General features: G+C 46.3%; 3 protein-coding genes, 2 long non-coding RNA genes, 1 other non-coding gene and 1 pseudogene across 8 annotated transcripts; 2 read left to right on the top strand and 5 right to left on the bottom strand.

Moving 5' to 3' along the window:
* Positions 1-29,873: 29,873 nt before the first annotated feature.
* Positions 29,874-36,101, bottom strand: Gm40562. The gene is made up of 4 exons (XR_872954.2): positions 36,075-36,101; positions 34,613-34,728; positions 33,037-33,292; positions 29,874-30,015 (listed from the first exon to the last, which is right to left on the bottom strand). It is a non-coding gene; the product is annotated as a predicted gene, 40562 (long non-coding RNA).
* Positions 36,102-50,631: 14,530 nt separating this feature from the next.
* Gm24334 lies at positions 50,632-50,759 on the top strand. Its single transcript, XR_003950358.1, has one exon. It is a non-coding gene; the product is annotated as a small nucleolar RNA SNORA17 (small nucleolar RNA).
* A 4,938-nt stretch (positions 50,760-55,697) lies between these two features.
* On the bottom strand, positions 55,698-63,386 carry Serpina3n (serine (or cysteine) peptidase inhibitor, clade A, member 3N). 2 transcript variants are annotated; one of them, XM_011244046.3, is made up of 5 exons: positions 63,241-63,386; positions 60,725-61,378; positions 58,632-58,905; positions 57,548-57,698; positions 55,698-56,620 (listed from the first exon to the last, which is right to left on the bottom strand). In XM_011244046.3, exons 2-5 carry the CDS (start codon positions 61,359-61,361, stop codon positions 56,426-56,428), a joined length of 1,257 nt encoding a protein of 418 aa, XP_011242348.1. In that variant the 5' UTR covers positions 61,362-61,378; positions 63,241-63,386; the 3' UTR covers positions 55,698-56,425. The 2 variants fall into 2 exon arrangements, with proteins under 2 accessions (XP_011242348.1, NP_033278.2); NM_009252.2 differs by having other exon boundaries at positions 55,703-56,620; positions 63,237-63,324.
* Positions 63,387-65,863: 2,477 nt separating this feature from the next.
* Positions 65,864-68,230, top strand: Gm40561. Its single transcript, XR_872953.1, has 3 exons — positions 65,864-65,938; positions 66,595-66,745; positions 68,144-68,230. It is a non-coding gene; the product is annotated as a predicted gene, 40561 (long non-coding RNA).
* A 7,542-nt stretch (positions 68,231-75,772) lies between these two features.
* On the bottom strand, positions 75,773-82,875 carry Serpina3m (serine (or cysteine) peptidase inhibitor, clade A, member 3M). 2 transcript variants are annotated; one of them, XM_006515637.2, is made up of 5 exons: positions 82,809-82,875; positions 80,320-80,726; positions 78,303-78,576; positions 77,240-77,390; positions 75,773-76,299 (listed from the first exon to the last, which is right to left on the bottom strand). In XM_006515637.2, exons 1-5 carry the CDS (start codon positions 82,865-82,867, stop codon positions 76,105-76,107), a joined length of 1,086 nt encoding a protein of 361 aa, XP_006515700.1. In that variant the 5' UTR covers positions 82,868-82,875; the 3' UTR covers positions 75,773-76,104. The 2 variants fall into 2 exon arrangements, with proteins under 2 accessions (XP_006515700.1, NP_033279.2); NM_009253.2 differs by having other exon boundaries at positions 75,775-76,299; positions 80,320-80,968; positions 82,809-82,868.
* On the bottom strand, positions 106,290-112,042 carry Serpina3l-ps (serine (or cysteine) peptidase inhibitor, clade A, member 3L, pseudogene; annotated as a pseudogene).
* Positions 124,293-131,546, bottom strand: Serpina3k (serine (or cysteine) peptidase inhibitor, clade A, member 3K). The gene is made up of 5 exons (NM_011458.2): positions 131,487-131,546; positions 128,882-129,538; positions 126,820-127,093; positions 125,752-125,905; positions 124,293-124,799 (listed from the first exon to the last, which is right to left on the bottom strand). Exons 2-5 carry the CDS (start codon positions 129,519-129,521, stop codon positions 124,611-124,613), a joined length of 1,257 nt encoding a protein of 418 aa, NP_035588.2. The 5' UTR covers positions 129,522-129,538; positions 131,487-131,546; the 3' UTR covers positions 124,293-124,610.
* Between the last annotated feature and the right edge of the window lie 228 nt (positions 131,547-131,774).

Below are 131,774 nucleotides of genomic sequence, written 5' to 3'. Positions count from 1 at the left end.
TAAAATAAACATCCTTACTTAAATGCTTTATGCAAAACAGAAAGGGCTCAGAGGACAGCTCTGCCTACAGAAGAAGAGCTCTGTCCTTCATCCTATCCTCCCCTACAGTTTGAGCTGTCTCTGATGCTGGCCTCCAGAGCTGTAGAGTAGGCACAGGCATATGGGGTCTGCTTTCCCGGGCTGTGAATGTTTCTGGGTGCTAATTCAGAGTGGCATCTGGCATAACAAAATACATTATGTGGCTAAATAATGATAATAATAATAATAATAATAATAATAATAATAGCATGGGACTAATATTTCAGAACTTGCTCCCCTTGTTCCTTCATCCTCCGAGAACTCTATGATGGGGCAGACTGTCAGCATTTTTTAAGGGAAGACCTTTCTGAAAGGTTAAATATTTTTACATCACGCAGCACATAAGAAGTCAAGGGCACGGTGGTTTTACTCAAGTGAATCTTGGCCGTAACTGGAATGAGTTCCGAACATCACAGTTTCTGTGAAAAGCATTCTAAGAAGCTGGACAATTCTAGATGTGTCTTTTTAATATACCTCTCTTTAGATGCCAGACTTCCAGGGTGAGAGAGCATGGGCTGCTGGGCACCCCACTTGGTAACAGTTGGGGGTGCTGTTGGATAGTGAGGAGCCTGAGGGGGCATCTGTGTAACATTCTTTCCAGAGATCTGCTCTCGAGCTGCTCTCTCATTTATAACACACCTCCATGTCCCCTTGCATCTGACCTGCCCTCCAGCTCGCTATGCAAGGGAGTCTTTTTAAACAGAATTTTCATTTTTTTTTCTGGTCTGGGAAGAGATATCTGGCTAGAGATACTGGGAGGGAAAATCAAGGGGTTCTCTCCTCTCAAGAACACCTGGTGAGAAGTTGCTAGGACATTGGAGGTATGTGAATGAAGAACCTGGAGTCAGCTATCCCTTGCTTGGCTTAGGGCAGATCCGAGGTGGTGAGAGACCCCGCCCCGCCCCCTTCCCAGTTTCCAGGCCTGGAGTTCCCTGTGAAGTGCTGTAGCACTGGCCCAGCTCACAGGAAATAAGTATGATAAACGTCTGGAGTAAAGAGGGAAAAGTCAGGGAGGTTGGCCTAATTATAGTCTGCCCTCCCTTCTGCATGCCCCAGGCAGCTGTAGGGCTCAAACCTCTGTTGTAGCTGGCTGTCAGTGTCAGGAAGGACCAGATGGGGTCACAGGGCAGACAGAGAGAGAGGGAGGGAGAGAGAGAGAGAGAGAGAGAGAGAGAGAGAGAGAGAGAGAGAGAGCGCGCGTGCGAGCACTGGGGCCTGCTTTAGTGGAACTTTGAATCACAGTGTTGGAAAGTAGTGCATGTATGTGGGTAAGGTGTGGGTCCAGTGACTAGTTTGAGGGCCTTTCGTCTCACACCCCTGCATCCCGACCATTTCAAAGCCAGTCAAATGGAAGCACAGAGCTAAAGTCAACAGCTATCATGTCATGGGGGCTATGGTCGGCAAAGCTCCTGGTCCTTGAGTTTGGATAAATCAAGATGGCTTAAGGAACCTACCTTGTTCTTTTGGATCCTGATGGAACCTAAGCAGAAGCCCAACAATAACAAGTGAGTGTGGGAATGAATGTAGCTACCTCGGGGGACGCAGGAATTAGTACTGTGCCAAGCAGTCCAGTAAAGGACAGTAATAAGCATTTATTATAATAATAAACAATGGTCTAGCATTTTCTACAGCCAGCCTTTCTACACACATCTCAGGTCCACTTTATCCCCCTTTATTCTGTCTGTCTATGTATCTATCTATGTATCTATCAATGTATCTATCAATGTATGTATGTATGTATGTATGTATGTATGTATGTATCTATCTATCTATCTATCTATCTATCTATCTATCTATCTATCTATCTATCTGTTGATCTTTTTGTTGGACTGGGTTTCACGTTGTAGCCCTGGCTATCTTGGAACTCATTACGTAGACCAGGCTGTCCTATAACTTATGGCTGTCTGCCTGCCTCTACTGCTGAAGTTATGTGTGTCACCATGCCTGATGATTTGTTTTGCAGGTAAGAATTTGGAAGCTTGGGGCCATTGAACAGTAAGTGTCAGAGCAGGCCCTCGCTCCCCCTCGCCCCTACCCCCCAACAACTGCCCACATACTACCACATCTTCCCTTGTGATCAGGGATAATATAATATTTGCTAGGTATCTCTGGTCACTTGGGCCACGGGGGGCCCTGGTTGGAAGGAGTTGAGGGATGGGACATACATGTGTGTATGAAAAGGGTATGACTGGGGAATTTTCCTGGAGAATATGTAGTCATTCTTTACAGCTGTCTGGATGGGGGAGGGGGGGCGCAGTTTGTAAACTACTGCGGATCAAGCAGTCAGTATTCAGGGAGAGTGTATTTTAATTGCAGTTCTTTGATCAGCCTGTGTTTTATTGACGTTTGAACTTTGAACCCAGAGGCTCTGTTTTGCTTTTCTGGGGACTGAACGGCCTTTAACTGTGGCAGTTGTACCTTAACCTGTTGAGTGCTAGGGTTAGATGCATGAACCACCGTGCCCTGCTAGTATGGTGTTTTAATATATATGTATGTTTGTGTATATGTGTGTATGTATGTATGTATGTATGTATGAGAAACAGACAGATTCTTGTTCCACTTCATTATACGGTGCTGTTGAGGACAAGGAGGTCAAAGTGACAGAGAGATCATTTTCCAGATAGGTGGTGTGACTGGACTTTAAAGCCACCCTGATTGAAGCTTCCATCAGAAGGAGTCCTCATCCTCACTGGGCCGTTAAGCTGTGTGTCTGTCAGCCTTCTTCCCCACCTGCAGAATGGCTTTGAGGGGAGGGGAGACTGAAGAGAGAGGAAGGGACCCAGCTGAGCGTCTGACACATCGGTTCATTATCCCCGGCTTTGAAAACATGGTCTGACCAGCTGATCAATGCCCCACTTAAGCAGATTAAAGAACGCCCCTTGTTTTTAATTGTTGTTGGTTTAGGAGCCTAGGCGTGACCACAGGACACAGTCTGTGCTGTGATGGTGTGTGGACTTAGAAGCTAGGATGCAAAACTCTCATTCTTCTTAAAGCCCCGGGTTTGGATTTGATTTTCAAATTTTGTGAAATGACCTTAAAGTTTTTCAAAAGTAAAACTGAAACAACCCCCAGCAGCTGGTGAAGAGACCCTGGCACGTTCTGGAAGGGAGATCTGGGTTGTCTGGCAGTGCGGCCCTCTGCCTTGCTGAACAGACATGAGGCTTTTCCCTGATGCCTGTCCCTAGAGTCATGTGACCAAGCAGAAGACCTCTGCTTATCATGGCTTGGTTGTAAATCTGGGGAAAATAAAAGAGGTCTTTGAGGTTCAAGCGGCCCATAGAACCAGTGGTGGCTTATTATAGCATTTGAAAGTGCTATTCCTGAAGCCTCCCTCTGTCCCCGAGTGTGCAGTCCTGGGAAACATCAGCAAGGGACAGGCTTGGGAGTCCTTCATCCACTCCCTGCTTTCTCTGAGAGTCCTTCCACTTGGAACTTAGGGGTCCCTAACTTGAGGTCCTGAGAGTCTGCTGACCGTACCTAGCAGTCTGTTTTTAACAGCGTCAACTGCATTTGTTCCAATACTTCCCTCGTGCTCTGGAGACACCAGAAGCTGATTTATAGAAGCTGTGATTAGTGGGATAATTTTAGCCTCCATGCAGAGTTTAAAAGCATCCATGTCACTTCCTACCTGATTGCCAGCAGTGTACATAGGGCCTTGCTAAGGCCCTCCTGCCAACCTACCAGGCTGACCCAGCGAAGGCCATGCTGCAGGAGACATCTCCTAGATGTGCAGAACTGGTGTGTAGGAGCTTGATTTAATTTTTCTCTTTTGGAGGGCTGGGATGGATACACACACACACACACACACACACACACACACACTACCTGAGTTGTCTAGTTTTAAGCATGCAGTTGTGACTACAGGTTCAGTGTCACAGTCAGTCCATACTCAACACAGTGGGTACAAGCCCCTGTCTGCCTGGTGACAACGGCTACCTTGGCAGGAAGTTCTGGCCCCAGCCTGAGGGTCCATGGGCTCCAGAGGCTTATACCATAAGTGGAGGGGTTGCTTCAGACAGCCTGGGGTCACACAATGAATCTCACAATGCCCCTTTAATCTTGTTCCACACGAATCACTGACATCACTCCATAAGGCCAAGAGAGGGATACTTCCTTCCACATGGGATATGAAGAGGCCTCCTTTGAAATTCCTCTAAGTGCTAACTATGGGACCAGAAAAAAGAAAACCACACTTCTTGAACAGGGAGGTCCGACGTGTCTGTCGGGCACACCCCCCTCTGCCAGGAAGACGCAGTACCCCATGAAGCTGGAATCCCAGCTGGCTCTTTCATCCACAAACATCTCCAAGGCCAGATGGCTGGGATGTCAGGGGACATGCGTGCTCTACATTGCTTTGTGTGTGGGGGGAATAAATATTTAAATTTGAGACCAAGTCAATCATCTTCTACTGAAGGGAGCAGGGCTACAGATTACTTGAGTGTCGATTTACTCGGAACCTGTGAAGAGCCCCCCCCCCCCAAGCCCCAGTGTTGCCCTATGTTGGCTGAATACACACAGTGATAGTGAAGGCAGAAACAGAGATGCCCCTCTTTTCCTTCACTCTCAATATAAGACTTTCCCTGGCATTTGTCTCACTTCTTCCATGGAGTAATTGGCATCAGGTACAAGGGTGAATGGAGAAAAACTTCTTGAAATTTCATTTAACGTTCTGGAGTGATCCCAGCTCTTGCTAGCCTTAAACCCAGTTTTCCTACCTCAGTTTCCCAAGCGCTGGAATTGAAGATCTGCTCTAACGCACTCAGCCTACTTAAACAAACAAACAAAACAAAATACATGTAAGATAGGCTTCACGTGTGGCTCACACCTGCGATCCTAGGGCTGGAGAAGGCCGAGCGGCGAAGATCACATATGAATTAGAGGCCAGCCTGGGCTATGTCGCAAGTTTTTCTTTGTTTTTTTTTTTTTTTTTTTTTTTTTTGTCGTTGTTGCTTTGTTTTGTTTTGTTTTTTTCAGGACAACTTGGGCTACAGAGCAAGACCTTGTATAGGAAAAATAAAATTCAAAAAATTTAAAATATAGGAAATGTTTTCTGCAGTGCTGAGGAATGCTACAAAAGTAGGTTACATTAGTTTGGAGGACTGGCAGCTGAATTTTTAGGATAATTTCCCCATGTGTGCCCATATCTAATCCCTTCTGCTCTCTGACCAGGGCGTGATAGACTTGGCTGCAGCCACCTTGCTTGTGTCCTAGTTGCTTTGACAGGGTCATTGTGTCTGATGGTGTCTTTATCTTCATTGACTTGAATCTGCCCACCCTCCCCAGAGGCTGGCATTGCTTTCCATTTGGGAGATAGAACCCAGGTCATTCTGCATGCTAGGAAGAGCTTTGAGCTGCATCTCCATCCAGCCTCAAGGTTGGCCCTTATTGTCTCACTGCCAAGTAGAAAGGAAGATGACTTCAGCCAAGGAAGGCCAGCCATCAGACTCACATCCCAGCATGCTCCTGGACTATGGAGTGTTTCCCTTCCACAGGGCCAGCCAGGGTACCTGGCAGGAGCTCCTGCCTGGCAGGGAAAGAGCTGTGTGACCTTCAAGCTTCAGCCCCCTGGGGGAGAATTATAACCATTTTGTGCTTCGAATGGGGTTGTTAAACTCTAACGTTATAATTTCCGGCAACACATGCAAATTACCTGGGGCTTTGCAAACGCAGATCACTAATCATGGTAAATACATCAGCACGTTAAAGATAGTCCGAGCACACAGTCAAACACGGTATGAGACCTGTCTCATACTGTCTATAAATGTTAAGAAGGTGCCTAATGTGTCAGAAGATGTTCCAGATGCTGACATGTTCCAGATGTTGCCTTTCTAGGCCCCTTCTCTCTCTCTCTCTCTCTCTCTCTCTCTCTCTCTCTCTCTCTCTCTCTCCTTCTTTTTTCTGTACCCTTTTCTCTCACTGAACTAAAGGCTCCCTAGGATGGCCAGCAAGCTCCCGAGATCTTCCTCTGTAGACCCCTAGCTCTGAAGTTACAGGTTTGTATTGCCATATGCAACTGATTTACGGGATCCAAACTCACGTTCCTTTTGCCCAGCAAGCATTTTACTCACGGAACCATCTCCAAGTCCCTTGGTAGCTCCTCACATTTTAATGAAACCAGTCCCTTTACAGCCGCGGCACACAGCTGTAATTCTAGTGTGCAGAAGGCTGAGGCAGGAGGATCATGGGTTCAAAGCTTCATGGAGTTGAAAACAAGCCTGAGCTATATCATGGGACCCTGTTTCAACACACCAAGGTCTGTGGATAAAGCTCACTGGTAGAGCATTTGTCTGTAGCATGTGTGAGGCCCTGGGTTTCATCACCAGCATTGCAAATAAAAAAAATGGAAAGTCAACTAGGTATGGTGGCACATGCCTTTAATCCCAGCACTTGGGAGGCAGAGGCAGGTGGATCTCTGTGTTCGAGGCCAGCGTGGTCTACAAATCGAGTTCCAGGACAACCAGTACTACATAGAGTAACCCTGTCTCAAACAAAACAAAACAAAACAAAAAAACCCCAAACAACAACAAAGTATAATAATTAATAATAATAATATTTTAAAAAAGAAATATCTTTATATTCTTAAAGGTTCTACCTCCAAATATAGCCACATAAGCATTCTAGATTTTTACCCCCAGAGTCTTGGGGAATACATCCGGTTCTCAGTAGTCTGGGTCTTGGCAGGTGAGTAGAGTCAAGGGTTTGTTCCTTCACTGTTTATTTTGAGATGAGCTCAGACTGGCCTTGAACTTGCTCTAGTTGAGCTAGTTGAGGATGACCTTGAACTCCTGATCCTCCTGCCTCAACCTCCTGAGTGCTGGGGTTATAGGCAGGCTATCACCACACTATATGCTGTGCTGGGGATTAAACCTGCACACTCAGCAAATACTCTGCCAACTGAGCTACATCCCAGCCCTGTTGGTTCTGTGACTGATGCAGCGCTCACAGGCAGAGAACAGAGATATCCTGAAAACCCCCCTGAGAGCAGTCTTTTGCCTCCTACATCATTTCTTACTCTCTTGGTGAAAAAGAAACCTTGGATACCCATCTTGGGTCCTGCTATCTTTCTTTTTCTTTTAAATGGTAGTTAAGGCCTGCTTTTTCCCTAGGGTATAGTTTGTGTCTACCCAGAAGGTCACCAGCCTGCCCAGATAACCTGGTCTTTTCCGAAGTCCAAAGCCAGCTCTGAGGGGACATTCTGACTTTCCACTGTCCACAGTCTTAACCGGTGCATAAGGGAAAAGCCTTTCTATACTAGCAACATTGTCCAGGCCCTGATAAGCTGAAGGCTTCCAAGTAGAGGGGTCATTTGGATAGTGACCAGTATCCTCGAGGGATGGGAGTGACCACCAGGCAGCTGACCACACAGAATAGATGTCTTTTTTTTTTTTTTTTTTTTCCCAGCAAGGGCTAATTGGCTATGAGGATGCTGGCTTCTTCCCAGTGCCTAGCTTTTCTCATCTATGAGCCAGAAAGATAGCACGGACTCACTTAGAAAGAACACCAATTTCCGGAGCAGAAATCAAGAGATCTGGTGGGCTGTTCCTTCGCAGTCATTTTCTCTAGAAGCATCCATTGCCAGGATGATTGCCCTTAGTCTGTCTTTTTCTTGTTTGGGTCCTCAGTGGACACCACCGATTTTCAATCATTTCGAACCTATTCGGATAAATCGTAGAAGCCGTCTCTATTTTCGAGGTCCTGAGGGGTTGGTTTGCATTTGGTCTGAATTACTCTGCTGTCGACAGACGGCAGTAAAAGTGCTTTTGCAGGCAGGACGGAGTGGTGGGGAGAGCTGGTCGTCTAGAGACAGAGTGGGCGACTTGGCCATGTTTCCCGAGGCCCCTCCAGCCCAGTGACACAGGCAAGCCATTTAATCTCTAAGAGTCATGTTTGCTGCGAGTATAAAACAGAGTTAATAACTCAAGCCCCTTTGTTCTCTCTAGGGCAGATTACAGAGAGATCTTGGAAGCCTAAAAGCAACTTTCTCCCCATTATTTTCCCTGGAGAGGGAGGGATGAGCAGCATCCTCAGATGAATTGGATGAGATACAGCAGAGTATGATGTTGGTAGCAGTCCATATTTTTTTATTTTTAATTTTTTACTTTTTTGCTTGTGGAATATTTGCAGGGAGGAATCTTTCTGTAGGCCCAGGCTAGAACATCTGAGGGTCCGAAGCTACGTGAAAATAGTCTGGTTCTTGAAGGAAACAAAACAAACAAATAAAAGCAAACCACAGCCCCCGGATGCCTCGGCTTGCTGGAGGCCTCTCTCTGTTCAGTGCTGGTGAGAAAGGGTTAATTAGGTAAAGCAGGAATGTTCCAGTGGAGGCGTGGCGAGGGGCTTGGTACCAGGCAGGGCACAGACTCAGATGCTGACTTGCTGCTGTGAGACAGGGGCATGCTCAGCGCGCACAGACTGTTTCTAGTCTGCCCAGAGCTCTGTGAGAAGGGGAAAGTTGCTGAGGGGCCATATTAAGGCGTATCTAGGATGTAGTCTTTTAACTCAAGGCCCGAGGGTGAGAAGAGGCTGGGGTCCAGGCCAGCAGAGTCATGCTGGTGTGAAGAGTCCTGAAAACAGGCAGGCTGTGGGATGTACGTGTTAGGGTGACAGGACAAGTGGCCCAGAATGGGGCTTCTAGCATGGGGCCTACTCTGACTCCCAGGAGGAGGCTTGCCGAAAAGAAGATTCTGAGCCCCAGGGTGCACTTAGGCAACTAATAGTGAGCCTGAACTGTCATCTGGGTCCAGGTCCTCTGAGGAATTTGCTACTGGGACTGTGCAAACAGCGTTCCCTTGGAGACATTACTTTTTGCCAGGACTGGGACAAAGGTCGTACATGAGTGTGGTCATCTGTTGCTTGACCCTTTCTTGTTTCTGTCTTTTACCTTAGTACGGCCCTTCCTTGCCTCTATTCCAGATCATTCTGAGGACCTGACCCAGGGTCTTCACCTCCTCATTCCGCCTTGAATGTTCTTCTCGTTTCTGTTCCCCATTGCCTTGCCTCTTTTTCAGCCTCCCCTCCCCTCATTTAACATCTTCACCTTTTGCCAAGGATGAAGGATGTGGAGAGGAGCAAAGACAGCCCTGCCCACCCTCAGTGGCTCCCAGCACAGGAGGCAACAGCCACAGCAGCGATTCGGATGGCAGTGACATAAACTAGGACTGATGTGGGGCTGAGTGAGAGCATGCAGAGCACACTCGCGTCTCCACAGTTAATTCTTTACTGGCCTCAGTTTCCATATCTGTATACTGGGTCTGCAGAAAAGAGGCTGCTCCTCGGGACAGCCGAGAACACCATGGGATACATTGTGCTTACGCAGCCTGGCTTAGTGGTACGTGCCCAGCTGATGTTGGTAATGCTGTCCCAGGTGGTCCTGGTTTCAATTCTCTTGGAGGAGTGGAATAGGTCTGAAGTCAAGTTCATAAAGATTTTAAAGAACATAGCTCAGAAGCCATTTCCAAGGGGACCCATGAGGGGTATCAACGTAGAGTTTAAAGAAGCTGGGGTGGGAGTGGCATAAAAGAAGTCACAAGTGGAGACAAAATACTCCCCCAGATTGGTAGGGCTTTAATAGGACAATGCCCACTAACAGGGTTACCCCTGGCTTTTTTTTTCCTTCCCACACATTTGTTCTAACAAAGATGTCACTGTATCAGCCTAACACCAGTGATGTCTGCATTTACAGCTTCATTCCAATACTGGACATTAGAGCCACAATGTTCACTGGGGAGGGCTCCTGAGTGACTTCTGGAAGAGCAAGGGACCAAGGATCCATTTCCACACCCAGACAGGTCTCTAAATCCATCCAACATCAGAGCACAGGTGTGCACTCAGCTTCACACTGATTTTCACCCTGGCTTTGGACTTACATTAGTCGCCTATGCCCTGTAAACATTTCAGTCCATATAGAACCACACTGGAGCACTGAGGGCCCTTTTCTCTTTGCCAGTGCCTTTCTTTATGGGCAGCCTCCAACTCAAGGAGCCTGGCCCCTCCTTCCCCTCTCTCTGAGTGTGCACACATGCATATGTACCTTTTCAGTAAACTCCATCAGGAACAATGCATGGACGTCCCTTGTCTGGGCAGCATCCAGTCCATCAACCTGGCTCCCGAGTGGGTGCTTTTGAGTTTTCTTCCCTTGGCCTTTTCCTCATTGCTGGTTAGGAAGCCACATCCAATGTGTGTGTGTGTGTGTGTGTGTGTGTCACACAAGATCTTGCCGTGTAACACACTTACAGTAATCCTCCTGCTTCAGCCTCCCACCCGGCTTTATCTCTGACTTTTAAGTGTCACATTTAATGTTTCTAGAGAAGCCCCGTGCAGGGCTCCTAACTGCCATGCCCCTCTCTGTCAAGTTCCTGAGCAGCCACAGGATCCAGAAGGGGGCGCTGTTGGTCAGGTTTAGTGCTCAGCCACCTGTCAGTCATTTTGATTTTGAGTAATACAATGTTACTTTGTATTTCCATCTCAGGTCACTGGTAAGTCCCGAGCCCCACCCCCAACCCCCCATTGTCTCCAGTCTTTCTTGGGTCTCTGAGACAGATGGTCTGCGCCCCCCCCCCTTTTTAACTATACATCTTTGAGTAAACCAGTCCAGGTGAGCCCTGCTACTCAGTATGGATGCTTTCCCCCAGGTGTCCCTGGTCTCTGAACTTTGTTATTGGTTGTTGGTTTCTTCCTGTGGTGAACTCCTCATGTTTGTGGATTAAGTTTCTGCATCATGTCTTGGTAGCGTCACTCTGCTTAGAAGGGTCTGCTATTCCTAGGGCCATGGTCGATACTTGATTCCTGTATAGTTTTCCCCCCAGTATTTTTAGAGCCTATTAGCTGAGTATTGGGGTGCTTGCATGTCATATTGGCCTATGTAAGGCTGCAGTAGGAGGGTTGCTGTAGGATGCCTGTTCCAAATAAACAAAAAGAGTTTTGTAAATTGCGCTGGGGTTGTTAATCTGTTTGGATCTTATTTTAGTATCTAAGGTGACATGAAAGCATAATTTAGGGATTAGAGAGAGGGTGCAGAGGTTAGAAGCACTTGCTGTCCTTGCAGATGACCCAAGTATGATTGCCTGCACCTACATTAGGAAGGTCACAACCCTGTGACTCTGGCTCCTCAGGATTCAACACACACACACACACACACACACACACACACACACACACGCACTGTATATGCTGTGTATGTGTGTGTGTGTATGGGTTGGTGAGATGGCTCAGCAGTAAGAGTTTTTTTCTTATAGTGATTTGAATGATAAAAGCCCCATGGGACCACAGATCTGAATGCTAGGGAGTGGCAGTATTTGAAGGCACTAGAAGTGTGACCATGTTAGAGAAAGTGTGTCATTAGGCTTTGAGATTTCAGAAGGCCAAGCCAGGCCCAGTGGCTCTCTCTCTTTCTGCTGCTTGGAGATCTAAATGTACAACTCTTGACTTCTCCAGCAACATGTCTGCCTGCATGTCACCATGCTTCCCGACATGATGATAATGGACTAAATCTCTGAGACTGTAAGTTAGCCCCAATTAAACACTTTCCTTTATAAGGGTTTCTGTGGTCATGAAACACACACACACACACACACACACACACACACACACCAGAGGCGGGGGGGTGAGAGGGAGAGAGAGAGAGAGAGAGAGAGAGAGAGAGAGAGAGAGAGAAAACACACACACATACACACAGAGACAGAGGAAGAGAAAAAAACAGAAAGAGGGCAGAGAGGGAATAGGGGAAGGAAAGGAAAAAAGGGAGGGAGGGAGGGAGGGAGGGAGAGAGAAAGAGAGAGAGAGAGAGAGGATATAATCTTGATAAATACTTGAAGACAATTCTCCCAGACCCCACCCCTGGAACTGGGCTTGCACTTGGTTGTGAGCTTCCGTGTGGGTGCTAGGAATTGAACCCAGGTCTCCTGCAGGAGCAGTCAGTGCTGTTCACTGAAGTGTATATTCTTTTGCCTGTCGTACCACAGCTGAGCTCAATGCACCTTTAACAAAAGGAGAACTCAAGACAATAGCAATACTCTGAGGGTGTGGACGGGGCACAGCTGGCCTTCTGGTCCAGCCCAGGCTGCCCACAGCTTTCTTTGCCTCTGGCCTCTGCTCCATTCCACATTCCTTTACATTTCTCTTCCCAGAGATCAACTTCTCTGTACCCCAGCCAGAGGGGGAGCCCGTGATTCCCAAGCTTCTTCACTGGGACATTCTGTTTCTCCGTGGTCCAGTTCCCCAGTCAACAGAAGATCTCTGGACAGCCCTGCTTGAGTTGGAAGTCTCCGAGACATGAGCAGGGGACAGTAATGACTCCCTCCATAGGGTCAAGAGGAGCCCCATCTCCAGTCCTGGGCAAACTAACCAATCCTACAGGTCCTTTGTCTCCACTCAAGGGAGGGTAGCCTGGGTTTCCTACTGCAAGGCTCTGAGATGAGGTTTGTGTCTACAGTGGACTCTGGGGACAACAGTTTTCCCAGAATTCAGTTTCCTATGTTTCACACTGGATGAAGAGTATCGATGTTTCCATGTGGGGTGGATGGAAGAAATCTGTGCACTATGTGGAGGTATTTTCTAATCCTGTAACTTTTTAATTGTGTAATTGCTGCTTTCCCCACCCCTTCTGTTTTTTCCCTTCTCTTATACCCTCTAGTACTTAAAATACAATGTGCTCTAACCTTATTAGGAAAAAAAATATTTATTCATTCCAGGAAAAAAAAAAGCACTAAATAAGCCAGAGCCAAAATCTACAGTCTTGCTGTGGCACACTGTGGCATTCCGTAGCACCCTGAGGCATGCTGGTCTGACTTTAATCCCTTCCCACCTGATTTATTTTTTCCTATTTTGAGGCAGGGCCTTTTATGTATTCCAAGATAGCCTTAAACTAAGGATTGTCCTGCCTTGCCTTCTGAGGTCATAGGGATGTACCAGCACACCTGAAATTTGTTCTTCCTACCCTTCCCCCTCCCTGCCTCTCTCTCCCTCCCTTTCTTTTCGACTTCAGTCCTCTGTGTAGCCAAGGCTGACCTTGAATTTCTGATTTCCCTGTCTACATTGCCCAAGTGCTGAGATTACAGCCATAGACTGTCATGCCTAGGGTTTGTGCTGGGGTCAAACTCAGGACTTCACAAATGTTAGACAAGTGCTCTATTGACCAAACTACAGCCCCAGGTTTCTCCCTCTTAGCTATGTGTATGCTTGTTAATATGTGTGCAAGTGCACATGTGTGTTCAGGGGCACATGTATGTGTAGGTGCACATGTGTGTTCAGGGGCACATGTGTGTGCAGGTGGAGGCCAGAGGACAAACTTGGCAGTGAACTTCTCAGTTCCATTCCATATTGACACAGGGTCTCTCATTCCATTGTAACTTGCCAAGTAGGCAAAGCCGGCTAGCCAGTTCCCCCCAGGGATCTGTCAGTCTCCATCTACCCAACCCTGAGATGACAGGCTTCTGAGTGGGCCCTGGGGAATTGATCTCATGTCCTCTTGCTTGCAAAGCAAGCACTTTATAGATTGAGCTGTGCCATAGCCTCCTGTTTTGTTCTTAGAGCTGGTCTTGCTAGGCACTCCCACAGGCCTGGAACTTGCTATGTCAGTTAGCTAGCCTTGTATTGGCAGTAATCTTCCTGCCTTCTGATATCAAAGTGCTGGGATCCAAATAAGTGCCACCACACTGTGTGTGTAGGTACCAGTGGAGGTCAGAAGAGGGCATCTGATCCCCTGCAGCTGGAATTAAATGCAGTTGCCAACTGCCCAAAGTGAGCTTTAGGAACCAAACTCGGGCCCTCTGAAAGAGCAGGGCATTCTCTTAACTGGGGAGCCACCGCTCTAACCCACCTTATTACAAAGACAGCCATCCCTTGTTTTGAAGCATGGCTTCCTCCGAGGTGGAGTTACAAGGAGTAGAACGGGGTGATAGTTCCATCTTTCATGGCACCCGCCATGTTTGTTTCAATTGCTTGCATGTCTCAATTGTTGGGACAGTTAGTGGGAAGCCCAGTGGGACACTGGGTATGGTATCTGTGGTGGTCTGCATAAATTTGGCCACCACAGATTCATGTATTTGAATGATTGGTGTATAAGGAGTGGCACTAATAGGAGGTATGGCCTTGTTGGAGTAGGTATGGCCTTATTGGAGGAAGTGTGTCACTGTGTAGGTGGGCTTTGAGGCTATATATATGCTCAAGCTATGCCCAGTATGACATGTAGTCTCTCCTGCCTGCCTTCAGATCAAGATGTAAAACTCTTGGCTCTGTTTCCAGCACCATTTGGCCTGTATGCCTCCCACCATGGTGATAATGGTTTAGATCCTGAAACTGTAAGCCAGCCCCGGTTAAGTGTTTTCCTTCATAAGAGTTGCTGTGGTCATGGTATCTCTTCACAGCAATGGAAACCCTAACTAAGATGGTATCCCATAGCTTGCTCTTCTTCTGCCTTCAAACTTTGAAGTTCCCAGGTTGGTGTGTCTTCAGGCTGAAATGACACTTGCAGAATATCCAGGCACTGTCCCCTGGATGTGCCCAAGCTCACACTACATTTGTAAAACAGCATGACCTAATGACTCTGTCTCAACAAACAAAACCAACCAACCAAACACAAGTTCCTACTCTGATTCTTCTGACACCACCATGTCCTCTGTTTTTCCTGTCATAGCTTCTATTTTTTTTTAAAATTTATTTTATTTTGTTCTTTCCGGTTAACATTACATTGCAGCCATTTCCTTCAGCAGGTGGTCTCCTAAGCAATGGGAAGAGGAGGCTGCCTGTCACTGTGTGCCCCATGGCTGTCCAGTGGATGATCTTCAGACACCCCCATCAGTATGGATCGTTCCTGGGGAGGCCTTAAGAGCCCATCTCTCATATGATTCTGGAAAGCATTTGTAAAGCATTTTCCAATTTCCATGGTGAATTTATGTCAATGATGGCTTCCCACTTTCCCTGTGAGCTAGGGTCCTTAGGAAAAAGGCTCAAAACAGAGGCCAGAGCAGGGCAAAGAGAATGAACATTCGTATTGACTCCCTGGACAGCTGCCAAATTGTTTTCAATCCAGCAGTTTGGCAAACATCTTGAGAGGCTACTGTGTGTGGTGGTTCCTAACCAGGACCAACAAGTGGGCCTATTTCAATGCTGCCCAGAGACTGGTAGCACAACACGGAGGCTTGCTGGGATCCCTGCTCACACTGGAGGTCTGATCTGAATGTCACCCTGGGATTTGAGTTGTGAGCTTATGCCCCTTCAGCATCAGCCGTCCCTAGTGCATGGCACTTTACAAATCTACCCTTCCACCCTGCTCTGCTCTGTCTTCTACAAAACAGAAGGGTTGGGGGAGTGAAGGGTTGTTCTATGAGGTGGGATAATACTAGTTGTAATTCTAGATGGAAAACACACAAGAGCACAGAGCTGAGCTGGGGTTGTAAGTCTTAGCACTCGGGAAGTAGGGTCAGGAAGATCCTGAGTTCAAGGTCTCTCTAGGCTACATAGGGAGACCTCTGTCTGAAAAAGACAACATATAAATAATCATTCACTTAATAACTATATACGCAAAATATCCTAAATAAATTAAGAGCATACTGACTCCAAAAGCCTTTGAAATAAATTGTAGACTTGGGTCTCTGTATCTGTGGAGCCTGCTACCACAGATCAAAAATATTTGGAAAAAATGAGCTTACAAGCCAATTCTATAATCATAGCACTCCGGAGCTGAGGCAGGAGGATGGCAACTTTGAAGCTATCACTCCATGTCCAACATTTAGGGCTTTCAACAGAATCTTTTAGGTTTAGGTGGTCCTCCCCTCCAGCTCAGTAGCCTGCAGCATATGTAGCATCTCTATTGGGCTGGCTCTACTCCATACCTGCAGCTTTCCTTGGCAGATGACCCATGGTCTCCCTCACTGTGGACCTGGATGATGGCTGCGAGCAGTAGCTGGGCTGTAACCTGAGTGCTTTTATTTCCTTCTCCATCAAACGGACTAATCTATTGCTCCTTTGTTCAGTATCCTTCAAGTTTGTAGGACACAGGCAACACACAGCCAGGTTATTTGCCTGAATATCATCACATGAATGGCCTCCAGCCCAGTTCCCAGTATAGTCTTTACTCTCCTCTGAAGCTTCCTGACCAGGCTCTGCTGTTCACTTCTCTCTTAGCATTCTTGTCTTCAAAATTCCCACCAGATCGGTCCATTAGGTTCTGCTTATCACATTCTACAGCTTTCCAAGCCCAATACTCTGACTTTCCCATATTCTTTCCCCAAACCAGTTCCAAAGGTCTTTGAACTGCCTGCTCAGGTACAGCAGGGTAACAGTCCACTTCTCTCTACACCAATTTCCAAGTATTAGCCACTTGCCTTATTGTGGCAACAAAATACCTGTCAAAAGCAACCCATAGTAGGAGAGGTTGGTTCTGGTTCAGGTTGGTTCAGGCTCACAGTTGGAGGGTTCAGTCCCTCACAGAGGGGTGTGTGTGAGTGTGACAGTAAGAGCCGCAGGCCACTGGTTACATTGTATCTGCAGAAACGAACTGGTTACATTGTATCTACAGGAATGAACTGGTTACACTGTATCTGCAGAAATGAACTGGTTACATTGTATCTACAGGAATGAACTGGTTACATTGTATCTGCAGAGATGAACTGGTTACATTGTATCTGCAGGAATGGAGCCTGTGCTCACTCAGCTTGGTTTCTTCTTTCTGCTCAGTCTGAAACTCCAGCTAATGGAATGGCGCCACCCACAGCTAGGGTGGAGCTGCTCTCCTCAGCCAGCTCAATCCAGAAAATCCCCCTTAACTTCCTCAGAAGTTTACTTCCAGAGTGATTCTACTCCTTCTATCAAACCACCCAGGATAAGCATCACCTTTGTGGTGTTAATGCTGCCTGCTGCATCCAGTGCTTATGGGTGTCCCTGGGTTGCACCAGGGAGGCTGCTTACCCAGTCTGGTCCCATGCAAGCACACCCCACAGTGCTCTGAAGACAAGGAGCTTGCCCAAAGATGTGTTTCTCAGAGTGCATTCCCTTGACAAGCGGCACAGGGATGCATGTGTGGAGATCATGTAAATTACACAAACACATTTGCAGAGACCACTCGGCTTCAAACTAATGAAGCTGCCCCGGGCAATGGCATCATAGGACTTCCTGTTTGTGTGAATAATGAAGTGTTGCCGGCTGCCTGGATATCGAGCTCAACAAGAGCAAAATAGGAGTCCATGCTCTATCCACCCTTTGGGGAGGAGGAGGGAGGGGGGAACCTGTTTATGAGTGGTCTCATGAAAGTGTGCACTGTACTCATCAGCCCCTCCCCTGCCCTACAGCCTTGCTGGTGAAGGTTAACCCATCCTGGCTATTTCAGCCGGCTCCAGGGGCTATGGGAGCTCAGACTAACTAACTCTGTAAACTCTACATTCTGGAGTGTTCCTTGATGACACATTCTCAGAACTGACCTGTTGTCCTTTGAGGCTGTTTCATAGGGTGGTCCTAGACTTTATGGAATGTTTAGGGGCCCCAAGCCTCTTACCCAGTAGTCATGCAGACACTTCCCAAGCCCCAGAGTACATTTGGGGCTCTGAAAATGTTCTTGAATTAAAATTTAAAATCAGAAGGAAAAAATGAACATAACAATAAAGGATGTGTAATCAGGCATGATGTTGAACATCTAGAATTCCAACACATGGGAAGTTGAGGCCAGCCTGGGCTACATTGTATGTTCCAGGTAAAATCTGTGCTGTAGAGTAAGACCTTGTTAAAGAAAGAAAGAAAGAAAGAAAGAAAGAAAGAAAGAAAGAAAGAAAGAAAGTCACCTAGAAGCAGCCCTGGCAAGTGACTTGGCAGCTAGGTAGGATTCTCAGAGTGGACACTTATGAGCTGGGTTTTGTAGGTTTGTAGGTCAGCTCAATGGTATTTATCTCCATATCAACTCAATTGTAAAATAGAATTTTCTTTCATGTTTTACAGAAGAAGGGTCTCACTGAAGCCAGTGTGTGTAGGGCCCCCCAGAGTCCTATACCCACTCTGTCTGTGCTCACTAGCTGCTTTCTCCTTCCCAGCTGTGACAAGCAAAGCAGCTCCAGTCACGAGCAGGTGTCCTCTGGGGAGGGGTGTGTAGAAGATCTACCAGTTAAGAATTAGTGCCTTAATTAATTAATTAAAATTTGGAATGGCAGGATGGATCAGTGAGTTGAGGCACTTGTCACAGTGACTGATGGCCCGAGCTTCACCCCAGGGGATCACATGTCAAAAAGAGAGGGACTCCTGGAAGTTGACCTCTAACCTCCACGTGGATGTCACATGACACTCATCCCCAAAATAAACAAATAAGCAAGATTTAAAAAGAGAGACATTTTTCTTTACAAAGCCCAAGTGACTGCCAACCATTTTAAACATTATCTTTATTATTTTATGTCTCCGTATTTTTGACTGCATGTATGTCTGTGTACCCACGTGGGTGCCTGTGGAGACCAGAAGAGGGTGTTGGATCCCCTGGAACTGGAGTTACAGATCTTCGTGAACCACCATGTGGGTGCTGGGAATCAAACCTGAGTCCTCTGAGACAGCAGCCCGTGCTCTTGACCACTGAGCCATCTCTCCAAGTCATGACCAGCCATATCTGCAGCCTCCCAAATGCTGTGATTATAGGTTCGTGCCAACACACCTACTCCCAAATTATTGCTTTTTATTAATGAGAAAAATGATCATCATTTACGCAATAAGACTGTCCACGGGGCCCCTCCTGAGTACTGGTCTTGGAACCAGAAGAGAACCGGGTGTTATTGTCTCTGTCTCTGGAGGTTTTGGAGATTGAAAAGGAAATAGGTGACTTGGATAACAGGTGACTTGGATATCCTGGGATGCCTGGAGACCCATCAGCTCCTGGTCACCTAGAAGCAGCCTTGGCAAGTGACTTGGCAGCTAGGTAGGATTCTCAGAGTGGACACTTATGAGCTGGGTTTTGTAGGTGAGTAGGAGTTCTTTTCAGGTCAACAAGTAGGAGACAGTCCTTGGTCAGCACAGAGATGGATACTGGGTCCCACAGACTCTGCCTTCTCAGTTATTGCAAACTTTTGAGGGAGGGACAGAGGCCTCCTTTGTAATAAGTAAAATAGGTCGGTATTTAGTTGCCGGAATCATGGAAATACTCATTTCTTCTTGAATGTTCCGAAAGATTCATGTCTTCTGTCGGCACCAACAATAACATACGACGTGAAATGCCACCGGCCCTGGCACCTCGTCCAGCCCCGTGACGTCCAATTAGAAATGAGCGTCGATTTCAGATTTATCAGATTCCAGTTTTGACTTTTGTCCAGGAGGGAACAGGGATCCAGTGTTGTTCCAGGCTTATATTTCACCTTCCCGAGGAAGGAAAGGAAAGACACACGTCGTCTTGACAGGATGCAGAGCTGGGCTCCGAGAGAGGCGCCCTATTTCATAACAGGGCTGCTGTCTTGAACAGCCCCACCCTGTGGGTGCTGGTTAGTCTCTGGGCCCCGTCATGCCCGAGATGTGAAATAGAATGCAGTCATGGGCCGCTGGCAAGCCCAAGACTAAGGGCATCTGCCAGCTGCTGGGCTAAGTGGGCTTGGCTCCGGGTGCTTGTCCTTTTAAATGAGAGCGGGGAGCTGGGAGGGGCTGGGGTTAGGAAACCTTAAAATTAGCCACAGTTGCCTTTGCCAGAGAAGAATGGTGGTAGCTCTTCCTGGGAAGTGGGGGCAGTGGACCCACCAGAACTCTTCTCCTTTCTTTGAGCTGTTCTTCTTTCCAGGAGTGGTAGATCTTTTCCTCCCCCAGGAGACAGGGCATGCTGGGATGGAATCCAGGACCTTGGATATTCGAGGCAAGCACTGTACCACTGAGCTAAGTACCCCCAGTCCTTGTTTTATGTTATTTGTCTTTGTTTCTGAGAAAAAGTATGGCTGCTTAACTCAGATTCCCTGAACTCATGTTGTAACCCAGGCTGGTCTTGAACTTATGATCCTGTTGTTTCAGCCTCTGAGTGCTGGGATTACAAGTGTGTACTACCCCACAGGAACAAGTCTCAGGAACTATTATTAACAAAAGTAGTCCCTCAATAGTCACACACACAGATGCATACAGATGCAGACACACACTGACACACACAGACACACACAGACACACAGACACACACACACACACACACAGATACCCATGGACGCATATAGACACAGGCACACAAAGACACAGACACACACACAAACACACTTGAACACATACACACATAGATATAAGACACAGGCACTCAGAGACACACAGAGACATAGACACACAGACACACACAAAGACACACACACACACACACACACACACACACACACACACAGACACACACAGTATCCCTCTAGGACATGGGATGTAGAGGGACATGGATTTGGGATGACTCTATCCCTCACTTTCTGAGGGATCTTGAGACCTTTCTGAATGCTGGGTTCCTCCTTGTTAGCAGATGAACAGATGTGGACACAGGCAGGGTTGTACGTGTTCCAAACCCATTTCTGTGACTCAAGCCCACAGACTTAGGAAGATGGCTAGTCCTGTGGGGCAGGGGTGGGGGGGAGGGTTGGGAGGGGGAGGCTCAGTAGAATCGGGTGGTATTCATGTGTCTTTCCTGTCTTTACCCCCATGGCCAATGCCAACCTTGGGCTTGGTGCAGGCATAGGGCAGGTACTCAGAGCAGCTATTGTCATGCATTATCTCAGTTATGTCTACCTTGCATATCACAGAGCCCATCCCTGAGGAGGGCAGCCCCCAGCTGGTCCTTAGAGGGGTTCCGGAATGAGGAGGCAGTGATCTTGTCTACCCACTTCTTCAAGGTTATAGGATCCTGGTTGGAGGGACCTGGACCTGGGGCAGCATGAACCCAGCCATTTGGCAGTGACAGGAATCCAGCCCTCAGGAGGAGGGTAACCCCAGGGGCTGTGTTTACCTGCCTAAGATCACCCTGATGGTGGCAGGATTGGGAGAACACACAGGGTCACCTGATCCTGCCCCAGACAGATAAACACTGGAGGGGATTTTCCTTTGAATCAAAGAATGAACCCTACTCCTCTTTATTAAGGGGAGTTTGGACACACACCCTTTCTGGTTTTCCTGGGACCGTCATTCAAAAGAGGGACCTGCTCTGGGTGTACCCTCATCAGGAGGCAGCTGTGAGCCCAGCGGTGAGCTCATCTTTTAAAAAGCTTTCGCAAAGGATTTTTCATTATCACCCCAAGCTCCCAAATTTGCCAACACATCTGGGAAGTTCAGGTTAGCGCATCTGCAGGCCTTTTATAAACCCCATCCAAAAATAATGCTGACTTATAATTCGGTAAAAAGGACTTCAGTGAATGAGCATAGCGGGAGGGGAAGGCAAGCCAGGAGAGAAGATTGCTTCTGGAGGGGCTGGGGGTATCTTCCTGGCAGGGCCTGGAACCCGAACATTCACGTTTGGGAAGAAAAGCCTGCTAATCCTTAGTAGAATTTGTCCTCGTGATGGATGGAGGGCTAAAGGGGTCCTCCTTTTTATTTGACAGACGGGGAAACCAAGTCTGGGAGATGGGAAAGGTGAACGAAGATGCTGTGCCCAGTAAACACAAGCCCTTGTTACTTCGGCAGCCTCTGCCAGCAGGGGGCGCTCCTTTCTCTCCTGCGCAGGTGCTGGTGGGCGTGGCTCATACCAATTCTCTTCCTGGAAGAGCGGTTTCCTGCGTAGGTCCTGCAGAGGTTTGTAGTCAAAGAGTAAGAGCTAAGAGTGGGGGCTTCCACAGCTGGTGGCCCCAGTCGATTCCTCTGTATCTGCGTGGTGACGGTGACCAATAAAATCGTTGCTTTGGACCCAGCAATGGCTCTCGGGAGAACAGATCTTGGAGTGTTATTTGAGAAAATCAAAGATGGCTGAAGAAGCCTCAGACTCCCTTGTATAAAGTAGTAAAGAGTGACAAACACCCCCTGCTGATAGCGGGCAAGTTCAACAAAAGCCTCTTCCCACCCCAGGAAAACAGGTCATGTCCACTGCAGAAAACTGGGTAGGCCTATGTCAGGTGTCCCGCATGGTAGTCTGGGCTCATATCTGTATTTATATAAAACTGCAGGCACGTCAAGGGTTGCAGAAGCTTGTGCTCGGTTTTAGGCATTTGTATTATTTCACACACCTGTTTGTGTATCCCTCACATGCCTGGGTAAAGTCTGAGCCTCACATCAAAGAGTTTACAGTGCATATCTGCATGGGATAACCACACGGTCAATATCTTCGGCTGCCCACTTTGCCTTGAAGTATGTGTGTGGGGTGTTGACTGTTCGTTCCGCAGCTGGCACCAACTTTGAAATCAGAGAGAAAGCCATTCTACTTTGGTGGAGAGTGGGCATGGGATCCGGCTCAGTCTGTAAAGTGTGAAGATGATTCCTAGCACTGATGTAAAAGCAGCTCCTGTACCCCCCCCCCCCCCCCCAGCTCTGAAGAGGAAGATGCAGGTGGATCCTGGAGGCTTGCTTAGACAACGGCGAGCTTCCGGTCTAGTGCGCTACTCAAAAGGTAAGGTGGAGAATAACCAAGGAAGATACTCTGTGCTAACCTCTGGCTTGTACCCACACACACTCATCAGCTGTACACACACACACACACACACACACACACACACACACACACACGCGCGCGCGCGCGCGGTGCGGACTGAGCCGGCCGCTGCCAGCCTCTCCCCGAACATTTGTGCCCCTTACTTCAAGGCGAAGATGTTCAAAAGGAGCCTTCCCAGCACCGGCTCCTCCGCAGCCACAAGAGGCAAATGTCAAACAGATGTCCCGGGAGGGTGGAGAAGAGAAATGAGAAGCACATTCTAGAGCCGGCAACCCCAGGCCAGGGGCAAGTACGGACCCCGTGGGCACGCGGCAACCCCAGGCCAGGGGCAAGTACGGACCCCGTGGGCACGCGGCAACCCCAGGCCAGGGGCAAGTACGGACCCCGTGGGCACGCGGCCGTCCATCCATGCGGGTTGCTTCTTTTCACCACACACTTACAAACTGCCTCCCGGGTCTCTGTGCAGTCGAGAAGATGGGGAGAAGGAGGGGCCTTATTTGGATAAAGTGGTGGGTGATAGCTCAGTTACTCATCGCTTCCCAGGGCCTGGAAGCCTCCCATTGTCCAGCCGCCGCTCTCCTGTCTCGCACTGTCATGCCCACTGAACCCCCACTTTCTCCTGACTCTCCAGCACCCCACTCTCCAAGCCCCTTCTAACATTCCCATCCACATCTGCCCAGCATTTAAGGCCAAGCACATCGTCTCCCACCCCTCCCCCCACCCTTCTCCTCTCCAAGCTGGGTTGGTTACACTCTGGCCCATCTTTGCTTTCTTCCTGTCTTTGCAATGGCACACCTTCTCCCTAGAACACTCATCAGCTCCAAAAAATCCCCCACAACCTTCCAAACTTAAGAGGTTGGCCATGGAGCCCCCCCCCCCCCCCATCCAACCAGGCCTGCACAGTGTTCCTTATTGATTTGTCCTGGCTTCTCAGTCCCAAACCCTTTGGAGGCTGTCATCATGCCATCTGTGGTTTGGAGGAGCAGACTCAGTGGTGAAGGTCCCCACGGGGGAAAATTTCACCCCAAGCAATATTGTGGAGGTCTTCCTGGAGGAGGTGACCCACTAGGAGCCGGCTGAGCTCCTAGGAGAGTGGTGGCCTACAGGAGTTCTTGCTGTGTGTCACCCACCCTCACAGAAAACCTTACATACACAAGGCCACCTCATTTCACACGCAGGAATCTGGCACTGTTTCAACCCCACTTACAGAGGATGAATCTGAGGCCCAGAGAGGCTCTAGCTTGTCCTGGGTCCCATCCCAAGTCATGCCTTTAGTTTTAGTGCTTGGGGCTGTGTCACGCTAGGCAAGAGTCCTACCACTGAGCCATGCCCCAGCCCCTCCTGTGGTCACCGATTTCCAGTCCTTACATTGCTTGGTAGTTTTACCGAGCCTGAGGGTAGATTGTCATCCAGGCCCTAGTTTAAGATCAATTTATATGGAAGATGACAGTGCTTGCCCCAGATCCTGCAGCTAAACAGCAGAAAGTCTGGGGCCAGCCTTCAACTGCTCCATGGTGCTGAATTATCCTCACCCATCTATCTACCTGCTCCTGGGAACCCGAGGGCAGCGCCCATCACTGCCCTGACTCCCTGGATTTGGTGCTTCGGTAGGGTGGAGGAGACCCTCCTGTCTCCTTCTCTCTTTTTTCCTGGTTGCTTGCCCATACATTTCTCTGCTGGCAGCTAAGAAGGGGTGGCTGAGTGTCCACAGCCAGCAGAGCAGGTGTTTCTGCACTGCAGCATGCATGCGTGTGCGTGTGCCTGTGCGTGTCCCTGTGTGTGCATGTGTGAGTGCGTGCGTGTACATACTCTCCTGTTGGTGAACACATGAGGAGTGCCCATAGGCAGTGACGTTAAGGACACCCAGATTGTCGTGGATTTAGAGCTGGCAAATGGCTTGGTGCTTGGGTCTAATGCAAGACAGATCACATTCTAGGACAGCAGGTAAGAGAAGCAAGATTTTCCCTGCCTGTCAATGACCTAGCTGAAGCCCCGCCTCTCTCTTGTGATTGGCTATGAGGGTGCAGCTGCAGAAGATTGAAAGACCCTGAACAGGGGCTTCTGGTATCTGTACCAGCCCAGTGACTCCTCGCTGTGAACTTGGGCCATGCTCTGTAAGCTCTCTGGGTTGTGGTGTGCTGATGTACAAAGATGGTTCTTAGCCCAAAGCCTCCTTGGAGGGTCAAACAAAACACCATGTGTTCAGGTGCATCCAAGGCCGCATCATTTATACAGAGCACGTTCACTTCTCTCGGTCCTGGAGGTTGGATGTCTGAGGCTGAGAGATTTGATTTCGATTCCTACAAATGGTGGCAGAGCCAAAGGACAGCCTCAGTGGGGTACCTAGGGGACAGACAAGAACTCCTTACATCAGAAACGACTTCCAAGATAACTGTGGTGACAACTGCTTGGTCCATTTAGGACCCCGTCAGTCTGTGAAGTAATGCTCCTGCACACACACACACACACACACACACACACACACACACACACACACAGACACACACACAGACACACACACATGGTGTAAAAAATGGCCTTTTCTCCAGGAGACAACCTCTGCTCCTGAACAGGGAAAACTGTTTGTTGCTCCCCAGCACCAGAGGTGAGGCCACACTCAAGGAAAGACTACACGTCGGGAGGGATCTAGAGTCTTCCACGGGCTCCTCCTGAAAACGCTAGTCCAGTAGTCCACTGCGAGTACAGTGAGGCTGGAAATACAGGGACCTGCTAGCCCTGAGCAAAAGTTGCCTGGCATCTGGAGAGCACTTAGCACCAGGGTCACTTGTGGGCAGAAGGGCCTAGCAATCTAATAAGGTCTGCTTGCCTGTGCTCCCCTTGCAGTCTGTAAAGTGTGACCTAGACCTTTGTACACACGGGAACAACAAGGATCGGCTGGGTCATCTGTCTGTCCCACATGGGGACAAGAGAAGACATTGCAAGACATGTGGGGAGCCAAGAACATCTCGTTCCCTTACCATTAGGCGACCCTGATTGTCCTGAAGAGGTGTGGAGGGGAAAGGGAAGGAAGGAAGGAAGGAAGAGGGAGATAGCATTTCCTGAAACTGGGGAGGGGGCTGGGACATTTGGATTCTACACAGGAGTGGGGAGGGGGAGGAACGTAACCCTTACAGTCTAAATTGGTGCCTCTTCCATTGTTAACAGTACTTGTAGTTGTTTAAGGAGCCCCATTTGGTATCTCTCTTAGAGGCATAGGGACTTCTGTAGCATTTGGGAGTAGAAACGGGGAGGACATTTATTCTGGAAACGCACTAAGGTAAAGTCTCTTTAGGTTCATCGGCTTCCACCCATCCTTCTTCTGGTTTGCATATGCTCTCCCATATCCATCCATGGCCGGACAAGTCCGAGTGGGAGCTTTAGCGCTGATGCCTGAAAACATTGGAAGAGGCCAAGGCGCAAGGCTTATATAACACAGGTTCGGCCACTTGTGTACCACATGAAACTAGACAACCAATGGGACCTCGTTGAACTACTACCACGTGACAAGAGGCAGCCAATAGGAGCCCCTGCACTGTTTCTTTGCCAGTGAAGGCTTTAGAGAAGACGTAGTAGGTCTCTACATGGTGCAGTGACATTATCCGCACGGCTCTGTTGCTGATGCCTGTCCTCTCTCTTATCAAAAGCCCCGCCTGGGCATTCTTCCCAGTGCTGCCTGGGCTGTCCCTGCACTGGGCTCTAGAACACTGGGAGAAGCAGGGTGGCTTTGCAAGCAGGCAGGGCAGGGTATTCTGTGACCTGTGAGATGGCCTTTCATTCACCTCCCTCCTCTCTGCTCCCTGTCACCACCCCTCTAGGACTTGCCTAGGGCCCCTTCTCTGCCCTGGACACCAAGCTTGGGGGCAGGTGGCTCAAAGCTGTCCTTCCCCCTTGCCTTTAAGCTCTGGCCCTTTGGTGGTCCATTGCCTCTCCATAAAGCTATTTCGAGAGCCGGGCGTGGTGGTGCACGCCTTTAATCCCAGCACTTGGGAGGCAGAGACAGGTGAATTTCTGAGTTCAAGGCCAGCCTGGTCTACAGAGTGAGTTCCAGGACAGCCAGGACTACACAGAGAAACCCTGTCTCGAAAAACAAAACAAAACAAAACAACAACAACAAAACAAAAACAAAAACCCAAAAACAAAAACAAACAAACAAAAAACCCATTTCTAAACTTCTGCTTCCATTTGCTAATGAGGTCTGTGAATTTGAATCTGCATCCAGGCCATCCTGCAGAGTCCCCATTTCTCCTGCCTTTTCCCTGCCTTCTCCCTGCTTGCATGGAGAGACATCCGCTAGTGTTGACCTGAACTTAAGTCATGCAAGGTCTGAGGCCAAAGAAGGAATAGAATCCTTATGGAGACCCATCTGGCTACACCCTGCCAAGGTGGCCTAGTGTAGGGCAGGCAGGAAAACCAATGTACTGACAATGGTTATGCTGAAAGTCTTCATGGATTCATCTTTATATCAACCCAGTGAGACCAGATTTTTTTTTTTTTAACAGATAAGGAATTAAAGGCCCAGAGTGGTCAAGTAACTTGGGTAAGGACACACAGAGCATAGCTGGTAAGCCTGAGATTTGAACCCACATATGAACCTACTTTATTTTTCTCTTCTCTTCTCTTCTCTTCTCTTCTCTTCTCTTCTCTTCTCTTCTCTTCTCTTCTCTTCTCTTCTCTCCTCTCCTCTCCTCTCCTGTCCTGTCCTGTCCTGTCCTGTCCTGTCCTGTCCTGTCCTGTCCTGTCCTGTCCTGTCCTGTCCTGTCCTGTCCTGTCCTGTCCTGTCCTGTCCTGTCCTGTCCTGTCCTGTCCTGTCCTGTCCTGTCCTGTCCTGTCCTGTCCTGTCCTGTCCTGTCCTGTCCTGTCCTGTCCTGTCCTGTCCTGTCCTGTCCTGTCCTGTCCTGTCCTGTCCTGTCCTGTCCTGTCCTGTCCTGTCCTGTCCTGTCCTGTCCTGTCCTGTCCTGTCCTGTCCTGTCCTGTCCTGTCCTGTCCTGTCCTGTCCTGTCCTGTCCTGTCCTGTCCTGTCCTGTCCTGTCCTGTCCTGTCCTGTCCTGTCCTGTCCTGTCCTGTCCTGTCCTGTCCTGTCTTTTCTTTTTTCTTTTCTTTTCTTTTCTTTTCTTTTCTTTTCTTTTCTTTTCTGACAGGGTTGTTATGTAGTCCTGATCTTATCAGACCTTCTTGTCTCAGTCTGTTAAGGCCTGGGACATAGACATATACCACCATAGTCAGCTTGCAACCCGTGTGTGTGTGTGTGTGTGTGTGTGCTCTTTCACTATCAAGGGAATATTTCTTTATCCCTGGCGTAAATTGCTAATTCTTTCCCTATTCGCTGGCTGACCTTGCCATCGCTTTCCCAGTTCAGTTTGTAAGTGTGTCCTGAAGGGATGGTGAGGTGGCTCAGTCACCAAAGGTTTGCTTTGTAAGCATGGACAGCTGAGTTCGATCCTTAGAATCTGTACAGATGCCAGGTGTGGTACTCTTATTTGTTATCCCAGCACCAGGGAAGCAGAGACTCCTTGGCCAGCCAGGCTACTCGCTTGATGGGTTCCAGGCCAGTGAGAGACCCTGCTTCAAAAGCAAGAACAAAGTAAAGGGTATGCACAGAATGACAGCTGAGCCAGGTATGGTGACACATACCTTTAATCCCAGCACTGGGGAGGTAGAAAAGGGTAGAACTCTGAGACCAGCAACTTCCAGGACAGCCAGAGATACACAGCAAGACCATCTAAAAAACAAAACAAAACAAAACAAAACAAAACAAACAAACAGGGGTGGAAGTTGTTCTCTGACCTCCACACACAGGCATGCACATATGAGATACACACAAATGCATATGCACACACAATGTATGAGAAGTTAGCAATTCTTAGCTGTTTGAGTAATATATCCTTGGAGAGAGGACTTTGCCATTTTGGAGTTATATGTAAGCATGTTGTAGGTTTTGTTTGTCTTTATTTTATTTTATTTTATTTTATTTATATGAGTATACTGTAGTTATCTTCAGACACACCAGAAGAAGGCATCAGATCGCATTACAGATGGCTGTGAGCCACCATGTGGTTGCTGGGAATCGAACTCAGGACATCTGGAAGAGCAGCCAGTACTCTTAACCACTGAGACATCTCTCCAGCCACCCCCCCCCCAAAAAAAAACCGTTTTAAGGCTTTTTAGCATACACACATGAACATTGGCTTCATCTGGAATTTATTTATATTTAGAATGAGTTGTTATCACTCCTTTTTCTTTGTCTTGTTTTGGGGAAAGGGTCACACATAGCCCACACTGCCCTTGAACTCACTACATAGCAAAAGACAACCATAAACTCAAGTTCTGCGTCTCCAGAGCTGGAGAGCTAGACCACGCTTGGCACATGCAGGAGGATTCTGGGGATGCTAAGTGACCAGTTTTCAGGAATTACCAGTCTGGTGCTCAGACAGAGCTACAGAAAGGTGGCCGTGCCATTGGGTCTTAAGCCAGCTGCTCACGTGAGGTTGAAGATTCTCAAGGTGTGGAGGGCAGAGGGCAGAGAAAAAACTTGTGAGCGTCTCATGCTTAGAGTGGCCTGGAGCACGCTATGCAGGCAAGGTTGGCCTTGAACTTGATCTCCATGTCTGGGATCACAGGTGTGCTGTCCGAGTCCCTCAAGTGCCCTTGACATCCCGAGGCTGTTGTCTCAAAGCCCTTTTAGTGTCTTCCTGAGACCCTAAGCATAAACGCGTCTAAGAAAGGCAAGCTGCACATTTCATTCCTGTGTCTCACAGGGGACTCTAGTGACTCTGGAAAATGTCCCTGGTCAGAGGGGCTGGGCAGGAAGGTGCAGGCGGAAGACCGGGGATCTGGCTTCTTCTGGATGCCTCTTTGTTTGTGGAGGGGAGCAGCGTGGGGGGAGCACCCGCCCTTTCTCCTGTTGTCTGATCCTGCTTTCCTCTTCCCATCTGTCTTTCCTGGCCTACGAATGAGGTCAGGGACACTCGGGGGGCTCAGGTGATTTAGAATGCTCAAGACTCGGAGGCACAAGGGAGCCGGTCTTTGAAAAGTTTCTGATCCTTCGCCAGAGCCTGCTCCTACCTTGTCTTTCCCTAAAATCCTGCTCACAGGCCTGGTTTGTCTCCAGGCTGCTGCTGGCTGATCCAGCGCAACTCGCAGGCGCCTCTGGACGCTGCTCTGTCGCCGCCTAGTGGCCCAAAGCGGGAAAGCACCTTTTAAAATCCCGGGCTCTGGGTATTCATTGGTTCAAGCCAAGCCTCAGAGCAGCTTAGACTTTCGCTGTCTCCTTCCCGAGAGGCTTCCTTGGGTGCTGTTTCCATCCTGGGCTATTTCCTTCCTCACACCGAGGCTCTTTCATGAGCAGAACCAACAATTGAGTTTTAGCTTCACTGCTTTCCTTTAAGCCTCAGTTTTTCCATCTATAAAGTGGGAAAGAAAAGCCAGCATTGGTCTTATAGAGCCTTTATGAGTAGGACAGGAATGTAATGTTGTTTTATTTTTAAATGCCTACTGCATGACATTAAACAAGGCTAGTGCAAAGCTAAGATTCCATCAAATATATAATATATAACAATATATAATATATAACATAATATACATTCTATCTATCTATCTATCTATCTATCTATCTATCTATTTGAGAGTATACTGTATATGCTGTGCACCCATGTGCACACACACAGGAACCAGAGCAGGATGCCTTCTCCTATCACTTTGCCTTATTGCCTCAAGACAGGGTCTCTTGCTGGGTGGGAGCCCACCACATCCACTCTGAGACAATTCTAGAATGCAATGAAGAAGCTGCAACCCAAGCCGTGGTGCGGTGGGATCTCACAGCTGCTAAATTGGAGGATGAATCAAGGCAGATATGAGATTCCAGGACAAGTGACATTTCCCCGTGGTGATGGGGATGGGGTGGGGTGGGGGGCAGCAGTCTGTGCGATGGGAAGGGCACAGTCACTGTGGAGGTCTGTGGCGCTCAGTCTGGGGCTCCATCTAGAGAGGGGCTGTACCTTCATGCAAGGGCTCAGGGAGGCGATGTGCACTTAGTCTATGACTTTTCTGTAGCTTTGAGTGTCCTTCAATGAAATGTAAAGAAAGTAACCCCAGAGTGGGTAAATCCATGGGAGTGGGTTACGGGCACTCTCTGCAATTTAAAATGAATTTACCGTGCTTCAGTATGTACAGTCAGACAGATTTGCCATCTTAAATTGTTCTTTATCTAGGGCTGGGGAGATGGCCTCGCTGGTAAAGTGCTTTCCCTGCAAGCATGTGGACCGGAGTTCAAGCTCCATGCCTCTGACTCTTTACTCAAAAAAACACTGAGAATATGCATTTTGAAATGTCATTCGTGTGAAGACAAATTCAGTCCAGGCAGCTGTCTTCTCAATCATCGCGGGTTACAGGGCCTGGCTTGCTGTGCTGCAGAGAGATGGTGGCTTTGCCCATTGGATGTCCAGGCTGAGTGCTTCCCACCCACTCGAGGGCATTTCCTGCAGGTGCATCGTTACCCCTCCCCCCAAAGGCTCTAGCAAGCAGGCTCTGGGTGCCAAAGAACAACTTAATGTCAAGTATCCTTTCAGGGCTCCCATGCTAGCTGCTAGGGACAGGGTGTGGGAGAACGAAAATTAGGAAGTCCTTAGGGATCTGGGCGTAGAATCTGGAGAGGGCTGGCTGCTGGTACAGCCATGTGGCAGCTGCCACTGTTGGCAAGGGCTGGGTGGCTGGATCTATGAACACCGCCTACCCCCTGCCTCAGCAGTGATGATGGGAGGGTACCTCTTGTCTTGCTTTTACCATTTGGGCATTTGGAGCCACCTCAGTGTGGAGGAGGAAGTCTCTGCATCCTGAACTTGTTTGCTGTCATAGGTGTCTGCTGGCCACAGGTCTCATAGACCAGAGGTTCCTGCAGTGGGCTTCAAGGCAGAATATATGGGAAGGTTTGAGAGGCTAACTGGATCAGGTTGAAAAGCGGTTGGATGTGGGTCTCTGCCAAGCAAGTGCCCTACTATTGTGCCCCAACCCTCATCGGTGTCTAAAGTTATAAGCAGAATTAATGACTTGGACTGGGTCTGGGTGGGGTGGGTGATCTGGTGATTGGGTGTAACTGGGACTATAGAGTAACCATCCTTCCAACATCCACAGCCTGGCACTCTTTCCTGTCATCTATGTCCTGTCTTGCCAACTGTTGTATGTTCAAGACCTACTAATATGAGATTGGTTGTTCCTTCCCTTGACAGCCCCATCCCAGGCCCCTGCCTCTGAGCACTAATGAATTAAACTGTCCTCCCTCAAGGTCTGCAGGGCTCAGTGTTTGTGAACATGTTGTTTCCTGCTTAAGGTTGGAGCTGGCAATGGCCAAGGGGGATCAAGGTGTCCCTCAGAGGCCCTGGCTGTGGCTGCTGATGGAGTGGCAGAATGACTGTCTGCACGGTACTCCTTCTCAGGCTCTGAGCTCGGAACTCCATGAGGCTGTGAGCACACGTGTGTGGGACATACACATGCTCAGGCCAGTGAGCCCACATGTACATGTCAGGATCAGGAGTCTGGCAGGGTGTGAGTGTACACTCGATGTCCACTGGGCCACGGAGTGACGGCTGTGTGTCATTGCATATGATCTACCAGGTGCTTCTGCAAGGCAGGGAACCAGGATACAAAACTGATTGATAAATAAACGTGGAAAAAAGAAATAATTAGAAAAATTCAGAAAATTTAGAGAGGTGTGGCTTTTCCATACACAAATGTTTTCTGATATTTCAAAAAAAATTCTATCTCTATCTATGTATCTATGTATCTACCTATGTATCTATCTATGTATCTATCTATGTATCTACCTATGTATCTATCTATCTATCTATCTATCTATCTATCTATCTATCTATCTATCTACCTACCTACCTACCTATGTATCTACCTGTGTATCTATCTATGTATCTATCTATGTATCTACCTGTGTATCTATCTATGTATATATCTATGTATCTATCTATGTATCTATCTATCTTTGATGCAGGATCTCACTATGTAGCTTTGATTGACCTGAAGCTCACTATGTAGACCAGGGTGGTCTTGAACACACAGAGGTCCATCTGTATCTGCCTCGAGTCCTGGCATTAAAGGCATGTGTCACGACATTCACTACCTTTGCCTAATTTTGAATTATTTGTGGGGAGTAGGAGATTCATATGAGGCCCACATTCAGGGCCTCTTAAGAGTTCTGAGGAGAGCTCGAGAAATGGCCCAGTGGTTAAGAGCTTGCCCCCATACCCACATCAAGTGCTTCACAACCACGCAAAACTCCTACTCTATGGGATTTGGCACCGTTTTCAGGATTCCTCTAGCACCCACCCTCACATGCATGCCCCACCCCCACATACATATAATTAAACATATATTTTACAGATCTTTTCAAAAAGAGTCACCGTGGAACTCTGACACACCTGGTGCTGGTGATGGCAAGCTTTTGTGCATAGTGGGTTCAGGTGTGTGCTCAGCCTGGAGGGGGGCTCCTCTCCGGAGTCTGCAGCGCTCACCTGATACGCTCAGAGGGAAGTGCGCAGATGTGAAGCTTGCCAGGGTCACTGCATCCATGGATTCACAGAGGGGCTGGTTGGGAGGCTTTGGGATGTGTGGGCTTGTTTGTGGTGACATCTCTTTTGCCAGACAGAGGAGTCTCCCCTAATCTAGCCTCCATCCCTGCAAGGCAAGTGTGAAAAGAACGAAAACACACGGAATGGGCTTTAAAGTTCTCCACCTTTGTGTGTGGTCCTTCAGCCTTTGTGGCTGAGGCTATGCCATCTTCCCTTGTGTCCAGCCTTGAGAATGTATCGGTCCAAACAGGGATGCCAGTCAAGCTACAGTAAAGGAACATATTAAAAAGCTGTGGTAGGGACTAGAGATGTGGTTCAGTTGGCAGAGCGCTTGTCTAGAGTGCACAGAGGCCTGAGTTTGATCCCAGGTGCTCCAGGCACAGTGGTTAGTGCATGTGTAATCCTAGCCGCTCGGAGATGGAGGTGAAGGGTCCTGAGTTTAAGCTACATAGCGAATTCAAGGCCAGTTTGGGCTCTAAGAGACTGGATTTCTACAGGAATATTCTTACCATTCCAGAGACCACAATTGCAGCCTGATGGGGTTGGGAAAGTGTGAGACCCCCAGTCTACCTGGAGAGAATGAACCCAGGCCAGTGAGTTAAGAAAGACATGGTTCTGACAGGCTGGTTTTCAGAGGGTGAGGGTGAACTGGCTTTCAAGTGTACTTCCTGTCCCTGGCACCTCCCCTCTCCCAGCCTCTTTGATGACCTCCTGCCACCCTCCTTTAAACATCTCTGAGCAAGGAAGAGGACATGCACTAGAAGATACTCCCTGCAGTACAAAGAGAGAACTATGACATCCCCAGGGCCAGCCCTTCACCCTGGCTAGGAGAAGCAAGTGATCATCCAGCAGGCACCTGTTAGGCCTAGTGTACCAGACCACGTCTAATATCCTGGATCCTGGCACCATCCGAGTCCTGAGCCAGGGTGTAGGCAGAGGTACCCCAGTGGCTCTGATTTTAAAGAACCCATACACCAGGCATTTTCGTGGTTTATAGTAAGCCATCTCTGCCAAAGACCACTGTGAAAGCGAGCCTTCTGCCATGGCCAACCTCTGGAATTTTTTCTGCAAATGGCCAGAAGGATGGACCTTGTGGCAGCCATGTAACTCTGTCCTAGGGGCCAGCACACTGAGGGCAGGTCCCCCGACCCTTACCTGTGAGATCGGGGCTTGCTTTGCCCACTCCTGGCTCACACAGCAGACACCTGCCCTCCATCTGGACAGTGCCACGTTTCTATTTTGGTAAAACATGTCTTCCTGTCAGGTGTTGCCATTCTCAGTTTTCAAATATTCAGTACATTCACTCTGCCAGAGCTCACCAGCACGGTTTGCCCTCCTCCTGAGCTGCACCTGGAGGTGAGCTTCCGGGCAGACACCTGACCTAATTATGAGCACGAGGAAGCACGAGAATGGGGTCTTAGTTTACCGTTTTCGGGGAGGAGGCCACCTTTCTTCAGCTGGAGCTCTGCTCTCCGGAACTCATGCAGCCAGCTGGCTTCTTCAGGCCAATCCTGGTTCTGCCTGTGGCCCATGGTGTGGAGCCTGAGTGGAAGGAAGAGAAAAGACAGCAGACGGGGCCGCCTGCCTCTGATTGTTGTCACTTGAGCTGCTGGATCAAGCCTTGCCTGAAGCCTGGCTGATCTTTCCAATATTTTATTGTGAGTCAATAAACTCTTATCTATGACTGAAGGTCTCTATCTGAATTTTCTATCACTCGTAACCTGAACCCCTAACTGATGTATCTCCTCTCTCTCCCTTAGGAGCCAGTGCAGACTCTCCCTCTGCACAGAGGGGATCCAATGGGATTTTGTGGGGATCCAATGGGATTTTGTGTGTGTGTGTGTGTGTGTGTGTGTGTGTGTGTGTGTGTACACGTGCTCATGTCGGTGCATGTGTGCAGAGGCCGGAGATCAATGTTAGGTGTCTTTCTCAATTGTTCTTTACTTTTATTTATTTATTTATTTATTTATTTATTTATTTATTTATTTATTTATTTATTTATTTATTTATTTGAGGCAGGGTCTCCAGAGCCTCCCATTGAACCTGGAGCTCACTGATTTAGCAAAGCTGGCCCAGTGAGCTTCAGGAATCCCCCTGTCTCCATCTCTCTAGCACTGGAATTGTAGATGTACCACATGACATTCAGCTTTTGATGTGGGTTCTGGAGATTTGAACCCAGAGCCTTATCTTTGCAACGTGAACTACTTTATCAATGAGCCATCTCCCCTGCTCCTGAAATCACTACTGTCTTCATTAGCTCCTCCTCCTCTTCCCCCTCCCTTCCCCTCCCCTCCCCCCTCCTCCTCGCCGTAGCCCCAGCCTCTGAGCTCCCAGAATGCCTTGCTTTCCAGGACCGCTTAAGAGTAGACTTTCCTGGGACCCCAAGTTTTTAGATTTTGCCTCCAACCAAAGCAACGCTTTGCCACCAAGTTGGGAGCCGCGGCTCCCCCAGCCTGTGAACTCTGCAATGTTCTGTAGCGGAAACATCTGGGCCCCCCCACCCTCCCCATTGAGCACGCTACTCAGACTGCCGTAAGTCACGGCAGCACGTCCAGGGTTTTATTGCAGTTATGAATTATGGATATGACCCGGGCTGTGCAGCTCTCATTATTTTTTTCCTGCTGCAATTAAGCCACAAATCATGCCCGAGAAATGGGAGGGTGACCGAATTAGTCAGGATTCGTTCATAATAGGCTGACCCTGGAAAAGCCATCCGAGAGGGGTCAGATGTTGGCCAGGCCCCACGAGGCCGCCCAGGAGACAAATATGTCTCCTTCCCCAGGTTCCTAGCTAATAGGCTCAGTGCATCCAACAGGCTTGTGCTGCCTGTCTGCACTTAACCCACTCGGTACCTGTGTTCAGCCTCAGTGGACCAGGGAGAGACTCACCAAGAGCAGGTGAGGACAGACGCTGACGGGCCAAGCGCTGCCCAACTGAAGATGAACTTGCTGATTCCGTGGGCCTCGCTGTGAGTGGGTAGAGCTGACGACAGCACGTCTCGTTCCCAGATTCTGAGGTTCAAGGGGCTTTTCATTATGTGAGACAATGTGGATTGTGTGTAGAGATTGAAAATGTTACCTGAAAAATCCAAGGTGGGGGGGAAGAGAGAGAGAGAGAGAGAGAGAGAGAGAGAGAGAGAAGCAGTTATTACCTTTCAGTACAATATATTGTACAATAGTATAATACAATGTCTTATCAGTACATATATATGACTCATCATAAGAATTTGTAGAAAAACAATACCTGTACGGGTTGGGTCTTACCCAAGCTTTCAGGCATCCACGGAAGATCTTGGAATTAAGCACCCCCTCACATAACAGGAGACTACTGCCATTTTTGAAATTAGCTTTTAATTGAAGTAGAATGGACGTATACAAAGAGTTCCCAGCTTGATTTCAGTCTGTACAATAGGCACCCAGGTCAAGGGTTGCTGCTAAAGAAAGAAATGAAGCAGGTTTAAAGGACCCCTGGAGGCCGTGCTCAGCCGAGACTGGACACGCCCAGGCTGCTGCTCCTGGGCCACAAAGCACAGGGGTGGGGCTAGTGTTGAGGGTCAGGAGGAGAGTCTGTGTGGCTGTCTTAGAAAACACAGTTGTCACATAATAAGTAACGTGTCCTTATGACTGTGGAATCGTTATTCTCATGATTCTTTCAGCCTTTTTTTCTTATTGTTACTCTGCATCTGGAAGCTCAGCGCTGTGATAAAGATAAAGGTGGACCGTCTTGTGGGCGTGGTGTTAACCTAAGGAAACCCCATCAGATTGCACGCGTCTCTCTCCCATGTCCATTAAAAGCCACGGGGCTCCAGGTCAAGCCCAAACTTCTAGTTCTTGTTATACCCTCCACTGTACTGATCAGAATTCTAGGTTAAAAGCAGAAAAACTCACTCTGCTTATCCTGAAGGAGACAGGGGAGTTTATATTTTTGGGTGTGAGCCTAGGCTTTAATGGCTGAGCCATCTCTCCAGCCTGAGACAGGGGATTTAAAAAGGATATTAGCAGCCTGGGACTACAGCTCAGCCATAAAGCTGTAAACTTCCCTAGTATGGCAGGTTTACATCTGAAGGCCTGGATTCTGTTCCCAGCACCAAATAAACCAAGCATGGTAGCAGGCACCTGTAATCACAGAGCCAGAAGAAGAGAGGCAGACGATCACAACTTCAAGGTTAATAGAGAGTTTGTGGCCAGCCTAGTATACAAAGAACCTATCTTAGAAAACAAAAACAACAGAAATATTAGCAGTGCTCAGAATTTTGTGGGGAGCCAGCAGTATAGGCTTGGAGGATTCTGCCCCAATGGAGGGACTGGTGCCACTATCCAAAAACCAGGGACAGCAAGCTGGTGTTGACACTGCTGGTCACTGAGTCACTACTGGAGCCCCTGCTACCTAAGCAAGCTGGGGTCTGCAGGGTGACTCTACAAGTGGTCTTTACATCATCCTATGGTTATGTCTCATTGGAGGATTCAAAGTCATCCGATGGTGGTGGCCTAGCTGCAAGGGAGTCTGAGGAGAAGTTGCTGGGGAAGCCCATGATCCTTTGAGGAGATCCTGGAATTCAGAAGGAGCGTGTAAAACCTCTGAGCCACTACAGCACATCACACGTCCGTGGTCCTATGAAGCTCTGAGTGGGTTTTGGCATTGATTCACTGCCCTGGTTCCCTCATGTGGCTGTCTCTACCCCCATTCCCTGGTCATCTCTTGCCTGTCTCCCCTCCTCAAAGCTCTGTCCACTTCCTCTTCTGCCTGATCCCTTGTCTCCCAGGTCCCCATAGAGGCATCTACCCCAGCCCACGGTAGCCAATGGCTCCGTCTGTTCCTGAGTCTACCATCCCCTTAACTGGGTCACAAGGCAGACTGTACCTACTGTTCCTACTTCAGACTCCAGCATGTGAATGATGAATTGGCACACAGTAGGTGCATTGCTCAGGTGTGTCAAGAGTGAATAACCAAGTCCATATTTCCAGAGACTCCCACTGCCCAGAGCTGGGTCTGAGGCCCAAGGCCTGTCAGGTAGCTCTCAATAGACATACTGATTTTCCCTCCATCCCTCAGAGAAAAGAGCACACAAGGTCCTTCAACCCAGGACAGCACTCAGGGCCAACAGCAAAGGAGAAAGACTCAGCAAGAGGCAGGGGCTGGCTCTCTAGTCCCATGGAAGATGACTCTGTTTTCATACTAAGCACATTTTCCTACCAAAGGGTGTGGAAGGATGTGGCAGGCTGGGCTCATTTGTCTCCTCTGAGGGGAAGGCGAGCTATTGGCACGGGCTACGTGAGAGGCATGCGGTGGATAATTAGAAGCAAAGCCTTGGATGTTTTTATAATGAGTCCGGGCACTTTCCACTCAACTGACATTCCACTGCTCAAATCAACGTCATCCTCACGTCTAATGGCAAATGACAGTGTTTATATAAAAGAGAGGAACCAGAGGAGGCATATGGGCCCCACTCGTCCAGCCCGTCTCCCTTCCGAGCCTATGTCTCCACTTCTCCTTTGCCTCTGCTGTCAAGTTGGGTCATGGTGGGTGAGAATTTGGACCCCAGAGGCCAGTGACATCTGCATGAGGGGTCAATGTCAGAGAACAGAGGCCAGCCTTGGGGAGGGGGTGTCAGTGTGTGTGTGTTACTTCCTACACACTCATTTCAACTAACAGCTCTCAATACAAAATCACCCATAATTTAAAAGGCAGTGGATCCCTCTCATTCCTAGCCTCTATTCCCATAAGTTACCCCGCAGCCCTTCAGTGGCAGCTCCATCTGACCAGTAGCCTCCCACTCTCCTAGGGGTGGGAGGTAAGCAATTTCATTCCATATTTTTTTCCACCTTCGTTTCTTCCCACCTCTCCCTTTCCTTCCTATCCTGCCATGGCCTCACATTTGGAAATCTTAAATCTTGGGATTCATCACTTTAAGGAGACATTATCCAGGCCTATAATCCCAGACCCTTGGGAAGTTGAGGCAGGAGGATTGCCAGCCCAAGGTTTGCCTAGATAACAGCATGTGTTCCATGCTAACATAGGGAACTCAGTGAGGTCCTGTCTCAAATGTGTGTATGTGAGTGTGTGTGTGTGTGTGTGTGTGTGTGTGTGTGTGTGTGTGTGTGTTTTGTGGGTTTGCAAATACATATGTGTGAGTGCACACAGAGATCAGAGCAAGACATCTGAAGTCCTCCTGAGAGCCTGACTGCCTTGAGACGATCTCTTACCAAGTCAGAATCTCTCCTTTTTGGCTAGGCTGCTTAGCCAGTGAGCTCTCTGGGGATCTGCCTGTTTGCTCTGTCCCCTCTATGCTGGAGCCACAGGCACACATAGTTTCATAGCTTTGTCTAGAGTTTTGGTTGGAGCTGGGAATTTGAGCTTCGGTCTCCATATCTCCACATTTGTGGAGTAAATGAATACTCCTGCTCTCTCAGCGATCTCCCCGGGCTCCTACCTCAATTTTTTTTTTATTAAAGGAAGAGGCTGGGAGTATAGCTCAGTGGTGGGATACTTGCCTGGTCTGGACAAGGCCCTGGGTTTTTCCCTCAGCACCATGATGAAAATAAAGAACAGACAAGAGGAACTAATTTTCTGGCAATGATGTTCTCTTAGAGAACCCCTGTCAGGTAACCTTGCTCCAGAGGGCATCACTTCCATAAAGACTTGCTATTGTCACCTGTGTTTAGGAGGCCACCAGGGCACTGAATCATCCTCCTGAGAACATGAGACCTGAAGCTGGAGGTCACAGGTCTCATCTGCTCAAGTCCCAGGTGGGCGGGGTGGTACCTGTGAGGTCTCCTGGCTTCCAGGTTTATCTAACCTCCAGCATTTCCTGCTGTTTTGTTTTGTCCTCCCAACCTCCTTCTGTCTCCAGAAGTGCAGGCCATTCCTTCACAGGCTGGTTGGGCTCTAATCACCCTGATCATCTGCCCTTCCTAGCTGCCCACAGAACACTCCCTGAGTCTGACCCTCTGCCTGCCCGCATTCCCTTCCCATGGTCCTTGCTATAGTCTCCCCATAGATTCATGCTGCAAAGCCCAGGAAAGCAGAGACACCGTGTACTACATGTGTGTTGTGTGTTCAGCATAGCATGGCCAGCTCCCAGGTCAGTCTGATGCACGCTCCATCAGTAGACACAGAGGGAAAAAGGAAGCCACTTCAAGACCCAGAGGTTCCCAACCTTGTTTGGTCATTGGCTTTAGTGTCAAATCTATCCACATCCGTGTTTCTGGTATTCTGGGCAGAGGTGGTGGCCTCAGTAAAGGGTGTTTCTCTACCTAGTGACAGTTTCTCTCCAGACCCATCATATTTGTGGACATTTAACAAGTGCTTTGATACTTTCCTCGAGTTTCTGCCAAGTTAGAGTCAGACTGTCCCGGGTGGATGATGCAGTTTCCTCTTACTTATTTGCTGTCTGCGGTAATGTGATCATAGGGACACCTGCTTTTCTCTTCAGGCCCCGGGTCTGCATCTCCGGCACTGGGTGCATTAGAAAACTGGAAATAAATAAGTGAATATTGGAAAACCCAGAAGAAACACCAGCTAAATACCTGCTTCCTGTTTCCTATTTCTCTTTAGATCCCCTTTGAACCCACAGGGGGAATGTCCCAAATGTTTACAACTATCAATAGCAGGAAGAAGAGTATATATATATATATATATATATTTTTTTTTAATTAGGTATTTTCTTCATTTACATTTCAAATGCTATCCCAAAAGTCCCCCATACCCTCCCCCCCACTCCCACTTCTTGGCCTTGGCATTCCCCTGTACTGGGGCATATAAAGTTTGCAATACCAAGGGGCCTCTCTTCCCAATGATGGCCAACTAGGCCATCTTCTGCTACATATGCAGCTAGAGATATGAGCTCTGGGGGGGGGCACTGGTTAGTTCATATTGTTGTTCCACCTATAGGGTTGCAGACCCCTTTAGCTCCTTGAGTACTTTCTCTAACTCCTCCATTGGGGACCCTGTGTTCCATCCAGTAGCTGACTGTGAGCATCCACTTCTGTGTTTGCCAGGCACTGGCATGCTTCACAAGAGACAGCTATATCAGGGTCCTTTCAGCAAAATCTTGCTGGCGTATGCGATGGTGTCAGCGTTTGGAGGCTGATTATGGGATGGATCCCTGGGTTCGGCAGTCTCTAAGATGGTCCATCCTTTCATCTCAGCTCCAAACTTTGTCTCTGAAACTCCTTCCATGGGTGTTTTGTTCCCAATTCTAAGAAGGGGCAATGTGACCACACTTTGGTCTTCGTTCTTCTTGAGTTTCATGTGTTTTGCAACTTGTAACTTGGGTATTCTAAGTTTCTGGGTTAGTATCCACTTATCAGTGAGTACATATCATGTGAGTTCTTTTGTGATTGGGTTACCTCACTCAGGATGATACCCTCCAGGTCCATCCATTTGCCTAGGAATTTCATAAATTCATTCTTTTTAATAGCAGAATAGTACTCCACTGTGTAAATGTACCACATTTTCTGTATCCATTCCTCTGTTGAAGGACATCTGGGTTCTTTCCAGCTTCTGGCTATTATAAATAAGGCTGCTATGAACATAGTGAAGCATGTGTCCTTCTTACCGGTTGGAACATCTTCTGGATATATGCCCAGGAGAGGTATTGAGGGATCCTCTGGTAGTACTATGTCCAATTTTCTGAGGAACCGCCAGACTGATTTCCAGAGTGGTTGTACAAGCTTGCAATCCCACCAACAATGGAGGAGTGTTCCTCTTTCTCCACATCCTGGCCAGCATCTGCTGTCACCTGAATTTTTGATCTTAGCCATTCTGACTGGTGTGAGGTAGAATCTCAGGGTTGTTTTGATTTGCATTTCCCTGATGATTAAGGAGAGAATTTTTATAAGTCCAGTTTCACCTGGAGAGGTGTCCAGCCATTATGATCACTTGCTGCTCCCCGCAGAGGACCTGGCTTCCATTCCCAGCACCCACATGACAGTTCAAAATTGTCCGTAAGTCCATTTCCAAGGGGAATCTAACCCTTGCCCTGACTTCTGGCCATCAGATACAGGCATATATGCAGGCAGAACAGCTGTACACACAGAATAAAGTAAAGCTCTCAAAAATTCCATATGGCCAGGTGCTGGTGGCGCATGTCTTTAATCCCAGCACTCAGGATGCAGAGGCAGGTGAATCCCTGACTTTGAGGCCAGCCTGGTCTCTAGAAAGTTTTAGGACAGCCAGAGCTACACAGAGAAACTCTGTCTCAAAAACAAACAAACAAACAAACAAACAAACAAAAGCCAAACAAACAAACAAAACCCCACCTACCCCCCCCCCCCCACGAATCCCCCCAAACCCCAAACCAACAACCCCCTGCCAAAACATCAAAAACCAAAAACAACCCCCCAAATTTCATACTTCCCGTCACAGTAGATTATTAGACTGTTTTCCATGAAAGAAGGTGGCTTATTGTGTGTTTCTTGGCATAGTCATTACATTTCTTGGCATAGAGAGCACCCAGATTGGAGTTTTCTAAAGGACATGTAAGGTAAAGACCCACTGGCTTTCTTCAAACACAGAGGCCGGGCTCTGCAAGAATAGATTCCTTTTGAAATTCCAAGCAGCTTCTGGCACCAGAAGCTTGGGAATTCAAACTAACGTAGATGTCTGACAATGTCCAATTTCAGAGTTGTGGCCATGAGATCTCCCTGCTTGTCCAGCAGAGGGCGCACGCCTGAGAGTAGAAGTGCCGGGATCCTGCGAGGTGGTAGGGTAATTACTAGGTGTTTGTGCATCAGCCATGGTATAGAGACTGTCCGAAGTGCTCTCTTAGGTGGATTGAATGAGAAATGCTCAGGCGTTTGAAGACTCAGTCCCCACTTGGTGGTGCTGTGGAGGGAGGTTTAGACAGTGTAGCTTTGCTGAGACCAACTTTAAGAGTTCATAGCCTGGCCCTATTAGTCTGCTTTCTCTGTTTCTGGCTTGTGTTTGCTGTGTGAGCTCTCAGCTTCATTCCCGCTACCATGCCAGGCACTCGGTGCCACGCCTCCACACTCCTCTGCAACTGTAAGCTCATGTGACATTAAATTTTTTATATCTATCCGTACAATTTTATATTTTCTTCCTGTAAACTTTCCATTATCTTTTTAGACATCTTTAGAGTTTTTGTGTGTGTGTGTGTGTAATGTACATTGGTGTATTTGTCCTTAACATGTGTGGGGAAATACATATGTATATGTGCATATGAACATATGGAGGCCAGCTCACACATGTGTGGGAGAGCATATGTATGTGTGCACGTGTACACATGGAGGCCAGCTCACACATGTATGAAAATATGTATGTATAGGCACACATGAACACATGGAGACTAGCTCATACATGTGTAGCAATAGATATGTGTGGGTACACATGAATCCAGGAAGCTAGCTCACACATGTGTGGAAACACATATGTGTGGATGCACATGAACATATAGAGGCTATCTCACACATGTGTGGTAATACATATGTGTGTGTGCACGTGAATACATGGAGGTCAGAGGTTGATGTTAGCTGTTTTCCTCCATCTCTCTCCACTCTGTTAAGACAAAAGCTATTGCAGGACCCAGACCTTGCTGATTCCAGCTAGGCTAGCAGGCCAGCTTGCCTGAGTGAACCCCGTCTCTGCCCCTAAGCTCTGGGGTTCTAGTTAGGTGGCCACACCTCTCCAGCTCTCTCCCAGGTTCCAGGGATCTGAGCTCAGGTCTCCATGCTCCATGGTAAGTGCTTTACTCATTGAGCCATGGCTCCACTCCCTTTAGGTTTTAAAATTCGTATTAAGGAAGGGCTCCGCACCACACACCCAGCCACCCACCCATATCTTATCTGTTCTTGTTAAAAGAAAGAGAATCTATTGGCTTTGGCATCATTAGCGTGTATCTGGCATGGTTTACTGAGCTCTCATTTTTTCAAAAAATAGTTTTTAGATTATTCTTCTGGGCTTCCTTGATGTATCATTCTGTCTGAAAGTAACATGATTTCATCATGTCCTCAGAAAACATTGTTTTTCTCTTTGCTTTATTCAGAAACAAGCACGACAAGAATTCCAGTACAACATAGGCTGGCACACACTGTCCCTGCCACCCAGTTCTAGTCCCAGTGAAATGCCAATACCCATGGTTCTTCCCTGAAATGTGACATGAGGCTTGATGTTCCTGCTTCTAATTTTGACAATTTTTTTCCTCTAGAAAATTGGATTGAGAATGAACATAAACCCTCATGAGGTATCCTGTGGTGTCTGTGGAGACAAGTTTTCGCCTATTGACAGGCGAGCTGCTATTAAACACCCGCCTTCCAGGTTTCCCCTCCCAGTCCTGTTGAATGTCTGTCAAAACCAAGTTGGGTACTTTGGTGTGCTAATGCATCCCATGCTTTCCCACTTGTATTTCACACAACTGAGGTGTGTCTACATGCATGTGTGCATGCGTGTGCACATCTCTCTGTGTGTGCATGTGTGTATGCATGTGTGCATGCATGTGTGTATGCGTGTGGGTATGTGTGTGCATGTGCGTATGTGTGTGCACATCTCTGTGTGTATGCATGTGTGCATGCATGTGTGTATGTGTGTGGGTATGTGTGTGCATGTGTGTATGTGTGTGTGCCCATGCATGTGTGCCTGTGTGTCCTAAGGTCTCTGTGATGATCCTAACATTGCCAGCATAGGCTGAAGCTCTGAGGCTCCATGAGAAGACCTCTGCTTAGGCAGACACAGAATGGAACAGAGCTTGCCCAGGGAGGCAGAAATGCTGGGATTCTGCACCTTGTGGACTCGGCAGTGACTCTTACTGATTCTAAGGCACCTTCTCCCCTTACAGGACTCTTCTAGAATGGCCGGTGCGGGATTGGGAGAGTGGGTGTGGGAGTGGAGTAGGGTTGAGGCAGACCTCGGTCTTCACCATCAAGGCAGCATTTCAGGTCCCAGACATGACACTGTCAAGCTTTTCACAGGGTTTGTCACCATGGATTAATGATTTGGAAGAGCAGAAAGGTTCTCCCTGGGGCAAAGGCTATTGTTCACTTTCTTCCTTAAGAAGGCAGCTGAGATCCTGACCTTCAGGGGAGCCCCCACTGAGGCTAAGAGGGTGGGAAGTATCGCTGCTCTCAGGAGCAACTGGGCAGCTTTAGTCAGAAAACAAACAAGAGGAGCACTCTCTAAAGAAATAGAATCTTCAGTTTTTATAAAGGAGTTTCTTCTGTTTCAGAAATACATAAAATCCAGTGTAGCAGGAGTGATGACCCTTCTCAGTGTGAGGTTCGGCCGTGTCTAGGATTACATAATGGTTTTCAATACTTGAGAACACAAAGACATTTGATTTCATTGTTTAATTTGCAGTCTCTGTGGCCTTTTGCCAGCACCAGTTACATTCCCAGAATTTGAGTTCTCCTTCTGACTTAAAATTGTGAAGGTTTTGTTTGGTTTTGTCTTTGTCTTCGGAGAGAGGGTCTTATGTGGCTCTGGCTAGCCTTGAACTCACTATGTAGCTGAGAATCACCTTGGACCCTTCCTTCTGCCTCTACCTTTAAGTTCTGGGATTAGATTTTTATTTTGTCGAGACAGGATCTCCCCAAGGAACCACGGTGCACCTGAAATAGTTATGGATACCAGGCTGGTTTCCAATTTGGAGGTAATTCCCTGTCGCTGCTTCCTGAGTGCTGGGATGACAGGCATGCACGACTGTACCCAGCTTAAAGATTGTGTTTGAATAGGTTCAAACCTTCCTTCATAGTAGAGCGGGATACTCTGTATCCTCCTCTGGCTTCCGAGCTCACGGGTATGTGCTTGCTTTTATCTTTTTTTTTTCTTTCTGCAATTTCAAGGGATGCTGCAATGGTTATCTTCCTATGCATATAATTCTTTACCTGTAAAGTCCACCCAGGATAAATCCCAAGACAAAACAATAGCAGTCGATGTCCTTATGGAGCCTGTGACCTCTATACACACAGTTTTCTGCCCTGGCTTCCAGTACTAGGTATGAATTCCTCCCCTCCCCCCGTGGAGCGGGCCTTAAACTCTATCAGAAAGCAACTGGTCACACCCGTAACGGTTGTGTTCCTGTTGCAGTGATGGGCATCTATGTCCCATCAGTGTTGTAGCATGAAGGGACCATAGCTAGTCCAACTGCAGGTGCCAGTTCTCCCACCGTAGCTTTCAGAGCACCTTCGGATGCTACGAAAGCCTGCCGGCAGGAAGAGAGCTTCCAGTTCAGCCTCAGCTCGACGCTGTATGTATGACCCATCGCAAATCATGCAGTATTTTCGGAAATAGAGACATGCCATCTAGATCTGGCTTGCAATCAACAACATTAGCAATAATTTTTATGGTTTGTTAGGCCGTAGGGGCCTCCCTGGACAACAGCCCATTGAAGGACAGCCCACTCCTGCCACTAGGAGTTTTATTAAACAAGCGCGTGGTTTTTGGGAGCTCCCTTCGCCCATTCACATAGGGAGCCTCTGTTTAATCCTTAATGGGCGTCTTTACTGACCTCCCAGATACTTTTTAAGTCTGTAAGACACCCAGTTAGCATTATATAAAGAAAACGCTTTAGAGAGAGTGGGCAGGATCTCTGAAAACCCAACATCCCTTCCATGTAATTACCCATTGGTTTGAGAAGGCTAAGGGGAATGGCTAAGCAGGATGGCTAAGGGGGAGTGGCTAAGGGGAGGAGCTAAAGGGAGCGGCCAAGGAGAGTGGTTAAGCGGGAGTGGCTAAGGGGAGTAGCTATGGGGAGTGCTTAGGGGGATGCTAAAATAGTAGCAAGGTCCAATGCAACATGAAAGAAGCCCACCATTTACACCAATTGTTTTTGAAAACATTAATGTTGATTACAGCAGCATGGCAGCACGTGGGGTGCGGGGTGCGGGGTGCGGGGTGTGTATGAGGGCCATACCCATACCCAATCTAACTCTCCATAGATCATTGAATCAATTCTATGAGTCATCTGACCTCCTCATGCTGGCATGCTACTGCTGTGGTGGAGTCACCGTTCATTTCCTGACTCTTGACGGTCTCAGCAGTGCTGGCTTGTACCGCTTGGCTTGGAACAGGTCCAAGGGCTGCACTATAGTCAGCTGTATCTGCCCCTGGAACTAGTTCTTTGGTTTTTATAGGCTCCAGGCCAGCGCTGTGGTCCATGCATTTCCATCAGCTACATCTGGTGGCTGAAAGAGCCCTGAGCTTGGCAAATAGACTATCCCATGTATACTGTCTTCCAGACCTGTACAGCCTGCACTCCTGGAGGATAGTTGTCCACCCTGGGTCGGAATTAATCTTTTCACCTGTCTTCTACCATGCGAGTCTTCTGTGAACTGCCACATAGTCTTTACGGCCTTCTAAAAGCTCACTGCACAGAATCCAGGTTTCTGTAATGTCTCCCCCTAGGTACTCTGGCTCTCTGTGAATCCTGTGGAATTTGCCTTCAAGTGGCCCAGACAGGCCCGTTTGTCTCCATTGCTCATTTTCCTAGTCCCTCCTTATTGTTTCTCCACTTTATGAACACGATTTACACACCTGCTTGCCATTCAGATCCACCAAAACCTCTTCTAACTCATACCCAGACTTAGCCTACCACGAAGCTCTAGTGCTCTCGAGAGATCCCTGCTGAACCAACCAACCTCTTTCTGAACTATGTTCTGGTGAACATAGTTCTGTCCAGCTCAGAAAACAAGGACACTGAACTCTACCCCTCTCCTCTCTGTGCCTGTCCTCCCTCTGTCTTCTTCCAGTCTCTGATGTGCATGGTGACCTCTGCTGGTGATAACCAAGTGTCCCCAACAACTTGTATGAGTCAGTCCATCCAGAGACCAATTTCCTGTGCATTGCCTTGGGTTACAAGGTCTTTGTCTCAGGGAGGGAGAGGATGTCTCACTACTCAGTTTCTCTATTTCTACAGCACTTAGATTGATCCCATTTGCCTCTGTGCCCCACTGCCCCACAGTCCACTCTGTGGCATCCCTTTCATTGTTTACTATGTCTTAGGCTGGCAAGATGGTTCAGTGGGTAAAGGCACTTACCTCCAAGCCCGATGACCTGAGTTCAATCCCCGGAACCCACAAAGTGAAGGGAGAGAACTGACTCCTGCAAGCTGTCCTGACCTCCCTCTCCCTCCCTCCCTCTCCCTCTCTCTCCCTCTCCCCCTCCCCCTTCCTCTCCCTCTCCCTCCCTCCCGCCCCCCCCCCCACATCTTGGTGTATGCATATGTCCACCCCTCCCCTGCTAAATTCAAGCAGTTCAGGTTCTGAGTATCCCATGATTGTCAGTTTCTCTTTCTGGTTCATTGCTGACACCCTGTCTGCCGACTCATGGATCTCCCCCTCCTGTCTATAAATGGTGACCCCAGGGGGTGTCTTCTATCATGTCTACTGTGCTCTCCTCCTCCCATGTCTCTAGTTCTTCCCATGGATCCTAGGAAGGGCTCTTCAGCACAGACCTAACATGTGTTCTCTTGACACCTCAGCTCAAGAAACAGCTGGAGAGATGACTTCGTGGTCAAGAGAGCCAACTGATTTTCTAGAGGACCTAGGTTCGATTTCTGACACCCACACGGACAGCTTACAGCTGTCTGTAACTCCAGTTCCATGGGACCCAACACCCTCACACAGACATTTGTGCAAGCAAAACACCAGTGCACATAAAAATAAGATAAAATAAGTAAAGAGTAACAGCAAGCCAGTGCCTCCATCTCATCCCTTTTTGTTCAGTTTACCCACAGAGCTGACGCAGAGGACACTAGTCTCATGCCCCTTTCCCATTGTAGTTCCTCCCACGAACAGGAAAGTTCCCTCCAAGCAGCTGTCCTGGCCTCAGCCCTATGTACACACAGCAGTGGCCATGCAACTGCAGGGACAGCTCATTGACAATCCATCTGCAAGACTGTTGCTCTCAGAGAGCTCTAGACCTTCCACCATTTTCAAGGTATCTCCATCGTCACCCAGTGGGCCCCACTCATTAAGCAAGCACACCACTCTGTACCACAAAAAGGAAGATGCTCACCCTGGGATTCTCCCCACAGGTAGATAGTCCCATTCTTAGATGACTCATCCTTGGTTGTGTGTCCTATCATGTCCCAGATGATGTGGGGCGTGAGTGGGGACAGGTAGTCATTTTGGGCTTTCCCTGAACACTCCTCTCTCATATGGATCGGCCTTAGGTGCTTGTCTCAGCACACATGGTAGACACTGTGCTGTTAGTTTTCCCTAACACATCTGTGGTTCTGTTGGCCTCTATTCAGGAAATAACTGTGTTGTCTAACTTTTCCAGGGGAGATATGAGCAAATACTTATTCAGTCTAGATAGGGCCATGATCACGGATCAAAGGAAAACCACCACTCAAGTTTAGTTTAGTGAGCAAGTGAATTTATTGGGGGCAATTTGTAGGAACATGAGTGAGGGGTTACTTACAGGCACATGGGTGACTTTGCCAGAGAGTTTACCAGAACACAGGTGGTAAGTCATGAAAACAGTATTTCTAGAGCTTCCTAAACAACATCTTGGCCAGTGGGAAAGACTCACTCCAGGATCTATGACTATTTATGCAGGTGGTCTTGTGAACCTTGTAAGTTTCAGTAACATTCTGAGTCTTGTGAGTTGTTTTTATCTTCATCCTTATTTTATCTTACATGATAATTGACCGGTGATGCCAAAGCAAAGTTTGAAGACTTCAAATAGGAATCTTCAAAAAGTTTAATCAGCTCCACAAATGGATTGGAGGATGGAGCCAGTAACATAGGTGTCATCCCTTTTGAGGTGATGGTGACAAGAACACCCAGTATCTGCCACACAAAACATGGTTAACTCACCAGAAACCTCAGTATCACTGAGGCCTTGTGGGAAACACAAGTCCTCAGTCCCACCCCAGAGATGTTTAATCAAATCATCTTTGAGCAAGTTCCACAGGAAGTTTGTGAAGTATCAATCACTTTATTTTGATAATTGATTTTCATCCCTCCCATCGCCCATTCATATTCAAGGATGTGTTCAGTGCATGTTTTTAGAGCATACATTCTTATAATCCACTGTGCCAGGTACAGCAGGGACCATGAGGTGACATTGCAGTGACTTCCATGGAGTTCATGATTTGATAGAGAAGAGTCAACATTAAAGGGATTTTTACCCAAGGAACTCATTTCTGCATGCGGTGCAGGGGTGACAGAGAACAGCACAGTGGAAGGCAATACACATTAGCACAGGACCTTGAAGGGTGTGATGAATTTGCATATTTAAAGAAAGGGGAGGACATTACGGGCTGTTTGAAACAGCCTGAGCCAAGGCTGGGAAGGTAAAAGATCCTGGGCTTGCAGGATACCTATGGAGTCAGTGCAGCATTTCAAGGGAAATAGGGGTCAGGGCCAGGCAGAGGAGGGGTCAGGATGCTACAAAGAGGGCAAAATGAGAATGCTAGCTTGGAGAATTGGACTTTTGTAACTGGCAGAAAGCTGTAAAGAAACTTAAGGAATAGATGCTTAAGAAAATGTGGCTCCTAGAAGTGATGCAGGTGTGGCTGCTATGTCCCACGTGTGCCAGTAGGTGGCAGAGAGGAGCAAAGCTGTGTCTATGCTCAGTGTTCTGACCTATGGACATCTGAATGACTGACAGTCCCTGAAAAAAGTGAGCCCGAGAGGACCACCAGTCCTCCAGGGACCAGGAGCAGGCAGAGCACTAAAGAGCCCTGCCTAGGACTGATGCTCTTTGTGGCCTGTGCTGCCACTGGGAGCATGCCTGGAATTCTGGGTGGGGAGGCAGTAACAAGAGACCCTATGTAACAGGGTGGGTGGTGAGAATTGGCGCTCAAAAGCTGTCCTCTGATTTCCACATATGTGCGGTGACAGGTGCATGTACACACACACACGCTTGTTTTCTCTCTGGGCATGGGGGCTTGCATCTATCACACAGCTCTGGAGGGCAGACTCAGGCAGATGGAGAGTTTGGGAGCAGCCTCGGTTGCATCTCACGGCCCTGTCTCAAAACCTACAAGATCTAATTTTTCCTCTGTGAGTTGGGAACACCAGTCTCTGCCTACCCTGCTGTGTGGTGTACTGCCTTATTAGGGGGGCAGGGTTGAAGACAGCCAGAACATGAATGACTGAGACCCACCACTGCTGCACAAATAATATGACTTTCCAGCCGGAAGGGAGAAAACCAGAGAAAACTCACACCCGCCCCTGCCTTCTCCCAAATGGCCACTAGGGGGTGAGCAAGGCTAGCTGTTCATTCCCAGCCAGGCACGCTTGAAAACAGCTTGCTTCATAGAAAGAAAGCTTCCCCCGCCCCGCCCCCCCCCCCCCCGCAGTGCCCTACCCCAGGTCTCTATTCAAGACCCTTCTCCCAGACCTTCTGAAGCACGGAGTTCACGCTCTGTAACCCCAGGAATCCTGGGGTTGCCTACAGGACTACTCAAAGCTAAGATCATAGCTCCCCCCCTCCCCGCCCCGCCCCCGGAACGTTCACTCCTGTGAGGGACTGGAGATCTTCCAGTGCAAAGGGTTGGGTCTGAAACTTCCCCAGACCTTGAATCAGAGTCACCCAGGACAGGTTAGGGCCTGCCTTTCAAACCCCCAGCAGCGCACACTAAAGGTAGGAAATTCTTTCTTTGCAACCAAACTCAACAAGTGGCATTTAAAAAGGGTAGGTAACGAGTTCCCTGGCACCAGAAGCATTCAAGCAGGAGTTTCGAGCGCACAAACACTGCGTTTACCGAATGCCCTCTTGTTGTCTGTCCGCACAGGAACCTCCGTTTATGGCAGGCAGTGAGACTTGGGGTGCAGACAGAGAAAATGTGATTCACCAGAACTGCTGGGGTTTCCTGGCTGAGGACCCCAAGCTCTCCTGGGTCTGCTCCTGGATGTATGTGGTGACAAGTGTCTCTTGAGTGGGTCCCATAGGCTAATGAACCAGCATTAAAAATAATGGGGAGTTCTGTACTGGCAGCTGGACCAGCAGATCATATATCCAGCCTGGACCACGGAGAGGTTGGAGCCCAGGACAACGTGGAGCTGGGCTCTTCTGGCTGCTTGGGTCTTCAGGGAACATGTGGTCAAAGCCAGGGAAATGCTGGTCAGAAAGAAGAAAATGTTTTTTCCTGGGGTAGGAAGAACCAACTTCCTATAGTGGCTGAAGGCAAACTCTATGGTGCTCACAGAGACGTTTGTGGCAGGGCAGAGCAGGCCTGGGAGAGCCACCATTGGGACAAAAGTCCATGACATCAGAAATTCTGTGGTCAACCTGGGACAGAGCTGCCTGAGTCCCGGCTCTTGTCTCTGTGCAACTCTGTGACTGTTAAAAATATGTCCCATCTGCTCACCCGTGCCATCTCTGGTGCTTTTAACACTATAATAAAGGTTACATATCAACCTAATGATGGAAAAGGACCAGTCAGTAGGACTTGACACTCAGATGCAGAAAAGTGACTATGTACTTTGAGGAAAAGGATAAACCTTAGCAACCGCATCCCTGGTCCTTCCTCAGCTGACTTGGGGCAGGGATGGAGCAAAAGTGCCCTGGCTGACTAAGTGCAGAGAAAAATCTGAGAGCCATGTGTCTTTCCCCACCATCTTGCTATCATTTTATTTGCCTCATATGATGTGATATGTGCATATGACATATAATATGTACACATGTACATTGCATGATATGTACATATGCACAGTTGTTGCCTCTCATATAAAACGATGTCTTTCTACCTCTTTACCCCTCTGGAAGGTGTTGAAGAGAATGCTACATATTCTTGTTTTTTAAGAATTTCTCAAAGCTGATCAATGATGGTATATGCCTTTAATCCCAAGTCTCGTGGCAGAGGCAGAGGCAGAGGCAGAGGCAGAGGCAGAGGCAGAGGCAGAGGCAGAGGCAGAGGCAGAGGCAGAGGCAGAGGCAGAGGCAGAGGCAGAGGCAGAGGCAGAGGCAGAGGCAGAGGCAGAGGCAGAGGCAGAGGCAGAGGCAGAGGCAGAGGCAGAGGCAGAGGCAGAGGCAGAGGCAGAGGCAGAGGCAGAGGCAGAGGCAGAGGCATCTCTTTGAAGCCAGCCTGGTTTACAGAGTGAGTTCCAGGACAGCCAGAGTTATGCAGAGAAACCATGTCTCAAACAACAACAACAACAACAACAACAACAACAACAACAACAACCACCACCACCACCAACAACAACAAAAGGTTCCCAAAATCCAAACAAACAAACAAACAAACAAACAAACAAACAAGAATTTTTTTCCTCTTCTCCCCCATATAGTTCTGGGAGCTCTCAGTGTGGCACAGCTGTCAGATGAAGGGAGCTGGGTGGGTTAGGTGTCTATACACAGCCCTTTCCTCAAACAATAAAATCCCTCAAGCTGCTTGTCAGTGACAGAAAAGCCAAAATGGTGACCCTGGACCACAGTAAAACTGTCACTAATTACATCCACAGTCTTCATAGATGGGTTTTTCTTTTGGGGAGAACACTGGAATTTGAACTCAGAACCTGGTACATAGAAAATGCCCTAGCACTGAGTCATTCCTGAGCAGGTGTGTAATGTGTGTCTGTGTGTTTGTGAATGTGTATGTGTGTACACGTGTGCACAACCCTCTTCTTACATTTTTGTTTTGCTGCAGCGCCTCACTAGGTTGCCCTACTGACCTTAAACTCCCTGTCAGATTTTTCCTCCTTGGCCCCAGAAGGTGGAATGTTCCAAAGGATACTAAAATGTGCTTCTATTTCTCCTCGCTGTGAAAGGACAAAGCCAGGGAAGTGGCAAGGAGGGATTGCAGCTGGCCAAGTCCTCCTCAGCAGGCCTGGAGGTGACAGAGAGGAGCTCTACTCCCCACCCCCACAGACTCTGGGCAGAGCCTGGTGTCTGCGACTCCATCTTTGACAAAAGTTCCCCTGCAGCTGGGCCTTTCCTCTGCTGCCCAGCCCTTTCACATCCTTAAAGCTCAGAGAACCTCCCTCAGGTCTCACATTTCATTCCTGCCTAGGAAGGTTTTCCAGTGTCTAGTTTTAAGCTATGTTAGTCACTGCTCAACAGATTGCATGCCCATTGATGAGTCATCCCCTCCCTCCTCCCCTTAGCTCCTGACAACCGTTAGAACATCCTTTATACTCACGAATCCTCCTGTTCTGGATATCACATGTCTGTGACTCACATCACACAGGCCCTACTGTGTCTGGCTTCTTTCCCTGTGAGCATATTGGCAGGCTCACACACAGAGTGTAGGAAATGGCACCGCCCTCATTTGTCTAATGTAGTAATAGTGTGTGGCCTGAGCAAACTCTGCTCATTCATGCATCTGTTGGGGGACCCTTGATTCACAAGCCCTTTGCCAGCTATGAGAAGCATGGTGGACGCTGGCTGCAGTGCCTGCCATGTCCTTGCTTCCTGTTCCTCTGAGTACCTGCCTAGAGTGAGATTGCTGCATCAACCTCTCCAAGGACGATGCACCATTCTCCAATTCCTACTGCTGCATAGGAAGGCTTGGAATTCTAGCTCTCCTAGGCTGTGACAACCACACATCACCTAGAAGGACAGTGCTGTAGAGGGTTCATCACCAAGGCAATTTACTGGCCAAGAGACAGGGGACCACTCTGCCCCTAGGGAATGAGGAGAAGTACACCCTAATATCTAGGTTTTAGACTCGCATGAGAGGTAGATTCAGACTTTGGCCACAGGTTCCAGACCCAGCTCATCTCACAGGCAGCATTAGATGCATTCAGCACCAGGCTCCTTAGACACCTGGTCTGAGAGCAGAAAGGATGGAGGGATATAGCTGGATCATGTCAGTACCCATGGAGTGCATGTGGTGGTCAGTTTAAGGTCTCAACTGACACTTAGGCACATTGTAATGGTTGGGATACTGGGCTGCTTTCAATAGAGGCCCCCATTCTTATCTCAATCCAAGGTCTTAATGGTGTAGCATCTCAGTGCTGGCCAGGGAAGGGATCATGTGTGTGTGTGTGTGTGTGTGTGTGTGTGTGTGTGTGTGTGTGTGTATGAGTGTGATTCTCTGCTGACCACAGGTCCACCTGTCAGTGTGTGTTCTTAGGTCCCTTGAGACTCAAATGTATCCCAACCTGGACAGCTTTCCCTCTGCCTGCAGGCCTCTGGCTGTTTCCAGGCTCCCAGGATTCTCCTTGGACACCACCCAGCAGCCCACACGAAAGCACCTTGGCCTCTGTCCCAGGATACCTTCCATCTGAGCAGAAATACTTAGACCTTAGAACAGAGCTCACATCCTGGTCCCAGGCCCCTTGTGCCGTCTTGAAAGCATCCAGAGTCTTGTTTTATCACCCACCTGTTCACCACCACTGTCAAGCCTTAGGAACAACAGACTTCTCAGCTTGGTGAAGGTTGGCTGTGTCTGAGGCGTCAGCAAACTTGGAATACCATAATAACTTAGCTGTGTGTCGGGGGAAATGGCTAAGCTTCTCTGTGCCTCAGTTTCCTCATCCATAAAGGGACTCATAATAGCACAGAGGCCAGAGGGCCATCCCAGGAGTCACAGAGTGTGAGTGACAATCTCTATGTGCCTGTTGTCATTAGAGGCTACCCCTTGCCAACAAGAGAACACTGCTACATTCAATGCAGTTATATGTTTATTGATCTTTTGCTCCTACCTCTTTATTCTGGTTGGTGGTGTTCCTCTTTTGTGTGAGGTTGGTCAGCTGGGAACTAAAAGAAAGGCTACTTTGTTCTAAGTAGGAGTGCCAGGGGAAAGGAGCTGCTCTGACCCACAGGCCCCATGCAGCTGCAGAAGTGAGGGCTCTAACTCTGTGCCAGATGTGGACAAAGTGAGGAGATCCTGCAGGGGGGCAGTGCTGGAGGCAAAGCCTGGAGAAGTGAAAGAGTGAGGCAGACTGGGCACCAAGTAGTCCTAGATGCTGCAGATAGACACGGGGCAGCAAGCTTTCCTCTTGGTCCATATGGGTTGGCCTGTAAGGTTGCACAGTCCCATCAAGACAGCAAGGCTGAAGGGAGACATAACCAGAGTCTAAACTGGGACTGAGCTTACTTGATGGGGCCCAGGCTTTTGGGTGGAGGCAGATACAGGGAGAGAGCAGGGGTAGGGGACAAGACAAATTTCAGGCTCAGGAACATGGGCTAGTGCTACCAAGAAGTCTGGGAGCATGGCACTGACTTCCCACAGGGATGTCTGTGCATGAGGTTATAACACAGTTAGTCACTATCTAATCCAGGCATGCCAAGGCCAAGCAGAGCATGGAAGCCAAAATGCACATGGAGACCCACAGACAGGCTCAATGCCTGGCTCCCGGGAAGAAGCGTCAACACTTGGGGAGTTCTAGTCTCATTTGGGGTTGGCTATCTTGGCTATAAAGGGGGCAATTTCAGTTTCTGTGTCAAAGATCATTATCAGGAAAGGCCGATTGAAATATACAGTCAGAGGGTACAGTTTCGCAGACATTGGGACAAATTTGACTCCAGTGGCAGCAGCTGCTTCTGTGCCTGTCTCAGCCACGTCCAGCACAGCCTTGTGGACCACCTGTGGGGAGAGAAACACATCACTCAGTGGAGACCAGGGAGGGTAGGAGAGTGGTCTGGAGCAGGCAGTAAGTGCTGGCCTCATCTGCTGGGAGGAATTTCCTTGTTCCTTCCCTGGGCTCTAACCCTGCATTTCCAAGTCTCTGCTCAGGGTGTGAGATGAGGCATGCCCTTGTTCTGCTTAGTGTCTGAATCTGTGTTGTCCTCAAATCACTACAACAGGAGGACAGGAGCAGGCAGTGGCAGGAGTTTCCTCACAGGCAGCCCCCCAACTTTGTCAGAGGGAACAGCCAGAGTGCTGACAGCCAGTGCAGGTCTCCCCATCCCTCCTGCTCCAACCTCCTTGGGATATGCAACAGCAGTGTGCAAACCATGGTTTCACCTTCCCAGAATGCCATGTCCTGGTTGCACAGATCTGAGCCCAGAGCTTTGAGTGGGCGCTGGAGAGAACATTGGTCACGGCCAGGCTATGCACCTAGGAATGCACTCTGGGGGTCTAAGGCATCTTCTTTCCTATTCTTAGGGTTCTCCTCAGAACTGCCATAGATCCCTTGTTATTACTTTTACTGTTAATAATCTGAGTGCTGGTCAAGAAGTCCTGGAGGGAAGAAGTTGAGGCTGGGTGTGCTTTGTGACTGCAGTGGATTGGAGGGGGGGGGCACCTGCGGTGCAGCACAGATCGGTACCCATGTGATCTAACACCAAGCATAGGCACTTCCTCATCATGGGTTCCTGGGTGTGGTTATATCCAGGGAGTAAAGTAGTACTGCTCTCTGCAGGAGTATCTGGGGGTTTTAAGCTCCCCCAGCGTGAGAAAAACTGAGAAATATAGGTCTTCTCACACGTGTGCCAATCCCACATGCCCTCGTGGCCCTCACCATCCACGTTCAGGGCACAAGCTGAACCACCAAGTGCTTCTTTGTCTTACCTGAGAGACTCTCAGATCCTTGGTTCCTGTGATTGCAGACAGGTCAGCCTGTGTGGAGAAGACTTCCCTGATGCCCAGCTTTGAAAGGACATCCTCCAGGCTGTAGTCGGTGGAGATGGAGAACTTGGGCAGGTGGAGCTCATCTATCATCCTGAGAATGAAAGAGAAAGGAAGAGTCCCTGGACTCCGTGGCTCCTTCAGTCCACTGTGACGCTGGGGCTTCTCTACACAGAGAGTCCTCTAACTACAGGGAAGTCCTCTTCCCAGCCATGCCTACACAACATGACTTTGCTCTCCCTAATGCATTAATTATCCTCAGTGCCTGAGAATGTGAACAGTAGACAGGCAACCTGACTTGGTCCTCGCTGCTCCTTGACTGAGAATGCTTTTCTCCTAGATCCACAAATGCAGCCCTTCCCTGTCATCCAACCCTCAGACATCACCTAGAGACATTCCATTTAACATAGCACAGTGCATCAGACTCCAGCTGTCCTTATCTTCTGACACCCCCTGCCCCTCACCACTTCTCACTGTAACTTATTAAATACTTATTATGCTAATCTCCCTTTTCTCTCTTCCTCAATTACAAGAAAGCCTATAAGGCTTTTCTTCAATTTTTCTTGAAATTTTGTGCTTTAGTCTTAGATATCTTCTTGGGTAGATATTTAAGTCAGAGCCTGGCACATAGTAGGTCTTCAAGTCTTATTCCCTATATGGTGAATGATGAGTGTTGAGAGGATGAGATGGCTCCACAGGACAGAGCTGATTCTCAGAGCTCATCTCCTGTCAATCACAATCCCTCTGCCTTCCAACTCATTCTAGATTCTGTGTAACTTACAGCCTGTTAGAGGGAGGAAACCTCAGCTCCTTGTTCTAGCTGAGCCCATCTTGTGAACATTGACAGAAAATCAGGGCCCAAAATACATAATCAGCAGAGGGGAATTCAACTAAACTCCATCTGTCCCCTGGGGACGGTCCACTGTTACAGTGGGTACTAGTGGGACTCCGAGGTACAGGGACACTGGGCCTTAGGCTGAGGACAGAACAGGGAACCAGGCCAGTTCTGGGTTCTGAGGACAGTCACCTGGGTTTCAGAGAATTCTTCCACTTCCTCAGGGTCTCTGGTTGCAAGCTGGCTTCCACCTGCTGCATCTTGCCCTGGTCAGGGAGGATGAACATGGCACTGGCATTTCCTGTGTACTTCAGCTCCACCACAGTGCAGAAAAGCTCCTCATCTCGGAAGTAGGGTGTGGTCAGGTCCTCCATGCTCATCATGGGCACTATCACGGGCCTCCTCTTGCCCGCGTAGAACTCAGACTTGAACGTGTCAAGAGGGTCAAAGGGCACCTTCCATTTGGCTAAAGAAGGAGCAAGGAACAAATCATCAGATTCAACAGCCGCAGAGACTCCACCTTCTCCTCAGTTAACACCGCTTCTGAGTTGTGACAGCAATCCATCCATCTTCAGTCACTCAGAGTGTCCCTTAGTGTGACATATGCTGAACTGGAAAAACTCAGGTAGCTGCTAGCTATGAGCATTGTCTCCAGGCTTGGTTTGGAAGGGGAACCTCAAAACCCCAGCCTGGCTACTTGAGCTCCTGACACAGTCAGGGATCTGGGGTGGAGAGTGTAAGAGAGACAAGAGTGAAAGTGGTGAGACTGGAGATGGGAGAGTTGAGGGTTCTGTCTTCCTCAGGGCAACCATGTCTAGAAGGCATGGCTTGTGGGACAGGTTTCAGAGGTAACAGAACAGCACAGACTAAGTCCTCGCATATCGGATCAGTTCGTAATCCCCCAGCTTGTGGGCAAAGACGTGGGTAATGAATCCTCGTCACACACATGGGCTGTGGACACCACCAAAGATCACAGGTTCAGCTCAGGCTTATTCCAGATTCATACCATATGCCCCAATTACCAAAGCACATGAGGGATTTGATAGTGAAACCATTCTTTGCTCTCAGCACCTCGTAGCCTAGACATACATCCCACCTCGCAGCAAGCAGCACTTGAGCCTGTGTCCTGGGGAGAGTTGAGAGAGCCATGTTCTGCAGTCTAACCCTTCAGGCTGTCACTCTGCTTCTACCGTCCGTCCCCTGCCAACAGCAGCTGTGGGGCCATCCTGCCCTCCTATCCTCTGTCCTCCTGTCCTTCCTGTCCTCCTGTCCAGTTGTCCTCCTATCCTATATTTCTGTCCATTGCCACCTTGATTTTCTGTCTATAGCCCCAGACCTGCCCTCCCTCTGCCCTGGACTAACTTTAATCACCTCCAGATCCACCGCAGGTCTGGTTACATCATGACTTCTGCCAGTCACCAACTTCAGGTCTGTCACTTTGCTCCTTGTCTCTATCAGGCAGGATGTTGTGGGTGTGGGATCTCTGGGCTTTCCCCCAGTACCGTTACCTATAACATTGCGTATAGCTGAGTCTCCATCTATCTTGCACACAAGTCTCATTGGAATCTCTGGCTCAGGAATGTGTCTTGGGAATTCTGACCTTTCATGCTAAGTGGCTAGTTATTTTACAAAAGCAATTTCCATGAAGAAGACATTCACTAAACACAGAATACTACCTGGATGACACTTCCCCATCTCTAATGTTTTTTACCGAGTCCCTGCTTCTTGTGTTAAGGACTAGCTTGTTACAGAAGGGGCTCATGGGAGAAGTCCTGTATAGTAATTGCCAGCAGGGCTCTTCACTAGCTGTGGGCTATGCTACTTTCTCTCTTAAGATTAGGACAGTCAGCCTCCTTAGGGCAACAATTCCCCATCTCACCTGGACCCTAGAGACAGAGGCTCTCCTACAGGGATGGATATTTCCTACAGGAACATGTTTGAAATGCCTGAGGGAATCCATCTCTGTAGGGAGTAGCCATGGCTTCTGAACATGCAGGTAGAACTGGATGTGTGGGCTATGGTGTTCTGTTGGTAACTAAGGCTAAGTCACAGCCCAGGTCAGCCCTCTTAGATGGACAGATTAGGGTTTATGTTGACTACATGCCATGAACCATACCATTTCAAAAAAAAAAATACTAGAAGAAAAGTAAGGCCTTTGGGTAATAAGAAGCTAGGCACCTATGCCTACAAGACTTAGAGCACCTCCTATTGAGTTGTCATCCTATTGATACAGGTACCCAGCCAAGACTCCTTCCCTCCACTCCCCAGGCAGTGACCACGCTCACCTTTAAAGTAGATATAATTCACCAGCACCATCAATGTCCTTTTATCCAGGTCTGAGACCAGTTCCTTGATCATCCCCTGGGTCTGTTTCCTCACATAGTCATTGATGAGCTTTTTGGCCTGACGAGGCTGCTGGAAGTCTGCTGTGAAGGCCTCAGCCTGGTACAGAGCCCTTGCCTTCTCCTGGAATTCTGTCAGGATCTGCTGGCGCTTTTCAATAAACAGGGCACTACCCGTGCTGATCTGTACCTGGTCCTTTGGCTGGTTGAGCCTCTGTAGGAGGTGCCCAAAGCCCTGGTGGATGTCTGCCTCAGAGGTCTCTGTAAGATTGAACTTGAGACCTTCTAGAATCTCTTCCAGGGTGTTGCCCTTTGCTCCCAGGGACATGACGGCCAAGGCCGCTGAGATGCTAAGTGGGGAGAAGACAATATTTTTATCTGGATTCTTCAAAACCAGCTCCTTGTAGAGGCTGAAGGCAAAGTCAGTGTTGATGGAGGCCAATGTGAGACTGTCCAGTTGTGTCCCATTGTCATGGTCTTCTTGGACTGCAGCATCCATTCCCAACGTGCCATCTGGGAAGCAGAGGACAGCAGGGCAGATCCCAGCCATCAAGAGCCCCAGAGCTGCAATGAAGGCCATCTTCTGTGTTCTGCAGTCTGAAAGGAAAACATCCTTTGAGTCTGGGAGGACCAGCTGGTGCTCTGACCATCTCTTAGTTCTCCCACCTGCCTGTCATTGTGCCCTGCTCTACTGCCCTTCCTGCCTCTGTGGTTGCACATGGGAGGTGCTCTGGCCACTCGGATGACACCATGTGTTCCCTACTATCACGGAGGAAGTGCTGCTGCAGAAGCCAGTTTTCCTAACAGAGAATCAAATACTCAAGAGAGTTAAAGGGCTATGCCAGGGTTCAAAGAGCAGGCCAAATAGGAGCTGGGGAGGGGTGTAAGCCCTGTCTCCCCAGGGTCTTCTCTCTTTCTCTCATGGCAACGGACCCATTAGAAGGCAGGGATTCCTCTTCCTTTGCAATAGTTCCCTTCCTCAAAGTTCCCGCCTGTCATTCCTGGTAGGCAGACCTCAGCAGCCTTGAAGCAGAAATGAGCACAGGGTCTATCTTTGCCTTTTGGTGACAAGTCTACCAAATCTCAAAACCGTGGCCTGAATCCAGAGCATGTTTCTGGGAGTGTGGATGTCAATTGAGAAGAAGCACTGGAGACACCCGGTGCAGAGCCAAAGCCTTGAAACTTCTGAGAACAGGCCATTAGTGGGGTCAGTATGGGAAGGTTCTATCTGCCCTGCCTGGGAACCACATGGTTGTTTGTACCTCAGGCTTGGAAGGCTTCCTGGTGAGAAGAAGAATGAGCGGTATCAGTCTCTGACACCTGGACCAGATCTCATGTTGGCTGTCAGGATGGCTGTGTGGTAAAAGCAAATAGGTGGACCTTTCTGTGTAGCTTGGTGAGGGGTCCAGGTTACATTATTGGTAAGTGGCTGGCTTGTTGTGGGCATTGGAAGTGGTTGTCTGGAATGTCTAGGGGTCCATCTCCTCTATATCCACCTGGAGTGGGGACCACAGGCATCCTAATGGACTATAGTTGAACGCCTGCAATCTTACCTTTAGTCTCTGGCCATTTGTACAGGTGTCCAAAGGTGAAGGTGGATGGTAAATGAACAGGGATAGAGGAAGAAGAGAAGGGGGAAAGCAGGAGTTTGGAGAAAGAAAGGAGTGAAAAGTAGAAGAAAGAGGAACATGGAGGTAGAAGGAGGGGGGTCAGGGAAAGGAGGATGGAGCCGAGGGAAGATGGAGAGGAGAGGAGAGAATTGGAAGGCCCAGAGGAGTGTTGGTGCTAGCCACTTGTGCAAATAAATGGCTGTGACGTGTCTGCAGATGAGCCAGGGACTTAAGCAACTTGGCTGATTTTATTTTCAGTCCGATGCAACCATTTCTTTGGAAAAGCACTAAACAATATTTTGCACCAAAAATATTTCCAGAGAAAAGAGGCTGCTCGGTTCATACAGCAGGAGACGTGGCTCAGTGACTGAGCCATCTTTGCTTCCCTAGTTGAGGGGGAAGCCCCTCTGCTTGCCTAGGGGATCTGGTATCTAAGAGGGAAGTGGAGTCCCAACCCCCCAGGCATCTCTTCTGTGATGTGAGCAAGGCAGAGCTGCCACCTCCCCAACAGTGACTCTGCAACAGTCCGGTCTCACCCTAGCTATGACTGCAGCATGCAAGCTAGACATGTCTCTAAACCTCCCCCCCCCCTTGGAGTCAGAGAAGCAGGCTCCATTTACTCTCCACGAGCAGAGACCACAGCATCTGTATCTTCCACAGGGAAGAGAAACTGACCGGAGAGAAGATTTTATGAACCCAAGAAAGGTTCCCTGATTGTAAGCCAGTATCTCAGCCAAAGCCCTTGCCCCACCCCCACAAACACAGGTTGCAGGCAGTAGCCAGTACCGCACAGTCCTGGGAAGGTTCCTTCTCTGTCCCTGGAGTCAAGGAATCCTGGGCTTTACCTACAGAGCTGAAACCAGCCAGCTGCCAGCCTCTGTGATAGCTGACTCCCGATGTTCAGGGTTGCCGCTTGCCTGGCATGTTGTCCCCAGTGCACATTAAAGCCTATTTATTCCCATCAAGGGCTCCTCCCTCCTCTTAGGAAATGCTGGCATGGACAAGCTGTGCTCTGTGCTCAGACTGGAAATGAACAGACTGGATGATTTCTGGTAACATGGATTTGTAGCCTCTATCAGAACTCCTTCCTGATGGGAAAAGCCCCACCTCTGTTCTACACAAGCCCACTGCTGTACTGGACAAGTCTTCTGTTTATGAAATGCTTCAGAGTCGATGTGGAAAGGGGGAGAAGTCAGAAGCAAAAGGAAAGTGCACAGCCCTCCTTGTCTCCTGGAAGGCTGCAGCTAACATTTGTTTTGGACTGTCTAAATCATTTAGGAAAGAACAGAGCAACTCTGTCTGTCCTTCCAGTTTCTCTAGGGAAACTTACATATTAATAAACACATGCTTGATGCTGACAGAAGCTGTCTACATCTATATCTGTCCTGTCAGGAATGGCCATATCCTAAATAGAGACTTGTCTTTGCCTCTTTATGCCACATTTCCCAACCTTTCTGTCGGGTAGGAATATCATGGCCAAATCACACTTTTCCTTTCACACTTCTCCTCCTCCTCCTCCTCTTTCTCCTCTTCCTCCTCCTTCTTTATAAAAAGATTTATTTTATTTATATGAGTACACTGCAGCTGTTTTCAGAAACAGCAGAAGAGGGCATCAGATCCCATTACAGATGGTTGTGAGCCACCATGTGGTTGCTGGGAATTGAACTCAGGACCCATGGAAGAGCAGTGAGTGTGTTTAACCACTGAGCCATCTCTCCAGCCCCTCTTTTACACTTTTTATGCTCATCCAGCTCCCTCTAGTATTTTCCCTCTCCTAAACTCTAAAGAGCCTCTTTGTCTACTGACACCTACTAATGCTTTAATGTATCCTCTTCCACATTCCCTCATTGACCCCAAAGCATAGGATACTGTTCCTCTTTTAGAGCGGTCACATCAGCACCCCCATTAAGATCCTACTTCAGGACCCTACCTTTACCCCTGTATCACTTTGTACAAGGCTTAAAACCTCTCATACAGCAGCTGCTTATTAAGGTGCTCTCAAGCGCACTCTTTTAGCCTGTATCACCCTTGCCTTGCCCATCCCAAAGTCTTTTACTGGCAATGCTCAGGACCTCAGCATCATCAGAACAGCATCCTTCCTATCCCATGCTCAGGACCTCAGCATCATCAGCACAGCATCCTTCCTATTCCATGCTCAGGACCTCAGCATCATCAGCACAGCATCTTTCCTATTCCATGCTCAGGACCTCAGCATCATCAGCACAGCATCCTTCCTATCCCATGCTCAGGACCTCAGCATCATCAGCACAGCATCCTTCCTATCCCATGCTCAGGACCTCAGCATCACTGGCACAACATCCTTCCTATCCCATGCTCAGGACCTCAGCATCATCAGCACAGCATCATTCCTATCCCATGCTCAGGACCTCAGCATCACTGGCACAACATCCTTCCTATCCCATGCTCAGGACCTCAGCATCATCAGCACAGCATCATTCCTATCCCATGCTCAGGACCTCAGCATCACTGGCACAACATCCTTCCTATCCCATGCTCAGGACCTCAGCATCACTGGCACAGCATCTTTCCTATCCCATGCTCAGGACCTCAGCATCATCAGCATAGCATTCTTCCTATCCCTTGCAGTGGTGCCTAACCCTCATAGTAGACTTTCTCACTCTCTTCCTCTACTTCTTTCTTTACTGTATACTAAGGATACTTTATCATTCCTTCACACCCAGGTAACAACACTTCATCTTACTTGGACTATCTGCCCTAGGGGATCTGATTTAGTCCCCATTACTTCAACCAGGCTCTGGCCACTGACTTCCTTTCTCTCAACCCGCCCCCGCCCCCCCCCCCCACACCCCAGCAGGTTAAACCTGTATGTAGATGACCTTATACCATGCTGTCCCTCACTCTGCTGCTTTGAAGCAGCATTCAAGAACCCCTCTTGGGCTGGAAGTGAAGGCTCAGTGGCTAAGAATGCTGGCTCCTCTTCCAGAGGTCCAGAGTTCAATTCTCAGCAACCACATGGTGGCTATTAACCATCTGTATTGGGATTCAATGCCCAGTTCTGGTTTGTTTGAAAATAGTGATAATGTACTCATATACATAAAATAAATGAATCTTTAAAAGAAAGATGTATTTCTAAAAAAAAAAAAAAAAGAACCCCTCTTCTCAGGTAGGAGAGGACTGAGAGCCAACTAGTTTGAGACTAAATGAGGAATAAGATACCTTGTATATTGTTGTATATTCTTTGTAGGTTAAAGTTTCTGTATTTAGGTAAGAGAGTTAGGGATGGATTTCTGTTTGTCCTGTGCAGGTTGAGGTTTTTGTTTGTAGTTGTAGAATAAAATCATTTTTGTCCCGTGCTAAGTCCTTGTAATTTAAAATGAGAGCAAAACAGGAAAAGTCAACCTTGCAGGTTACTGGTTCTGTTTGCAGTTGAGACAGTTAAGAACAAAGTCCTGTTTTTCTGTCCCGTGTTTGTTTGACCCACCTGCCCTGGATGTGCTCGATCACACGTGGGCAAGAGGTACTTGGGCGGGAAACATGTCAGGGCATATGCTTGCCCTCATTGGAGGTAGGTAGGAGGTGCATAGGCAGGGAGGATGTCAGGATGTGCACTTGCCCCTAATTCATTCTGATGGGAAATGCAGTGAATTTTGGGCTTTGCCATTTTAAGCTGCTGCAAAAATGTGTGACTCATAGCCATTTTCTGGGAACCTAGATATGGACCTGGCCAAAGCCCACCCACATGTCCACTATGTAATCTTTATGCCATCACTAATTCTTTCAATTGGCTTATAATTTGTAGTAATGGTTTTATTGTCTGATAGTGGGATGAACAGTTTTTGTTTGCACTTACAACAGTTGAAAAGAAGTTCCTGTTTATCTTGTGTTAATTCCTTGGATGTTAAGGTTTTTATTTGTAATTAAGATTAAGTTCCTGTTTCTTAAACCTTATATAAACTGCAAAACATGTTTTTCAACTACATTAAAATTGTGACCCCATCCACATGCTGTGTATCTTTCCCCCCTTTCCCTTCCCCTTTGTTGTATCTTCCCAACAGTGTATAACAGCAACCCCACTTGCCCCTGTAAACAGTTTATATCTCCTAGGAATGGGAGTTCAAGAGAAGGGATTGTTTTTTCAAATCCTGACTTAGGTGTACCCCCAAATACAGGTTGCTTCAATTGGATAATTGTGGGTTTGCTTTTTTTTCTTGCAATTCTCAGGTTTAACACTATCTTCAACAAAAGTCTGGAGTGTTAGGCAGAGACTCCAAAACAGCGATGCTGGAGACAAGGCCCTAAGAGAAGGCCTTTGGCTGGGTAAACAGAAGCCTAAAGGCAGCTTTCTGTTTCCTGGGAAAGCAGATCCCCTAAGGTGAGTTTTTCTTTACCAGGAATCACTCTGTTTTATTCAGTATTCTCTTGCTGTGAAGAGACACCAAGAGCAAGGCAACTGTTAGAAAAGAGAACATTAAATTGGGGGCTGCTCACCCTTTCAGAGGCTCAGTCCCTTATTGTCATGTCCAAGGGAACAAGGCATGGATGCGAGCTCTATCCTGTTAGGCAGGCTGGGGTAGGCATGAGATTTGAACCCTCAGATTTTCAAGGGTTTATCTAACCTCAGAATGTAGTCTCTTCACCTTCAGCATGAGATGTACTCAACCCCTGACTCCTGCCTTCTAAAATATTGTCTTTTCCCCTTTTGACTGAGGAAATTATCCTTCACTGTCTACTGTAGGCATACATTCTTTTCAACCTACTTTTAATAAGGATTCAACCTCTCCTTTAGCCCACCACCCGGCAGAGGTAGTTGAAAAGTTATCAGGATGTGGGGGGAAGTGAACCTGTTCAGCAGTAGTTCTTTGGGGGATCAAGCTCGATCTTTTTGGCAGCAGACACCAGATATGACCCAGCAGCTGCAGACCAGCTCTCTACCTCTAGGCAGGCAGACACCACACACAAACCAGCAGCTACAGTCCAGTCCTTTCGGCAGGCAGACACCAGACATGAACCAGCAGCTGTAGTTCAATCCTGAAGAAGTTGAGCTCAACAGTGCTATGTAAGGTGAACCTATACGTGTGTGTCTTTAGTGAAGAATAGCAAGGTGGAGCAAACTAAACCAATGCTCAGTGCTCGCCTCCCACTGTCTGCAGTATCATATTTATACTCCTTCATCATGGGTTCTTTCATATGTTTGCTATATCCAAACATCCTTTCACCCGTGTTTGTTCCAGCAAAACATCCTTTCACCTGTGTGCCCCAGCAAAACAACTCTTGACATAACTGACTTTCCAAACAAGCCAGAAGTTTCCATTCCAGTCTACTAAACCAGAAATGACTTTCTCTAAAGGGGACACTAGGAAAGACAACACTGTTATCCCTCAGGGCCCACCCATGTCTGTTCTAGACCTGTCTCTAACCAGCCTTAAGGCTAAGTAGGCTTCTAGAAGGGAGGTGGAAGTGTAGACTATGGGGAGGTGCACTTCTGCTGTGGGGTATCTACCAGAGAAGACTACTTGGACACAGGGTTAAGACAGTAGAAAGTCTTTACAACCGGCTGGAGACTACAGTGGGCGTTCAGGATGACACTGCATCCCTAAGCTTTACTCAGGATGAACTTTTAAGCAGAAAAAACATATTCTGGGGTGACATACTTCAATTAACAAGAACATTTGCCCAGAATTAGAACAATAGAAACTGAGAAGGAAGTTTAGTACATTTTTTCCCCCCAAGCTGTGGACTTTGATGGATTAGGTTTTTGTTTTCATTTTAGTTGGTGATGGTGTCTACATGCTGAATTTCATGGCCTGATGGGTGCTTCCTCGATGGATCAATCGTGCAGATTTCTGGGGGCCTCCTGTGCTTTTTGGGAACCAGTTGATGAGACACCATGACCAAAAAGCACGTTGGAGAGGAAAGGGTTTATTTGGATTATTTGGCTTACATTTCCACATCATAGTTCATCATTGAAGAAAGTTCAGACAAGCAGTTAAACAGGGCAGTACTCTGGAGGCAGAAGCTGATGCAGAAGCCATACAGGGGCACTGCTTACTGGCTTGCTTCCCATAGCTTGCTCAGTCTGATTACTTATAGTACTTAGGACCACTAGCCCAATGATGGCCCCTCCCACAATGCACTGGGCCTGCCCCCAATAAACAGTAATTAAGAAAATGCTCCACAATCTTGCCTACACCCTAATCTTATTGAAACATTTTCTTAACTGAGCTTCCCCCTTTCTGGCGACTCTAGCTTGTGTCAAGTTGACATAATCTAGCTAGGGAATCAATTCAGTGAAGCAGAAGGCTGGGGAATTTGTGTGGGAATGGATTTTTAGAGTGTGGGGTAATGGTGAAAGGAATGTAAAACTGGATCATACTGAGGTTATTGGTATGGGTTCAGTTAGTAGAGATTCTAATTTAATTGGGAAACTCATACAGCTAAAGGGCTGCTCTAATTTAAAAATATGGATATCTGAAGCATTTGTCAAAAGGCTTCCTACTGAAAGGGAGTTGGATATGCCTGATACTCCTTGGCTTAGTGCTGATGAAGGGGTTTTAAAGGCTCAGGGAAATTGTAATGCTAGTGTGGGTATGCTGTGTAAAACTCAATCCTTCACAATGGGATGTTCCAGAAGACACTAATCTTGTAACATGAAAAAATGGTGAGAGGGGCACCAGCAAGCACATTTGAAAAACTTTGTGGTCACCCTTTTCCTGTGACAGACCTGGGGTTTGGAGACATGCTGCTCAGTTGGATGAATTCAATGTAATGAGTTCTTTTGGAGCCTAATGTAGCAGGAGCCAAGTGGATAAACTGAATCAGCAAGGGCAAGGTGATCTTAGTTATCAACACTAGCAGCATAGACAAAGCAATGTCCTAAATGATCTGACCATAATGGGCAACACAGGCAAAGTGATTCTTCGGGTTGTATGAATCTTATTGACCATTGGTACTGGCTAATTAATCTTGTTTTTTTCCAACAGTGGAATTGATAAAAAGCTTTTTTTATTTGATCTGTATAAGCAGAAAAATTCTCAAACAAATGAAAGGCTACATTGGCAAATGGGTATAGGCAAAATGATTGGTAAAAACCTATCTTGGCCTATGAACCAATTTCCAGACTTGAGCCAGTTTGCAGGTCTAGGAGCTCTTGGATGATGAGATGGCCAGATTCCCCCAAGTAAGGACTTTGATAAAATCTCTCCAGTTCACCTTTCTCCAGTCCTTCCCCAGAGTGACCATCAGCCTTTTATAAGGGGGATTGTAGTGAGAATTTTGCTTTCTTACAAAACCCAGTTATGTTCTGTCTAAATGTTTTTGTTTTAATCCCAAGTGTGGGATATGAGGCTGCTTTAGATCGTCCATAGTAGTTGCTATGATTTGTCTCATGCTCTGGCAGGGCCTGATTCTGCCATCTGAAAATGGTTTATTTTTGGAGTTCGAAGGATTCTTGTAAAAGGATATAAATGTCAGAGCCCTGAGAGAGGCGGCAGCTTCTCCCCCTGCTGTTGCTGCTGCTGCTGCTGATTTTGCTCTTTGCTGGATTGCTAGCTATTCTGATGGCAGAGATTGGCCTTTCCCCTAGATACATGACACCCTTAACCAGCAGGAAGTAGGCTAAAGAGGTGTATGCCCCTTTCCCTTCTAACAATCATTGTTTCTTACCAAGGGTTGGGGGTGGGTTGGAAGGGATTAAAGTGGAATAATGTTTGGAAGGGAGAGATAAGAACCTAATAAAATAACCTAAAATATGCCAACAGGTAACTGTACACTGGAGGAAAGAAACAATCAGACTATTCCATTTCTTATACTTGTTCTGAAATGACAACGGTCCCAAGAGAACCCAGGAAACATTGTGGCCCTCCAGTTAAAGTAGGAGATTAGGGAGATCGAGTGATTAATGGAGTTTTGGCCAAAATCTGATGTACACTAGGTCCCTGAACTCATCCTGTGGTTATTTCCTGCTCTCAGAATGTAGTTGGGACAAACATACTTTGAAGTTGTCAGAATTCTCATGTTGGTTCCCTGACCTGTGGGCTGAGGGCCATTAGGATTGGAAATGCTAAGTGAAGGCTTTAGATTTGCCTCTGCCAGGGAAAATAGGGATCAAATGCAGCATCTCAGGGTTAGTGTAAGTGGGCCTATTTGGGCTCTAGAGACAGCACATTCCTCACTTGAATGGGCTGCTCTGCCCATATACCAAGAGACTTGGAGATCTGATAGCTTTCTATAGGGCTGGGGCAGGAGAAGGCTCTTCAACAGGTCCAGACTGCTTTCGAATGGAATCATGTTAGGGGAATTTTATGTGCTTGTGAGAAAACGCCAAAAAAATAAGACAAGAGTCTTGTGACTTCAGGTTTTTTTGAAAACACATAGAATTATCTGCCCCTCCAGGATGGAGTGGACAGGAGGGAGTTTCCCTCTGATTATTCATTACTGCTGACTAGTGAGTGACATTTGTTTATTTGCCTCTATGGAAAAACTTTTTTTTTCTTTGCCACGTGTGGATTGTCCTTGTGATTATACACTTACTCAGGTGACTCTTCCTAACACTCAGTAAATTGGCTGATGATCTGAATAAAGTTGGCTATTGCATGAGACTTTTGTCTGCCTCACTTTAGGCTCCCTTCTCCTAGGTTGTATCACTTTAACTAGCATGGACACAGGCTCCTACGTTACTCCATAACTTGAACTGCCCATCATGAGCTGGGTGTTTTCTGACCACCAAGTCATAAAGTAGGACATCCATTGCAGCAAACCATTATCAAAAGGAAATAGTATATACATGATCGAACCCATGAAGGTCCTGAAGGCACTAGAAAGTTACATGAAGAAATTGCCCAAATGCCTATGGCTTCTACTCCATTGACAATGCCGTCTACTGCCAACCATAGCATCATGGTGTGTACTCAATGATCCACTGACTGTGGCAGAGGGTATTAGGGCCTGTTTTACTGATGGTTCTGTATGTTATATGTATACCAGACAGCCATGGAGAACCCTGAAAATAGCAGCAGAGGGAAATCTTGATGGTGGGCAAAATTTCAGGCAGTGTACATGGGCATACATGTTTGGGAGGAGAAATGGCCAGAGGTGTAATTGCTCCCCGATTCATGGATACAGTCAATAGATTTTCAGGGTCTTGCAAAGAGCATGATGGGAAATTTGGTGAGAAAGACATCTGGTTAAGAAGTATGAGGAGAGATCTCTCCAGATGGGAGAAGGATGTGAAGATATGTAATGCTCATCCAACGTGACTTCAGCTAAGGAAGAGTTCAATAATCAAGTAGACAGAATGACACATTCTGGGGACAGTCAACCTCTTTCTCCAGCCATCTCAGTCATTGCTACTTGACCAGTAGACAAGTTGGTTATATGTGACAGGGATGGGAGTTATGCATGGGCTTGACAAGATGGGCTGCTGCTCAGCAAGGCTGACCAGGCTCCTTCTGCTGCTGAGTGTCAGATGTGCCAGCAGCAGAGCCTAACACTTCACGTTACACAAGGTGTGCCAGTCAGCACTCTGGAGGCAGCTGACTGGTGGTGTGAAGCCTTCCTGGTGGTGTGAAGAGTGGCTTTTGTTATCATCTGTTAAATTTCTTCACAATTCTAGGTACAGAAAGAAGCCTGTGCTGCAGACAGTTCCTCTTATCCTGAGTGACCCCCCGGTCCCATGATGCTGAGACTTGACTTCATGTATGTAAGTCAAGCCAGTGGTCCACCACTAAGCCAACTCTCCAGTCCTCTTGTTCATTCTCCTTGAACATTTACTTTTTGTAATTCTGTGTGGTCATAAATGGGGATGTGTGCATCCATGTGCATATCCATATGGAAATTAAAGGTCATTCCCCATCCACCTTGGCTTTTGGAGTAGAATCTCTTTATATGACTGGAAGTTACTAATTGGCTAGGGTGGCTGGCCTGTGAGTTCCAGGGACCCACCCATTTCTACTTCCCCAGAGTACAGATCAGAAGTTTATGTTACCACACTTTTGTGCTTCTGTTTCAGGGGATAAAACTAAGGTCCCCTCATGCATGAGGGTCCAACACTTTACCCACTCAGCCAAGTCCTCTCTCCAATTCTCTTGATAGTGTCTTTCAATGCACAGAACTTGACTAGCCTCTGTCCCAAAGCAAAGAAGCCAGCAGATCCTGAGCTGAATTCTCTGAAACTGTGATTCACCCAAACGTTTGCATTCCTCAGTGGGTTATCTAGATGTGCTGTCACAGTGACCAGAGGCTAACAGACACACTCTCTGTATATTGTCTCTCATTGTTCATCATGTCAGAAGGCTCTGGAGTTGGGCTGTGATGGTTTTAGGGGCAGAAAGCACAGTGATGATATGCAGACCAGGCAGTTCATAGTGGTTGCCCCTTGGGGACCCATACATCTGTGTTTAATTACCCTTAGATACTTTGCCCTAGCCTTATTTTGGAGCACAGTATCTGAGCATACTGCTGTACTGCAAAGTATAGGCTAGGCCTGTATAGGCTAGAGATGGTGAAATGAATTAGGCAATACAATTTACTTCAATAGAGCTAGAAAAGCTCAGGGCTAGTTTACATAGTAAGTACTTAGAACAACAGCCAAGTCACACCCATACACAGGAATACACAATGGTCTAGGAAATAGGTGGTTTGTAGTATTATTTATGAAAGGGTTAGTAGAAAAGAATTCCTCTTGTGCAGGTTTTTCACTAGGCCTAGAGGAATAGCATAATCAGGTATTTACTAAAGGATCCTTGGTGGTGGGTTTAACAATAGACTAGCATTGCATCAGAGCATTCACCTGGCTCCTGTGTTTAGCTGATCCTAATTAGGGTTGTTTTTATTCTCATTTGTAAACACAGCCTGGCTCCCGCTATCTTTTTATGTATGTATTTTCTTTGTTTTGTGTTAAGAACCAGTGTACCTTGACAGATGTATTTGCCTAGCTTTCTTGTTTTTCTTCTGTATTATAAGACTGGTGCTCACTTTGAGAAAATATATTCAGATACACACTCCCTTGTGTCCATGTCTTTTGTCACCCTTTTTGTTGCCAATTCCATGCCCATGTGTCTGGAACCCTAATTTCCCATTGATTGAGAGAGGCCAACTGGGGCCGGTCTGTGGCAATCATTGGTATTCTCTGATGTGTAGACATGAGAACTTGGAAATTACCTGTGTCAGTTCATTTGGGCAAAATCACAAAATGATTATGTGTCACACTATTATTTGAACTGGCGGGCCAAGTGGCAGAAGCAAGGAAGAATGGACAAGATGCATGGATTTTCTTATTGAGACTGCCGTTCCACCCTCCCAACAGACACTTACCAAAGTTAACGTAGTATAAAATGGACATTGTCAGCATCTGGAAAGCACTGAACCATGCAAGACGTTCTCAGGGAAATGCAATAGTTTTTCGGACCTATTCTCCCCCACCACAGACTGTTACTTTGATTCCACATTGGGTCCTTCAATTTAGAGGGTTCATCAACAAGGCAATAATTGATGGACAAGAGAGGAGAAACCCTCAATGCCCAAGGAATGAGAAGTAAACCCTGATATCTAGGTCCTAGACTGCAAAAGAGATGGACTCAGATTTGGCCACAAGTTCCAGAACCAGCTCACCAAATGAAGGTCCATTTAGCAGTAGGCCCCTTAGATACCCAGGTTGCATTCAGGAAGGATAGAGGGATACATCTGGGGCTTGTCAGCACACATGGAGTGCACGTGGTGTTCCAGTCTCAGGGTGATGCCTAAGAGACACATTGGGAAGACTGTTGGGACATTTGATGTTTTCAATAGATGAGTTCTCTTCTCTCATCTCATGGCCATCACAGGGGTATACCCAATTGCTCACTGGGGTGGGGTGGGTTCTGAGTGTGGTCCATCAGGCTCCAATTCTCTGATGACCTCATATCCACTGCTCAATGAGTATTCTCAGGAGCCTTAAGGTTCAAGCAAGTCTTAATCTGAATGTATAGCTCTCCTTTCCATGTACACCACTGGCTGTGTTTCCAGGCTCAGAGGATTCTCCATGAACAGCTGATACCCCAACCCAAATGCACTTTGACCTCCTCTCCTCCTCCATGGAGACAGCAAGTCAGCTCATCCCTTGAGCTGAATCATCCACTGTCTTCTCCAGCTGAACCTGATGTTCCTGGAGACTGCCTTCAATGGCAACCTTCACCTCTCACAACTCAGTTCTGTAGAGAAATTGTAACCTCATAGAGTACCTCTCCCAAATGAGAAACTTTGTCTAACCCCTCCATCACTACCCATGGCTCTGATTATTCCAGAATCCTCAAGGAGCCAGGTTCTTTGTCACTCTGAGGCCACTCCTACCTATTCTGCTCCACCATCAATCCACTCCGTTGTCCCAGAAATTCACCTCCTCTCAGATTCTCAGACATGGCTCCATTGTTCTTTGCCCTGCCAAAATATTCTCTCTGGTTATTTGAGCACCTTCTCATCCCCCTCACATCCATCTCAGCAGAGATGTAACCTGATGCATGGACCATTTGTTTCTTCTCTGGGAAGTATCAGAGCCCTGTTTCATCATCCACGTGCCCACCATAGTGACACCTCATGAGCAGAGTCACAACATGGGAAAGGCTGTTCCTCTGACATCAGGACACTTGGAAGAGCATCCCATCAGCCATAATGTCTACCTGTGTGGTCATGGGGAGATAACTAAGTTTCCCTGTGCCTCAGTTTCCTCTTCCTTAGAAGGGACTGTTAATAGTATGTAGGTCAGAGGGCCATCACAGTTGTCATAGAGTGAGTGACAATCTCTACTACTATGTTGTCACTAGAGGCAACCCCTTCCAACAGGAGCTGAGGGAACACTGCCTGGGCACTTTCTGTGCCGGTATATGTTTATTGATCCTTTGCTCCTGTCTCCTATTTTGGTTGGTGGTGTTCATCTTTTGTGTGAGGTTGGTCAGCTGGGATCTTAGAGAGAGGCTGAGGTGGAGTGCCAAGGGGAGAGGAGCTGGTCTGACCCTCAGCCCCATGCAGCTGCAGGAGTTTGGGCTCCAACTGTGCCAGATGTAGGCAGGCTCAGGGGGCCCTGCAAGGGGCACTGAGTGGCAAAGCCTGCAGAGGGAAAACATAACCTAAGAGCATGGCACCCGGTCTTCTCAGATGCTGGAATGACATTCAGGGCAAAAGGTTCCCCTCTCAGTCCTGGGCCTGATTCTCAGGAGCCTTAAGGTTCAAGCAAGTCTTAATCTGAATGTATAGCTATCCTTGTCCATGTACACCACTGGCTGTGTTTCCAGGCTCAGAGGATTCTCCATGAACAGCTGATACCCCAACCCAAATGCACTTTGACCTCCTCTCCTCCTCCATGGAGACAGCAAGCCAGCTCATCCCAGAAGCCAGCATGGTCCCATCAAGACTGCAAGCTGAGAGCAGATGTGCTCAGAGCCTGTATTGGAACTCTGTGTATTTGCCAATGCCTAGTTTTGGGATACAGATATATAAAAAGGAGTCACCAGGGAAGAGGAATAAAGACAGACTCCAGGTTCAGAAACATGCACAGATGCTCCCAAGAGGCCTGAGCGCCTGACACTGACAGTCCAAAGGCTCCTGAGCATGTGGGAGCCACAGAGATAGTCAATGTCACTGTCTAAGCCATCTTTGCATCAGCCAATCAAAGCATGATTGCCAGGATGTAAACAGAGATCCACATGCGGACTCCATCCTAGGGTCCTGGGCAGAATATTCAGAACTTGGGGAGCTTTAGGTTCACTTGGGGTTAGTGACTTTGGCCATAAAGAGGGTAGTCTGAACACCTGTGTGAGAGATGACCATCAGGAATGGCCTGTTGAACTGCACAGTCATAGTTTGTAATCTTCTAGAACGAAAGCCAAAAATGAACCCTGTGGCAGCAGCTGCTTCTGTGCCTGTCTCAGCCACGTCCAGCACAGCCTTGTGGACCACCTGTAAGGAGAGAAACACATCACTCAGCGGAGACCAGGGAGGGCAGGAGAGTGGTCTGGAGCAAGCAGTGAGTGCTGGCCTCATCTGCTGGGGGGAATTTCCTTGTTCCTTCCCTGGGCTCTAACCCTGCATTTCCAAGTCTCTGCTCAGGGTGTGAGATGAGGCATGCCCTTGTTCTGCTTAGTGTCTGAATCTGTGTTGTCCTCAAATCACTACAACAGGAGGACAGGAGCAGGCAGTGGCAGGAGTTTCCTCATATGCAGCCTCCCAACTTTGTCAGAGGAAACAGCCAGGGTGCTGGCAGCCAGTGCAGGTCTCCCCATCCCTCCTGCTCCAACCTCCTTGGGATATGCAACAGCAGTGTGCAACCCATGGTTTCACATTCCCAGACTGTCATGTCCTGCTGGGACAGATCTGAGCCCAGAGCTCTGAGTGGGCACTGGCGAGGACATTGGGCATGGCCAGGCTGTGCACCTAGGAATGCACTATGGGGGTTTAAGGCAACTTCTTTCCTATTTATTCTTGGGGTTTTCATCAGAATTGCCATAGATTCCTTGTTATTACTTTTACTGTTAATATTCTGTGTGCAGGTCAAGAAGTATTGTTTCTGGGCTGCAGTGAAGAAGCTAAAGGTAGAAGTGATTTGATCTGTAATGTACTGTGGGTAGCCCTTCAGTGTATTGTGGGTGCCCCTACAGTGCATCTTGTGTGGCCTTGCAGTGCAGCACATGTTAGTATCCATGGTTCTATGAAGAAACTCTAGGCCCGTCTCTACAATGGGCTCCTAGGTGAGCTAATGTACAGGGGAAGAGGATGGACATTTGTTAAGGAACCTCAGCAATGTAGGAGTTCTCACACATGTACCATCCCCACAGCCCACATGCCCTTCACCATCCACATTCAGGACCCAAAGCGAAGCATCCTGTGCTTCTTGTCTTACCTGAGACACACTCAGGTCCTTGGTTCCTGTGATCCCAGATAGGTCAGCTTGTTTGGAGAAGATTTCTTTAATGCCCAGCTCTGGAAGGATGTCCTTCAGGTTGTAGTCAGTAGAGATGGAGAACTTGGGCAGGTAGAGCTCACCTATTTTCCTGAGAATAAAAAACAGCAAGGTAAGAGTCCCTGGACTCTGTGAACCCCTCAATTGACCATGTCGCTGGGTCTCCTCTCTCTAGAGAGAAGTCCTCTTCTCACCCATGCCTAGATGACTTGACTTTGCTCTTCCTAATGCATTAATTATCTATCAGGGCCTGAGAGTGTTTATAGCAGACAGGCAACCTGACTTGGTTCTAGCTGTTCCATGACTTCGCATGCTTTACTCCTAGATCTACAAATGCAATTCTCCCCTGTCAAGGTAACCCTAAAATATCTTCTAATGAGCCTTCTATTTAAAATTGCACACTGTATCAGATTCCAGCTTTCCTAATCCTTGTATACTCCCCCACTTAACTTCACTCTTTCTCACATTTTAACCTACTAAACGATGGTTAATTTAATTTTCATTCTTACAGTCTTTCTTCCCCAATTACAAGAGGAGCCCAAAGGGTACGTTGTGCTTCACTCTCTGATATACTTTCAGAGCTATAACAGATGGCACATAGTAGGACTTCAAGTCTTATTCTGTGTATGGTGAAGGATGACTATTGAGGGATGAGATGGCTCCACATGGCAGAGCTGATTCTCAGAGCTCATCTCCTGTCAATCACAAGTCCTTCTGCCTTCCAACTCCTTCTAGATTCTGTTTATAAATTACAGCCAATTAGAGGGAGGAAACCACAGCTCCTTGTTCTAGCTGATCCCATCTTGTGAACAACAAAATCGACAGCAACTCAAGGACCAAAATACATAATCAAGGGAGGAAATTCAACTAAACTCCATCTGTACTCTGGGGATTGCCTACCATTACAAAGGATACTAGTGAGACTCTGAGGTACAGGGACACTGGCCATCAGGCAACAGCAAGACAGGTGTCCTGGCCAGTTTTGGGTCTTGTGGTCCTGCACCTGGTTTTCAAAGATTTCCACCATTTCCTCAGGGTCTCTGGTTGTAAGCTGGCTTCCACCTGCTGCATCCTGCCCTGGTCAGGGAGGATGAACAGGGCGCTGGCATTTCCTGTGTACTTCAGCTCCAACACAGAGCAGGACAGCTCCTCATCACGGAAGTGGCGTGTGGTCAGAAACTTCATTTTCATCATGGGAACCTTCACAGATCTCTTCTCATCCAAGTAGAACTCAGACTCAAATGTGTCCTGGGGGTCAAAGGATATCTTCCATTTGCCTAAAGATGAGGCAAATGATCACGTTTTAAACACAAGACAAGCACTTCACCTCCTCCCCAATTATGCTCAGATTTGGAGTTATGGATGCAATCTATTATCTTCAGTCACTCAGAGTGTCCCTTCTTGTAGCATATGATGAATTAGATAAAGCTTGGTAGTTGACCAAGCTGCTAGCTGTGGGCATTGTCTCCAGGATGGGTCTAGAAAGGGAACTTCAAAACCACAGCCTGGCTACTTGAGCTCGTGACACAGTCAGGGATCTGGGGTGGAGAGTGTAAGAGAGACAAGAGTGAATGTGGTGAGACAGGGGATGGGAGAGTGGAGCTCTCAGGAGAACCAATGTCTTGTGGGACAGGTTTCAGGGGAAACAGAACAGCACAGACTGAGTTCTCCCACATCATGAGTAGTTCATAATCCATAGCTTGTGGACTAACACATGGGCAATGAGTCCTCATCTCACACATGGGCCACAAATCACAAATACCAGCTCAGGCTTATCCAGGAATGCTAGTTTCTGTCCCCACTACCAATGTACACTATGGGACTTGATAGTGAAACAATTTCTTGCTCTTGGCATCTTTCAGCCCAGACATACATCCCACCTCACAGCAAGCAGCACTTGAACTTGGGTCTGGGGAGAGTTGACAGAACCATATCCTCTAGTTTAACCCTTCAGGCTGTCACTCCTCTTCCACCATCCCCTGCCCTCAGCAGTTCTGGAGCTATCCTGTCTTCTATCCTCTGTCCTCCTGTACTCTGACATCCTGTCCTATTTTTTCTCTATTGTCATCTTTATTTTCTGCCTATAGACCAGAGCTGCCCTCCCTCTACCCTGGACTAACTTTAGCTCCAAATCCACCCCAAGTCTGGTTACATCATGACTTCTGTCAGTCACCAATTTCAGGGCTGTCACCTTGCTCCCTGTCTTATCGGGGAGGATGTGTTGGGTATGGGATCTCTGGATTTCCCCCCCAGTACCGTTACCTATAACGGTATCCAGCTGAGTCTCCAACTATCCTGTACCCCAAGTCTCATCAGACTCCTTGAACAAGGAATGTGTCTTGGCTAAATGGCTAGTTATGTTACAAAAGCAAATTTACACAAAGCAGTCAGACTCTAGACATAGAACTTTGCCTGGCTGACACTTCCCCATCTCTAAGGGCTCTTACCCAGTCCCTGCCTCTCTATACCCAGGACCAGTTCATTACAGAAAAAGCTCAGAGGAGAAGTACTGCACCAAACCTGCCCACAGGGCTCTTCACTACTTGTGGTTATGCTACCTTCCATGTCCCAATTACTGTCTCTGATCTCCTTATGATCAAGAAGTCCCAAGCCCATACTCTCCTAGAGACAGAGGCTCTCCAGCAGGTATGGACATCTGCTATAGGAACATATTAGAAATACCTGCAGTGGGAATACTGAGGGAATTGGTCTCTGCAGGGAGTAGTCATAGCTTCGGACCAGAAGGTAGGATTGAACATGTGAGGTAAAATATTCTGCTTTTAAGTGAGGTTAAGTCATAGCCAATAAGCAACCCTTGTAGACTGAGGACTCAAGACTTCTCTTGAGCATGTACCAAGAAACACAACTATTGTCCAGAGACAGCTCAGAAGAGGAGACTGGTGAGAAACAAGAAGCTAGGCACCCAAGGCTATGGGCATCTCCTTTACAATGGACATCTTATAGCACAGGTACGCAGCCCGGATCCTTTCCCTCCACTCCTAAGTAGTGACCTCTCTCACCTTTAAAGTAGATGTAATTCACCAGCACCATCAATGTCCTATCATCCAGTTCTGAGATCAGTTTCTTGATCATCCCCTGGGTCTGATTGCTCACATAGTCATTGATGAGCTTTGTGGCCTCAGTAGGCTGCTGGAAGTCTGCTGTGAAGGCCTCAGTCTGGTACAGAGCCCTTGTCTTCTCATGGAATTCTGCCAGGATCTGCAGGTCCTTTTCAATAAACATGGCATTGCCTATGTTTATCTGATCCTGGTCTTCTGGCTGGCTGAGCCTCTGTAGGAGGTGCCCAAAGCCCTGGTGGATGTCTGCTTCAGAGGTCTCTGTGAGATTGAACTTGAGACCTTCTAAAATCTCTTCCAGGGTGTTGCCCTTTGCTCCCAGGGACACGAGGGCCAAGGCAGCTGAGATGCTAAGTGGGGAGAAGACAATATTTTTATCTGGATTCTTCAAAGCCATCTTCTTGTACAGGCTGAAGGCAAAGTCAGTGTTGATGGACGCCAATGTGAGACTGTCATCTGGTGTCCCACTTTCTTGGTTTTTATGTAATAGAATATCTATTCCCCATGTGTCATCTGAGAAGCAGAGGACAGTAGGACAGATCCCAGCCATTAAGATCCCTAGAGCTGCAATGAAGGCCATCTTCTGTGCAGTCTGGAAGGAAAACATCCTTTGAGTCTTGGAGGACCAGCTGGTGCTCTGACCATTTCCTAGCTTTCCCACCTGTCTGGCATTGTGCCCTGCTCTGCTGCCCTTCCTGTCTCTTTGACTGTCCACAGGAGGTGATCTGGCCTCTCAGATTCAGTACTCCATCATGAGCCCCCTATTACCATAGAGGAAGTGCTGTTGCAGAAGCCAATTTTCATAGTAGAGAACCAAGATCCAGAGATTTGAAGGGACATGTTAGTGTCACAAGCCAAGCCAAAATAGGAGTGGGGGATGGGTGTGAGCCCTGTCTGCACTTTGCACTTGTGTCACCTCCAGCTGCCCCCTTCTCAGGCTGAACTCTGGAATCTTGGAGCATTTTTTATCATAGGTCCTATCTTAGCCCTTTGATGACAAGTCTGTGATGTCTGAGTTCATTTGGCTCATGAAAGCAAGGTGTTGGATTAGTTGAAAGGCAGTGGGAGAGATGTCTCATGCAGTGCAGAAATCCTGGACCCATGGGAACCAGCAGTGGAAGGACACACAGGGGAAAGTTCTCTCAGCTCTGTCAAGGAACAGCATGGTGCTTTGTACCCCAGGCTTGGAAGGCCTCCTGGTGTGAATAAGAAAGAGCTGTACTAGTCTCTGATCTCTGGACCAGATTTCTTGTTGGCTGTGTGATAGCAAGCAAATGCGTGGACCTCTCTGTACAGCTTGGTGAGAGGTCCAAGTTACAGTATTGGTAAGTGGCTAGCTTGTTGTGGGAATTGGAAATGATTTTCTGGAATGCCTAGGGGTCCATATCCTCTATATATACCCAGTTAGGGGGGCACAGGCATCCTAATGCACTATAGTTGAAAGCTTGCAATCATGGCTATCTACCTTTAGCCTCTGATCATTTGTTCAGGTGTAAAGTTGAAGGTGAATGGTAAAGGAACAGGAGACAGAGGAAGGAGTGGAGAGAGGAGAGGGGGAAGAGGAGAGATGAGAGAGGAGGGAGGGAAAAGGAGAGAGGAGGACGGGTAGAGGAGAAAGGAAGGAGGAGGGAGAAGAGAGAAGAGAGGAGAGAAGGGGGAGGGAAGAAGGAGGAGGGAGGATGGGGAGAGAGGAGAACTGGGAGAGTAGAAGTGTGGAGAAAGGAAGGAGAGAGAAATGGGAAAAAGAGGGGTAAGGAAATAGGAAGAGGGAGGGGTAGGGGAATAGGAGGAGGGAGAGGGAGAGAAAGTAGGAGGAAGGGAAGTGAAGAAGGCTGGGAAAGAACTAGAATAGTACACAGGGAGCTGGAGAAAGCACTAAGCAATATTTTGTGCCAAAATTATTTAGAGAGAAAAGAGGTTGCTTAATTCGTACAGCAAGAGACGTGGCTCAGCAACTGTGCCTTCCTTGCTTCCCTAGTTGTGGCTGAAGCCCCTCTGCTTGGCCAGAGGATCTGGTATATAAGAAGGAAGTGGGGTCCCAACCCCCTCCACCAGGCATCTTCTTTGTGATGTGAGCAAGAAAGAGCTGTCACCTCATCCAGAGTGACTGTGCAACAGTCTCGTCTTACCCTACCTATGACAGCAGCATGCTATGCAAGTTCTCAAAACTTCATCCCTGTGGAGTCAGAGAAGCAGACTCCATTTACTGTCCATGAGTAGAGACCACAGCATCTGCATCTTCCATTGGCAAGAGAAACAGTCCAGAGAGAAGATTTTGTGAACCCCAGAAATATTCCCTGATTGTAAGCCACTATCTCAGTCAAAGCTCTTGCCTCAGCCACACAAACACATGTTGTAGGCCATAGCTAGTACCACACAGTCCTGGGGCAGTGCCTTTTCTATTCATGGAGTCAAGGAATCCCGGGCATTACCTGCAGAGCCTCTGTGATAGCTGACTCCTGATGTTCAGGGTTGTTGGCTTGCCTGGCATCTCCCCAGTGAACAGTGATGCCTATTTATTCCTCCCAAGGGCTCCTCCCTCCTCTTAGGAAATGCTGGCATGGACAAGCTGTGCTCTGTGGTCAGTTTACAACTCGTCAGACAGGAAGATTTCTGGTAACATGGATTTGTAGTCTCTATCAGAACTGCCTCCTGATGGGGCAATTCCCATCTCTTTTCTACACAAGCCCATTGGATCTCCTGGGTATGTCTTTTGTTTATCAAATGCTTCAATGATGTAGAAAAGGGGAGAAATCACAAGCAAAACCAGACTCTACCCTACTTTTTGCCAGGGAGGGCTGCAGCTTGATAATCTAAGTCATTTAAAAATACTATCTAACTAACTAACTAAAAAAAAATCAGTAGCCCTCCTTTATACAAATATTAAACGGGCTAAGAAAGAACTTAGAGAAACAACATCCTTCCCAATAACCACAGATAATACTAAATATCTTGGTTTAATTCTTTTTTTTTATTTTATTTATTTTTTTTATTAGGTTCTTGGTTTAATTCTAACCAAGCAAGGACAAGAATTACAACTCTCTGAGGAAAGAAATTGAGGAAGATATTAGAATATGGCAAGATATCCATGCTCATGGATTGGTAGGATTAGCCTAGTAAAAATGGATATTATAACAAAAGCATTCTACAGATTCAGTGAAATTCCCATTAAAATTCCAACACAATTCTTTACAGGCCTTGAAAGAGCAATTCCCAACTTCATATGGAAAAACAAAACACCCAGGATAGGTATAAAAAACTTGTACAATAAAAGAAATTCTAGAGGTATGACCATCCCTGATTTCAAGCTGTACTACAGAGCAATAGTAATAAACCCCCATGGTATTGGCATGAACACAGGCATGTTGATCAATGGAATAGAACTGAGTGATCTAGGAGAACCCATTGAGCAAAGCAAAGGTTTGGTTTGACTCACAGTTTCAAAGTCTACAGTTCAGGGTCTGCTGGCTCCAGTTCTGTCCTAGGTCTATTTCCAATGTCTGTGACTACCCAGTGCCCAGTTCTTGCCTAACTCTTTCCCTCCTCCAGGCCTTAGCCTTTGCCACCTACTGCCCTTTTCTGGATCTGCCTCCATCTGATACAGTGTTGGAGCCCAAACTCCTGCAGCTACATGGAGCCTGTTGGTTAGAGCAGCTCCTCTCCCTCTAGTACTCCTACTCAGGGCAGTGCCATAGCCTTTCTCTGCATTCCCAGCCGACCAACCTCACAGGACAGATGGACACCTCCACCTTCATCACACAAAATGAAAGCAGCAAAGGGTCAATTTGTGTATTCCTGCATAGAAAGTGTCCAGGCAGTGTTCAAATAGCTCCTGTTGGCAGGAATTGCCTCTAGTGACAAAAGGGACATAGAGATTGTCACTCACACTCTGTGACTCGTGTGATGGCCCTCTGACTTATAGGCTGTTATCAGCCCCTTTCATGGAAGAGGAAACTGAGACACAGGAAACTTAGTTATTTCCCCATGACCACACAGCTAAACATTATGGTATGTGGGATGCTCCTCCAAGGGTCTGGTCAGGCTTACTGAAAAGCAGTCCTTGTTTTCAAGCCCCTAAGTATCCTTGATCATTGTCACCATGACCACCCTTCTTCATTGTCCCATTGACAATGAAAGAGATGGCTGGGGAAAGAGGCTGACTGCTCCTAGAATGGTTCATTCTATCTACTTCATAATTGAACTTCTCCTCAGCTGGAGTCACATTGGATGAGCATTTACATGGGACATGAATATCTTCCCCTCCTTCTCCCACCTGGAGAGATCTCTCCTCATAGTTCTTTTCCAGATGTCTTTTTCACCAATTTTCCAAGTATGTTCTTTGCAAGCATTCGGCTGGGAATGCAGAATCTATTGGCAATATCCATGAATTAGTGACAAATTGCACATCTGGCCATGTGTCCTTTCAAGCAAAATGCATGACCATGAGTACTTCCTGAATTTCTATCAACCAAGATGTCCCTTTGCTGCTGTCTTCAGGGTTGTCCCTGGAAGGGCTGCAATGCCCCATCTGCTCATGGCTTACTGTTACCTACATAACTTGCATAACCATAAGTAAAACAGGTCCTAATACTCTCTGCCTCTGTCAACGGATCATAGAGTACACATCATGAGGCTCTAGGGGCATGGTTGGCAGCAGACAGCACTGTCAATAAAGTGGAAACTACAGACATTTGGGAAATTTCTTCATGTAACTTTGTAGTGCCTTCAGGATCTGTTTGTGTCAGATCATGTAAATGTAATTTCCTTTTAATAGTGACTTGCTACTATGCATGTGCTAATTTATAACTTGGTGGGTCAAACATCAGCTATCTCATGATGGGAAGCTCAGAACATATGGTAATACAGGAGCCTGTCGTCACTCTAGTTGGTGGTGCATCCTGGGAGAAGGGTGCCTAAAATTGAGGCAGAATAAAGTCTCATGCAATGGCTAACTTTATTCAGAGTATCAGATAATTTGTACAGAGTTGGTTAAGTAGAGTTGCCTCAGTAAGTGTACAATCACAAGGACAAGCTACAACTAGTTTAAACAAAACAAAATAAAAAACAAACAAACACCCCCCCCCAGGTTTTTCATATAGGCATATAAACAATGTCACTAGTCAGCTGTAATGAATAATCAGAAGGAAACTCCCTCCTGTCCACTCCATTTGGGAGGTGCAAGCAAGTGTAATCCAAGAACAACTTTCTGTATTTGGAAAAACCTTAGGTCGCAAGACTCCTGTCTTATTTTCTTGGATTTTTCTCATGAGCACTCAGAATTCCCCTAATGTGACTCCATTCAGCATCCAGGATCTGTTGAAGAGCCTTCTCCTGTCACAGTCCTATAGAAAACTATCAGCTCTCCAAGTCACTTGGTAAATGGGCAGAGTAGCCCATTCAAATCAGGAATGTGCTGTCTCTAGAGCCCAAGTAGTTCCACTAACACTAAGCCTGGGATACTGCGTTTGGCTCACTATTATCCCTGGCAGAGCAAATGTAAAGGCTTCACTTAGCCTTTCCAATCCAGACTAAGGGTGAACTTCTATAACAACAACACACCAGAAAGCCCAACATACTCATGGAACTCTACTCAATAATAACTTAGTCAAGGAAGAAAAAGGAAAGAAATTAAAGACTTTCTAGAATTCAATGAAAATGAAGGCACAGCATACCCAAACTTAGGAGACACAATGAAAGCAATGTTAAGAGGAAAATTCATCACACTAAGTGCCTTCATAAAGATATTGGAAAGATCCTATACTAACAACTTAATAGCATACCTTATAGCTATAGATCAAAAAGAAGTAAACACACTCAAGAGAAGTTGATGACAGGAAACAGCCAAACTCTGGACTGAAATCAACAAATTAGAAACAAGGAGAACAATTCAAAGAATTAACAAAACAAAGATCTGGTTCTTTGAGGAATTAATAAGTTAGATAAACCCTTAGCCAAACTAACTAAAGGACACAGAGACAGTATCCAAATTAAAAAAAAAAAAGAAATCAGATGAGAAAAGGGAGACATAACAATAGAAACTGAGAAAATTCAAGGATTCATCAGATCTTACTGCAAAAGTCTATACTTGACAAAACTGAAAAAAACTAGATGAAATCAAAGATTTTCTAAACATATACCACATACCAAAGTTAAATCAAGATAAGGAAAACTATCTAAATAGTACCATAACCCCTAAGAAAATAGAAGCAGTCATCAAAAACCTACCAAATTTGGAAAATATTTAAAAAGAACAGCTAGTTCCTGAGCTACGCCGGGCACTGGTGGGCCATATAGGTCCTAGGGGTGTTCTCATCTTAGCAGACTTTCTGGGCCAGAGCTCCTGAGACATCTCCACCTGACTACCTAAGTTCCCTCAGTGGGTTCTCACCATGCCAGCCCCATGCAAAGACTACCCACCTCAAGGTTAGCTGTCACTATTCCCAGTAACCCTGTAAAATCAAAACTCTAGAAGCTTATAATTAATCAGTCAGATTTATATATCAATAAAGTCTCAATATACAAGATGCCCACACAATAAATTCAGGGCCAATTTATAATGGTACAAGCTACCCACATAGATTGGACAAGTTACCTCAATTATTCTATCTCTATATGATATGATATCTACCTGTGGCTATTTAAAACCATGTGGAATCTGAATCATCCTGTTTTGTTGGAAACTGACCCATGGCTTACATGAACTGGGTTTCACCTGGGAGGCAAACCAGGGATGAAAAGAGAGGGGAACTAGGCAGATGAGAGAAAAATGGAGCCAAGACAAGGTTCTTGATCAAGGATCAAATGTTTAATGGTGAATGCACTTATAAGGGAGGTGGGGGGAAGAGGCCCATTCCCGCCAATTCATTCTGGAGCCTGGAACCAGCTGCAGGTTATAACATGCAGGATATGGTGTGGTCTCCGGAATAGCTCGGCAGCCTCCCCACAGGTAGCAGTATCTTGAAGAGGAACAGCGACAGTGGCTGAAAAATAGAGTGATCTAGGAAGACTCCATCTTAAGTAATCTCCTTAGTGGTAGAAAAGGCCAAGGTCTGGCTAGACTGCTTCAGGCTTGGGGGAGGTTACAATTTCCTCCCTGTTATTAATATTAAAAAAAAAAGCTGGACTGAGGCATAAAATTTATTTATGCTCTATAGTTCTGCCTGATTTCTTTGGGCCTAGTGAAGAAACCTGTCTCAGTGGGATTCTCTACCTTTTCTCACGGTAAACCCACCTATTCGCTAGGCCATTGTGTTTGGGTAAGACTGGTTATTGCCTCAAGTAAACACTCTGCAGACTAGCCCTGACCCATTCCAGCTTGGTCCTTTGTAATGTTTAATTAGTTACTGAATAGGTAACTTTCTTACTAAATTCCTACTGAATTCCAAGTTTGTTGGCTTCAAGGTCTTTCTGGGATGTTGGAACGCTGGCGAAGGCTTAGCTATGTCAGAATTCAATCTTAAAAGGCACTTATAATAAGATAATACTAAAAGAGAGCATGTGGATCCATGCACCAGACTAACGCAGGGATAGGGTAAGAATATACAGGTTATGAGAACGCCAAAGTTCCAGGAGGTGAGTTTATGTGAAACTCTTTGCCTCATGAGTGCTCCCAGGGCTCTTGGCCTGCCAAACAAACTTCACTAGAGTGTGCATAGCATTCTCCCCCTTTCTTATATTTCTGCCGAAGTTCCGGAATGTCCCGACTCGTCGTAGCTACAGTTCTCAGGAGTGCTCTAAAGATGAGTGGAAACAACGATTTACTAATAAAATAGTGCCAATAATAATAGCAAGTAGGAATATATATTGAACCCAATCCAGGGGATTCAATGCACTTAGGTTATTTTTTAAATCTCTAGCCAATTCATCAAGGTTCCGAGTGTCCAAGTGACTTTTGCTAATATTTGAAATTTCCGCCTTTCTAGCCTTAATATATTCTATGTCCTCCCCTATTGTTAAGACTACTACTTCTAAGATATTAACCTTTGTCTCCAATCTTTTACATGGCTCTTTGTTGTATTATTAATAAACCACGGCCTCTTGGCATGTACCTCTGTCTAGATTGATATGATTCCGAGATCTGGGTGCCCGTCTTAGACTGTCTGGCCCTCATAGCAAACCTTATACCCAAATCAGACCAAAAGCCACAATATGTACGTAGAATGCTTCCTCATGAAGATTTAATAACTGCCACCTGCGCTGTTGGAGGGGGGGTGTTGGTGTTGGTGCGGGTGTGTGTGTGTGTGTGTGTGTGTGTGTGTGTGTGTGTGTGCGCACCTGCTGCAGTCAGGCTGAAGGGCGTTGACCGACCTGCTTGAAAAACAAAGTTGAGACAGTGAAAAGCAACAGTACAAAAGCTTCTTTGGGGAAGTCTAGGTACTCCCTTCAATTGCAAATTAGCAATGATCAGGCTTAGACTCAGAGCTCCCAGTATGGGGGGAGGTGACCTTGAGAATCACAGAAAGGCTGTAACTTTCTGGGAGTGGAAGCTGTGCTCCAAATTAACTTTGCTAGGTAATTAAGATTTTAGCTATCTTCCCTAGGAATCTGTAATACTGGAATTATTACTAGACCAGTCCAAGATTGAGTTAGAATAAGTGGTCACAATGAGGGAAGGAGAAGAATCCCTATAACTCTTTCTTGTGACTAATCTTTCTAAGTCAGATTACACAGTCTCTAATGTTCTATGTCCCATAAGGTTTAAAAAGCTTGAAGCAAGGCAGCTTAGCTTGTCCAAACTGGGAAAATGGCAAACAAAGGTGGGACAAAAACGTATACCCAATTCAGCTTTCTTGTCACTACAGTCAGGGCACTCAGTGAACTCACCTGTCAGCTTGTCACACGAATTAGCCATCATGCTTCTGCAGTGTTCTGTGAAGAGAACCTATGCTTTTCCCTTTCCCAATAAGGTAGCTGTTCAGGATCAAGCCATATGCCAATAAGTAGATCCTTTTCATCTCACCTAGACATGATTATGTCTGTTTTTTAAGATACTACAAGGCATTTATTAAGTTCTTTGACATTCAAATTTCAAAATTCTTAAAATAAAAGTATGACTAAAATAATGTGCTTGATTATTCAACATTTTAAAACACCATCTACAGCACACAATTTAATTATCTGTGTTAAAGCAGGGGGAAGCTCAAAAGAATAAGCGTGTGATCCAATTCACATATACTTTTCTCCTATAAAAAAGGCTGTTTTTAAACACAGTAATTGGGATGCATGCATGCATGAATTTATAGAAGATACAGAATCATGCATAAAAACAATTTTTTAACTTATCTTTGGGATAATGATTGTCAGTATTATTTAAAATGATGGTATGCAATAGATCAAATATTAATATTCTGTAATAACCAATTTAATTGCTGTTTTGAACAAATAATAGACACTTAGGTTCTTAAGACACAATTTTTGTTATAGGTTTTCTAAAATATAAGAATTTATCTTATAATTCTTTATTAGCACCACCACAGCCTTAATAGGATGTTAAAATTGTGCTTTGAGGTGAACACCACCTCTGCCTTGCCCGCCTCCGGCCTTCCTCTCAGGCAGAAGAGGCTGGAGTGGCCCAATCTGTTGTAGGCCAGAAAGCCCGAGCGAGGGCGGCAGAGAACCCAGAGTCCTAGCAGGAAAAATATGGCTACCCCGGCGGGGACAGGTGGAGGCTCATGGGGCAATGGCGAGCATGGCCCTCCCCTGAGTTTGCTACGAAGGTGCCCGCTTTCTGGTGGTCCTGCCCCGCAGCAGCTCCACATGGGCCAACAGTTGGGTGGGAGGAGAAGAAAAATGACTTTACAATAATGTTTTCTCTTGCCAAAGAATTGCTGTGGGTACAGCTAATATTTAATTACCATTGATTATAATTGATAACAATTATAAAAGCTTTCTTTATTTTTCTGCAAAGCCTCTTGTTCTTTGCCAGTTAATTTGTGTCTCACTTAATAGCACCTAACAAAATCTTAAGTTCTCCTGTGTTTAATGTAAGGTAAGGTCTTAGCCAATTAACATCTCCTGGAAGCTTTTGAAAATAAAATTTTGAAGCAAATCAATTTTTCGTTCTTAGATTTTCTGTACCACCATTTTCTATTATAACTAAAACCCTAAATATTAAAAATATATTGTCTCTGAATCTTATGGAGCAACAACTACTCCCCAGAACTTTAAAGCTCATTGTGTGAAAGCAAACATTTGAAGTAAACTTCCCTTTAGAGGCATTAGCTAATAAAATACTTTCCACTTAGGAAACAATATACACTGAAAGATTCAAACTCTTAGCTTCTTGTATTGAAGCAGAGACGCTAAGAATTTTTCTTACAAGAGGTAAGGCTATATGAGCCATACCTAGAGGGAAAATTTTCCAGTGATTACAAGCTTACTAGAAGCAAGCTCTTTACAATTTTCCAGATGCAAAGGAAAAAACAAACTCTTAAATCTATAATAACTTTACATGAAGTAGGCAACTCAAATCGCAATGTCCTGATAAATTCTACAGCCTGATTGACCTTTTATAAACTTAGAATTTAAGCTTTATTTAGAACAACATCTGGGTAGATCTGCAAAGGTGCTCTTCTAGCTAAAAGCAATTTTCCCTGAAGGCAAGGAGAGGCAAGCCTTGAGAGCTTCCTTAGGCACCGTTTGCAAGACAAAAGAAAGTCACACAAGCCATGCAGAGGCTGCTCTGGGCTTAGTTCCTCTTGCCGCGAGGACAGATTTCAGAACTTTTAAGTTTCTTCTGCAATATTAGACTATAACTACAACCCCTTGGGAAAGCAAAACCCAATTTCAAAACAATTTATCACCTTAGAATAAACATCAAAACTTCACTATCATGTTGCGAAATTTGGCTGCCAATTTATACCTATGAATGCATGACAGTGTAGATTTTAATGCTTCATGTTGTGAAATTTGGCTGCCAATTTATACCTATAAATGCATGACAGTGCAGATTTTAATGCTTCATTAAAGAGACACTGCTTTAAATCTTATCTTTAATTCTACTTTCTAGGATAAGAATCACATTAAACATTATCTCAACTAGAAGTATCCTTAGGAGGCCTAGTTTTTTGGCCTGCATTATGCCACGTATTTGAAAGACTCCAACCCTGAGTTAATAATTTACTGGAAAGCTAACTTTCCAGTAACCAGTGTTACACCTTTTTGATCAGTAAAAAACCAAATTAAGTGGCTACATGAATCTTATAAATTTAGACCAATCAAGGAATTTCAAATTTTCTAGCAATAATTATTAAAAGCACCTTGTCATTAGCTAAACGCAATAATCATGATTGCAGAGAATTTTCTTAGGAAGGAATAACTACCTGCCTATTTACCTTGAACTAAGAGGTTGTAAACTCTGTTTCTTAAAAAACTGTTTTTCCCAGCAGGAGCCCTCCTGCTGTGCCTGATCCTGGCTAAAGCATGTGACCACTCTCTTGCTGAACCAGCAGATAAAGTTTTAGCCATCTTTATTTTCCAACATGAAACACAGAACATTCAGTCATTCAGATGAGACAAAACACACATGGATTGAAAATGTGAATGGACCGGTGCACCAGACATTAGAGTAGACGTTAGACAACACAAAGAGGGCAGAGAACTTCTGATGTAGGGGCTAGAGAGAAAAAGGCAGGGCGTCCCCTGAAATTTCTCTCTGCCTCTGGGAGAGTTTCAAATTCCATTTTCTTCTATATTATTTTATTATTAAAAACCCTGTTTCTGCCGCCTGATGCAGCTCCTGTCTGTGGATATCTGCCTGATTATTTAATTTAAACTCTTTTTCCTCTCTCCTAAAGCAGTTTTTGAAAACTGCGGACAACCGCCTGATTAGCTCCTAGTTCCGAAAACTCGCTGCTGACCTAAGTGAATCCAGTGTTGGGTTAGCACTGATTCCAACTTTAGCCCATATCTTCCGTATCTCCAGCAACACTTTACCTGTTGCTTCACCGTGCCCTGATACGAATTCTCTGATTCTTTTTCTTACCGTGGAGCTCCACATGAAACAGCATTCCTTCAGCGTTTTTCTGCCACTCCTCAGGTCCCACGTTCTGATGCCAAACTGTTGGAAACCGACCCGTGGCTCACATGAACTGGGTTTCACCTGGGAGGCAAACCGGGGATGAAAAGAGAGGGGAACTAGGCGGATGAGAGAAAAATGGAGCCAAGACAAGGTTCCTGATCAAGGATCAAATGTTTAATGGTGAATGCTCTTATAAAGGGGGGGAGGGGAGGGAGAGGCCCATTCCCGCTAATTCATTCTTGGAGCCTGGAACCAGCTGCAGGTGATGACCTGCAGGATAGGGTGTGGTCTCTGGAATAGCTTGGTGGCCTCCCCGCAGGTAGCAGTATCTTGAAGAGGAACAGCGACAGTGGCTGAACAATAGAGTGATCTAGGAAGGCTCCATTTTAGGTAATCTCCTTAGTTGCAGAATAGGTCAAGGTCTGGCTCAGCCTGCTTCAGGCTTGGAGGAGGTTACCCTGTTTGTCTTCCATCTTACTTCCTTCTCCTCTACCTGTCTCCTCTGTCTCTGTCTCTGCCACTCTTTACTCTGCCGCCCTTTTCCCTGTCTAATCACAGGCTTCTTGTTGTATTAGTATTTAAAGTGATTGGACAGGGAAAATTCTGCTACACCAAACAAACAAAACAAACAAAAGAAGGGCCAGATGCTTTTAGTGAAGAATTCTATCAGCACTTTAAAGAAGAGTAATACCAATACTCCTCAAACTATTCCACAAAGTAGAAACAAAATGAACACTACCTAAGTCATTGTATGAAGCCACAGTTACTCTGATACCTAATCTACACAAAGATCTTATAAAGAAACAGAACTGCAGAGTAATTTTGCATATAAATATTGATGCAAAAATATCAATAAAATTTTCACTAAGTGAAGCCAAGAAACTATCTTCAAAATCGACCATATACTCTGTCAGAAAGTGAACCTTAGCAAAACAAAACAAAACAAAAAAACCAAATAAACAACCCCCAAACCAAAAAACCAAAATCTTGTTTATTATCAGAGCACCATGCATTAAACCTGGATTTCAACAACAGAAACAACAAAAAGCCTACAAACTTACGGAAATTGAATGACTCTCAACTCAATAAGTACTCAGTCAAGGGAAAAATAAAGAGAGAAATTACTCTCTAGAATTCATTGAAAAATAAGTGTACTACATACCCAAACTTATGAGACACAAGGAAATCACTGCTAGGAGGAAATTTCATACCAGTAAATCCATTCATAAAGAAACTGAACAAATCTCATACTAACAGTTTAGAAGTATATATGAAATTTCAAGAACAAAAAGAAGCAAATACACCAAAGAGGAGTAGATGGAAGGAAATAATCAAACTAAGGGCTGAAATGAATCAATTACAAAAAAAGAGAACAATACAAAGGATCAAGTAAACCAAAGGCTGATTCTTTGAGAAAATCAATAAGACAGTCAAACACTCAGACAATCTAACTAAAAGGCAGAGAGATGGTATCCAAATTAACAAAATCAAAAAGGAAAAGGGAGACATAACAACAGACACTGAAGAAATCAAAAAAATTATTAGGTCTTACTTCAAAAACCTTTACTCAACAAAAATTGAAAAAAAAAATCGATGATTTTCTAAATATATACCACTTACCAAAGTTAAATCAAGATTAGACAAACTACTTAAATAGTCCTATAATCTATAAGAAAATGGAAGCACTCATTAATAGTATCCCAACCAAAAAAAGCCCAGGGTAAAATGGATTTAGCACAGAATTCTACCAGAGTTTCAAAGAGATAAAAGCAATACTACTCAAACTATTAAAAAAACAAAACAAAACAAAACAGAAGGAACATTGCCAGACTCGTTCTATGAAGCCACGGTTACCCTGATACTTAATCCACACGAAGACTCAATAAAGAGTTTTCAAGCCAATTTCCCTGGTGAATATTGTTGCAAGAATACTCAATAAAATATTCACAAACTGGATCCAAGAACATATCCAAAACATCATCCAACATGATCAAGTAGGCTTCATTTTATGGATGTAGGGGTGGCACAATATACAAAACCCCATCAAAATAATCCACCATATAAACAATGTGAAAGAAAAAAATCACACGATCCTCTCATTAGATGTTGAACAACTCTTTGACTAAATCCAACATCCCTTCATGATAAAAATCTTGGATCAATCAGGGGTACAAAGTGCATACCTAAGCATAATAAAAGCAATCAATATACACCAAACCAAGCCAACATAAAATTAAAGGGAGAGAAACTTAAAGCAACTCTACTAAAATCAAGAATAAGTTTGCCCAAAGTTCTAGCTAGAACAATAAGACAACTAAAGGAGATCAAGGAATACCAATGGGAAAGGAAGAAGTCAAAGTACATGACATGGTATTATACATAAGTGTGACCCAAAACTCTACCAGAAAACTCTTACAGTTGATAAACATCTTTAACAATGTGACTGGATATAAAATTAACTAAAATAACTATCCTGGGTTTTTATTTATTTATTTTTACACTGTAGCTGACTCCAGACACACCAGAAGAGGGAGTCAGATCTCGTTAATGGATGGTTGTGAGCCACCATGTGATTGCTGGGATTTGAACTCAGGACCTTTGGAAGAGCAGTCGGGTGCTCTTACCACTGAGCCATCTCTCCTATCCTGGGTTTTTAAATTTTAGTGTTTTAATTGGGTTATTTGGTTTCTGGATCTAACCTTTTGAATTCCTTATAAATTTTGGATAGTAGCCCTCAATCAGGTGTAGGTTTAGGGAGGAGCTTTTCAAAATCTGTAGGTTACCAATTTGTCTTGTTGATTGTCCCTTTTCACTTACAGAAGCTTTTCAGTTTCATAAGGTCCCATTTATCAATTGTTAATCTGAGAGCCTGAGCCACTGGTGTTCTGTTTAGGAAAATTCCCCCTCTGCAATGCTGTCTTACTCTTCTGTTAGATTCAGTGTATCTGGTTTTATGTTGAGGTCATTGATCCACTTGTACTTGAACTTTGTGCAAGGTAATAAATACAAATCTATTTGCATTCTTTTACATGCAGACCATTAGTTAGACCAGCATAATTTATTGAAGATGCTTTCTTTATTCCACATAACTGGTTTGGCTTCTCTGTGAAAATCAAGTGTCCATAGGTGTGTGGGTTTATTTTGGGGTCTTCAAGTCTATTCCATTGATTGACCTGACTGTCTCTGTACCAGTACCATACAATTTTAGTCACTATTGCTCTGTAGTACAGCGTGAGGTCAGGGGTGGTAATTCCCTAGAAGTTCTTTTATTGTTGAGAATTGTTATTGCTCTCTTGGGTTTTTTGTTTTTCCATATGAAGTTGAGAATTGCTCTTTCCATGTTTGTGAGTAATTGAATTTGAATTTTGATGGGGATTGCATTGAGTCTGTAGATTACTTTTGGTAAGATGGCCATTTTCACTGTGTTAATCCTACCAATCCATGAGCATGGGAGATCTTCCCATCTTCTGAGGTCTTCCGTTTCATTTTTCAAGAACTTGCAATTATTGTCATTCAGATCTTTTACTTGCTTGGTTGTAGTTACACTGAGATATTTTTTCTTATTTGTAACTTTGTGAAAGGTGTTGTCTCCCTAATTTCTTTCTCACCCTGTTTATAGTCTTTATAAAGAAAGGCTCCTACTTTGTTTGAATTAGTTTTATATCCAGCCACTTTGCTGTAGTTGTTTATCTGCTATAGGTGTTCCTTAGTAGGATTTTGGGGGTTGCTTATGTAAACTATCATATCATCTGCAAATAGGGATATCTTGACTTCCTTTCCAATTTTATCCCTTTGGTCTCTTTTTGTTGTCTAATTGCTCTAGCTAGAACTTCAAGTACTCTATTGAATAGATAGGGAAATAGTGAGCAGCTTTGTCTTGTCCCCAATTTTACTTTGATGATGGTTGTTGTTTTGCTGTATATTTCTTTTATTTTGTTTAGGTATGTTCCACCAATTCCTGATTTCTCCAAGAGTTTTTTTTTTCATTAAATTTTTTCTTTATTTACATTGCAAATTTTATCCCCTTTCCTCATTTCACCTCAAAACAAAACAAAACAAAACAAAACAAAAAAATACCCTATTCCCTCCCTGTTCCCCTTGCTCACTAAGCCACCCACTCCCTCTTCCTGTCCTTGATATTTCCCTCCCTGCATTTCCTGATGACTAATTGAGCCTTCACAAGATCAAGGGCAAGTCCTCTCATTGATGTCCCACAAGGCCATCCTCTGCTACATATGTGGCTGGAGACATGGGTTCCTCCATGTGTACCCTTTGATTGGTGGTTTAGTCCCTGGCAGCTCTGGGGGTACTGGTTGGTTCATATTGTTGTTCCTCCTATAGGGTTGCAAACCCCTTCAGCTCCTTGGGTACTTTCTCTAGCTCCTTCATTGGGATTCCTGTGCTTCATCCAATGGATGGCTGTGAGCATCCACCTATGTATTTGTCAGGCACTGACAGAGCCTCCCAGAAGACAGCTATATTAGGCTCCTGTCAGCAAGCACTTGTTGGCATTCAGAATAGTGTCTGGGTTTGGTGACTATATATGGGATAGATCCCTAGGTGGGGCAGTCTCTGGATGGTCATACCTTCAGTCTCTGCTCCACACTTTGCCTCTGTAACTCCTTCCATGGGTATTTTGTTTCCCCTTCTAAGAAGGACTGAAGTATCCACACTTTGGTCTTCCTTCTTCTTGAGCTTCATGTGGTCTGTGAATTGTATCTTGGGTATTCTGAGCTTCTGGGCTATTATCCACTTATCAGTGAATACATATTGTGTGTGCTCTTATGTGACTGGGTTTCCTCCCTCAGGATGATATTTTCTAAATCTATTCATTTGCCCAAGAATTTCATGAATTCATTGTTTTTAATAGCTAAGTAGTAATCCATTGTATAAATGGACCACATTTTCTGTACATTTTTCTGTTGAGGGACATCTGGGTTCTTTCCAGTTTCTGGTTATTATAAATAAGGCCACTATGACCATAGTGGAGCATGTGTCCTTATTACAAGTTGGGACCTATTCTGGGTATATGCCCAGGAGTGGTATTGCTGGGTCTTCAGGTAGTACTATGTCCAATTTTCTGAGGAACTGCCAGACTGGTTTCCAGAGTGGTTGTACCAGCTTGCAATCCCACCAGCAGTGAAGGAACATTCCTCTTTTTCCACATCCTCTTGTGCATCTGCTGTCAACTGAATTTTTGATCTTAGCCATTCTGACTAGTGTGAGGTGGAATCTCAGGGTTGTTTTGAAATGCATTTCCCTGATGACTAAGGATGTTGAACATTTCTTTAGGTGCTTCTTGACCATTCTGTATTCCTCTGTTGAGAATTATTTGTTTAGCTCTGTACCCCATTTTTAATAGGGCTATTTGCTTCTCTGGAGTTCATCTTCTTGAGTTCATTGTATATATTGTATATTAGCCCTGTATTGGATGTGAGATTGGTAATAATCTTTTCCCAATCTGTTGGTTGCCATTTTGTCCTATTGACAATTCTGCAAACTTCTTGTATTTTTTTGTGTGTGTTATTTTATTTATTTACATTCCACAGGTTGCCTCTCCCTTCTCAAGTCTCTCAATGATTAGGCACATCTTTTCCCATTAATGCCAGACCAGACAGTCCTCTGCTATATATGTGCCAGGGGCCTCAGTCCAGCTCATGTATGCTGTCTGGTTAATGACTCAGTCTCTGGGACCTCCTGGGGTTCAGGTTAGTTGAGACTGTTGGTCTTCCTATGGGGTTGTGCTCCCCTTCAGCTTCTTCAATCCTTCCCCTAATTCAACCATAGGGTTCCTCTACTTCAGCTCAATGGTTGAATGTAAGCATCTGTGTCTGTCTCAGTCAGCTGCTGGTAGGACCTCTCAGTGGACAGCCATGCTAGGCTCCTGTCTGTAAGCACATCATAGCTTCATTAACAGTGTCAGGCTTTGGGGCTCCCTTCCCTCCCACCCCGCCATGAGATGGATCCCAAGTTGGGTTGGTCATTGGATTATGTTTCCTTCAGTCTCTTCTCTATTTTTGTCTCTGCAGTTCTTTTAAAAAGGAACAATTCTGGGCCATAAGTTTTATCTGTGGTTTAGGTTGATAACCCTGTCCCTCGATTTGAGGTCCTGTCTATCTATTGGAGGTGGACTCTTTGAGTTCCCTCTCCGCACTGCTGTGCATTTTGGCTAAGGTCACCCACTTTGACGGAATCTAATAGATGAGAAAGAGGGAAAGATCCTAGAACTCATAGGCACAGGGGGAAATTTCCTGAACAGAACACTAACGGCTCAGGCTCTAAGATCAACAATTGTAAATGGGACCTCATGAAACTAAAAAGTTACTGTAAGGTAAAGGAAAGACTCAATAGCATAAATGCACACATTACAGATTGGAAAAAACCTTCACTAACCCTACATCCAATAGAGGGCTAATATCTAAAATATAAAATTAGCCCAAAAGTACAGAATACCTAGGATACAACCCACGTATTGTAAGAAGTTTAACAACCAGGAAGGTCCAAGTGAGGATGCTTCAATCCCACTTAGAAGGGGAAACAAAATAATTACAGGAGGCAGAGGGAGGGTGAGACCTGGGTCAGGGAGGGGAGTGGAAGAAGAAAGGGAAACCAGGGTCAGGAATGTGGGTGCAGCAACAGGAGAGAAGCTCAGAGGGTCAGGAGAATGAATGGAAATGTGCAGCCTCTGGGTTTGGGGGTGGAAGGAACCTCTAGCATGTTCTAAGACCTGGGAGGTGAGAGACTCTCAGGACTCAATGGGGTGGCCTTAGCCAAACTTCTTGTATATTTATAGGCATTTCTTTCTTTAGGTTGGGGAATTTTTCTTCTATGATTTTGTTAAATTTATTTTCTAGACCTTGGAGCTAAGGACTCTTCCCTTCCTATTCCCAGTATCCTTAGGTTACATGATGGCGTCCTAGATTTCCTCGATGTCTTGTGTCAGGGATATTTTAGATTTAACATTATCTTTGACTGATGTATCACATGGTTATTGTATTTTCTGAGATCCCCTCTTGCATCTCCTGTACTCTGTTGGTGATGCTTGCATCTGTTGGTCCTGTTCTCTTCCCTAGGTTTTCCATCTCCAGGATCCCATCACTTTGCATTTTCTTTCTGTTTCCATTTCTACTTTTCAGGTCTTACCCAGTTTTAGTCATTTCCTTCATCTGTTCAATTGTACTTTTCTATATTTTTAAGGGATTTATTTATTCCTCTTTAATGGCATCCACCACCTTTCTAAGATTGGATGTAATTCTAGTGCTTTGGTTGTGTTAGGATTCCCAGTGCCTGCTGTAGTAGGTTAGCTGTGCTCTGGAGATGCCGTATTGTCCTGGTTCTTGTTGATTATGTTCTTAAGCTGGCCTTCTCTTTGTCCCTGCATGTTCCTGGTGTAGCAGTTGTCTGTGAAGGTGGGCCTGACCTGGATGTTTCTGGAGCAACAGGCCTCAGGTGGTCAGTCTTGGGCTAGACAACGGTATTCAGGGTGCAGTGCACATTCAGGGCAGCTGGAAACACTTCAGGGTACTTGGGAGGCAGGAGATTGGGATGGGAAGTTACCTAACCTTGTGCAGAGGGCCTTGTAGAGCTGTGGCCAGACAATGGATCCTGGAGCGATAGGACTGAGCTTGGACTTATATGATGGGCACTGTACTGATGTTGGGTTTTATATCATCCTAATGATTGATAATGAATAATCAGTAGGACTGGACACTCAGATGCAGAAAAGTGAGTATGTAGTTTGAGGAAGAACATAAACCTCCAACTGCATCCCTAGTCCTTCCTCACCTGACTCAGGGCCAGGGATAGATTAAAAGTGACCTGGCTGAGTAAGTGCAGAGAGAAGTGTGTTTGACAGGTGTCCTGTTCTTCCTGATCTGCCTGTCATCTGCCCCAGACAGTCTACCTGAGTCCCAGAAGCCTCAGTCATTTCCCTGGGAAACATGTGGGTTTGCTCTGAGGGTCCAATAGTCATTTCTTCCATTACTTTCTACTTGCTGCACCTTTGAAAGGCTAGAATTTAAGACCAAATGACTTTTGTTCAAATCAAAATTGTGCAAGACCAAAAGAATATGAACATCTTTACAACCTCTGCTGATTAATCAGTTTTTAACATATGATATATAAATGTCATATCTATATCTATATCTATATCTTTATCTTTATCTATATCTATATCTATATCTATATCTATCTATATCTATATCTATATCTATATCTATATCTATATCTATATCTATATCTATATCTATATCTATATCTATATCTATATCTATATCTATATCTATATCTATATCTATATCTATATCTATATCTATATCTCTCTCTCTCTATATATATACACACACATATATACATATACATACGTGATAAAACACACACACACACAGATTGAATAGATTTGGACTGCATAGTTTCATATGTTTGAATGCTTGGCCCATGTAGAGTGGCACTATTAGGAGGTATGGCTGTGTTGCAGGAAGTGTGTAGCTGTTGGCTGGTCTTTTATGTCTCCTCTTATGCTCAGTCTTGGCTTAGTGCAGATGATAGTCTCCTGATGACTGCCTTCCTATCAACATGTAGAAATCTCGGCTCATCCAAATCCATGTTAGCCTGCATTCTGCCATGCTTCTTGCCATGGTGCTAATTGACTGAACCTCTGAACCTGTAAACTAGACCCAAGTACATGTTTCTTTTTTAAAATAAGACTTACCTTGGTCATTGTGTATGTGTGCGTGTGTGTATTTTATGTATGTGTGTCTTTTATGTACATATAAATGTACTATGTTTGTATATATATACATGTATATGTTTCTATATACATATGCATATATTTACATACAAACATATATATAGTTATATATTACATATAAATATACATATAAGCTGTGATGGCTATTCTTGGTTGTCAACTTGACTACATCTGGAATGAACTGCCTTCTAAAAATCTAGAGCACACCTGTGATTCAGATCTTGAGAGTGGAAGACACAGGATCTTGACATGGGATGTCACATGCTTTTGATCTAGATCTTGAGGTATAATGGTGATGAAAAGTTTAGGCCCAGGCAAGGTAGCCTTTAATCCCAGGAGACAGAGGCATACAAATCTCTGAGTTGAAGGCCAATATGGGACAGAGTAAATTCCAAATCCATGTGTGGTGGTATACACCATTAATCTGGGCCATACCTTCTGCTGGAGGCCTACATAAAGACAATGTAAGATGGAAGATGTTCTCTTCTTTGTTTGCTTGTATTTATTTACCAGCACATCAGAATTACAGCTTATACAGAAGGCCTACTGAAATACCCAGCCTTGTGGGACAGAGTATCTATTAGATTATTGGACTTCCCATTCACGGGTGGCCATTGTTGAGTTAGTTGGATTGCAGACTGCATGTCATTCCAATAATTTCCCTCAACATATATAGATATTGCATAAGTTCTGTGAGTCTAGATAACCCTTATTAATACATATCAGATATATATATATATATATATACACATTTGTTGTTTCCCATAAACACACACACGCATATATATATATACACATATGTACATATATAAAAACACACATATATATATCTATATATCATAGTTCTCTATCTCTTTCATGTTCCTAAAAGGTATTAAAGTAAAATCTACACATACTTATTTCTAAGAGTTTTTCCAAGCAGGGCAGTGGTAGTACATGCCATTAATCCCAGCCCCCAAGAGGCACAGACAGTCAGATCTTTGAATTAAAGGCCAGCCTGCTCTACAGAGTAAGTTACAAGCCAGTAAGGGTTACACCGAGACACCCTGTTCCAAACAAACAAACAAACAAACAAACAAACAAACAAACAAACAAACAAACAAACAAGGACTTCTCCTCCTCACTGTCTAGACTTAGGAAATGAAAGCAGACACTTTGAAGCATGCTGTCATTTGCTTCTGGGAGCTCACAGTGTGGCACAGCTGTCAGATGAAGGGAGCTGGGTGGGTTAGGTGTCTATGCACAGCCCTTTCCTCAAACAACAAAATCCCACAAGCTGTTTGTCAGTGACAGAAAAGCCAAAATGCTTCCCTTGGACAACAGTAAAACTGTCACTAATTACATCCACAATCTTCATAAGATGGATTTTCCTTTCGGGAAAGGCACTGGAACTTGAACTCAGAGTCTGACACATAGAAGACACCCTAGCACTGAGTCGCTCTTGAGCAGTGTGCAATGTGTGTCCGTGTACTTGTGAATGTTTATGTGTGATTCCATGCGCTCAGCTCTCTGCTAACATTTTTGTTTTGACAGAGCACCTCACTAGGTTGCCCTACTGACCTTAAACTCACTATCATTTCTTTTTCCTTGGCCCCAGAAAGAGGAGTGGATGAGATGACATTAAACACACTTCAATTTCTCCTCATAGTAGAAGGACAAAGCCAAGGAACTGGCAAGAAGGGACTGCCTTGGGCCTCTAACCAGGTGTCTAAAGAGCCTGGTGTTGAATAAATCTCATGCTGCCCATGTAGTGGGTCTAAAACCTATGGCCAAAATAGAGTCCATCTAATAAGGGAGTCTAGAACCTAGATATCAGGGTTACTGTTCCTCATTCTTTGGGGGCTGGCCAAGTCCTCCTCAGCAGGCCTGTGGGTGACAGAGAGGAGCTCTGCTCCCACTCCCACAGACTCTGGGTGGAGCCTGGTGTTCCCCACTCCATCCTTGACAAAAGTTCCCCAGCAGCTGGGCCTTTCCTCTTCTGCCCAGCCCTTTCACATCCTTAAAGTTCAAAGAACCTCCCCTCAGGTCTCACACGTCATTCCTGCCTGGGCCTTGTGTAGTCACCTTACCTATCCACCTACGACGTGATTCTCCAGTGTCTATTTTAGTTATTTCTCAACAGATTGCATTGCACATCCATTAATGAATCACCCTACCCTCCACTCCACATAGCTCCTGACAACCATTAGAACACTCCACATGTACACGAATCCCCCTGTTCTGATTATCACATCTCGATAGGTCACATGACATAGCCCTACTGTGTCTGGCTTCTTTCCCTTAGAGCACATTGGCTGGCTCACACACAGGGCAGCAGGAAATGGCACCTCTCTTGTTTGTCTAATGCAGTAATAGTGTGTGGCCTGAGCAAACTCTGCTCATCCATTAATCTGTTGGGGTTCACTTGAGTCACAAGCCTTTTGCCCTCTATGAAGAAACATGGTGGACGCTGGCTGCAGTGCCTGCCATGTCCTTGCTTCCTGTTCCTCTGAGTACCTACCTACAGCGTGATTACTGCATCACCCTCTCCAAAGAATCTACACCATTCTCCATTCCTACTGCTGCAAAAGGAAGGCTTGGAATTCTAGCCCTGCAACCACACATCACCTAGAAAGACAAGTTCTTGTCATATGCCTGCTTTTGGAATTAATTTCTTTGCAGTAGCTGCAGGGGTTTGGGTAGCTTGAGGGTGGAAGTGGCAGCCAGGACGTTGATGGTTATTATAACTATTGCCAGCACTATTACTCCCTATCCCATAGTGCTGCTGCATGGCAGATATTCTCTGATCATTGATGTATAGACTCGAGAGCTTGGCAATGACCTCTGTCAGGTAGTAGGTTTAAAACCTCACGGTTATATGTCCGAGTTTCATTAGACCCAGTGTGTCATGGGCAGAAGCAAGGAAGGAAGAACACATGTCATGTGTGAGACCCCACCCCTTAGTTATTCGATTGTTAAATTTTAAGAAATGGATGCTCAGCATGTAGAAACCACTGAGCCACGCAATGCAGGTTCCCAGGCATTGAACCACAGTGAACAACAATGTTTCCAGGCTCCTATCTTTCCCCTCCACAGGCTCTCACTTCTAGTGAACACTGGGTCTCCCCCTTTAGAGGCTTCTTCACCAAGTCAATGTTTGGTTGCTGTCTTAGTTAGGGCTTCTATTCCTGCACAAACATCATGACCAAGAAGCAAGTTGGGGAGGAAAGGGTTTATTAGGCTTACACTTCCATACTGCTGTTCATCACTGAAGGAAATCAGGACTGGAACTCAAGCAGGTCAGGATGCAGAAGCTGATGCAGAGGCCATGGAAGGATGTTTCTTACTGACTTACTTCCCCTGGCCTGCTCAGCTTGCTTTCTTGTATAACCCAAGACTACCGGCCCAGGGATGGCACCACCAACAATGGACCCTCCCACACTTGATCACTAATTGAGAAAATGCCTTGTAGCTGGATCTCATGAAGTCATTTCCTCAACTGAAGCTCCTTTCTCTGTGATAACTCTAGCCTGTGTCAAGTTGATACACAAAACCACCCAGTACAGCTGCCAAGAAGCATGCAAAATTCCAGCCCCCAAGGAATGAGGAGAAGTAAACGCTGATACCTAGGTTCTGTACTCCCTTAAGTGATGGACTCACACTTTGGCTACAGGTTCCACAGCCATCCCATGGGCAGCATGAGATTTATTCAACCCCAGGTTCCTTATATACCTGGTTAGAGGCACAAATGGAGCCATCTGGATGGATACAGATGGGTCATGTCTCCACTCATGGAGTGCATGTGATTTCCAGCTCAGGACTTTGACTGACATTTATGCACATTGCCATTGTGGAGATACTTGGCTGCTGTCAATAGATGGGACCCTTCTTCTCTCACCCCATGGTTCCTATGTGTGGTATCTCAGTGGCCACTGGGAAGGGAATGCTCTCTCTCTCTCTCTCCCTCTCTCTCTCTCTCTTCTCTCTCTCTTTCTCTCTCTCTGTCTGTGTGTGTGTGTTAGTGTGTGTGTGTGATTCTCTGCTGAGCACAGGTCCACCTGTTACTGTGTATTCTCAGAAGCCTGTAGGCTTTGGTGTGTCTCCACATGGATGAAAACCTTTCTCTCTGTTTACAGGCCTCTGGCTGTTTTTCCAGGCTCACACATTTCTCCATGGTCACCCAGCCTGCAACCCAAATGTATCTTGGCCTCCTCTCCTTCTCTATCTAGGCTCTACCCAGGCTCAGCACTTGAGCTGGATCACCCACTCCTCTTTCCAAATGTAGCCTGATGTTCCCTGAAGCTTCCCTCAATGACAATCCCCTTGACCCCTGCTCCAGCAAGTTCTCTGTGTTGTAGTCATACACGTTACATTCCTAAGAGAGGAGCAGTCGTTGACCCCTCCAAGGTTCCATCAGGTTCTGAGACATTAGAGGATCACATAGGGCCAGGCTCTTTACAATCTAGTGTAGTATCTGTTCTGCCCTTATTCTAAATGGACTTGTGTCAGATTCTAAGAAATGGCTCCATTGTCCTTTGCCCTAAAGAAAATACTGTTTGGTCATCTGACTTCTATGACTGCCTCTCCTCCTCCTCTTCCTCCTTTCCTTCCTTCTCCTCTTCCTCCATCTCCTCATACTATTCCTCCTCTTATTCCTCTTACTTCTCTTCCTCCCTCTCTTCCTCTTCTCCTCACCACCACCACCACCACCTCCACCATAGAACTCATCTTCTAAACCCAGTTATCTATGGGTGCTCTCTTTGAAGCATTCACAGTCTTGCTTTATCATCTACCTGGCCATCATTATTGTGACACCTCAGGACCAGACTCTTTGCTTGGTGAAGGTTGTCCCTGTGTCATCAGGGAACTTGAAGTACCATAATGTGTAGCTGTGATCCTCGGAGAAATGATGGAAGTTCTTGGTGCCTCAGTTTCCTCATCCATAAAAGGGACTCATAATAGCATGTGGGTCACAGGAGTCATAGGAGTCACAGGGTGCAATTGACAATCTCTATGTCCTTGTTGTCACTACAGGCCACCCTCTGACAACAGGAGCTGTTGAACACTGCCTGGACACTTTCTGGGCAGGTATAAGTTTATTGACCATTTGTTCCTCCCTATTCATTTTGGGTGATGAAGGTGGAGAATGCCATCTGGGAACTGGGAGAAAGACAAATTGCAGGCTCAGGAATATGAGCTACTGATGCCAACAGGACTGGGATCCCGATACAGACCATTCAGAAGCATCTGTGAATGTGTGACCACTAACGTTAGTCAAGGTCACAGTCCAATTACACGCATATTGCAGCCAATCAGAGGACAGAAATAAAAAAGCACATCGAACTTGGAAAAAAGCCACAATACCTGGCAAGTTCTAGTTTTCTAAAGGATCCACAATCTTGGCAAAGGAATGTACAACCTGAGAACCTTTGCTGAAAAGAATGAACAGGCATGGCACATTAATTCTTAAAAGCATAGGGTACATTTTTGAAGATTGGAAGTTATATATGGCTCTCGAAGTGGCATCTACCTCTGTGTCTGTCTCAGTCATGTCCAGCACAGCCTTGTGGACCATCTGTGGGGAGAGAAACACATCACCCACTGGAGACCAGAAAGGTCAGGATCAGGGTCTGGAGCAAGCAGTGAATGTTGTCTTCCCCTGCTGGGGAATTTCTTTGCTCCTTTCATGATTTCCAACCCTGGTTTCCCATGCCTCTGCTTGGGGTGTGAGATGAGGCATGTCCTGGTCTGCTCAGTGAATGAATCTGTGCTGTCCTCAAATCACTACAACAGGAGGACAGGAGTAGGCAATGCCATGCGTTTCCCCACAGGCAGTCTCACAATAGCCCCACAGCAAACAGCCAGTGTGCTGGTAGCCAGTGCAGGTTTCTGTTGAGTTTTGGTCTTTTGCTATCTACTGTAAAGCTAGGTGTGTGCCCCCAGGACTAGGTTGTTCCAGAGAAGAGAGTCTACATTTAGACTAAGTGAACATATCCTCAAGTTATTTCTGATGGGCAAATAAAGATGCCAACAGCCAATAACTGAGTAGAAGGGACATAATTGGTGTTTAGGTTCTTTTGGCTTGGGATTCAAGGAGAGCCACAAGGAAGAAGAATTTGCAGGGAGTGGAAAGGGAAGCTACCATGTGTTCAGAATCAAGAGCATGAGTCTCCAAGTGCTGTCCAGTTGGCGGTAAGAGAAGCCCAGATGCAACATAGTAAGTAATACCTCAGGGTATTGATAGGAAAGTAGGTTCTAATAGCATTGAAGTTAGGTTCCTGCCCAGCTATTGTGTTGTCTAAACTTATTGTAAATATAAAGGTTTTGTATGTCTATCATCCCAGAACTTAAATAGCTAAGGTGGGGTAGAAAACTCAGTTGGGATTAAATAATTTCTACAACAAGCTTCAGCATCTCTCCTGCTCTGACTTCCTTGTGATATACACCAGCATTGCACAGGGCATGGCTTCACATTTCCAGACTACCATGCCCGGTTATACAGATCTCAGCCCAGGGCTCTGAGTGGGGCTGGGAGAGAAGAATAAGCACTAATAGGCTCTGAACCTAAGAATGCCATATGAGGGTCTAAGGGCATCGTCTCTCCCATTCTCAGTTTTTTTTTTTTATCAGAATTGCTATTGACCCCTTGTTATTACTTTTACTGGTACTATTATGTGTGCTGGTGAAGTAGTAATGACCGCACACTGCATTGAAAAAGCTGAGGCCCTGCAGTGGATTGTGGGTGGCTCTGCAGTGGATTGTGGGGAGCCCTGCAGTGCAGCACAGGCTGGGACCCATATGGTCTAAAATCAAGCACAGACACTTTCCCCATCATTGACTTCTGGATGAGGTCAAGTCCTGATGGTAACAGAATGACTGCCTGAACACCCTGAAAGGCATATCTGGGCTACAGTTTATCTCTCTCAGGCATGAGGAATCTCAGCCATGCAGGTTTTCTCATACATTGAACATCCCCACATGCCCAAATGGTTTTCACTGTCTACATTCAGGATCCCTGTGTTTCTCGTCTTACCCGAGCGACTCTTATTTCTTTGTCTCCAGTGATCCCAGACAGGTCAGCCTGTTTGGAGAAAACTTCTTTTATACCCAACTCTGGAAGGATGTTTTCTAGGTTGTAGTGTTGGGATAAGGAGATCTTGGGTAGGTGGAACTCATCTATCATCCTGAGGATAAAAGAGAAGTTGAAGAGCCAGAGAAATCTATGCCCAATCAACACAACTTATTACATAGGACTGCTCCTATGAGAGGGCTCTCATTCTTTGAGAGCCCTCTCTCTGGAGAGGAGCCCTCTTTCCACCCAGGCCTAGACCATGAGATTTTTGCTCTTCCTAATGCATTAATTATTCATCATGGACTAGAGTCTGTGCAGTGGACAGGCAACCTGCCTTGATACTAGCTGCTCCTTGCCTGAGAATGCTTTTCTCCTAGATCCACAAAATCTAGTCCTTCTCTAACATGCCAACCCTCAGTCCTCACCTAGTGACCCTTATGTTCACATTGGACACTGCATCAGACTCCAGATTCCCTTCTTCTTGGTTGTCCTTTTCAACCTCAGCACTGAACTCAACCTGAACTTTAACTTAGTAAATAATGATTAGCTCTACTTTCTTCCTCCTCCTGTCTCTTCCTCAATTATAAAATAGCCCACAAGGATGAGAATTTTTGTTCATTCTTCTCTGATACTCTCTCAGAGTCTATGTCAGAGATTGGAACACAGTAGGTATTTAAGTCACCATTCTATAACTGGTGAATGAGTGGCTGACAAGGGGATGAGATTGCTACACAGAACACAGCTGGTTCTCAAGGTTGATATCTCACCACAATTCCCTCTGCTTTCCAAATACTCTTTCAAGACTCCTTGTCCTTTACAGCCTGTGAGAGAGGCACAGGAAATCTCATTCCTCATTCAAGCAGATATCATCTTGTCTACAACAAAAATTCCAGTAAAATCAGGCCTAAAACAACTGAGACAGAGGAAGGGAATTCAACTCAGATTCAACTGTTCTCTTCTGACACTTTAACCATTAAACTGAGTCTAAGTGAGAATCTGAGGTACAGGGACACTGGCCAGCTGCAGAGCAGGGATCCAGGCCATTTCTGGGTCCCGTGGACACGCACCTGGGCCTCAAAGATTTCCTCCACTTCCTCAGGGTCTCTGGTTGTAAGCTGGCTTCCACCTGCTGCATCCTACCCTGATCAGGGAGGATGAACATGGCCTTGCCATTGTCTTTGTAGTCCAGCTCCACCACAGTGCATTTCAGCTCCTCATCCCGGAAGTAGGGTGTCCTCAGGTCCTCAATTTTCATCATGGGTACTTTAACAGACCTCCTTCTGTCCACTCTGAATTTTCCCATGTTCGTGTCATCAGGGTCAAAGGGCACCTTCCATTTGCCTAAAGATGAGGCAAATCATCAGACTGTAACAGCAGCAGATACACTCCTCCTCCTTTCCATCTATGTTCAGCTTCTGAGTTGTGACGGCAATCCATCCATCTTCAGTCACTCAGAATGTCTCTCAGGGTGGCAATATGCTAAAATGGAAATATCTTGGTATGTCAACAAACTGTTAACAACGGGGATCAAGGCTTAGTTGGAAAGGGAACGTCAAACACAGATTAACTACTTGAGCTCTTGACACTGTCATGGATCTGGTGTGCAGTGTGTAAGAGAGATGAGAGCGAAGGTGGTGAGTCTGGAGCCTGGGGACAGGTGAGAATCCCATCTTCCTCAAGGAAATCCTGCCTAGAAATCAATGGCTTGTGGGATAGGTTTTTGGGGAAACAGAACAGCACAGACTAAGTTCTCCAACACCATGATCAGTTCATAATCCCATAGATTGTGGCTAAGTAATGAGTCCTCATCCCACACATGGGCAATGGTCACCACGAAAAATCACAAGTTCAGCTCAGGCTTTTGCCCAATTTCTAGTTTATGGCTGCTCAACTAATGTACACTCTGGGACTTGGTGATGAAACAATTTCTTATTCTTGGCATCTCACAGGTTAAACATACATCCCACCTCATATCACGCAGCACTTGATCCTGTGTTCTGGGGAGAGTTGAGAAAGCCATGTCCTGCAGTTTAACCCATTATGTTACTCTGCTTCTACCACCCCCCGGCCACAACAGCTTTGGAGCCATCCTGCTCCCTGGCCTCCTGTCCTACTATCATCCTGTCCTCTGTCATCTGTCCTCCTGTCTTCCTGTCCTCTATCCTACTGTCCTCCTGTCTTCTGTCCTACTCTTCTCTGACATCCTGTCCTAATATTTCTGTCCATTGTCACCATGATTTTCTGCCTAGAGCCCAGGCCTGCCCTTATGTATCTTGAAATCACTTTAATTAGCACCAAATCCAACAAATGTCTGGATACATCATGACTTCTCTCACACAGCAATATCTGGGCTATCAACTTGCTCCCTGGTCCCTATCAAGCAGAAAGTATTGGGTGGTGGACTCCTGGATTACCCCCAACTACCCTTACCCATAATCTCTCCAGTTGAGTCTTCAACTATCATTGTCCCAAGTCACAGTGGATTAGTTGCCCCAGGAATGTGTCTTGGGAATTCTGACCTTTCATGTATTAATTTTACAAAAGTAAAATTCCAAGAAGCAGCCAGACATTAACCCAGAACACTGCCTGGCTAACATTTCCCTTTTTTTCATGACTTTTCCAAGTCCCAGATTCTCCATGCCCAAAATGAGCTCATCACAGGCTCAGGGAAGAAGACCTATATAGGAACTGCCTACAGGGCTCTTCACCACTTTTTGGTTAATGTGCTTTCCCCCTTAAAATCAGGGTAAATAGGCTTCTTGAGGTCAAGAATTCCCAGCACACTGGAACCCTGCTGGAGACCAAGGCTATCCAGAGGGATGGATACCTCATATAGGAACATACTAGTAATGCCTGCTCTAGTCAGACTGAGGTATTCCATTTATGTAGGGAGTAGCCATGGCTTCTGCCTACTCAGGAGGGCTGGCAGTGGAAGACATGGCATTCTGATAGTAAGTTCAAGTCACAGCACAGATCACCTTTCTTAGATAGATGGCTCTGTGTTTCTGTTGGCATGTGTCCTAGAAATTATATCAATATCTAAAATAAATCTCAGTGGAGATGTAAGGGCTTTGTGTAATATATATAAACACGCAGCTCTGAGGCCTGAGCACCTCCTCTCCAGTGGTCAGTGTAAGAACACAGGTTCCCAGGCAGCATCCTCTCCCTCTACTCACCAACCATTCACCACTCTCACCTCTATAGAGGAGGTAATTCACCAGCACCATGGATGTACTTTCATCCAGTTCTGAGACCAGTTCCTTGATCTTCCCCTGGGTCTGATTGCTCACATAGTCATTAATGAGCTTTGTGGCCTCGAGAGGCTGCTGGAAATCTGCTGTGAAGACCTCAGCCTGGTACAGAGCCCTTGCCTTCTCCTTGAACTCTGCCAGGATCTGCAGATGCTTTTCAACAAACAGAGCATTGCCTGTGCCGATCTGTTCCTGGTCCCCTGGATGACTTCGCCTCTGTAGGAGGTGCTCAAAGCTGTGGTGGATGTCTGCCTCAGTGGTCTCTGTGACATTGGACTTGAGACGTTCTAGAATCTCTTCCAGGGTCTTGCCCTTTGCTCCCAGAGACAAGGAGGCCAAGGCAGTTGCTATGCCAAGTGGAGAGAAGACAATATTTTTATGTGGATTCTTCAAAGCCAGCTTCTTGTACAGGCTGAAGGCAAAAATCAGTGTTGGTGGAGGCCAATGTGAGACTGTCCAGTAGTTTTCGAATGTCTTGACCTTTCTGGACTTCAGTGTGCCTTCCCAGTTGCCCATCTGAAGAGCAGAAGACAACAGGGCAGATCCCAGCCATTAGGATCCCCAGAGCTGCAATGAAGGCCATCTTCTCTGTTCTCCAGGCTGAAAGCAACACATATTTGAGTCTGGGAGGACCAGCTGGTGCTTTGAGCATCTCCTAGTTCTGTCACCTGGCTGGCATTGTGTCATGCTCTGCTGCCCTTCCTGTCTTTGTGATTGCCCACAGGAGGTGCTCTGGACACTCAGATGGCAGTACTACATCATGTGCTCGTTACTCCCATGGAGGAAGTGCTATTATAGAAGCCAAGTTTTCCATATAAGAGAACCAGATTCCCAGAATAGGAAGGTCATTCCAGTCTCATAGATAAAGGGAGAGGAAACCCAGAGATGGGCACAAGCTATGTGCTATCTTAATGTCTCTTCTCCCTTTTTGGAGAAGGCCCCATTGGAAGGCAGAGAGCTCTCTTCCTCTGCATTTGTGCAACATCCTATCAACATCCTCCAGTCCAGACTCAGGTAAGGAATCTTGGGTGAGTTTTGTAAAACTGATTGTGTTGCATGTTTCTGGGAGTAATGAGATTAAACGAGAGGAAACACTGGAGACATGTGGCTCAGTGTCAAGGCCCTGTTACCTCTGAGAACACCAAATAGCAGGACCAACAGGGAGATGTCCTTTCCACTTTGTCAGGGTATTACATGGGTTAAGGCTTGGAAGGCCTCCTGACCAGAAGAAAAGGAAAAATTTCAAGTCTCTGATATGTGTACCATGGTTCAATTTGTCTTACAGGTAGCTGGGTAGTTGCAAGCAAACATCTAGACCTTCTGGGCAGCCTCTTGTGTGGCCAATGACATAATTGCCAAAAGGATCTGGCTCATCACAGCTGTGGGAGTGGGTGTGGAAATGTCCAGAGGGCCAACGCATCCACACTCCCCTGCAGTAGTGAACACATTTGAATCTTGCTATCATGGTAAACATAACCATCCAGGTGTAGCCTTTGTCCAGCTGTAAGGAAGTTCAGATGGGAAAGTAGATGAGAGAGGAATGGAAAGGCGAGAAAGGATAGGAAAGGGTGGGGATAAGATGGGTTATGGGAGAAGGAGGAGTGAGAAAGTACAAGGAAGAGGGGGCAGGGCAAGAGGGGGGAGAAGAGGATAGTATGAGGGAGCCAAGGATAAGATGGAGAGTAGTGTAGAATGGAAGAGTGTAAGAGAGTTGAGAGTAGGAGAGGATGGTGATGATACTTTGCCTTATGTCCCCAAGGCAAAGACATGTCTGAAGAGGAGCCTGGGTTTTCAGCTGCCTTCATCCTCTATCAGAAAGAGCAACCATTTCTCTGGGAAAGCATTCAGCTATGTTTTATTTCAAATTGATTTCCAGAGAAACCAGGCAAGTTTGCTTGTGTAGGACAAGACTTGGCTAAATGACTGAGCTTGTTTCTTTCCTTGCTAGGAGAGAATATAGCCCTTTTTCTTGGCCATGGATTTACCAGGGATTTGTGGTCTCTGACCCCAAGACATCTCCTGTCTGATGTGAGCATGTCAGTGATGCCACCTCTCCCAGAGTGACTCTGTCACAGTCCTGTCCCCTCCTAGATCCTACATCAGCACCTGGACTAGGCAAGGTCTCAGTACTTCTTTTCTGTGGAGGGTCAGAAGAAGCAGGCTCCATACACTTTCCAGGAGCATAGCTCATGGCACCTGTACCTTCCATAGCCATGAAGCCACAGACAAGAGAGAAGTTTTTATGCATTACAGAAATATCCTGATTTCACCCCAGTTCCCTAAGAATAAGTTATCACTTCCCCCAAACCAAGACTGGTGGTTATAACCAGTAAGACTTCCGGAAGATACGCCTTTCTCTGACTCCAGAGAGGTTTCCTGTGCATTACCTGCAGATCTGAAGCCAGCTGCGCCAGTCTCTGTTAGTTGAGTCCTGATGTGGGGCTTTGCTGCCTTGTGGTGTGTTTTTTCCTCTTGCACACTAATGTTCATTTATCCCCAGGGACTCCTCCCTCCTCTTACAAAATGCTGATAAAGATAAGCTGTGCTCTGTGCTCACACTTGAGATGGACTGACAGACAAGATGATTTGTGGTGAGAATGATTTACAGGCTCTAAGTTGCAGAAACACCTCCTGGTGTGAAAATCCTTAATAGCGATCTAAACAACAGGTGCACTGGATGTCCCCATTGTGGCTTCTGTTTCTGTAATAGTTCAGAGGTCACTATAGAAAAGAGAGCAGTCAAGACAAGAAAACAGTCTACCAGCTCTGACACAATTGTCACCGGGAGGAGCTAACCTTTGATCTGGGCTTTCCAAGTCACTTCATAATGGATACAACTCTATGTCTGTACTCCTTTGTCTCATTATGGAAACTCAAAGAATGATAAACACATGCCTCAACATTTACAGGCCTTTGCTTTCAACAGTCTGACCTTCCTTTCTGCCAGAAAGGCGATTTCTGAAGGGAATCCACCTGTGCTTGCCAGTGGAGGAAATCAAAAAGACTCTGTGTCTGCAGAGACTGACTGGCTGATGGGAATTTCAGTTCAGTAGACAGATTGGAGGCTTCAGTGGGTCCATCCTGAGTCCTCTTACCTTATCACGCACTAAGATCCCTGTAAGGAGAATGTTTTGTGTACTGTATGTATGGAAGTATCATCTGTCACCCAAAAAAATGAAGGCATATTATCTGAGGCAGGAGGTAGAAGGTGAGACTTTCAGTATGGAGAAAAGAACTCTTGGATAGAATTGGGTGCAAAAGATCTTCACCTGGACTTTGATGAGACAGATCAAGAAACAGGTGAGAGGTAACCAGCCTCTTGGCAGAACTTAGATCAGTTTAAATGGAATTATTGAGTTACAACTTAGCTGAAATGATCTAAACGTTGTGACCTAGGCATTTTTTTTCATAAATACTGTCTCAGATACATTTTTAGAGGAACTGTGGCATTGTGGAACAGTTCACAGTTACAGTTCTGGCTCTAAGGAATAGCCATGTTTTGCCTCCTGTGTGCCAGAACCAGCACCTGTGACGATAGAAACGATGACCTCAGCAGATAGCTGGCTGCAACACTAATGCTAAGAATGGCAGCAGATGACATCTTGAGCCTAGAGAGAAGGTTCCCCCATCTTGATGCACCTGCCTTTCTGACGTACGGTTGGGCCCAGTGATGCTGAGCATCTTTCTGAGGATTCTCTTTATGGGGACATACTTAGACTGAGACTCTCCTTAAAGTATCCCTCCCTGTATCTCAGTTCCTATGCGAATGGACTGCTCCTCTTGGTGGGATTCCTCCAGACTCTTTCCCAAGTCTCTCCTATTTCCTCCTTCCTCTGAATTTCCCTTCTGCCAGCTTTTCAAGGTTGCCGTTCTTTTGCTTGCTCTGTCTCTCTCACTTGCTCAGTCCTGGGCTCTTTCCATTCCACACTGTAACCTTCCACCCCACTTCCATGTCTCCTTAAGCCTCCTTCCCACCTCAGAACTAGAACTGCCATTAAGACTTACCACATTCTTTTTGACTGTGATATGCCTCAGCCACAATAGAAGCTTGACAGTCTCAACAGGCAGGAAGTGCCATACTTGGGTATCAGATTCTCATTGATCTTGACAAGTGCTGCCAAGGTGCCAGCAAGCAGTCTGAGACCCATGCTCAGGCATTCTTCGGCCTCTATTTTTGGCCCCACCCACTGTGCCCCATGCCATATTTACCAGATCTACTTGGCAACAATCTAACATCCTCCCAAAGCCTTTCAGAACCTGGAGCTTCTGGCTCCCTCTCCTTTCAGTCTTGATCTATAGGACCCGGCCCCTCCATGGGCTCTAACCAGGTCTTTAACCTTCCCTCTGAATCATCCAAAGCAAGGCTACATCAGAGCATGGGGGCTACTTTATTAAAGCCTGAACTTGTCTTTGGCTCCACTCACTGAGCCTTTAGAGTCCTTTGGAAAGATCCATGTGACTTCTCCACACTCTCTGAGACATGTTGTGGCCCTATCATGTGCAGTAGACATTCCACATGCTACATTGCATGATCTGCTTCTTGCCAACCTTCTGGAAACATCTGTTTCCTAATTCCCATTGCTCTAACTTACCATGTATCCTGCCTCATGACCTCGGCTCTTTCTCTCAGCTCCTGAGAGCCTACATTCTGTGTCCATTAGCACAGCTCAGTTGCTCATTCCCTTGAACACTTGGCTCATGTGGAGCTGCCTCACTTCTGTTCTTGCTGTCTCCCTGTTTGTTTTTCCTACATGCTTGGAATGCTATGGTGTGTTGGTCAAGCTTTCCCAGGGAGAAGGTACTACACAGGGAGATACTCTCCTGCCTCATGCTGTGCTTATGTCCCACAATTGTCATCAAGTGGATATGGATGTCCCAGCTGGTTCATGTACCCAGCTTTGAGAATTACATCCTGGAGATCCATGCCCGTGCCTCAGATCACAGGCACTTCCCAGACTTAGCTCCAGATCCCACTATCATAAACGAATTCCCCTGCAGTAGTGGTTCCTCTGTTTTGGGGTTCCTTCTTGCCAGAATTTGTCATCATGCTAAAATCCTCCCTGATGCCATTCTTCCAAGTGATCTTGGGCAGTCTGGGACTTTCTGGAGTTCAGTACATATCTGTGTAGTTGGAGCCAAGAGAAGCTCAGACTTCTTAGAATCTCAACTTGCTGGGAAGCCTCTTGTCATCAGGACCTCTTCCATCAAAGGGACCAGGCTGTACCCATCTGTGTATGAACATCTGCCCTAGTGAATGTCCTGGCTTGCTGATAAGACTGAGTCTTCATTCTCACTACATTAACATTCATAAGCTCTTCATAAACAGGTTTCTGAATTGATTCACACATTCATGCCTGCATTCATTCATTACTGCTCTGCATCCAGATCTGACCTGTATGCAGAGGATAGGCAATGGCCCAGAGCTGCTGGCCTTGAGTCTTGGCCCTAGGAGGTAGAGACAGACAAATGGAGATTGTGATGGTGTGGTACCTGCTATATTGTCTGGCTGATGGTAGAGCATATGAAGTCCAGATTCCTATCCAGTCCTCATTTCCCTGTGGCTGGGTGAGGGTTCATTGTGGACAATGTATCCTCCAAGGTCTCCAAATCTCTGGACTTGTGCTGAACCTGCAGTGTGCACTGAAGACTTGACAAGCTGCTTAGTTCTGCACTGAGCCCCTCCTAAAACGGATCCTCAACACTGAGGGCAGGCAACATGGTAGCCTGCATCTTCCTGGCAGCATCTTGACAGACAGCTGCCCTATAACTGTTCTCCTATTAGAAGTGGCAGAGGGATGATGAGAACTCTGAGAGGTTAATGCAAATGCAAGTACCTTGAGAGAAGAGAACAGAGGCATGCAGGAGCTCCAGCAGGCTGCCCTGAGGAGAATCTTCTCTGCTGAGGAATGTAGAGGAAGGGAAGGGGAGGGGTTTCAGAGGATGTGGGCACATGCTCCTGGTTTATAGCAGGGTTGAGCAGCATCACTGTTCCCTCCTTCCACTCCCCTTGGTGTGCTGCTGGAGTGCATGGTTAGTTTTGGAATAGTGTGTGTGTGTGTGTGTGTGTGTGTGTGTGTGTGTGTGTGTATACATGGTTGTGAGTTAGGATGAATTATGTCCTAAGCAGCTAGCTGGTCATCCATGAATCCACATTTCATTAAAGTGAATCTTGTCTAAAAACACTCAGTAGGTCAGCATGTCCCTGATACAGAGGTTTGTCCACAGGGAGGCCATGGTAAGCTGGACTTCTGCTTGTACAGAGGTTGAGTGGAGGCTGCACATGGCTGAGAGTCCCCAGCACAAATATGCAGAGGACAGCAGCCCTGCCCTGCCATTTCTGATGACAGCTGGGAAACAGGGCCCTTTTGGAACAGGGTTAGTGTTCAGGGTGAGGGTCAAAACAACCCCTCATCTGCTGTTTAATACACTGTGGAGCCTCAGTTTCTCCTCCTGCCTCCTCTCTGCTGCAGGATGATATGAAGGTCACATTTAGTGACACACACATCCCAAGCCACTAGAAAATGCAGAGAGCCAGCCTCTTCTGGTTTCCCTTTCTGCACAGCACATTGTGGACGCCTGCTGGTCATTCCTGGGACTGACATGCCTTGTGTCTAGGGAGCTGCATGGCTGTTAAAACATGTCCTACCTGCTCATCCCGTGGGCTCTGGTGCTTTTAGCACTATGATGGCGGGTTACAGATCAATGTAATGATGAAGAATACCAGTCAGTAGGACCTGACACTTGGATGCAGAAAAATGAGTTTGTACTTTAAAGAAGATGATTAACCTTAGCAACTGTATCCCTGGTCCTTTCTCAACTGGCTTGGGGTCAGGGATTGAGTAAAAGTGACCTGGCTGACTAAGTGCAGAGAGGAGTGTGAGAGCCAGGTGTCCTGCTCTTCCTGCCAGCAGCCCTAGGCAGTCTACCTGAGTCCCAGCAGCCTCAGTCATTCCCCTGAGAAACATATGTGTTGACTATGACAGTCATATATTTCCTTTTTTTCCCATTTTTTATTAGGTATTTAGCTCATTTACATTTCCAATGCTATACCAAAAGTCCCCCATACCCACCCACCCCCACTCCCCTACCCACCCACTCTCCCTTTTTGGCCCTGGCATTCCCCTGTACTGGGGGCATATAAAGTTTGCATGTCCAGTGGGCCTCTCTTTCCAGTGATGGCCGACTAGGCCATCTTTTGATACATATGCAGCTAGAGTCAAGAGCTCCGGGTACTGGTTAGTTCATAATGTTGTTCCACCTATAGGGTTGCAGTTCCCTTTAGCTCCTTGGGTAATTTCTCTAGCTCCTCCATTGGGAGCCCTGTGATCCATCCATTAGCTGACTGTGAGCATCCACTTCTGTGTTTGCTAGGCCCCGGCATAGTCTCACAAGAGACAGCTACATCTGGGTCCTTTCGATAAAATCTTGCTAGTGTGTGCAATGGTGTCAGCGTTTGGATGCTGATTATGGGGTGGATCCCTGGATATGGCAGTCCCTAAATGGTCCATCCTTTCATCTCAGCTCCAAACTTTGTCTCTGTAACTCCTTCCATGGGTGTTTTGTTTCCAATTCTAAGGAGGGGCATAGTGTCCACACTTCAGTCTTCATTCTTCTTGAGTTTCATGTGTTTAGCAAATTGTATCTTATATCTTGGGTATCCTAGGTTTGGGGCTAATATCCACCTATCAGTGAGTACATATTGTGTGAGTTCCTTTGTGAATGTGTTACCTCACTCAGGATGATGCCCTCCAGGTCCATCCATTTGGCTAGGAATTTCATAAATTCATTCTTTTTAATAGCTGAGTAGTACTCCATTGTGTAGATGTACCACATTTTCTGTATCCATTCCTCTGTTGAGGGGCATCTGGGTTCTTTCCAGCTTCTGGCTATTATAAATAAGGCTGCTATGAACATAGTGGAGCATGTGTCCAGCATCTTCTGGATATATGCCCAGGAGAGGTATTGCTGGATCCTCCGGTAGTACTATGTCCAATTTTCTGAGGAACTGCCAGACTGATTTCCAGAGTGGTTGTACAAGCCTGCAATCCCACCAACAATGGAGGAGTGTTCCTCTTTCTCCACATAATCGCCAGCATCTGCTGTCACCTGAATTTTTGATCTTAGCCATTCTGACTGGTGTGAGGTGGAATCTCAGGGTTGTTTTGATTTGCATTTCCCTGATGATTAAGGATGTTGAACATTTTTTCAGGTGCTTCTCTGCCATTCGGTATTCCTCAGGTGAGAATTCTTTGTTCAGTTCTGAGCCCCATTTTTTTAATGGGGTTATTCGATTTTCTGAAGTCCACCTTCTTGAATTCTTTATATATGTTGGATATTAGTCCCCTATCTGATTTAGGATAGGTAAAGATCCTTTCCCAATCTGTTGGTGGTCTTTTTGTCTTATTGACGGTGTCTTTTGCCTTGCAGAAACTTTGGAGTTTCATTAGGTCCCATTTGTCAATTCTCGATCTTACAGCACAAGCCATTGCTGTTCTGTTCAGAAATTTTTCCCCTGTGTCCATATCTTCAAGGCTTTTCCCCACTTTCTCCTCTATAAGTTTCAGTGTCTCTGGTTTTATGTGAAGTTCCTTGATCCACTTAGATTTCACCTTAGTACAAGGAGTTAAGTATGGATCGATTCGCATTCTTCTACATGATAACAACCAGTTGTGCCAGCACCAATTGTTGAAAATGCTGTCTTTCTTCCACTGGATGGTTTTAGCTCCCTTGTCGAAGATCAAGTGACCATAGGTGTGTGGGTTCATTTCTGGGTCTTCAATTCTATTCCATTGGTCTACTTGTCTGTCTCTATACCAGTACCATGCAGTTTTTATCACAATTGCTCTGTAGTAAAGCTTTAGGTCAGGCATGGTGATTCCACCAGAGGTTCTTTTATTTTTGAGAAGACTTTTTGCTATCCTAGGTTTTTTGTTATTCCAGATGAATTTGCAAATTGCTCCTTCTAATTCGTTGAAGAATTGAGTTGGAATTTTGATGGGGATTGCATTGAATCTGTAGATTGCTTTTGGCAAGATAGCCATTTTTACAATGTTGATCCTGCCAATCCATGAGCATGGGAGATCTTTCCATCTTCTGAGATCTTCTTTAATTTCTTTCTTCAGAGAATTGAAGTTCTTGTCATACAGATCTTTCACTCCCTTAGTTAGAGTCACACCAAGGTATTTTATATTATTTGTGACTATTGTGAAGGGTGTTGTTTCCCTAATTTCTTTCTCAGCCTGTTTATCTTTTGTGTCAAGAAAGGCCACTGATTTGTTCGAGTTAATTTTATATGCAGCTACTGCACTGAAGCTGTTTATCCGGTTTAGGAGTTCTCTGGTGGAATTTTTAGGGTCACTTAACTATCCTATCATATCATCTGCAAATAGTGATATTTTGTCTTCTTCCTTTCCAATTTGTGTCCCCTTGATCTCTTTTTGTTGTCAAATTGCTCTGGCTAGGACTTTGAGTACTATATTGAATAGGTAAGGAGAAAGTGCGCAGCCTTGTCTAGTCCCTGATTTTAGTGGGATTGCTTCTTGTTTCTTTCCATTTAGTTTGAAGTTGGTTACTGGTTTGCTGTATATTGCTTTTATTATGTTTAGGTATATGCCTTGAATTTCTGATTTTCAGAGACTTTTATCATGAAAGGGTGTTGGATTTTGTGAAATGCTTTCTCAGCATCTAATGAGATGATCATATGTTTTTGTCTTTCAGTTTGTATATATAGTGGATTATGTTAATGGATTTCTGTATATTTAACCATCCTTCAAGTAGGATAAAGCCTACTTGATCATGATGGTTGATCGTTTTGATGTGTCCTTGGATCTGGTTTGCAAGGATTTTATTGAGTATTTTTGCATCGATATTCATAAGGGAAATTGGTCTGAAGTTCTCTTTCTTTGTTGGGTCTTAATGTGTTTTAGGTATCAGAGTAATTGTGACTTCATAGAATGAGTTGGGTAGAGTACCTTCTGTTTCTATTTTGTGGAATAGTTTGAGTTGAATTGGAATTTGGTCTTCATTGAAGGTCTGATAGAACTCTGCACTAAACCCATCTTGTCCTGGACTTTTTTGGTTGGGAGACTATTAAAGACTACTTTTATTTCTTTAGGGGAAATGGGACTGTTTAGATCATTAATCTGTTCCTTATTTAACTTTGGTACCTTGTATCGGTCTAGGAAATTGTCCATTTCATCCAGGTTTTCCAGTTTTGTTGAGTATAGCATTTCTTAGTAGGATCTGATGATGTTTTGGATTTCCTCATGTTCAGTTGTTATGTCTCCCTTTTAATTTCTGATTTTGTTAAGTAGGATACTGTCTCTGTGCCCTCTAGTTAGTCTGGCTCTGGGTTTATCTATCTTGTTGATTTTGTGAAAAACAAAACAAAACAAAACAAAACAAAACAAAACAAAACAAAACAAAACAAAAAACCAGCTCCTGATTTGGTTGATCCTTTGTATAGTTCTTTTTATTTCCACTTGGTTGATTTCAGCCCTGAGTTTGATTATTTCCTGCTGCCTACTCCTCTTGGGTGAATTTGTTTCCTTTTGTTCTAGAGCTTTTAGGTGTGCTGTCAAGCTGCTAGCATATGCTCTCTCTAGTTTCTTTTTGATGGCAGTCAGAGCTATGAGTTTTTCTCCTTAGGAATGCTTTCATTGTGTCCCATAAATTTGGGTTTGTTGTGGCTTCAGTTGTTAATCACCTAAGTCTGCAGCTTTTTTACCCTCAGAAAGAGCAAAGAACGTTTTATGGTTTTTTAGATGTTGTCACCAGCATTTCAATACAGTTAGAGAGTTAGAATTACCAGAGACCCTCAGACTTCAAAGCCACACCAGAGTCCTATTCTGTGCCTCCACCATCACTCTCTCTGATCCAGGAGGCTCTCAGCACCTTCCCACTGTTGAATTAGTATAAAATAGATCGATGTTCATCATGGAGAAACCAGTGAGCAATACAGGAAGTTCCTAGGGTTTCAACCTAAGGGAATGGCAGTACTTTCAGGCACATATCTTCCTGACCACAGTCTGTTCCCTCAATTATACACTGGGTCGCTCCCTTTAGAGGGTTCATCACACAGGCAATAATTGAAGAATAAGAGAGGAGAAACCCTCATTGCCCAAGGAATGAGGGAAAGAAAACCCTGACATCTAGGTCCTAGACTGCAGAAGAGATGGACTCGGAGTTGACCACAAGTTCCAGAATAAGCTCACCAACAGAAGGAGGTGCATTCAGCACTAAGCTCCTTAGACACCTGGGTTGAATCCAGGAAGGATGGAGGGATATAGCTGGGGATTGTCAATACACACAGAGTACATGTGGTGTCCCAGTCTCAGGGCAATGCCTAACAGACACATTGGGAAAACTGTTGGGCCATTTGATTGTTTCAATAGATGAGTCCTTCTCTCATCTCATGGCTATCAGGGAAGGGTACCTGATTGCTCACTGGGAACTGGGGTCCGAGTGTGACCCACCAGGCTCTAATTTCTGTTGACTTCTTATCCACTGCTCAATGGGTCTTTGCCAGAGCCCTAAGACTCAAGCAAGTTTCAATCTGAATGTACAGCTGAACTTCTCCATGTACACCACTGGCTGTGTTTCCAGGTCCAGAGGATTCTCGAGGAACAGCACTTGCCCCAACCCAAATGTACCTTGACCTGTCCTCTTTTATCAAGACAGCAGGCAAGCTCATCCCTTGAGCTGAATAATCCACTCTTCTCTCCAGTTGTATCCTGATGTTCCTGGAGACTGCCCTCAATGGCAATCTTCATCTATCATAATTCAGTTCTCTGTAACCTTATAGAGTACCTTTCCCAAGTAAGAAACTTTGTCTAACCCCTCCTTATGCTCTTTATGGCTCTGATTATTCTAATATCCTCAAAGAGCCATACTCTTTGCCAACCTGTGGTCACTCCTACATCTTCTACTCCACCATCATTCAGCTACACTGTTGTTCCAGAAATCCACCTCTTCTCAGATCTTCAGAAATGGCTCCATTGTTCTTTGCCCTGCCCAAAATATTCTCTCTGGTTATCTGAGCACTTTCACATCCTCCTGGCATCCATGACAGCAGAAATGTCACCTGATCCATGGACCATTTGGTTCTTCTCTGGGAAGTATCAGAGCTCTGTTTCATCAACCACCTGCCCTCCATAGTGACACCTCATGAACAGGGTCACAACTTGGAGGAGACTGTTCCTCTGTCCTCAGGACACTTGGAAGAGCATCCCACAAGCCAAAATGTCTACTTGAGTGGTCATGGTGGAAATAACTCAGTTTTCCTCTGCCTTAGTTTCCTGTTCCACAGAAGGGACTATTAATAGTATATTGGTCAAAGGGCCATAAAAGGAGTCACAGAATGCATGACAATCTCGACTACTATGTTGTCACTAGAGGCAACCCCTTCCAACAGGAGTTGAGGGAACACTGCCTGGGCACTTTCTGTGCAGGTAATGTTTATCGATCCTTTCCTCCTGTCTCCTATTTTGGTTGGTGGTGTTCATTTTTTATGTGAGGTTGGTCAGCTGGGATCTTAGAGAGTGGCTGAGGTGGAGTGCCAGGGGAAGAAGAGCTGGTCTGACCCTCAGTCCCATGCAGCTGCAGGAGTTTGGGTTCTAACTGTGCCAGATGTAGGCAGGCTCAGGGGACCCTGCATGGGGCACTGAGTGGCAAAGCCTGCAGAGGGAAAGCATAACCTTGAGAAAGCATGGCACCAGGCCTTCTCAGATGCTGGAATGACATTCAGAGCAACAGGTTCCCCTCTCAGTCCTGGGCCTGATTCTCAAGGGTTAGCCCAGAGGCCAGCATGGTCCCATCAAGATTGTGCAAGCAGATGTGCTCAAAGTTGGTATTGGAACTCTGTGTATTTGCCAATGCCTAGGTTTGGGGTACAGACACATAAAGAGGAGTCACCAGGGAAGAAGAATAAAGGCAGATTCCAGGTTCAGAAATATGCACAGATGCTCCCAAGAGGCCCAAGAGCCCGACACTGAGAGTCCAAAGTCTTATGTGCATGTGGGATCACAGAGATAGTCAATGTAGCTGTCTAAGCCAACTTTGGAACAGCCAATCAGAGCTTGAATGACAGGATGTATATAGAGATCCATATGCAGACTCTGTCCCAGAGCCCTGGACAGAATCATGAGAACTTGGTGAGCTTTAGGTCTACTTGGGGTTATTGACTTTGGCCATAAAGAGGATACTCTGAGCACTTGTGTGATAGATAACAATCAGGAATGGCCTGTTGAAACACACAGCTGGTAATACGGCCTTACGAATGCCACCAATAACCCCTGTGGCAGCAGCTGCTTCTGTGCCTGTCTCAGCCACATCCAGCACAGCCTTGTGGACCACCTGTGGGGAAAGAAACACATCACTCAGTAGAGACCAGGGAGGGAAGGAAAGAGGTCTGGAGCAGGCGGTAAGTGCTGGCCTCATCTGCTGGGGAATTTCCTTGTTCCTTCCCTGGGCTCTAATCCTGCATTTCCCAAGTCTCTGCTCAGGGTGTGAGATGAGGCAGGCCCTGGTCTGCTCAGTGTCTGAATCTGTGTTGTCCTCAAATCACTACAACAGGAGGACAGGAGCAGGCAGTGGCAGGAGTTTCCTCACAGGCAGCCCCCCAACTTCGTCAGAGGGAACAGCCAGGGTGCTGTCAGCCAGTGCCAGATTCATCATCCCTCCTGCTCCAGCCTCCTTGGGATATGCAACAGCAAAGTGCAACCCATGGTTTCACATTCTCAAAATACCATGTCCTGCTGGGACTGATCTGTACCCAGAGCTCTGAGTGGGCGCTGGACTGAACATTGGTTACAGCCAGGCTGTGCACCTAAGAATGTAGTATAGGGGTCGAAAGCATCTTCTTTCCCATTCTTGGAGTTTTCCTCAAAACCACCATGACTCCTTGTCATTACTTTTACTATTAATAATCTGAGTGCTGGTCAAGAAGTACTGTCCCAGCACTGTAGTATAGGAGGTAAAGTATGGAAGTGGTTTGGCCTACAATGTATTTTGGGTGCCAATGAAGTGAATGGTGGGTGCCCCTGTAGTGTATTGTAGGTGCCCCTGCAGTGTACTGTATGTTGCCCTGCAGGGCAGCACATGTTAGTATCCATGGTTCTATGGAGCAACTCTAGGCCCTCTCCACTATGGGCTCCTAGGTGAGCTTATGTACAGGGGTAGAAGATGGACATTTGTTAAGGAACCTCAGCAATGTAGTTCTCACACATGTTCCATCCCCACAGCCTACATGCTCTTCACCACCCCCATTCAGGACCCAAGGCAAAACATCCTGTGCTTCTTGTATTACCTGAGACACACTCAGTTTCTTGGCTTCTGTGATCCCAGATAGGTCAGCTTGTTCTGTGAAGACTTCCTTAATCCCCATTTCTGGAAGGACATCCTCTTCCAGCCTGTAGTCACTAGCGATGGAGAACTTGGGCAGGTTTAGCTCCTCTATTTGGCTGAGAATAAAAAAGAGCAAGGTAAGAGTCCCTGGACTCTATGACCCCCCCTCAATCCATCATGTCGCTGGGTCTCCTCACCACACAGCCTTCTCCCTGGAGAAAATCCTCTTCCTATCCATGCCTAGAGGACTTGACTTTGCTCTTTCTAATGCATTAATCATCCAACAGGTCCCGAGAGTGTTTACAGTGGACAGGCAACCTGACTTGTTCCTAGCCGTTCTGTGACTTAGTATGCTTTCCTCCTACATCCACAGTACAATTCTCCCCTAGCATGGCAACCCTAAAACATCTTCTAATGAGCCTTCTATTTAAAATCGCACACTGCATCAGATTCCAGCTTTCCTAATCTTTGGACACTCCCCTTCTTAACTTTACCCTTTCTCACATTTTAACCTATTTGATGATGGTTAATTTAATTTTCATTGCAACACTCTTTCTTCCTCAATGCTAAGAGGAGCCCAAAGGGTACATTTGTGTTTCAGTCTCTGATATACTTTCAGAGTCTACATCAGATGATATATAGTAGGACTTCAAGTCTTATCCTATGTATGGTTAATAATGGCTATTGAGGCATGAGATAGCAGAGCTGATTCTCAGAGCTCATCTGTCAATCACAATTCACCCTGCCTTCCAACTCATTCTATATTCCATGTAACTTACAGCCTGTTAGAGGGAGAAAACCACAGCTCCTTGTTCTAACTGATCCCATCTTGTGAACAACAAAATTGACAGCAACTCATGGCCCAAAATACATAATCAACAGAAAGAAATTCAACTAAATTCTAACTGTCCCCCAGGGAATGCCCACCATTACAAAGGATACTAGTGAGACTCTGAGGTACAGGGACACTGGCCACTATGTAACAGCAGGATATTTGTCCTAGCCAGTTTTGGTTCCTGTGGATCTGCACCTGGAAAACAAAGTTTTCCTCCATTTCCTCAGGGTCTCTGGTTGTAAGCTGGCTTCCACCTGCTGCATCCTGCCTTGGTCAGGGAGGATGAGCAGGGCACTGGCATTTCCTGTGTACTTCAGCTCCAACACAGAGCACGATAGCTCCTCATCACGGAAGTGGCGTGCAGTCAGTAACTTCATTTTCATCATGGGAACCTTCACAGATCTCTTCTCATCCAAGTAGAACTCAGACTCAAATGTGTCCTGGGGGTCAAAGGATATCTTCCATTTGCCTAAAGATGAGGCAAATGATCACGTTTTAAACACAAGACAAGCACTTCACCTCCTCCCCAATTATGCTCAGATTTGGAGTTATGGATGCAATCCATCATCTTCAGTCACTCAAAGTGTTCCTTCTTGTAGCATATGATGAATTAGATAAAGCTTGGTAGTTGACCAAGCTGCTAGCTGTGGGCATTGTCTCCAGGATGGGTCTAGAAAGGGAACTTCAAAACCACAGCCTGGCTACTTGAGCTCCTGACACAGTCAGGGATCTGGGGTGGAGAGTGTAAGAGAGGCAAGAGTGAAAGTGAGACTAGAGACAGGGGAGAGTTGAGGCTCTCATCTTCCTCAGGAGAACCAATGTCTTGTGGGCCATGTTTTAGGGGAAACAAGAGCACAGGCTGAGTTCTCCAAAATCATGAGTAGTTCATAATCCATAACTTGTGGACTAACACATGGGCAATGAGTCCTCATCTCACACATGGGCCATGACAGTCTCCACAAATCACAGACACCACTCAGGCTTATCCCAGAATTCTAGTTTCTGTCCCCACTACCAATGTACATTATGGGGCTTGATATTGAAACAATTCCTTCCTCTTAGCATCTTGCAGCCTAGGCATACATCCCACCTCACAGCAAGCAGCACTTGAGTTTGGGTCTGGGGAGAGTTGAAAGAACCATGTCCTGCAGTCTAACCCTTCAGGCTGTCACTCACCACCATTACCAGGTCACAGCAGCTCTGGGGCCATCCTGCCCTCTTGACCTTCTGTCCTCCTGTCCTCTGTCTTCCTGTGTTCTCATCTCCTCTCCTATTTTTCTCTCCATTGTCATCTTCATTTTCTGCCTGTAGCCCAGACCTGCCTTAACTCTACCCTGGATTAACTTTAATTAGCTCCAGACACCACAAGGTTTGGTTATATCATGACTTCTGTCAGGCACCAATTTCAGGGCTGTCCTTTTGCTCCCTGTCTCTATCAGTGAGGAATGGTGGGTATTGGATTTCTAGATTTCCCCCCCAGTACCATCACCTAAAATATCTCCAGCTGAGTCTCCAACTCTCTTGCATCCAAGTCTCATCAGACTCCTTGAACCAGGAATGTCTCTTGGCTAAATGGCTAGTTATTTTACAAAGGCAAAATTCCACAAAGCAGTCAGATTCTAAACACAGAATGCTGCCTGGCTGACACTTCCCCATCTCTAATAGCTCTTACCAAGTCCTTGCTTCTCCATGCACAGCAACAGTTCAGTACAGAAAATCGTCAGAGGAGAAGTGCTGCACCAAACCTGCCCACAGGGCTCTTCACTAGTTGTAGTTATACTACCTTCCATATCTCAATTACCGTCTCTGAGCTACTTACAATCAAGAAATTCCTAGCCCACCTGGACCCTCCCAGAGACAGTGGCTCTCCAGCATGTATGGACTTCTGCTATAGGAACATATTAGAAATACCTGCAATGGGAATCTGGGGGGAACCTGTCTCTGCAGGGAATAGCCCTGGCTTCTGACCAGCAGGTAGGATTGAACATGTGAGGTAAGACATTCTGCTTGTAAGTGAGGTTAAGTCATAGCCAATAGGCAGCCCTTGTAGACTGAGATCTCAGGACTTCTCTTGAGCATGCACCAGGAAATACAACCATTGTCTAGAGACAGCTCAGAAGAGGAGACTGGTGAGTGACAAGAAGCTAGGCACCCACATGCCCAAGGCTTTGGGCACCTTCTTTCCTGTGATCCTCTTATAGCACAGGTACCCAGCTAAGCTCCTCTCCCTCCACTCCTGAGCAGTGACCATGCTCACCTTTAAAGTAGATGTAATTCACCAGCACCATCAATGTCCCATCATCCAGTTCTGAGATCAGTTTCTTGATCATCCCCTGGGTCTGATTGCTCACATAGTCATTGATGAGGTTTTTGGCCTCAGTAGGCTGCTGGAAGTCTGCTGTGAAGGCCTCAGTCTGGTACAGAGCCCTTGTCTTCTCATGGAATTCTGCCAGGATCTGCAGGTCCTTTTCAATAAACATGGCATTGCCTATGTTTATCTGATCCTGGTCTTCTGGCTGGCTGAGACTCTGTAGGAGGTTGCCAAAGCCCTGGTGGATGTCTGCTTCAGGGGTCTCTGTGAGATTGAACTTGAGGCCTTCTAAAATCTCTTCCATGGTCTTGCCCTTTGCTCCCAGGGACACGAGGGCCAAGGCAGCTGAGATGCTAAGTGGGGAGAAGACAATATTTTTATCTTGATTCTTCAAAGCCAGCTTCTTGTACAGACTGAAGGCAAAGTCAGTGTTGACGGAGGCCAATGTGAGACTGTCATCTTGTGTCCCATTGTCTTGGTGTTCATGGAATACAATGTCCATTTCCTTTGTGCCATCTGGGAAGCATAGGACAGCAGGACAGATTCCAGCCATTAAAATCATCCCCATAGCTACAATGAAGGCCATCTTCTCTGTTCTTCAGGCTGGAAAGAAAACATCCTTTGAGTCTGGGAAGACCTTTTGGAGCTCTGAGTATCTCATAGTTTTCCCACCCTGGCTGGCGTTGTGCTCTGCTCTGTTGCCCTTCCTGACTCTGTGACTGCCCACAGGAGGTGATCTGGCCTCTCAGGTGCAGTACTCCATCCTGAGCTCCCTACTTCCATGGAGGAAGTGCTGTCACAGAAGCCAATTTTCATAGTAGAGAACCAAGATCCAGAGATTTCAAGGGACATGTTAGGGTCACAAGAAAAATCAGAATAGGAGTGGGGGATGGGTGTAAGCCCTGTCTGCACTTTGCACTTTTGTCACCTCCAGCTGCCCCCTCCTTAGGCTGAACTCTGTTACCTTGGAGCAGTTTTTATCACAGGTCCTATCTTAACCCTTTGATGACAAGTCTATGAAATCTTAAGGCCCCTGAGTTCATTTGGTGCATGAAGCTAGGTGTTGGGGGGGGGGTTAGTTGTAAGGCAGTGGGAGAAATATCTGGTGCAGTGCAGAAATCCTTAACCCATGGGAACTAGCAGTGGAAGGACACACAGGGAAATGTTCTCTCGACTCTTTGTACCTCAGGAGGCTTGAAAAGCCTCCTGGCAGGAAGAAGAAAGAGTATCAGTATCAGTCTCTGATATCTGCGCCAGATTTCATGTTGGCTGTGTGATAGCAATCAAATGGGTAGACCTCTCTGTGCAGCTCAGTGAGGGGACCAGGTTACATTATTGTTAAGTGGCTGGCTTGTTGTTGGCATTGGGGGGTCATGGTAGGAAATGTCTAGGGGTCCATCTCCTCCATATACAACCAGCGTGAGGGCCACAGGCATCCTAATGAAGTATAGTTGAAAGCTTGCAATCAAGGCTATATACCTTTGGCCTCTGATCATTTATTCAGGTGTAAAGTTGAAGGTAGATGGTAAAGGAATGGGAGACAGAGGAAGGAGTGGAGAGAAGAGAGAGCGAAGAGGGGAAATGAGAGAGGAGGTAGGGAAAAGGAGAGAGGAGGATGAGTAGAGGGAAAAGAGGGAGTAGCAAGGAGAGGGGAGAGAAGAGAAAGGAGGGAGGAGAGAGGCGAGATCAGAGAGTAGAAGTTTGGAGAAAGTAAGGAGATAGAAATGGGAAAAAAGGGTGCAAGGAGATAGGAAGAGGGAGGAGAGGGGAGTAGGAAGAGGGAGATGGAGAGAAAGCAGGATGAAGTGAAGAGAATTAGGCTGGGAGAGAAGACAAAAGGAGCACACAGGGAGCTGGAGAAAGCAGAGAAGGGTGTGTTGGCACTAAACCACTTGTCCCCATTGCTGTGACATGCCTACAGAGGAGCCCAGAACCTCAACAACTTGTCTGCCTTTACTCTGTACTTTACTTTCACACTGATGCAACCATTTCTATGGAAAGGCACTCAACAGTATTTTGTCCCACAATTATTTTCAGAGAAAAGAGGTTGCTCAGTTGGTATGGCAAGAGACATGGCTCAGTGAATGGGCATTCTTTGGTTCGCTAGTTGAGGGTGAAACCTGTCTGCCAGGGGATCTGTGATCTAAGAAGGAAGTGGGGTCCCAACACCCACCCCCAGGCATTGCCTTTGTGATGTGAGCAAGACAGAAGTGTCGCCTCATCCAGAGTGACTGTGCAACAGTCCTGTCTCAGCCTAGCTATCACAGCAGCATGCCACGCAAGTTCTCAAAACTTCATCCCAGTAGAGTCAGAGGAGCAGCTTCCATTTATTGTCTATGAGCAGAGACCACAGCATCTGCATCTTCCTTTGGCAAGAGAAACAGACCAGAGAGAAGATTCTGTGAACCCAGAAATGTTCCCTGATTGTAGCCTAGTATCTCATCCAAAGCCCTTGCCTCAGCCACACACATGTTGTAGGCCATAGCTAGTACCATACAGTCCTGGGACAGTGCCTTTTCTGTCCCTGGAGTCAAGGAATCCCGGGCATTACCTGCAGAGCCTCTGTGATAGCTGACTCCTGATGTTCAGGGTTGTTGGCTTGCCTGGCATCTCCCCAGTGAACAGTGATGCCTATTTATTCCTCCCAAGGGCTCCTCCCTCCTCTTAGGAAATGTTGGCATGGACAAGTTGTGCCCTGTGTTCGGTTTACAATTCGTCAGACAAGAAGATTCCTGGTAATATGGATTTGTAGTCTCTATCAGAACTGCCTCCTGATGGGGCAATTCCCAACTCTTCTCTGTACAAGCCCATTGGATCTCCTGGGTATGTATTTTGTTTG

The sequence above is a fragment of the Mus musculus genome, chromosome 12, assembly GCF_000001635.26.
Source record: "Mus musculus strain C57BL/6J chromosome 12, GRCm38.p6 C57BL/6J".
Lineage (NCBI taxonomy): Eukaryota > Metazoa > Chordata > Mammalia > Rodentia > Muridae > Mus > Mus musculus.
The sequence above is the reverse complement of the archived record's forward strand: the minus strand, read 5'-3'. Positions and strand labels throughout refer to the sequence as shown.

Bases quoted from the DNA above. Each gene is read 5' to 3' on its own strand.
- Serpina3m (NM_009253.2), bottom strand. From the start codon at position 80,956: ATGGCCTTCATTGCAGCTCTAGGGATCTTAATGGCTGGGATCTGTCCT. The intron at 77,391-78,302 runs GTGCAGGACCAC...TTTTATTCTCAG, and splicing joins TGGAAATCTTTGAAAACCAG to GAAAATAGGTGAGCTCTACC. The intron at 76,300-77,239 runs GTAAGACAAGAA...CTCTCCTTACAG, and splicing joins AGGACCTGAGTGTGTCTCAG to GTGGTCCACAAGGCTGTGCT.
- Serpina3k (NM_011458.2), bottom strand. From the start codon at position 129,521: ATGGCCTTCATTGTAGCTATGGGGATGATTTTAATGGCTGGAATCTGT. The intron at 125,906-126,819 runs GTGCAGATCCAC...TTTTATTCTCAG, and splicing joins AGGAAAACTTTGTTTTCCAG to CCAAATAGAGGAGCTAAACC. The intron at 124,800-125,751 runs GTAATACAAGAA...CTTTCCCCACAG, and splicing joins AGAAACTGAGTGTGTCTCAG to GTGGTCCACAAGGCTGTGCT.
- Serpina3n (XM_011244046.3), bottom strand. From the start codon at position 61,361: ATGGCCTTCATTGCAGCTCTGGGGCTCTTGATGGCTGGGATCTGCCCT. The intron at 58,906-60,724 runs GTGAGCGTGGTC...CTCCTTCTTTAG, and splicing joins GAATTATATCTACTTTAAAG to CCAAATGGAAGGTGCCCTTT. The intron at 56,621-57,547 runs GTAAGACAAAGA...CTCTCCCCACAG, and splicing joins AGGATCTGAGAGTCTCTCAG to GTGGTCCACAAGGCTGTGCT.